The sequence below is a fragment of the Mirounga angustirostris genome, unplaced genomic scaffold (assembly GCF_029215605.1).
Source record: "Mirounga angustirostris isolate CCGP_5_RB_7025 unplaced genomic scaffold, mMirAng1.0.hap1 SCAF_7, whole genome shotgun sequence".
Lineage (NCBI taxonomy): Eukaryota > Metazoa > Chordata > Mammalia > Carnivora > Phocidae > Mirounga > Mirounga angustirostris.
The window spans coordinates 9,013,394-9,121,355 of NW_026991715.1; the positions used below are offsets into that span (position 1 = coordinate 9,013,394).

The 107,962-nt window shown below is 41.2% G+C and overlaps 1 protein-coding gene and 1 pseudogene across 5 annotated transcripts; one reads left to right on the forward strand and one right to left on the reverse strand.

Moving 5' to 3' along the window:
• Nucleotides 1–19,070: 19,070 nt before the first annotated feature.
• On the forward strand, nucleotides 19,071–91,439 carry CNOT6 (CCR4-NOT transcription complex subunit 6). Of its 5 annotated transcripts, none has more exons than XM_064595781.1 (12): nucleotides 19,075–19,473; nucleotides 41,878–41,991; nucleotides 66,154–66,340; nucleotides 68,723–68,808; nucleotides 78,120–78,209; nucleotides 78,306–78,374; nucleotides 79,646–79,803; nucleotides 80,505–80,659; nucleotides 81,237–81,391; nucleotides 82,319–82,549; nucleotides 84,258–84,460; nucleotides 87,334–91,439. In XM_064595781.1, the coding sequence occupies exons 2-12, from the start codon at nucleotides 41,880–41,882 to the stop codon at nucleotides 87,544–87,546; spliced, it is 1,659 nt and encodes a 552-aa protein (XP_064451851.1). In that variant the 5' UTR covers nucleotides 19,075–19,473; nucleotides 41,878–41,879; the 3' UTR covers nucleotides 87,547–91,439. The 5 variants fall into 5 exon arrangements, with proteins under 5 accessions (XP_064451854.1, XP_064451852.1, XP_064451851.1 ...); XM_045890679.3 differs by having other exon boundaries at nucleotides 19,076–19,473; nucleotides 78,120–78,224; XM_064595783.1 differs by lacking the exon at nucleotides 41,878–41,991 and having other exon boundaries at nucleotides 19,076–19,473; nucleotides 78,120–78,224.
• LOC123853716 (factor in the germline alpha-like) lies at nucleotides 52,705–55,684 on the reverse strand (annotated as a pseudogene).
• Nucleotides 91,440–107,962: the final 16,523 nt, after the last annotated feature.

The window sequence follows — 107,962 nt, forward strand, 5'->3', positions numbered from 1 at the left end:
TGACTTTATAAGCATATGGGGCAGAGGGAGCTTAGACACAGAAGAGGAAGAGGTGACGGGACCACTGAGGCAGAGATTGCAGCAACGTGGCCACAAGCCAAGGGATGGATGCCTGTGGCCACCAGAAGTTGGGGGGGGGTGGGGGCAAGGAACAGATTCGCTCTTGGAGCATCCAGAGGGACCCAGCCTTGCCAACGCTGTGACTTCAGCCCAGTGAGACTGATTTCAGGCTTCTGGCTTTCAGAACTGTAAGAGAAGAAATGTGTTTTTTTAAGTCCCCGGTTTGTGATCTTTTGTTATAGCAGCCACGGGGCATCTCTTCCGGGAAGTTGTGGCCTGGTGTCCAGGCTGCTCTGTTGGCTGGCTGGTGGAGGGGACCAGCAGGGGCCTAGGGAGGAGTCATCTGGGGGTTGAACCCAAAGCCAGCAGCCCCGAAGACCTCCATGTCCCCTCAGCGTGTTGTTTTTGGTTATCTGACAAGCTGGGGGCCACCCAGACCGGCCCCAGAGCAGACATCAGCCTGTTGGCACAGCTGGATACCAAGGTCATTTGCAGCCCAGTTCCCCAGAACCCTGGGCCAGGTGGGTGAGGCCCCTGGGGCAGCCTAGGCCGGCCTGAGGGATTGCTGAGCAGCCTCAGGCAAACTGGACGGGGGTTGGGGGGGTAGTCACAGCTTGCACTCAGCATCCTCCCCAGATCCTGAGTGGGCCACGACCCCCAGCCCTGGAGCCCGGGGTCCCTCTGTGGCTCCTTCCACTCCAGTCCCATCTGGACATTTCACATTTCCGGGCCTCCACATCTGCCTTTAGCCTGGGCCTCCTTGAGGCTGAGACTGTCCCCTCTGCAGCAGAAGGGTAGAAATTGGTGCTCATCACGGGATTGTTGGCCCCTGCGCATGTCTGGGCTAAGCAGGCCTTGCTGCCTGGGGACACAGGAGAGCTAGGCACCTGGCATGAGGACCAGGCCTGCCTGCCTCCTCCCATTCTGGACCTGAAAGGCAGGGTCAGGTCTAATCGGGCTTCTGCATCCACTACCTCCCAGGGATGGGGTGAGCCTGAGTCTTTGTTGAAAGAGTAGTCCTATAGACCCTGAGAAAGCTGATTTATTCAGGAAAGTACCAGAGGCAGATCTGGGCATCAGCAGGAGGGGGAGATCCTAGAACCCAACTCTGTGAAGACTCCCTGGACATCTCCTGGACGCTGCTCAGGGCTCCTGGTACCATCTGCAAACTCCTTCATTTCTTGGCTCAGGCCCCTGATGCCCCTTCTATCCCCTCCCCCTTGCACACAAACACTTCCGAGGCTGCCTTTCTGTGCACTCAGCCTCCACCTCAAACTTCTCCTGTGGATTCGCATAGCCATGCTCCTTTCCTGCAGGACATCCAAGCTCTGGCCTCAGCCCACTGGGCCCTGAGCCTTGCTGGGCTCTTCTGGGCAGGGGCACAGACTGGACCCAAGGCAAAGGGCATTCATTGCTTGGGGTAGCTGAAACCCAGCGGGTAGACAGCAGGCCTCCCTGGTCGGTGGCTGATAGGCTATCCCCAGGCCTGTGCCTCTCCTCGCCATCCTGCCCTCTCCCCGCTCGGCCCTGGCTTCACACGCAAGCAGGCCCGAGCATTGAGACTTCCCGTGCCCAGCTTAGCAAGCGCACGGGAAACAGTCCCTACAAAAGTCCCTGAACGGTGGGACTTTTCCTCCTGGGTTGAACCTCTGCCCGCCTCAGAAGCCATAGCTTTGGCAGGGAATAGAATTCTCTGAGTCAGCCTTTGGACCTGGGCCCTGAGCCCATGGGTGCTGGAAAAGTTGATCTCGCTGGGACCCCGTCTACCGAGAGTGGGGCCGGGGAGATGCCCTAAGAGGGAGTGCATGCTGGGTGGGCAGAAAGAGCTAATGCCTCACCAAAAGATGCCTGCATCTGCCGCAAACTCTTCTGTCACCCGTTGGCACCCCCCACCTTCCCGCTGCCAACAGACCGCCCAGATCTGGTTACAGGGCTGCACCTGGCCTCCAGGTGCGCCATTTGGGCTACAGAACCTCACCAGCACCTGCCTCGGCCCTAGCGCACCAGCTTTGTTCCTTTGTAGGGACCAGACGGAGCCAATCAAGTCTTGCCAGGGGACCGTCCTCACCTTCCCCAGCTGGAAGAGGCAATAGGGGGCAGCAGGACAGGGAGAGACATGCCTGCCACGTGATACTGGAGAATTCAGCCTCAACCTCGCTGATCTCAACGTGAGGGGCCGTAATCCTGCTTACCTACCTGCACTAGGGTGAGGACAGCTACGGAAGGATGCTTTGCAGGCTGAGCGCATTGCTGTAATGTGAGGGGGCCAACGGGCCTCCCGGGCAGTTCCCCTAAAGTGACACTGAGCTTGGATAATTTCCCCGGGGCCAGGGTGTGGTCCCCAGATAGGCAGCTGCAGGCAGGATTGGTCTGTGCAAACCAAATGCCCACCTACCTGTTCATTTTCAGTGCGATATACACTGGTCCATGAAAGGCCACCGGCAGAGGGCGTTCGGGAGCCTTCTCTGCCCTGCCTCTTGCCTCTTGGCGGAGCTGGGAGAGGCAGCATTCCTCTTGGCTTCCCCGGCTGATCAGCATCCTGCTCAAGCTTAAAAATTCTATATTTCAGGCCTAATGCACTCCCAGGGGAGTAAGACTGGAGGGTTGAGAGTTCTGAAATGCTTCCCTCAGCCCCACATAGGCCAACGAGGTTGCTCACGAGTGTCCCTGACCTGTTCCTGAGAACGGGAGGCTCTGAGAGCGGGAGGCCCTGGAGGGTCCCTCAGAGCACACCAGGCCTACCAGCCTGTGTGTAGGGAGGTGGGGAAGGGGCTCATGGCAGCCACCTAGCCCTGACCACTGGGCCAGGCATACGGGGGGACCCCACACCCCACAAAGCACAGAATCAATGAATGGAGTTTTGCATAATCGATGTTATCCTTTGCAGGTGCTATACTTAAATGGCACAGATAATTGGAACATGGTCCTCAGAGGAGGAGAGAGCCCTGGGGTTTGGGGTCATCAGGGAGGCTTTCCAGGGGACAAATACGGGCCTGGGGCTGAGAGAATGGGGCACAGCTGAGGGTGCTTGTGGGCAAGGCCAGTGTGGTGTTGGGAAGACAGGGTGTGGCTGCTCTGCCTGGAGCCCACGATGATCTTGGAATTCCCCAGGGCTTTCCAGATGCCAGAGAGCAAGGGTGGAGTGGGCTGTTCCTCCTGTCTCGCTCCTTCTGCACCAGCCACAGCTGGGAAGCCCTGGGTGGTGCCCACAGCCAACTGACACATTCTGCCTTTCCCGGAGATCCGGAGGTGGGCTGAGAGGAGTGACGGAGAGATGTCCTGGGGCTGTGCATTCAAGACGGGAATGGAGGCAACAAAAACGGCCGCACCCTCCACCCCGCAGCTGTTGTGCAAGGAGAAAGGCATGTCTCCTGTCAAATTCAGGGCCAGTGGGGACCATTTTCTGGTCACAGGTCAGCCCCAGCAGCTGTCCTCCCCTCTGACCCAGAAGATCTAAAGTGGGGAAGGTGGGAGAAGCGTTTCGCACTCATGGTCAGAGAGGAGATGCCCTCACCCCAGTTTACAGACAAGAAAACCAGAGCTCAGAGGATGGATAAGGCACGTGAAGGGCCAGGCAGGTGGGAGCTAACTGGGAGCAGCCTAGGGTGGGAGGAGGGGCTGGATGGGCCCTGGATGGGAAAGGGCCGACCTCGGGGGCAGGTGTCATTACTGACCTGGAAAATGGCATCTGAGAGTCCCAGAGTCTGCCGGCCGTCAGGGCAGAGAAGCCGACGTGGGCTCAGATGGGGGTGCAGCAGGCCGGGGGGGCGGAGCCTGGCTGTGGACTGGGCCAAAGGGCAGGGTTGGTCAGGGGGCAAGGCAGCAGGGCCAGAGTGGATGGCCCAAGGAGCACTGCCTGGATCCAGCTCAGAGACCTCTGAGGCTATCTGGGCCCAGCCTCATCACCCTTGGCGTTGACATCCCAGAACCCCTTCCAGGCATGTTCCATGACCCCCGTTGGGACACCTCAGTCTCTCCCCTCTCCATAAGCGCGGTCCAGTCTCAACTCACGGTTGACCCTGCCGACGAGTCTCTCCTGGGTTGAACCTCTGCCCGCCTCAGAAGCCATAGCTTTGGCAGGGAATAGAATTCTCTGAGTCAGCCTTTGGACCTGGGCCCTGAGCCCATGGGTGCTGGAAAAGGTGATCTTGTTGGCACCCCGTCTACCGAGAGTGGGGCCGGGGAGATGCCACAAAGTATGTCCTGAATTCCTCAGGATCCTGGAGCAGGTTGGCCAGTCACCAGACACCAGCCGAGACACAAGTACATGGTAGGCCACCCTCACTGACAGATGTGGGGGCAGACAGCCGACAACCAGGGGCAGGGCCAGAAACACGACGGTAACTCTCACATCTGTGATGAAGGAGAGGCTCAGTGTGTCGACAGCAGAGCTAAGAGGCGAGGCGTCTCTGAGCTGGGGATGCAGGGAAGGAGGCTACTATGATCTGCAGGCATCCCCGAGCAGAAGGATGGCCTGGGACTGTCTCAGGACACAGTGGGGAGTGGCCCAGGCCGAGTGGGACAGGTTGCTGGGCCCGGCATCCCACACACCAAGGACCTGGTGGCAGGTGTGACTTTGTTCTTAGAGCCATGGGAAGCCACCAGGAGACTCCTAGCAGACGTGTGTGGTAACCGGTTTGCCTTTGGGAAACCTGCTCTGGCTGCTGTGGGCGGAGGGGATTGGAGAGGTCCACACAACACTCCAGGATACCTGGGCGAGGTCACGGCAGTCCTCTGGTTCAAGATGATGTTCTTGAGAGGGAACAGGAAGTGGATGGATTTGGAGTGTGGAATCAAGTAGGCTTGGGGGATGAGGAAGCAGAAATGCCCAAGTACAGCCTGCATCCACTAAGGGGGCGCTCAGCCAGCAGCGGCCTCGGGACGCAGTGGGGAGAAAGCCGTGAGCTCCGTGGGGTAGATGTTGCAAAACAGGTGTGAGGGGCCAGTCAAGGTGTGGGGGGAGAGGGCAGGTGGGCAAGATGTCTCAAGGGTTTGGCTACTCAGAAGAGGAGCCCTGGGCAGACGACACAAGCCTGAGAGTCCTCGTGGCACCAAGGACACTTGTCTGAACATCCTGGCTCTCATCCCAGAGTCGGAAGAGCTGAGTTAAAGTCCACTCCATCACATAATTGGCTGGGCCACCCAGACACCCTCCCCAAGGGAGCTGCATCTGCACTTGGGACTTGAGCCATCACAGGGGTGCTCCTGGCTCCCACACCTGCGCCTCCCGCCCCCAGCCTCAGGCACATGCCCGGCTGCTCCCAGACAGTGCGCCTAGGTGTCCTCAGGCACCCCCACATCCCATGGCCCCAAATGAAACTTACGTGGTCTCTCCCACGGTCTGCTCCCGTTCCTCCTGCATCCTCTCTCAGGGGTGATGTCCTAACAGCCAGAAACCTAGTTAGACCAGGGCTGTACCAGGCTGCAAGGTACATATAAATCACCTGGAGGTCTTGTTAAACAGCAGGTCTGACTCAGCAGGACGGGGAGGCCAGATATTCTGCGTTTCTGATAAGCCCCCAGGTGCTGGGGCTGCTGCCGGTCTGGGGAGCACAGTTGGAAGCTGTGGTGTTTCTAGGCCCTTCTTCCCTCCCTCCCCTCCCACTCTGCATCCTGCATACTTCCCGAATCTGTCCCCAGAGTTCCCCTCCTACCAAGTCCCACTGTCTCTAACCTAGATGGTTGCAGCCACCTCCTCAACCAGTATTCCTTTGGTTCCTGTTGCTGATGGGTGTTCCCAGGAGAAATCGAATGTTCCACGATCAGGATGACTTATCCAGTCACCTCCGCCGAAGTCGACAACAGGGGGAGGGTGGGTCCAGGCCTCCACCCTACAGCCAAGGCAGGCTGCAGGGTCCAAGGTACTTCTCACCGCTGACGCTGTGCATGGGGCTGGGGGATGCCACGGAGCAGACTCTGGATGGACTGCCAAGATCCAAGCCGGGAAATGGACTCTAACAGTAGGCTTGGGGGATGAGGAAGCAGAAATTATCCCATCAATCCCAGGGGGGCATGTCTGATGGTGGGCCAAAGCAAGGAAGAGCCAAGGATGAGGCCTCACTCCAGAGGAAGGGAGGGAGGGAGGCCCTGACTCCCAGTGCTCTAAAGCAGTGGTCTCAGATTTTCAGCGTGTGGGCTAAAATCCTAGCCACAGCTCCCGAGATTCTGATTCTGTCTCCCTGGGGGAGCCATTATTTTAAAAGACAAAACAACAAACAAAACTGACTTGGGTGATGGGGATGCCCAGGCTGAGCGCGGCCGCTGCTCTGGGTCACTGCTGTCAATGGCCCCACCTGGAGGCCTTCAGGGGAGTTACATGGTGCTCCTAAAGGAAGGCTCCCAGCGAATCCCCTTAGCCTCAGGATCGGCTTGCTACAGAACCTCTTTCAATATCTCCAACAACTCTCTCCACGAGGGATCCTCCTCTCCACGTCACTGATGGTGAAAGAGAAACTCAGAGAGTGGAGGCGACGGATCCAACATCACACACCTGGAGGGTGGAGGAGTCAGGGTTAGATCCCAGGTCTGTCTGAACCCCAGCCCTGTCATGCAGGCCAATGGCTTGTAAATCTGGTTGGTAGGCAAAATCACCCAGGGAACTAGAGGGGAGGACTTCAGGATCAGCCAATGCATGTGGCTACTTGCCCTCCCAGGCAAAGGTGCCGCACAGAATAGTCAAAGGAAAGAAGACCATGACCCCCCCCCCCGCCCCCCAAGGCAGAGTCTGGCTCCGGAGCTGGGGTGGGCTCTGGAGAGCCCTCCCTGCTAAGCCAGATCTTACCCCATCAGTTTCTGGATCATTAGGGGTGCCTGGGGGCCTCAGGGAAGGGGCAAGAGCTGTGGGGGACACTTGGAGGTGCAGGGCAGCATCTATTTACCAACCAGGGGTGGGGGGGACGCATTTCAGCATTTTAACAACTGGCATATGTGTATATATATATATATATATATATATATATATATATATATATATATATATAGAAATCTACATGCATGAGGAGAACAGACGAGGGGACAAGAGTAATAGTATTTCAGAAGCCAGAAAGCAGATACTTGAGTGGCAACTGACTTAGCAGTGTGCATTCACTGGGTGTCTGCTCTTTTCCCAAGACCCTATTAACATGAAAGTAGAGGAGTAACGGCCCTATGATCCCCTAATACAAAGAAAACGGGGGTGTCCACAACTAAAGGTTTCCACAGAGGAATAGGGAGTGGGTAAATTGAGCTGCAGCAGTATCTCCTGGGGTCCCCAAGGCCACCCAGCCCAGAGGGAGTTCGGGTGCCTAGGCCAGAAGCTGCTTTCTGCAACCCTGGTCTCCAGGGACAAAGTCAGCCCCGTGATGATGGCTGCCAGCCAGCAAGCCCTACCCCCCAATATCCTGGTTGCTTCTTCCCCTATATGTGAATGGAAGAATGAGAGCCACCCAACACTTGAGGAAAGCCAATTTCCTGACAGGGAGAGATGGAGAGGCAGAAGCCCGCATGGATTCCTGGAGACACAGGGACAATTCTGGGAATGGATAAGGGAACAGAAAGGAAAAATCTAGAATCCTGAGCAGTAACATTCAATAATGCATACTCTATCTTCACCTAAAAGATTGCTGCAACTTGCTTTTTCCTCTCAGCATAGTTTTTGAGATTTGTTCATCGTAAATAAATCAAGGAGTTACATTTTTCGAAGTTCCATTGTATGCCTATCCCCCAACTTATTGAACGACACTTGGGTTGATTCTGTTTTGCTTTGTTTTGGTTTTTCAGTTACCAATAATGGGTAACTGCCCTGTGCCTTTGGAAAGTTACCCTGAACCTCACTGGGCTTCAGTTTACAGACACTTTCTCGGTTTACAGATAGTTATCTGGAAAGCAGGGAACAGTAGAACCTACCACATAGACTTGTGATGACGATTCAATGCATTCATAAAGGTGAACCAGCAGGGGATCTCAATCAAGGGCAATTTTGTTCCCCGGGGACATTTGGCCATGTCTGGAGACATTTTTGGTCATTGTAACTTGGGTAAGGAGGCCACGGCTATTACTGGCATCTAGTGGGTAGAGCCCAGAGATGTTGCTAAACTTATCCTACACTGCCTCCCACACAAAGAATTACCCCAGCCCAAAATATTAGTCATGCCAAACTTGAAAAACCCTGGAATAGTGCACGGCACAAAATAAGCACTAAGTAAATATTAGTTTTTTTTTTAAAGAGTTGCAATGAAAATTCTTTTTCTTATCTTCTATAGACAAGTGTAAGAATCTCTCATAGAATGATCACTGCCTTCAAATACTCGTGGAACATTTACCACACTTGTTTTATTCAGCCATAAAGAACACCTCAGTAAAATTCTAAAATGTAGAAATTATACAGAGAATTTTCTTACCGTGAAGCAATAGCTGAGAAATTAACTACAAAAGGAGAGCTTCTTCCTGCCTCACCCCTACCCCCCACATCTACCAGAATTCCAGAGCCATCCAGAATTTTTAAAATTTCATAAGTAACTATTTTTTAAAGAAGAAACATAAAGTAAAACATTAATTTATAAAGTATTATCAATAATAATATCGTATATTAAGAGCCATTGCCTATAGCCCAAAGGAGAACTTATAGAAAAAAAGCATAGTCTTGGGTAACTTTATAAAATAAAGAAAAAAAAGAAAAAGAAATGAACTAAGCATTCACTTCTAGAAAGAACATAAATAATAAAACAATACAACAGAGTAGTAGGAGGAAATTAGTAAACTTAAAAAAGAAATTAATGAAATAAGAAAACAAGAGTGGCCTCAATATTTTCCGAATACCAATAAAATGGGCAAAACTCTGACAACTATGTCTTCAAGAGGGAAAAACAAAAGCTAGAAACAGAAATAGGCGATATTAGGAATGAGCAAGAAGATGTGACCATAGATATGTAGGAGATTAAACACTGTAAGAAAGGCTTCCATTTAGGATAGGGTACACCCATCCGAGCTGCTCATTCCCACGAAACCCCACGAATGTCACGGTGACAGGCTGAGGACAGGTAAATAAGCCCACAGCACAAAAACGGGAAGGACAAGGGTGCCTGGTGGCTCGGTCAGTTAAGCGTCTGCCTTCGGCTCAGGTCATGATTCCAGGGTCCTGGGATCGAGCCCCACATCGGGCTCCTTGCTCAGAAGGGAGTCTGCTTCTCCCTCGCCCTCTGCCCCTGCTCGCGTGTGCTCTCTTGCTCACTCTATTTCTCAAATAAATTAACAAAATCTTTAAAACAACACCACCACCACCAAAAAAAAAAAAAAAAAAAGATGGGGAGGACAGTGGAAAGCAGATATTGGAGTAGTAACTGACCTTGACTCCAGACAACAAAAACGAATCTAGCAGTGGGGAAAGCAGAAAAACTGGCTTAAAACCTCAAAATCTAGCCTCTGCACCAACCACTCTGGCTCTCACTCCAAACCGGGGCACTGGCGATGGTGCCATCCACCTGAGGCTGTGGGGGCAGCAGCAAAACCTCAGGGAGTTCTGGACCCCACCCTACAACCAGGGACTGGGGGGTCCCATGCAATGGCACAGCAGAGAAGTTTTGTCTCCCCACCCAGTGGCATTAGGAGACATCAGGTCCAGTGGCTTCTGTTCACCCCTATGCCCTGCAAACAAGTCACCCAGAAACACCAGTCAAACCCAAGAAGTGCCTCCTGCCCTCGGAAAGCCTAGCTGGCACTGACTGAGCAGGGGCCCAGGAGCACCAGAAGAACAAAGCCAACCAGAATGGCACAGAAAGGGCTCAGAAAATGAAACTGTCGTCAGAGCTAAAGCCTGCAAAAGTAGATACAACCTGCATACTAAGTTGGGTGACTGCCTGCTGACACAGAAGATTTAAGTGTGATTAACAGTCCCTCACATGGGGCTCCCGGGTGGCTCAGTCGGTTAAGCGTCTGCCTTTGGCTCAGGTCATGATCCCAGGGTCCTGGGTCGAGCCCTGCGTCGGGCTCCCTGCTCAGGAGGGAGTCTGCTTCTCCCTCTCCTCCCTGCTTGTGCTCTCTCTCACTATCTCTGTCACGATCTGTCTCTCTCTCTCAAATAAATAAATAAAATCTTTAAAAAAAAAAAAGAGTCCCCTCACACAATAACCAAAATAAGAAGGGTACTATAGAAAATCACCTGTCATTCCCAGAACAAGGAAAATCACAACCCAAATGAGAGAAGACAATTGATGCAAGCCAATACTAAGATAAATCAGATTTATATACAATATCCAAAATAAAAATTCACTGGATGCACTTAGTAGAAGAGTGGGAATGAAAGCAGATAGAATCAGGGGCGCCTAGGTGGCTCAGTCGTTAAGCGGCTGCCTTCGGCTCAGGTCGTGATCCCAGGGTCCTACGATCGAACCCCGCATCAGGCTCCCTGCTCCGCGGGAAGCCTGCTTCTCCCTCTCCCACTCCCCCTGCTTGTGCTCTCTCACACACTGTGTCTCTCTCTATCAGGTAAATAAATAAAATCTTAAAAAAAAAAAAAAAAGCAGATAGACTCAAGGAGCTTGAATGCCAAAAGAGCTTACTCAGTCTGAGCAACAGCGAAAAAAAATAGATTGAAAAAAATAATGAACAGACCCTCAGGGACCTGTGGGTATAATAAAGGATTCATGTCACAAAACCCCCAGAGGAGAGGGAGAAAGTGTGTGCAACTGAAAAGGTGTTCATAGAAATAATGGCTGTGGTGTTTTTCCAAACTTGGAGAAAGACGTAAACCTACAGATTCAAGAACTGAAAAGAACCCCAAATATGAAAACCCAAAGAACTCCACATCAAGACACATCATAATTAAAATTTTGAAAACCAAAAACAGAGGAAAAAAAATATTTTTTTAAAAGATTTTACTTATTTATTTGAGAGAGAGAGAGAGCACGAGTGGGGTGAGGGGCAGAGGGAGAAGCAGTCTCCCCACCAAGCAGGGAACCCGAGGCAGGGCTCAGTCCCAAGACTCTGGGATCATGACCTGAGCTGAAGGCAGATGCTTAACGTACTGAGCCACCCAGGTGCCCCCAGAGAAAAAAATCTTAAAAACAGCTGAAGAGAAATGATGCACTGCCCCATGAAGGAAAAGTGATTCAATGAACAGTGGATTTCTCATATGAAAGAAAAACTGTCAACTCAGAAGGCTACATCTGGTATAATTGTCCCTCCGAAATGAAGGGGAAATAGAGACATTCTCAGATGAAGAAGAGCTAAGAGAATTTGTTGCTAGCAGACCTACACTTAAAGAATGGCTAGGGGTACCTGGCTGGCTCAGTCCAGATGAGTTCGAGCCCCACATTGGGTGTAGAGATTACTTTAAATAAATAAATAAATAAATAAATAAATAAATAAATAAATAAATAAATAAATAAAATCAATCTTAGAAAAAAAGAAAAGAAAAAGAATGGCTAGAGGAAGCTCCCCAGAAATAAAAAAATATGATGTCAGGGGTACCTGGGTGGCTCAGTCAATTAAGCATCTGCCTTTGGCTCAGGGTCCTGGAATCGAGCCCCACATCGGGCTCCCTGCTCAGCGGGAAGTCTGCTTCTCCCTCTCCCTCTGCCTCCCCCTGCCTGTGCTCTCTCTCTCTGTCAAATAAATAAATAAAATCTTTTTAAAAAAATGATGAAAGAGGAAACCAGGGCCCTCAGAAAGGGGTGGAAAACAATGGAATGAGTAAACAGAATAGAATGTTCCTCACCTCGTCAGTTTTCTTCATCATATCTTATGGTTGAGACAAAAATTATAGCATAATCTGATGTGGTGCTCAATGAATGTAGAGAAAATACTTCAGAATATTATATTTTCTAAATTGGAAAGATCAAGGAAACTGAGTAGAGGTAAGTTTTCTACATTTCGCTCAAAATGATAAAATGTTGACACTAGCAAGCTATGATCAACTTATGTGTGTAAACACATATGATAAGCCCTAGAGCAAATGACTGAGAAAATTATTCAGTGATACACTCAAAAACTTTATCAATAAATCAAAATGAAACTCTAAAAAAATGTTCAGGGCACTGAAAGGAAGGGAAGAAAAAAGAAAACAGAGGACTGAGAAAGAGAGGGTGAATGTGCAGAAAACAACAAAGTGGCAGGTTTAAGCCCTAATGTATCAACAATTGCTTTAAATGTAAGTAGTTTAAACACACCAATGAAAAGCTTTGGAAGAGTAGCCTTAAGACTTGAGTCATTTCCTTGTTTGCTTTTGTGGTCTGCTCATCACCAAATTTCACAACCTAATGAAATTGGGGCTATCTTTTAAATAATCAACTTAGTTTGGAAGGAAACACTCTCAATCTGCTTTTCTGCCAGCAGGCTTTTGGTTTCTGCATGGCAGGGAATCAATCTTATCTCCTGCCAAATACATACCTCGATTCTGGAGGAATTCAGCCTAGAGCTGATATGGTGTCTCTCCTCCACGAAACACTCAGAAACCAATCTTCTTCCAGCTTCCATTTTTATTCTGACATCGTCGGCTCATTCCCATGGTCTAAGACGGCAGCTTCAAGTTCCAGGTAGCAGAACAGCAGAAGGGCTAAGGGAAGGAGGGAGCAATAGATGGGGCCTTCCTTGGGGACAGGAAGAGGAGGTACTCTTTTTTGGACGAGGTGTGCATGTGGATATCTGGTACACAGAGGGGTGACCATGGCTGAGATGGTCGTTCAAGAAGATTCATGCTGTTCCTTCCTTTGTTAGATTCGTTGCTGAGAAGCAGTTGCTCAGACAGAATCAAGTAAGTTCTTTCCAAGCTTGTGAAATCCTTCCCAAGTCTTCTTTGCATTTGATGGGATACGTGACGAGTTCTCACCAGTGCAGTGTGGGAAGGAGTGCTATGGGTGGCTCCAAGCTGAGCTAGTTCTCTCCATCTCTGCCATTTGCCAGGTGGAGACAGAGGGCTCCAAAGCCTAGGGCAGGGATTCTTGACATATTTTGTGCCACGAGCCCTCTTGGTAGTCTCGTAAAGCCTACAGACCCCTGCACAGGACGATGTTTTTTAAAAAGCATAAAATAAAATACAGAGGATTACAAAGGAAATCCGTTATACTGAAATACAATTACCAAAATATGCTAAGTATTATGACATAATATTTATGCATTTGAATAGCATATCAAATACCAAGATCTACTGGAGGCTCTAATAGCTACCACATTTTCAGAGTAGTAGATGAATGAAAATGAACGACCATCTCAGCCACGGTCACCCCTCTGTGTACCAGATATCCACATGGACACCTCTTCCACCATTTTCTGTTAGGATGATGACAGTGTTTTCCAACCAGAGAGGGTTGCTCAACATTGTGAATGTACTAAATACCATTGAATTGTACACTTTAAAATGATTAATTTGAGGTGCCTGAGTGCTTCAGTGGGTTAAACATCTGCCTTCAGCTCAGGTCATGATCCCAGGGTCCTGGGATCGAACCCAGCATCAGGCTCCCTGCTCTGCGGGGAGTCTGCTTCTCTCTCTCCCTCTGCCTGATGCTCCCCCTGCTTGTGCTCTCTCACTCTTTCTCAAATAAAATTTTAAAAGAAAAAGGTTAATTTAAGTTGTGTGAATTTCACCCCAGTCAAAAAAGAAAAAGTTAATTGGGGGAAAAAACATCTCCCCAACGACTATGATAGGATATTAAACTGTCAGGCTGGGGTTTCCACTGGTGATAGTTACAGGTACCATTCTCCTAGGATTGTTACCTAGATTCAAAATGGCAGGAAATGTGAAAATTGTCTCATCTGGGTTCACAGTATCCCACCTTGAGGTCTATGCACAGATCCCATAGGAGTACATGGACACCCCCCCCCCATAAGAACTTTTGTCCTAGGGGATGACAAAGCCACAAGAAGAAGGAGCCCAGGTCCCCAGGTCTTTCTACATGGAAGAAAGTCATCTGCTGAAAGGGTTGTTACACGATTAAGATATTTTGTATCTGTTTATTAAAGCAGCCAGCATTACCCCGAGGCAGTAAGTTCCTATTTCTGCTTGAATTATGAGTCAGGTTTCTATTCTAGAAACTGAATATATCCTAAATCCCAATAAATTCAGAAAGTGACCCACAAATCAAATTATACATAAAGAAACTTGAGACTCTGTCACCTCAGCCCCTCCTGAAGGAGCCCCATGGCTCCAGCCATCTCTGGAGGGACCTGCATTCAGTCTCCTGCCATCACTCCAACACTCCACATATCCCATACTAAGTAGCAAAGGAACAAAATATTTTTCGTCTGTAGTATCAGTGATTAACCTGCCCACAGGCTTTAAATCAAATAACCCTAGGGGCGCCTGGGTGGCTCAGTCGTTAAGCGTCTGCCTTCAGCTCAGGTCATGATCCCAGGGTCCTGGGATCCAGCCCCGCATCGGGCTCCCTGCTCGGCGGGAAGCCTGCTTCTCCCTCTCTCACTCCCCCTGCTTGTGTTCCTTCTCTCACTGTGTCTCTCTCTATCAAATAAATAAAATCTTAAAAAAAAAAAATCAAATAACCCTAATGGCTGCCCTCCATTTGGACTTTCAGTCTCAGAGTCACTAAGTACCTCAATCAGTAAGCATATTTGAAGGTGTTTGGGTGTGTTTGTTTGTTTTGTTTTGTTATTTAAGGCCAAAGCATTGTAATCAATTCAAATCTCTAGGGAGTGTGACTGGAGTAGGGCCAGAGATGAGACATCTGCTTTCTTCTTCATCCCTTTCTGCTGTTTGGTTTTAATCATTTTTTAAACCATGACCGCTAATTACTTTTACAACAAGGAAAAAGGGGGGTTGATCTTAGAAAAAAAAAAAGTCATACACTTAAAAACAGAAATGGATTTGCAGCTTTTCCCTGTTCCCATTAATTCTCTATTGTGAGTCTTCAGGGAGAGCATCCAAGCTCTGAAACGGGATAGCTGCACCCTGCCTCCCACATTCTGAGGCATGGAAGTACCTTCTCCTCAGTCTGTACTGAGAGTGAGACCAGGACTAGAGGGGTTCCTGGAGAAGCAGCAGGCAGCGGGTCTGAGCAGGTGCGGCTGGAGCCCTGATACAGAGACCTTAGACCTCTGCTTCTTTCTGCCTTTCTGCATCATTCCTCTTTCTTCTGGCAACAGCATCCTCAGTTTTTTGGGGGGACCCCCCCAATTCTTTCCATATGTGCTTTGAGTGAGCTTGGAGACAATCCAGATCCAGAGTGGGTGTGTGACTTCTTCCTGGCCAGGGTAGGACATTGCCCTGAACATAGCATTTGGTTCAGGGATGAAAATGAGAGTCAGACCCAGGATGTCTGTTCATCTATTGAGGGAAGCTCTCTCTCCCACTGGGCTTGAACCTGGCAGGAGCTGGCCTCCATTCCACCTCAGTGTGGCCCCTGATGATAAAATCAACGTGGAGGTGAGCAGGACTGAGAGTGGCATTAGCCCCCAGATCAAGCCACACCTAAAGCTGGTGTATATTTCCTGGCCTTTTAAAGCTATTTGGGCCAGTGGACTCCTTTCCTATCTTAAGCTGTTTGAGTTGGGTTTTCAATCAATTGCAGGTTAACACAATGGACAAAGGACCTAGCTGAAGAAAAGCATGGCCTGGAAGCCTTAAGGCCAGAGAATAAGAGACTGATGGCCAGGGTGGATTCATGTCTTTGGCACTGGTGGGGATAAGGGATCTTGGTCATCAGTTCTGGTCCCTAGCCAACAAGTCTCCACCCCGAGAGAAGGCATCAGACTGTCAAAGCTGAGTGGCCAGGGTCCATATTTCAGGCTCACCAAGCAAACTCTAATATGATTTTGTGCTTCCTTATGGGCTGAAGATGTGTGGATCTTCTAATGCAAACATTCTGGTCACAGAGTGGTTGGCCTTGTCTTGCTAATAAACCCTGGAACCTACTTCATTTGACAGCCTCCTGTGAATTTTAGGGTAGTCAGTCTGACCAACCCTGCCCATCTCTTGACAACTCTAGTTGCTGGACCCATAAACTTATTGTCCACATCCTACATTGACCCTGAGTTTGAATTCCAGTGCTCCAGCCATGTGTGAGAAATAGACACCAGAGCAACATCCGTGATCATGGAGAGCATTCAGTTGTCTCTCTTTATTATTTATCCACCCACCCATTATCCAATATATTTAGTGAGCATCAAATTAGAAGTATTTTGATCACAAGTGGCAGAAGTCCAACTCTTAAGCAAAAATCTGTCAGTCATGTACTTGGGATAGGTCACAGGCTAAAAGGAAAAACTACCGAAACCCAGTACCAAGGCTTTTTGGCACCAAGACATTCTCTCTTCATCATCTCTCCATGTGGTGGGGAAGATGCACTGGTTGCCACCAATTCATACTGTCCTCGCTTATCATCCCAGTGGAGCCAGGATTCTCTTCCTATGTCCATTAATCAATCCCAGATGGGTCCTGCTTGGGTCCCATGCCTACCTCTGCACCTGAGTGGCAAGGTTCTCATAACAGAGGAAGAAACTGGGAAAGCCTGCAGGTCGGAAAGCCTGAAAGCAACCCCAGTTGGTGGCATGGAGGCAACAACATGAGTCAGACTTACATGTGTAGCTCACAGCCAGGCAGGGGAGGTAAGAACATCATCTGCTAAGTGCCCCCATGGAGGGAAAGACGGTGGGGAACCTGAGGAGACAGTGACCAACTCTTCCAGAGAAACCTTCCCAGAGGGGTGAGGTGGAATTTGCTCCCGTTCTCTGGCTGTCCTCAACTCTTCCTGAGGAACCTCTTCCCCACTCTCAATACATCTGGTTCACGTGGGGCTGACCTCACGCCTCCCTGCAGGGGTAGAGATGGGGCTTAGGCCAGGCCAATGAGAGACTGTCCTGGGCTTTTTGCTGGAACAATGAGGAAAGAGGTACACCCTCTATCCACGTGGAGAAACTGGTAGAATCTGGTAGAAGCAGATGCTAGTGGCCATCTTCCCTGCCTGGTCACAAAGCATGTGTGAGGACACTAGTGTGGACGAGCAGAGCGAAGGGTGGGGGAATGAGATCGATTCTTGATGACATCTTACGATGCCTGAACTTTTCAGTTACAGGACACCTGAATACATAAATGACCTCCTTCTGCATAAAGCCTATTTGAGTTGGGGTTTTATAACTTGCAGTGGGAGGTCCTGCCTAACACGAGGGGCTCTTTGATGTGGATCTGGAAAGGTGAGGCATTTGGTGGTTTCTGTTCAGAAAGAACAGGATGTGCTCAGGCAGGGCCACCACTGTGGTACCTAGCCTACCGAGATTGCCCCAAATAAGTCCATCCTCCCTGCATGTGCATGCAGCTCCTGCCTTGCTTATGTCTTCTCTTCCTGAATCCGGACTGGGCTTGTGCCTGCTTTGACCAATAGAATACAGAGAACGTGGTATTCCTCAGAAGGTCTGTCAGCTCCCTCGTGGAACCCTGGGTTGCCAGGTAGGACATCCAGGATAACCCGCTGGGGGGAGAGGCCACAGAAAAGCAGGACGACGAGACATTACACAGAGATAGATGTCTCCTTGGGGGCCTCGAAGGTGGCAGACACTCAATCCCTAGCCACCATCTCCAGTATAGGCATGAGACCCCCCAGTGAGACCAGTAGAACTGTCTAGCTGGGCACCAGAATCATGAGATACAAAAAGTTGTCTTATGCACTAAGTTTTTTGTTACGAACTCCCCTCCTCCGTACACACTATGCCAAATATAAAAAGTAGCTTCTTCTGGGCAGATGAGTTACAAAAAGGCACCCCTCTGTCCAGGCTAGGGCACAGGTTGCCAGGGCACAGTACTCAAGTGGGGGTAGAGACCCAGATGGATGTCAGCCCCTCAGCCAGGTGATACTGAATAGCAGGGGCTGCACAATACCAGTACTAGGTGGTCTGGGGTTGGAGGATGTGGAGGGATGCCGAGAGGTCAGCCTGCACTTGTTTCATCAATCCCTCACCCCTGCTGGGCTTTGGTGCCCTGCCCTGTCCAGTGTCCTCTGGCACTTGAACACTGGGTTGTCACTTGATTTCTTGGAAGAATGCAAGTAAGGCCCCCCCCCCCAGGCCACGCTGGAGAGATGCAAGCACAGAACTCCAACAGCTTTGGTCCTTCAATCTTTTCCTTGCTCTTCCAGCTCTCCGCTGCCCCAGCAGCAAGCAGCCACCCATCTCCCACATCCTTGTAGCCCAAGTCGGCCTTCAGGGAGGGGGTGTCTCACTTTGTTGCTGTTGTTCATTTCTGGAACCAATTTCACACCCACTTCTTCAGGGTGGATCTTTCAGGAAGGACCCCCGTGGCCCTTCCTGGTTTGCCCTGTAGGTGGGCAGGTGGCTATCCCTTTCCTTGGCATGCGTCTCTCTCTTCCCGACACCATGAGCTTACTCAGGGCAGGGCGGGGCCTGATTCATCTCCATTCTGGCTCCAGCACAGGGCCTCAACCACCAGTCAGCTAACATGCACCGAGACACGCACCATCACCATCGATCTCCGCTCACCTCCAATCACCACCTGAACAGAACAGCTTGATTCCTGAAGGCAGTCGCGGACAATTACCCCGGCTAGGATCCCACCAGCATTACTGTCCCTTAACTTACTAGACTGAATGACCATTAATGGACCGAAACGGGCCTCTAATTAACATTTTTTCCCCCTGCATATTCGAGGCAGGAAGCATCATGCGACTGTTCACGACTGAGAGTCTCATCTTCAGGCAGATGAAGACACTGGCTCAAGTCAAGTCTGAGAGCCGGTCCGCGTTTCCACGTGATTGACAGGGGAACGAAGGCGAAGGAGATCGAGGAAAAGGAGCGAAGACAGGAGACTAAAGTGAACAGCCTGAGACCAAAAAAAAGGGGGGGGGGTCGGAATAGATGGGAAAAGGGAGGAGGGAGAAGCTAAGGCACGGAGCTGGCAAAGAGCGGCGGAGAGCGGGAAGGCTGGCCCAGCAGCGCGCGGGGCCGGCCCACCGCCGCCCAGCGCGGGGGGTGTGCGGGGGGGCGGGGCTTGGGGAGCGGCCCACCCCGCCGGACACCGAATGGTCGCGCCCGGCGGCGGCGGCCAATGGGCGGCGGGGATGTTGGAGCGGCGGCGGCGGTCGGGGTGCTCGCTGGCTGGGGGACGGCGGCCGCCGCCATGATGCTTGTTTGCTTTCAATGAAAACGAGGGGGGCGCGAAGGAGGAGGCGGCGGCGTCGGTGGCGGCGGCGTCGGCGGCGCGGAGGCGAAGGCGGCAGTGGGCGCAGCGAGGAGGGCGAGGCCGGGGGCCGAGAGGGCGGGAGGGCGTAGCGGCGGCCCGTCGGGGCGGCTGAGGCGGGCGGCTGACGCGGTGGCGCTCGGAGGGGGAACAAAGAGCGGCGGCTGAGGCGGCGGAGGAGCGGCGGCGGCGGCGCTGCAGCAGCGGGCGGGACTGGTATGGTGGTTCCACAGGTCAGACCCCGCTGCACTCACAGGGAGGAGGCGGCGGCAGCGGCGGAGGAAGGCGGCGCACCCCGAGAGGTGAGCGAGACGGGCCCGAGGCCCGGCCGGGCGCTGCTCCCGCACTGGCCACGCACGGGCCCCCGCTCCGTCGTGCCCCCCGGGACCGAGGCACGCGCTGGGCCGTGGCGCGGGCAACTTTGTGGGTGGCGGAGCTGGCGGCTGTTGGGGGCCCTCTGGACGCGCCGCCGTGGCGATCCGGCCGGGCCCCAGGCCGCGCCCCCCGCGCCCAGCCCGGGGGCGGGGGGCGTTGATTGACGGCGGGGGCGGGGGCGCGCAGGGGGCGGGGCGCCCTGGCCCCGGGACCCCGGCTGCGGCCGCCCGGAGGCGGCGAGTAGGTGTCCGGGACTCTTGGCCGGGATGGGTGGCAACTTTGGCGGAGTGGCTGTGTGGGATTGTGCGTCGTGGAGTGTGGAACTTCGCAGTTACCGCAACGCGGGAAACCAACTGTTGACCCCCCCACCCCGAAAGTATTTAAAATTCAGTTTAACGCAGATTTCGGGGGAGGGGATGGGAGTGACAATGACCTGGTTAAAGAGGCACTTGGCACCAGATGAAGAGATTTCTAGTATTGCTCAGAACTCGGAGGTAGCCCTAATTGCTTGAAGCAGTTTTTTCCCGTAACCCCAACCACATCTCTCCTTTCTTACTTCTAAACGCCAGTCGTTATTTTCTTTGGAAACTTTTTTTTCCTTGGACTCTTTTTCCTCCCTCCCCCTCCCCAGAGAGCCTGCTAACGAACACCTGTAACCTCTTCTTTAACTGTTACTGCAGATGACAACATTGTGAGTCGTCCTCTTGCTTGACCTTGGATTTAACTGTGTGAAGCTGACGTGGTTTCAATAATGTGCTTGAATTTGAGTTCCCATACTTAGCTTTTTCTAGGTGGGTCGTCCCATTAGTGCTAGTGCGGGATTTCTTGCATTCTTGTGTCTCGACATTTAATTTTGGAGAGGAAGAGAGGGAATGTGAACAAGTGAAAAATAAAACGGCCGTAATAGCACTTGGTGTTTTTCACAGCCCGCTAGTGTTTACCATTCCAAAACAGTTTTGTAGGCTTTTGGGGCTGATATGGTCATGGGTCAAAAGGTTTTGAAGACTTTCTTTGTAATTGCTGTCAGAGCAGTTATCACAGTCTTCAGAATGTGATGACTTTTAGAATGAAAATTGCTTAATAATCTTAGACCAGTGATCTCGTCCAGTCATCGTGCTTTAAGCAAAATATTTGAAAAGCTACCAATGTGCAAACAGACCCAGAAAGGTTAAAATGACTTGGCCCAAGGTACTTGCAGAAAGCACATGAGACTATGAGATCCTTGCTGGAGATTAGTTCTTTTGGGAGGGCAGGGGTGTTTTAATGGGTAGAAGTTATTTGTGGCCGTTGTGTCTCTTCAGTTTGCAGGTGAACAAGATACTAAATGAAGTAGTCAAAAATAAGGATGGGATAGAAGACATTTTCTTGTGAGACTGAGAAGATTCATTCTGAAAGTTGATTCTTGCATAGTTTGAAAAATGTCTTGATCAGTGGTAATGTTGAAGAAGAAGCCCTTTTGAATGCCTGTTTGGTTTGTAGGTGTTTTCAGGTTTCTTAAATCTTGGTGGCACATTAAAACTACAATTATTGGGAAATTTCAGACTATTTTCTCTTGACTAAAAATGAAGTTGGTTATAGAACTTGGTCCTGACTGCAAATAAAAAAAAAGGCATTGAAGGCATTTGCCTACTGTGCTTGTAGTTTATAAATATGCATTTTGGTCATTGCTTAGGCATCCCACCATACGGATATTAACCTTCTTATATTCTTTGAAGTATAAGCTTTTTTCATATTGTAGTGCAGTGGAAAGGGATAATGTATGTAAGGCATAGTGGAATAGATGGTCAGTGCTGCTCCCAGCTGTAGCCCTTGGGCCATGAGGGGTGAGGGACCAATATCTTCACACTTGTAACTTTCCCAGATGCAGGGTACACTGGTTGGGAAGCTCTACTTTTAAAATGTTTATCACTTTGGAAAAGTCCAGATAGGTTCAGCTAAGGACATGTATTTTAATGCAGAAAAGACTTGGATTTGTGGTTATGCAGTACTTATTTACACTTTTTTTGTTGTGAATGGGACTTTATGTTATTGTCTAGAAAAAAGTTCAATTTCAGTTTTGAAATCCTTAGCTTCCACTTTTGACATACTTTTTTGTTTAACCTTGCTTGCTACTCACATTACGAAGGTAGCCATTTTACAACAAAGTGTGGTTAAGAAAACACTGTGAAATTAGGAAATACCGAATAAATTAAACTATAGGGGCACCTGGTTGGCTCAGTCGTTAAGCGTCTGCCTTCGGCTCAGGTCATGATCCCAGAGTCCTGGGATCGAGTCCCACATCGGGCTCCCTGCTCGGCGGGAGGCCTGCTTCTCCCTCTCCCGCTCCCCCTGCTTGTGTTCCTGCTCTCGCTGTCTCTCTCTCTGTCAAATAAATAAATAAAATCTTTAAAAACAACAACAACAACAAAAAAGACTGTAAACTTACTGTACACAGAACCTGGTGCATTAGAGTACAATGGAATGCACCATGTTTTCATATTTGAATAATTAAAGAGGAGAAAGTTAATTGCGTCCCGAATGGGGACTCATATATACACTGCCTTAACCTTACCCTCTTCTGGCCTTTACCTCTCCCTCATCCATTTGTATTTTCTTCATAACTTCATTTATGTGTCAAGGAATAGTATATGCTGGACACAGCGTTGGACCCTGAGAATTCAAAAATGAATTCTACTCCATTTTTGGCCATGCAGTCGATAGGTGTTGTAGGCGTACAAGTGCTATGAGACAACAGAAGGAAGGATGAATAAATTTGTGGAAGGTGTGGGACCAGTTTACAGAAAATAACACGGAATAGGTGTTTGTCAAACTGGGGTGAGGGGGTCATTTCAAACAGAAGGGAGTGGTGGGTGCATGAGGTGCCAGAAGTTGGGGTATGGCCAGTGGTAAGGTGACACTGGGACAGGGAGAGTGACTGGAGATGAGCCTGCAAAGCTGTGTCCTAGATTTTGAAGGACCACGCTTGCTCATCTAAAACTGAAGTTTGTATCTTTATTCCAAAAGGAGGGAGCCAAAATATTTTTATTAGGGGAGCAAGGTGATTTATAGACTACTTTGGCATCAGTGTGGAAGATTGAGTGGAGGCCCTACATATAAAAAAGTCACTTCTGAGATAGTATGGAGTTAGTGACTCTCAATCTTTTTAACTTGGATATGGTGTCTGTTGTGTTCTGTAGTTCCTTTTATAATGGACTTGAGGGTTTGGCCAGTTGCTCTATAAAACAGGGTGATTTAAAATCACAATATCAGGGTGTTTTAGATGAAGTTAAAAGCAGTCAAAAAACAGTAAAACCCATAACATGGTACACTTGAAAATTCAGGCACTGAGAACTTGTTTTTTGAGTTAGGCTTAGGCGGACTGTAGACTTTAAGCTGGAGAAAACCACCCTCTGCTTACCAGAAGTGAGGGGCACCAAGTTTAAAGGTTGTGACTATCCTAATAGTCCGTTGGGACCTGGGCTGTATGTATATGAAACTTGTGGGAGGGCAGTTTTCTCTCCAGTAACTTACTGCAGTTGGAATATTGAAATTTTCTTAAAATCTAAGAGCTCGGGGCGCCTGGGTGGCTCAGTCGTTAAGCGTCTGCCTTCGGCTCAGGTCATGATCTCAGGGTCCTGGGATCGAGCCCCACATCGGGCTCCCTGCTCCGTGGGAAGCCTGCTTCTCCCTCTCCCACTCCCCTCGCTTGTGTTCCCTCTCTTGCTGTGTCTCTCTCTGTCTAATAAATAAATAAAATCTTTAAAAAAAAAAAAATCTAAGAGCTCATCATACAGCTGATAGTTTATGTAGTCCATTCTGCTGTGAAGCAGCATATAGGTTCCTGAAAGTTACCATGGTATGCTAAATTGTGCAGTAAAAACTACAGGCTTGCAGGGGAAAATGAGATCGAAACACAACTGAGTGACTTACTGTTAAAAACGAATTTGATGAAAATGGTAACACAGTTTTACACATCTGAAATGGCTAAGGAATATATAAATACTATAATAAATGTGGCACTTCATATTGAGAAAGACCTGGTTTGCTTGTGTAAATGCGTATGGAAAGGTTTGCTGCTTGTGAGTTCCTGTGAAATGGTAGAAGGCGGGTTACCTGAAATCAAATGGAATATTATAGTAACACCAGATGTGGGTGGGTGGGTGTGGCTCATATCACAGGGAGAACTGAAGGGGTGGGTAGTGTTTAAGGTGTGTGTGTTTTGTGTATTTCTGCACAGCTTAGTTCAGCTGGGTGCAGTTTTCTACCTTCATCTAGTGCGGTAGATGCAAATGAGAAATGGTATGCAAATGAGAATTTTGCATTGTGCTCACATTCCCTGATAGATCAGTCACGTTGGAACAAATTCACATTTCAGAACAAGCAATAGAGCAGAACTAATTATACTTGAATACAGCATTTTAAAATAGTGCTAAAACTCAGTTCCAAAAATACTCAGACACCCATATGTCAGGCACCATGTATAGACTTGCTATCCTTGTGGGGCTTATGGTCTTTTGTCCCAAGTGGATTTATAGTGGGGTATAAAGACGAATGAACCAATAAAGCAGTCATCAGGTTATACAGTAATGAGGAATATACAAAGCATTTGGGGCTTGCTAAGGAAAGAACAGCCAATTCTGCTTGGGAAACTTGAGAGAGTCATTTCAGAGGTCTTTGAGCTGAGTTTTGAAGGGTGAATAGGCACTTGTCAGGCCGAGTAGGACTTTTCATGGAGGAGAAGCATGTGCAAAGTCAGGTCACATACAACTTAGGCTGTGAAACATAGGAGGCCAGGATGTGAGGGATAGGAGGAGGCCAGAAACAGTTTGTGAATAGTCTTAGGCTTTTTCTTGAAGGGTTGGGACTTTAATGGGGATCCATTGAGAGGTTAAGTGCATAGGGGTGGGGAAATTGTGACACACTTTTTCAGGAGACACATAGTAAAAATGTGGAGGTTGGATGAAAGGGGTCCAGAAACTGGGGCCAGAGAGTTCATTTAAGTCCTTGTGAGAGGTCAAGGACATAATAGGAGCTGGAAAAGAATAGGATAAATTTTGAAAGATACCGGAATTAGGGACAGATAAACGATGAGTTATTGGAATTAGGGACAGGTAAGTGATGAGTTATAAAAAAATAAAAATTCAGAAGTTTTTTATCTTGGGTAACTTGGTATAATTTAACTTGGAAAGTAGAGGAAGAAGAGCAGATTTGGGCAAGGAAAGTGGAATAGCTTGCTTTTGATTCTAAGTTTCACATGGCCTGTCAGATATTTAGGTGGATATGTCTAATAGATATCTGGACCAGAGAGTGGTTGGGGATTTTATAGATTTGGTAAGTATATAGTTAGTATTGGAAGTTAGAAGATCACTTGGGAAGAGTGTATGAACAAATGCTTTTCACCTTTTGGGGGGAGGTAGGGTTCCCATTTGAGAATCAGTTGAGAATTACGGCCCCTGCTGAGGAGAATGAAAGTATGCATATGCTTAAGTGTGAAACTTACTCATGGAGCTCAGTTTAATATAGAACGGGAAGAGGAGAGGACCAAGGGAATCCTTAGGAGCAGCCAACATTACATTTTGGACAGGACTGCAATAAAATGGTTAACGAGGTAGGCGAATAGGAGTGAGCAAAATTATAGATGCCAAGATAGGTAGGAGTGCTGAGCAAGAGGGAGTTTTCAGTGGCGACAAGTGATGGCCAGGTTTAGGGTAGGATGAGCTCGGAGAATGGTTTAATAGGATTTGGTAGTTACGTGAATATAAGCAGAGCAAATTTTTCTGGGACCGGGGAGGTAGAAGTCGGACTGTAGGTTAGGGTTAAGCAAATGGGAGGTTAAGAAAAAGGTTACAGACTGCTGTTTGAAAAGTTTAAAGTGGAAAAAAGGGTAATAGTTTAAAGAAGAGACAGGTTGAGAGAAAGTAGACACCTATAGTGGTTGCCAGCCTTCTGTTTTCTTCAAGTCCAAAACAGGAAATAAATTTCTAATATATATATTTATATTTTAGACTTTCTCCTGATATATTGGCTTAAATTTGGTCACATAAAGTTATTTTCTTTGGAATTTTATGGGATTTCAAAAACAGGAAAATTTTCCTCATGGGAGGTGGATCTGATGTAAAATCATAACGTTAGAACTTCCAGTCTTAAGTTACTGGAAGACTAAAATTTACTTTTCATACATCTTGCTGGGTTTGTATTTGTCCTGTGCTCAACAGTCCAACGTTGCGTTAAGTGTTTGATGCACTTTTATTTTTATTATTATTATTATTTTTTAGAGAGAGAGAGAGGGTGTGCAAGTGAGAGAGCAGGGAGAGGCAGAGGGAGAGGAAGAGAGAATCCCAAGCAGACTTCCTGCTGAGCACGGGACCGGGGCCCTGCAGGGCTTGATTCCATAATCCCGAGATCATGACCTGAGCCGAAATCAGGAGTTGGTCCCTTACCCAACTGAGCCACCCAGGTGCCTCTAAGTGTAGAATAGTAGCAAAGAAAGAATCATCAGGCATAGTAATTGTCTTTCAGATAAGCGTGTGGCGATCTAACAAAACAGAAAAAAGGCTGTGATCTTTGTATCCAAAAAGAGTATTAGAGGTGATTCTTTGGGTACATCTAGCTGTTGTATATAGATTTTTTAACTAGGCCGATTTTGAGTGGGGGAGGTGTGGTGGGATAGACGAAAAAGGATATTAGAGGAGTCCCTGCTAATTGAAGACCAAACAGAAAGGAAGATTTAGTCACATTAAGTCAAAAATATTATTTGCACTCAGCTTTTTGGGGGGCAGTTTTTTCTTTCATAAGATTGTATGTAGTTGTATGCAAACACCACAGCATCATAAAGCAGGATCTGATGAAGCCAACTGCCATGTTTTGTGGAACAATAGCTCTTCATATATTTTCATCTAAAATTGTTGAAAGTGAAAACTGTACTTTATTTGGGACATCTAAAGAATTATCACTTGGTTTCTAATTTTAGGGAAACTAGAGAAACTCAGACTTAGGGATTTGTAGTCACAGAAAAAAAACAGCTTTGTTGAATGCTAATATGATAGGCATTGTGCTTTAATGTGTTAATTCTTATAACAAAATTGTGAGGTAGATCTCGTTTTATAAATGAGGAAGCTTTAGCCTTAAAGATGAACGTAAACAAGGGGCGCCTGGGTGGCTCAGTCGTTAAGCGTCTGCCTTTGGCTCAGGTCATGATCCCAGGGTCCTGGGATCGAGCCCCACATTGGGCTCCCTGCTCAGCAGGAAGCCTCCTTCTCCCTCTCCCACTCCCCCTGCTTGTGTTCCCTCTCTCGCTGTCTCTCTGTCAAATAAATAAATAAAATCTTTAAAAAAAAAAAAAAAGATGAACGTAAACACATCTTTCTTGACGTAGGTCTGTTTGACTCTAGTTTGTACTCCCCCCACTTCCATCTTAGCATACACTTGTGATGACGTGGCTTGGAATGGACCTTTGATACAGATTTGATAATACGGAGAGACCCAGTTGCTGCCCCAAACTTATAACCATTTACATTGGTGGCTAATCATGTTGATAGAGCTACCTGGCAGATTCTTAATATTTGTGATTCTGTTTTAGGTTATGGATCAAGAACCGTGAAAGTCCACATAAGAATACTATTCATGCTGGTCGAAAATCCAGTTTTAAAGCATTTCACTGTTTTAGGAAAAGGCGGTCACATATGCGGTCAAAAAGCAGTGTATAGCAGAACTCCCATTTGCACAGAGTTCCTTTAGATTTCTTTCCAAATCTTCTGAAACATCACTCAGTAGCCTTAGAGCAATATTCTAGTGTTATTAAAGGCTTCTTGATGATTTGTAAGGTCAGCGTTTCATGAATAATTTTCTTCTAGGGGAAAAAAAGGACTAATGGGTTGAAACTGATTGCTAGTACATTAAAACCTCCCAAATGATTGTATATATGAATTAGCAGCTGGAATAAATGTTGAATGCCTCAAGAGACCAAATCTTCACTAAATAGTGGTAGTTAGACTATTATGAGTCATTGTAAGAGAGGGACAAGCAAATAGATTATGGAAAATCTGACAAAAGATAAGAAAGAAATGAAAAGACTTCTGTTGGCATCCATCATTTGGTGCTGAAGCTATAAACCAGATGGTTGTTGCTTATCTCATGTTAAGGAGCACATTTAAGATTGATGGCCTCGCTTGCCTTACCTTTTTAATCTTGGTGAGGTTTTACCCCACAAATCATGGTTTTGACTTACTACCCTGCTTATTAGTGGGCACTCAGCTTTTGCTGATTAGATGGCAGATTGTATTTGTCTTAGTATGTTTTCTGTACTTTTATGTTTGACTTCAAATACAGAAAATAAAAATCTAACCTGACAAATATTTGTATTTGAGTTGAAATTTGTGGATGACCTCTACTTGGGATATCTTTATAGTTGTATTTTGAGTTAATTTTTTGGGTTGAATGTAATTGCTAGTATTTGAACCATTTTTGGCCTTTAAAATTAGTGGTTTCTTATGGTTGTTGCATAGGAAACTTCTCTCTGTGTTTCTCTGACTATATTTTATATTCACTCGTGTTATTGGGCACGTGCACATGGTTAGAATTGCGTTTTAACAGCAGTGTAGTTACAGGCTGTCTGTCACAGGCTGGGCACTGTGGATGCAGATGGGCATGCCAATCTTTTCCTTTTAGAGCTTGGTATTGACTACTATATCCTGCTGTTCAGCTGTATGTTTTGGAGGAATATTTTACCATAATTTCAAGATCTCTGTTTTCAAAGAGGTCTTATTGATTGGAAATTTTAGTTAAACCAGTTTGTACTGCAACTTATTTTTGTACTACTTGAGAAGGTATTTAAGGAAATTGTGTACAAGATTTTGGGGGCAGGAGAAGTTGGCTATAGAAACCTTAAGTTCTTACAGATATTACTAAGATGTTTGTCTTTTTCATTCTTACTCTCTTTATGAGTGTACAGTGGAGTTTTCCAGAAGCTAAACAAATGTATGATATCTGATCAGATTGACTTCAGAGCAGATATGTGAATCCAGCTGTCTTTTAGTATGTCATACACTAATGAGATTTGCAAGAATGTTAGACAGTGTCCTTGCAATATTTTACTTTGTTTTTGAAAATAGTTACTTTTCATGAAAATGTTTATTAACATGTGGTAGGTTTGGGATGCCTGGGTGGCTTAGTTGGTTAAGCGTCTGCCTTTGGCTCAGGTCATGACCCTAGGGTCCTGGGATCGAGTTCCACATGGGGCTCTTTGCTCAGCAGGGAGCCTGCTTCTCCCTCTGCCTGCCACTCCCCCTGAGCGCACTTGTGCTCTCTCTCTCTCTCTCTGTCTCTGTGACAAATAAATAAATGAAATCTTAAATAAAAAACGTGGTAGGTTTTACATTTAACGAGTTAATACATATTTTAAATTTTCCTGTAATTTCTAGAATGGCAAATGTTGACAGGTATAATCCACATAAATGAAAGCTCTGAGGTTGCTTGTGAATTTTTAAGAGCGTGTAAGGATCTTGAGGTGATAGGATTTGAGATCTACTGTCTTAGAGTATTAGGCAGAGTTTGGGAGTAGAGAAGGCAGGTGTGGAGTAGCTCAGAAATATGAGACGTCTGAGAAGAAAACTGGAGGGCTCATGGTCTCAGCAATACAATATTTGGAGAAGGAACATGAGATCTTGGCTTTATTAGTGACAGAATTATAGACTTGTGCGAGGAGCTTTGTGGCTGGATTGTCTGAGGTTCAAACCCCAGCTCTACTACTTACCAAGTGTGTGTGACCTTGGGCAAATTATTTAAACCCTGTGTCTTCATCTAAAATAAAATGAGGATAGCATCTACCTCATGGATTGCTTTGAGAATTAAATTGAGGATAATACAGGTCAATGACTGCATAGTGGTTGAGAGCACAGACTTGTGGATCAAACTTGGGTTAAAATCTTAGTTGTGCCACTGGTATCTCTGTGACCTCATGCAAGTTACTCATTCTCTGGACCTTCCCTGTGTTTGTAAGGAGAGTAATAGTATTTACTTACAGGAGTCCTAAGGGTTAAATGAAATAATGTATGTGAAAGGGCTGGGTAGGCCTGTCACGCAGTGCATGCTCAAATAATGTTGGTTGTTACTGCCTAGTGCCTTGTGGCAGACAGGCATGCAGAAGTTTTGCCATCACCCCCATCTGCTCAAGGTTTGCCCTTATTTTGCTAGAGCGTTTCACTGAGGTTACGCTTATACAGTTTAACCTTTAAGTCTGTCCCCTTGATTCTTATCCTAGGCTATCCTAGAACCAGTATTCTCAGTTTTTGGTCCTTTCTGTCAGGTTTTTCTAGATTTTGCCTTCAAGATTAGAAGCCTAGATATTAGTTTTTCTTGTTGCTGGTAAAATGGGCACTGCTTCTGTTAGTTCACTTGTCTCTTACAAAATGTTTGCTTTTTTTTTTTTTTTTTAACTATCACAGCTTCTCTCCTTGAATTCTTACAATTATTCACCGCTTAAGTATTTGCCAGGCTCTGAAGAGATTAAAAGATATTTAAAATATAAAGCCAAGGAGCTATATTAGAGTAGGTGAGTGAGACATTAAAAAAAAAAAAATAAGGTGGAGTTAAAGATACTATTTTAGAAATATCTTCAAGGTTCGGAATAGCTCAAAGCAGGGAATGATAAGCTCTTTTGTTTGGGAGGGATAGGGAAGAAGGACCTTTTTGAAGTTAGATATCTGATTTGTCATTTGAAGATGACTAGAGTCCCTAAGGTATCTGGAGGGGAGGGAGAATGGCATTTCAGGCAGAAGCAGTAGCATATGCTAAGGCGTGGACGGTTGTGAGAGGTAAGTGGAAATTGATTGGCTAAGACTGGAGGACGGTCAAAAAACTTTGTTTTGTAAATGAGCCTGGGTCACCTCTGTTTAGAAAACTCATCTTTGAGCCTCCTTTGTGTCAGGTGCAGTGTTAGTCCATGGGTGGATGAAGGAGATGTGGTTTTAGGACCTTGAGGTAAGCACTTGTATTTTTAGGAAGTCAGTCTGGATAGTGTCTAGGCTGCATTTGAGTTGGGGGACAGCGGAATTCCGAACATGGATCTGAGACTGTTGGATTAGTTCATATCTCAGGGAAGAGCCCAGGAAATGGAGGCAGAGTGGGTGAGAGGACTATTTAGGAAGTTAAAATGGGCTGGAACTGGGTACTGGATGTGAAGGCTGGGGTTGGGTGGGAAAGAGTTAAGGATAGTACTCCTATTTCTGGCTTGGAAAATGGGTTGGGATCTCTATGAAGGGCAGGTTAGAAGACCAAGATGACAGTTTCACTTTTTATTAAGGTCTTTTTTTTTTTTTTTTTAACCAGCTTTTTATTCTGTCTCTCCTGTGCAATTCACATACCTTTTTTGAGAGATTATCATGAGTTGTAAGATACCTGCAGTGGTATCATTGGCTATTTATGAGAGTAGCCCTTGAAGTCTACAGATCCACAGTTAGGATTTAAGTTTGCTTTTTAGATAAGGATAGTCATCCTTTGCAGAGGTTTTTTTTATGCTTTGTTTGCCTGCCACAGGGAACTAATTAGTAATAGACCTGGTGATAGTTTTGCCACTAAGGACAGCTCCTGTATGAGGTTTATCATCTGTGTAAACTTTTAATTGGCCCATCAATCATGGTGGAAACTTGGATAGAAAAAGAAAACAAATTGTGATCACATTGAGAGTCGGGATGATTGGGGTTTAAAGTGAGATGTAGCAGTGCCTTAACTGACTTCAGGCTCTAAGGAAGACTTAAGAATGTAGCCCAAGGGGGCTAGCTGGTTTTATTTACAGAGAGTCACATGTTTTTCATGTGTAGAATTCAACTAATACACCTGGAAAAAACAACGTAAGTAATTTACAGTAATTTAGGCCTGCCATCTCAGCCATAATTACCATCAACTTAAAATCTCAGAGTATTTTCATTTTTTAAAGTATCAAATTATTATGTTTGTATGACATTTTAAATGTCTTACATGTCTTGGTAGGAACAAAATCCAGGTTAAATTAGTATTTATTGTTATGCACAATTTTTTAATGTACCTGTGAATAAATTATTGTTTGGATTGTATTCAAAGAGGGAGGGGGTTTTTTGTTTGGTTTTTTTTGTTCGTTTGTTTTTTAAGTGGCATTCATGTAGTGGCTTGGTAATAATGGGGAATAGAAAGAAGATAGTGGAGCATATTTGAAGGATGGCAGTTGTCTGCCAGTTGTATCAAAAGAAACAAAAGTATTGGAATAAGGTCTGGGAATGTAGACTATTTTGAATTCTAAATTGAGAAGTTTGAATGTTTTCTAAGCAGCAGAGTTGAGGCAGTGGTGGGAGAGAGGATGCCATAGAATCATAGTTTTAAAGCTGGTATAGGACCAGAAATCATTCTAGATGATTTTCCAGTTCTTTACAAAGAGTGGTTCTTTTTCCTGAATTTTGCAGTATAATGAGAACTCGACTTTAGGAAGAATAATTTGAGAGTGATACGTAGGTTAGTTGTAATCTTAAAAGCATAAATACCAATAATAAGAGTCCGTTATATTAGTTGAAAAAATGCAAATAAAGTCCTAACTTAGAGTGATGTTTGTAAAAATAAGAAAGGGTTGTAGTGTGATTACATGGTTGTGAAACTTCTGTTTGCTCCCCCAGTAGATAAAGCTCCATGATCATGTATTTCTTATTTTTATTCCTAGCACCTGGCAGAGTACTTGGCGCATAGGTGATGAGTAAGTATTTGTTGAATGAATGATTCCATAAAGAAAACTCCGCAAGGAAGCATGGTTCGGATGTACTGAGTTGCTTTTGGATTTCTCTTTTAGGAATACCTGATGCTGGGTCATGAAAGAAAGAATGTTTAGTCCAGTTCATTAGTCTCGTGTGCTAGAGCTTACACAAGACGCTGGGAGATGCATACTGTGTGGGGTGATAGATGCTGGAGTAAATGTTTGGTATGCAGAGGAGAGAGTAGACACCATGTGTTTTGTTGGGAAGGGCTTACAAAGGCTCCACCATGTGGCTTGAGCTCGCTTGTCAGGTTTGCTTGAAGTTCGAGTAGGAGTTGAGGGTGAAGCTTGTCTGGTGAAGGAATTAGCACATATTGAAAGACTACGCCTTAGAAGTAGGTTTGCTTCAATCAATTTAGGACTTTATAGGGTGGTATGTGTGTAAGTGGGTGAAGAGGAGTGAGAAAATAGTTGGCTAGGTCTAGATTGTAAGGGACTTTGAAGTTTGGACTTTAGGAAGACAGGTAGATGGGCCATCTTGGGTTTTTAAGCAGGAGAGTGATATGAGCAGGCATTTATCTGGAAGGTGGATGTAGAGAAGATTGTTTAATACTAGAAGCTGAGAAATGAGGGTCTAAATTAACTTCAGTAGCAGTGAAAATGGAGAACAGATTTAGAAATCCCGAAGAGGTAAAAATGAGTTGGATTTAGTGAAAAATTAGTTTGGAAGAAATAAATTGGTGCCGAGTTTAGTGTCACTACCTTTTTGAATATAGTGGACTCTTGAACAGGGTTTGACCTGCATGGGTCCATTTATGTGTGGATTTTTTACAGTACACTTCTGTAACTGCGTTTTCTCTTCCTAATGATATTCTTTTTTTTTTTTTTTTTTAAGATTTTATTTATTTATTTGACAGAGAGAGAGAGTACAAGCAGGCAGAGAGGCAGGCAGAGGGAAAGGGAGAAGCAGGCTTCCCGCTGAGCAGGGAGCCCGATGCGGGGCTCGATCCCAGGACCCTGGGATCATGACCTGAGCCGAAGGCAGACGCTTAACGACTGAGCCACCCAGGCGCCCCCCTAATGATATTCTTAACATTTTCTTTTCTCTAGCTTACTTCATTTTAAGAATGCAGTATATACTACATACAGCATACAGAATATGTTATTGGTAAAGCTTGAGGTTGACAGTAGGCTACTGGTCGTTTTTGGGGAGTTCGAAGTTACATGTGGATTTTCAGCTGTGTTGTTCAGGGGTCAACTGTGTATTTTAACTCATAGCTCTAAGAGGAGCCTGACCTTGAAAGGGTCTTTCTGCACATGAGTTGATCTCTTCCTGGTTCCCTCCTTTCCTTTCCTCTGTCCCTCTTCTTTTTTTCTCCTTCATGTTTGGGAAAGAAGTAAAACACAAAGAATGGAAGAGAAAATGTAAAAAGGAAAAGAAGAGATGTAAAATTTAGCATTTTATTTTGTCAGTTGAGAATGGCTGTACTCCCATTTCCTTGAGAAAGATCTGGCCAATATAATTAAAATAAATTATTTAACTTCAGAGTGCCTTTTAACAAACATTTTTGTATATGGCCAAAATAACATGATCTCATAATTATTCATTAATATTTTAAATATGAACTAGGTATTAAATGTTTCTCCGCTGTCCACAAAATGTCTTTCATTGCTGATTTGTGGATCCTATATAGGGACCATTGATTGCATCTGATTATATCCCTTAATTCTTTTCAAATCTAAAATAGTCTTGACACCAGGTTGTTGAAGGCAGCAGACCAGTTATCCTGCAAGAAAGTCTTCCATTCTCATTTTGTCTGATTGCTGCTTTGTTTTCATCTGGCCAGTTCCTCTAATTCTTAACCAAGGTAAACATTGTTGATGTGTACTTCATGTTCCGTCGTATCATCATATTAAGAGACAGAGTCAGTATCTGGTTCTCCACCCGTTGATGAAGAAGGTAACCTTTTATTCCTCCCTTATGATCAGAAAACAATTTGGGTGATGGTGTTACCTTAGCATTACACCAGTGCCAATGATTCATCTAATGGTTTAAACACAATTTATAATCCTTGCCTAAAAAAGGAATTATAAAATGAGGTTGCTTTTTGTTTATTTGTTTCATTCTTCATTTATTAGCTGTCATTCTTTTGTAAAGTAGGACTATTCAGCTGGGGCTGTTTGGTCAGCTCTGAAGTGCGGTACCTGCTGAAAATATAAACACTTAAATCTTTCTCTTTAGTTACGAGTTTTCTTAGTTTAAAAGCTGTGTCACATTAACATAACAATAAAAAATTAAAAAAAAAAAAAGCTGTGTCAGATGGTGGCTGACGTGCACCTAATGCCTTCCCTTTTCTCACCTCTCCCCTCTTGCTTTCTTCATGCCCCCGTGACTGCAGTAGTTCCTTCCTGCTGCTAATCCCCCTCTACAGCACTGCCCGCTCTGTTTTCTGCAGCACCGATGATGATCCTGTTATCCACAAATTTTTGATTCCATTTCATTCCATTATAATCATGATTCTTTTTGCTCCAATTGCCACAGCTTTGGCCAGCGAGGACCCCTTTTAGCTGGCTCCTGTGTCATGTTGACTTAGGTTTTTGGCCCTAAAGGATGTCTCAGGCTTTATACATTTTATACATTTCTTGCCCCAACCTTGTAGTTGGCCATTTTACAAAGAACTTTGCTTTCTCAAAACTGAGGATTAGGGGTGTTGTTAGTCCAGAGATAACATTGTTTCCAGAACATTTCACTGTGTAATTAAAAACAAATTTGAAATCATGAGTGTAGGGGCGCCTGGGTGGCTCAGTTAATTAAGCGTCCGACTCTTGATTTCAGCTCTGGTCATGATCTCAGGGTCCTGAGATCAAGCCCCCTTCTGAGCTCAGAGTGTGCTTGTTCCTCTCCCTTGTGCGGGCTTTCTCAAATAAATAAATAAATAAGTAAAATCTTAAAAAATAAGATAGTGTATTTATATTGATATTCTCAAGTCAACTTTGGTGTTGTTTTCACTTAATTTCTTTGATTTATAAACCTTTTCTTACCCTGAAAAGCTTGGTTCCTAACATCTTTAACCTAAGTACTTATTTGCTTAATCCTAAACTGGGAAGTGAATAATCCAGTATAATACCAATAGTTCACATCATTCTTTTCACAGATGCATGGTTTTCCATAGTATGGCTGCACAGTAACTCATTTAACCATACATTCTTATTAGTGGTCACTTAAGTTGTTTGTACTTTCATACACAGTGCTGTAATGAGTAATTCAGAAAAGTACATGGTTGTATGTTTTGTTAGTATTGCTTGTCTGAAAATGTCCTTTTCTTTGTCTTCACACTTGAACAAGTGTTTGAGTACAGAATGTTTTTTAGTTAAGGTAAAATTTATATAAACTGAAATATATAGACCTTCAGTGTACAGTTTGGGTTTTGATAAATATATATGCCAATATAAATCACCCTCATTTAAGATACTGAATAATTCCATCAATTTCCATAAGGGCAGCCACTGTAACCACTGCAAATTCATGTAAATGAAATCTTTGGGTCTTTTCATTCAGTGTAATGTTTGAGATTCATCTATATATGTGTATGTATCAATACTTCATTCTTTTTTTTATTGCTGAGTAGTATTTGTATGGATATATCACAATTTGATTATCCTTTCATTGTTGATGGACATTTCGGTTGTTTTCAATTTTTGACAACTATGAATAAAACTATTTTGCACATTTATATAAATGTATTTTTGTGGAAATACATTTACTGAGTTACAGCCTATGTAATTACTCTCTTAGATATTACGTTATCATCTCTTTTGTTTTTCCACAAAAAAGTATGTTTAATTTTTGCCAATGTTTGCCTTTTGTTTTAGTAAGAATTATGTTTATAGTATACTGTGACTTTCCTTTTTTGCCCCAATCTTGTTTTAGAGATTCTAATACTCAAATACTTCTTCCCCTGCTAGCTGCACTCTTACCTTTTTATCTGTTTGTGTTGTTCCACAGTTGACTTCTTTACTTATAGTTTTTGTTTATCAGTGTTGTTCTCTTTAACTTCTTTAAGCACAAGAAACAATTTTTTGTGGAATATTTTTCTATTTCTATAGTCTGTCTCCCTTCCTCCCTCCCTCCCTCCCTCCCTCCCTCCCTCCCTCCCTCCCTCCCTCCCTCCCTCCCTCCCTCCCTTCCTTCCTTCCTTCCTTCCTTCCTTCCTTCCTTCCCCAGTGATTTTGTATAATCATTGTGCTGTGTGTGTTACACTTAACTTGTGTTTGACCACTCTATGTTGACTTGCTTTTTATTCAGGTATGGTTGGGTGGGTTCTTAGGCACTTCTGTTGGTTTCCCCTCAAAGAGGCAGGCTGTTGGCACACCTTTTGTCTGTGCGTTGTTAGGATTAGTGGATTTCAGCCCCCAATTGGTGGTTTTTGTAATTACATATTTTTTCCCTTGGGGAACATTCAGATATTTGATTGTCCCTGATTTTGACTGAGTATAAGTTTGATTCCTGGCAGAAAAATAGACCAGAGAGGCTCCTATCCCTTGCTTTATGTTCCTGCCTCCAGCACCTGTTTTCTTTCCACTCTTAGTCAGAGGATGGTTAAAATAGATTTAATATAAAGGCTGTAATTAGGGAACTGTGAATCTGTTTGGGGCTGTGGGGTGGGGTATAACTTTTTGCAAGGACCTTTGTGAATATATTTATTCTAGTCTGCTTCTGTAGTTCTGTTTTCTTTTTTCTCTACCTTAGATTCTAATAAATCCCTCCCTATGGGTTTTTATAAAAACTCTCCCAGTGATTCCTGTCCCATCCCCTTCACTGCACCTACACATGCGCACGTGCGCACACACACTCGCGTGTAGCATTTCTGGAATTGTAGAGAATATGTGGATTTCTAAATTTTTTTCCCTATCTAGATGGCAGTTTTTCTAAGTTTATGGTATGCAGTTAGGTTACTCTTAGTTTAAGTGCTCCAGGATAGTCTTATTAGTTGTGTTATGGTTTGTAACTCTGCTTTGCAACACTAACTTTCCCACGATGGCTATAGTTATGTAGTTTTAAACCATTCCTTACAATATTTAATTATGAAAGCATATCTTTCTGTGTTGGTAAATAATGTCCTGTGTTTAAGGTAAATACTTCTTCTAAGATACTGAAAACTGTTTCTCTGAGATCTAGAGTGGGGATGGGCTTTTTTATGCTGCCAGGATCAGTAGTGACGCCGGGCCCTGGGTTGGAGGAATAGGGGATTGACTAGTCAGGTGCTACATACCTGCTGACTCTGGCGTAGCTGTTTTTAAAAGTCTTTTGTAATCCTTGGCAGTCTTCAAGTCTGTTTTGGAAACCTTTTAGTCTTCTTAGATAAAAACACGGTATGTCACTGCACGTTATTTAGAGGAGAGATCTGCTTGTTGATTTCAAAGTCTTGGGAAACGTCCTAAATTGTATGCATTCTTACATCCTTTTCTCCACCAACACTGTGTTTTGCCAGACTCCCAAAAAAATAGGGGAAGGGCGTTGCTCAGTGGGCAGATGTGCTCCTCTTGCTGCTCCTGGAAAGAGTTTGTCCAGTTTGCTACCTTTTTTTTTTAATTTGACTTTAGTTGACAAACAGTGTTACATTAGTTTCAGGTGTACACTGTAGTGATTGGACAATTTACGGGCTACCATTTCTTTTATTCTGTTGTACTCTTTTTTCCCCCTACTTCCAAATCCTTACTGTCAGGGATTTGGAAATAAAGATGGTCTCCTTGCTGCTTTCGAGTTTAATGAACTGTCTCTTAAAATTTTTTTAAAGATTTTATTACTTATTTGACAGAGAGCAAGAGCACAAGCAGGGGGAGCAGCAGAGGGAGAGGGAGAAGCAGGCTCCCTGCTTCAAAAATACATGACCTGAGCTGAAGGCAGATGCTTAACCGACTGAGCCACCCAGGCGCCCCTGGTTTTCAGATTTCTTAGCTCAGTAACACTTTTATCCATTCTCTGACATGTGATCAAACTCTGGACCTTGATTCAAACTAACTAAGCTCACATGAGGTTGATAAATCAGACTTCTCAACTTCCACTAAGAAGTCAAATGATTAATAATAGGACCAAAATACTAACCTCAGCTGGACAGAGCCAGTTTCTTACCATTGTTAAATTTTCTTGGGAAAAGTCAATAAAGATCAGATGGTTGGTTTTTGTTTTTTTTTTTAAGTAGAATCTCGTTAGAATAATGGCATTTGGGTGATGGTCTGTACTCATCAAGCTCTGGTAGCCTGACAACATTTTATATTTTCTAGGTTGTTTCTGGAATATTCATATCATTCAAAAAGGGCACTTGCTTTGCCAGGTAGTCCTCTAGAATAGGAACAGTTTCTGACTCTGTAGTTCTCTGTTAGGTATTTTGTATCATCAGTCTAAAAACTTTAGTCATTGTATTCTAGTCTCAAGAAGTTAACATGTAAGAGAACAGTTTGTTTTATCAATAATATTTAACAAAACAAAAAATAGATGTGCTGTTTTTTGTGCAGATGATTAATCTCACCATTTATATTTTTCCAAGCAGCTTTTTAAGGATTATTTACCTCCTTCTGTGTTTTGACTACCCAGTCAGAGCCCATTTGTTTCAAAAATAGCTCTACTCCCCATCACTAGGGGGGCAACATAGCATAATGAAAGTTGCTTTGACTTTTTTCCAGTCTTTTTTTTATTGTGGCAAATACACATAAAATTTACCGTCTTAACCATTTTTAAGTGTAGCAGTCAGTAGTACTATATAAATTCATAATGTTGTGCAACCATTACCATCATCCATCTCCATAATTCTTCTTTTTAAACTGAAACTCTACACATGTTCAGTAACTTCCCTTCCCCAGCCCTGGCAACTACCATTCTACTTTCTGTCTCTCTGAGTTTGACTACATTAGTACCTCATGTAAATGAAATCATACAATATTTGTCTTGTGATTGGCTTATTTCACTTAGAAAGTAGCTTTAACTTTTAATTAGACACAAAGCCTGACTCTGCTACTTCTCAGCCTTATAATACTGGTTAAATTGCTTAAGCCTTTTTGGGCTTCAGGTTTCTGTTGGTAAAATGGAGTTAATTCTGACTGCAGGAAGAACTAGCAAAAGACTAAATCTATTGAGATAAGAAGAAAACCAAGATAAAAGATACCCTGGAAGCCAAATGAATAAGTGTGTCTACAAGGGAGTGATCCTTTACATCAAATACTGATCATAGGACAAGCAAAAGGAGGTCTAAGAAACGACCATTGAATATAACAATGTGAGGTCACTGGTTTTCTTCTTGGCAGTTTTTGGTGGAATGTTAAAAGCACATACTGATTTGAATGACTCTAACTGGGAAAAGAGGACTAGGAGACAGCATATACAACTCCTGGGGATAATTTTTTTGTGTGAAGAGAATGAGAAAAAAGTAACTGGAGGGAGAAATGGGGTCAGGACTTCATTATATTTAAATAGAGGAGATAATACCATGTATGTGTATATTGAAAGTAAAGATCTGGTATAGAGGGAAAAAGTGATGTAGGAGAGAATTGCCAAGTAATGTCCTTGAATAGGCAAGATGATGGGGTGGGATTGAGTGTTCAGAGGGCAAGCAGTTTGTCCTACTAAAAGAGTGTAGATGGGTGGAGGTGGGAGTTCATAGAAAGGTCTCTTGTGTTTTCTGTTTCAGCGAGAAAATAGAAATAAGAAAGGGAAGATGGAGGAGTAAAATGTTAGAGGTTCGAAGGGAGAAGTCATGTAGAAGGGACTAGGAGAATTAACAGTATAATTTCCTGGCAGCACAAATAGTCCATTAGAGGTAAATGATTGCTGCTGACTGGCTCACTTTAAGTTCTTCTCCAGCTATATTTAGCTGAGTAGGTATCCAGAGAAGGTGGAGAGTTGGCTGAAGTGGGTTTGAGCTCATCTAAGTGAGTAAGGTCAAGTGAGACTCAGTCAAGGAGTTTGGAGGAATATGCAAAGGGCGTGAAACTTCATTTCACCTAAATATTCTCTGAATGTATTGATAACAAAGGATTAAGGAAATAACCACAAGTGAAATGAACAATAGTCCTTCAGTATCAATTTATATTTAGTACTTCAGATTGTCTGATTCTCAGAAATGGTTTTTACACTTGGTTTTTCCAAATATTGGTGTATATAGTGTATATAGTACATTTGATTGCTGTGCCTTGTAAATTGTTTAATCCATGTCAATTTCCTCTCGTCTTATTTTCATGTCATTTATTTGTTGAAGAAATTAGGTCTTTCTCATGTAGAACTTTGCATATTCTGCATCTGGCCAGCTGTATTTTTGTGGAGTTATTTACGATTTTTAAAAATTTTTTAATTGTGGTTAAAATATAACAAAATTTATGCCTTAGCCATTTTTAAGTATATGGTTCAGTAGTGTTCAGTGTGTTCATGTTGTTGTGTCTTGTGTTATTTTTAACATAGTCCTCTATCTCCTTTATTTTGTTCAACTGGTGCCAGACGTAGAAGGGCTTGATATGATTCACATTCAAATTTTTTTTTTTTTAAGATTTTATTTATTTATTTGACAGAGAGAGAGACAGCGAGAGAGGGAACACAAGCAGGGGGAGTGGGAGAGGGAGAAGCAGGCCCCCGGCTGAGCAGGGAGCCCGATGCGGGGCTCGATCCCAGGACCCTGGGATCATGACCTGAGCCGAAGGCAGACACTTAACGACTGAGCTACCCAGGCGCCACCTCACATTCAATTTACTTTTAATATGTTTTGATGAGGGGGCAAGGGCATAGTAGTGTTGGCACATAGATCTGGTCCTAATGATGAGATTAGCCATTGGGTTGAGGTCTTATAGCCTAGATATGCATTTATAATTTATCCATTGGATTTTTTTTTCACCTAATGCTTTTTTTTTTTTTTTTTTTGAAGATTTTATTTATTTATTTGACAGAGAGAGACACAGCGAGAGAGGGAACACAAGCAGGGGGAGTGGGAGAGGGAGAAGCAGGCTTCCCGCTGAGCAAGGAGCCCGATGCAGGGCTCGATCCCAGGACCCTGGGATCATGACCTGAGCCGAAGGCAGATGCTTAACCGCTGAGCCACCCAGGCGCCCCTCACCTAATGCTTTTATTAATCATTGGTGATCATTGCCTAGACCATTTTTTTTCATTAGGGGTTGTGAAATGGTGATTTTGTAATTATGTAACTCTTTTGCATTTATTAGCTGAAATTCTGTCAAGAACATTCCCTTATCTAGTTTCGGCCAGAAATGCAGGCTAAATGCTTGATTCTTTCCCTTTTCCCACTTTTTAGGTGACTGAGATATATATTTTTTTTAATTAAAGTTTTGAATTCATGCAATATATAATGACTCAGAGCCATTCTTTTGATGTCCATGTCTTATCTGTGGCCACTGGTTGCTTCTCCAGGCTGTCTGCTGTGTCTTCCACAGCCACAGCGTCTTTGTTAGCATCCAGCCCTGTTTTTTATTTTTCTGATCCTGGACCTGAAATCCTCCATTTCTCCAAGAAGCGCCTAGTTCTTTTTCGTGGGAAATGGTATTTAGAGATCATAATATGGGTGTTTATTTTTAAAAAGACATCGTTGTTTTCAGTTATTTGGTTCTTCAGAATACTGATTGGATTTTTTTAATTCAACAGGCATGCCCAAAGAAAAATACGAGCCCCCTGACCCTAGGAGGATGTACACAATTATGTCCTCCGAGGAAGCAGCAAATGGAAAGAAATCACATTGGGCAGAGCTTGAAATAAGTGGTAAGACCTGCATACATAAATTTATGGTATGGAATCAAGATATGGTAGAAAATTAAGTTTTCTAATGCCAGTACACAAAAGAGGCAATGCTGTATTTTGCCAGTGCTAATTTATCTTAGAGGTGGGAAGGTTCAGTGGAAGGAACATGGTTTCAAAGTTCAAAACCCATTCATTGCTTATTCTCTAAGTATCCGTGTCCTTTTATAAAATGGGGGTGATAACAAGGATGAAATGAGAATAACACATGTGAAATGCCTAGTGTGCAGAGGTTTGTTCTGATAAGGTAATTCTCTGATAAAGTAGCTCGAGCTTTTATATTATCAAATAACAGATTTCCAGTGGGGTGGGAAATACCTATTCTAGTATAGGTTATGTGATAGATTTCCTTCTCCTTATTTTTTTCATTTGTTTTTCAGTCTGAGTCTCCAGGGATGGCCTTATTCAGGAACACAAAATCTTAAAAGAATTTAAAGCAGATCTCAAAGTTCCCTTCTACCTTAATGCAGTCTAGACATAGAGAAATAGATGAGCCTCAGAGACACCCCATAATCCCTGCCAGTGGGCATGCAGCCTCTTTTTTTTTTTTTAAGATTTTCTTTTTTTCTTTTTTTATTTATTTATTTGACAGAGAGAGACACAGCGAGAGGGAACACAAGTGAGGGGAGTGGGAGAGGGAGAAGCAGGCTTCCCGCTGAGCGAGGAGCCCGATGTGGGGCCTGATCCCAGGACTCTGGGATCATGACCTGAGCCGAAGGCAGATGCTTAACGACTGAGCCACCCAGGCGCATTGGCCCCAATGCAGCCTCTTTTTTAATACTTCAGAGGTGGTAAGGGGACGTTGTTACCTCTCAAGGCAACTAGTGCTAAAGAAGTTTTGTGTTAATGTTGGCCTGATAGGCCTCCCCATACTTTTCTTCCAATCTGTCTTGATTTTTGCCTTCTGAAATAATGAAGAACAAGTTTTCTCTTCTTTTTCCTGACTGCCTTGGATTTTGTTTTTTTAAATTTAATGCAGCAAACATGCTGAGCATATGCTATGTGTAAAACATTTTGCTAGGTGCTGTAGTAGGTGTCAGGAAGATAGACAGATGGAAAAAAAAACATGGTCTCTGTCATCCTGGAGCTTATGCATATTAGGAAGTGAGAAGAACAGAGTATACCAGTATAAATAACTAATAGACAAAATCTAACTGCCAGTCTAGATAGAAAAGTATTTACAGGAAGCAAAAAATTAAGTAATAATAGTAATATTCTTCCCTTGTCAGCTCAAAATTTCTGGTTAACCTATTCAGTACCTAAACACTCTCCCTGGGTACCCACATTAGTATCTCCTGGTTTCCCTCTCTCAAGGTTTTTAGAGTGCTGGTGGTGGTAATTAAGTTGAGTTCAGTTTCATAGAGTAGGTGTGGTAGAGTAAAAATTTTCTTTTTTCCCCTCTTGTCAGATTTAACTTTCTGGGTCAGGGTAGCCCAAAGGGAAATACGCTCTCTGATTTACCAGTTACTTTCAAAGCTTAGGCAGTTACCCATTCCTGCTTTCCCCTTTGAATTTCTTCAGGATTGGTATTTGATTGTATTTTTCTCTTTTTTCAGCCTGTATTAGCAGTTTTTGAATTGTATGTCCTTGGCTTATAGGAAGTTTCCTTTTTCTTACAATGTCAGGATAAGCTTAGAAAGTACTCAGTGAGATTATATCTCTGAGGTTAAGGGGATTTTTCTTTACTCTTTCCTCCCTCTACCTCATGTTGGGAACTCCTTGCAAATGAGCTTTGGGAAGAAATCTGTATACAAGATAGGAAGGAAGTATTTAGTATCATTTCGAATAAACCATTGGTTGAAATAGGTCTATGGAACAGGGTCTAGTAATAAAGCCACAATCAGGAAGGTCACTTTATTGTCTTAGCCAGTTTTTAATACATAAGCTCCTGTGTGTAGAAATTGTCAAGACTGACTTCAGTTCATGCAAAGACAGTTCATATATATGCTTTAGCACCAAGTTCCCTAAGATTCTGTGATGCAAAGTTCTAGGGATCTGAGGTCATTGAACCCTAGACCCACAGTTATCTCATGCACTCCTCTGGTTCCAGGGGGAATGGGTGGGTGGTGAGTTCCTTTTGCCATTTGGAGGTAACCAGATAGTCAAATGACTATTGATCATTTACTTTTTTTTTTTTTTTTAAAGATTTTATTTATTTATTTGACAGAGAGAGACACAGCGAGAGAGGGAACACAAGCAGGGGGAGTGGGAGAGGGAGAAGCAGGCTTCCCGCTGAGCAGGGAGCCCGATGTGGGACTCGATCCCAGGACCCTGGGATCATGACCTGAGCCGAAGGCAGTTGCTCAACCAACTGAGCCACCCAGGTGCCCTGATCATTTACTTTTTAAAGAAAGCTTTTTTTTTTTTCCCCACTGTAAAATGAAACACGTAAAGAAAACCACACAGACAAATCTATTAATGAATTATTATAAGGCCAAAAGCCTTGTAAAACCACTATCCAGGTCAAGAATTAGAACTTTTTCATCTACCCCGGAGCCTCTTCCATTGAGCTTTAATACCAAATTATGTATATCTAAGCATTATAGTTTAGTCCCCTACCCCGTTTTTATTTAGTATGTCTTAATTTACAGGTTCCCCCCTCTATGTTGAACTTGAGTGGTTTGACTTGTTTCCCCACAGTCTCTGTTTTTCTTACTGAGACTCATACAGTTCAACATGTTTTTCATCCTCTGCAAATGGGCATCTGGATGCAGAGGCTTGATCAGGCTCCTATTTATCCCCTGGGCAGGGCTCAAAGTAGTGCTGTGCTTTTTCTTCAGACAGCACATAAAGTCCGAAGGTCTTCTTTTCTACTGATGTTCAATGCCTAGAGCCATTAATTCCTTCAGGGTGCAAAATAGTGATATTCTAATTCTGTCATTTTTTTTTTCTCCCATTAAGTGAGCTACATCTATAAAGAGATGCTAAAAAAAAACCAAAACAAAACAAAAACAAACAAACAAACAAAAAGAGATGCTTTTCCTTACTTACAGATTGATTACCCAGTGTACAGTTTATATAGGGAAGGCAGAAAAGAAAGTTTGTTTCTTTCCTTTTATTTACTAGTTTTCAATATAAACTATCATCCTTTGAGGGTGACTAATTAGGTTTTTTAAAGTGTCATTATTACTGTATCTAAACATTTGGGTTTCAGATATATGTCATGAATTGTAGTTATTACTTTTATTGTGATGCTTAAATTGTCCTGTTGTTGACTAATGGGAGAGCTTCTTAAATGATTTCTGGGTTTTTGATACAACCCTAATTGTCTTTGGTAGTTTCCTTGCTGTCTGGTATAGCAAGATTTTCTCGACTCGTCTTGTGTATTTATGTACCAACCTGGAATATATAATTTTTTCCAAGAAATCTGGTGTTTTTTTTTTTTTTTAGTTGGAAATGATATTTCAAGACCAAAATATCTGTTGCTAGGGATGCTTGTTGCTATTGGGTTGGTCATTGTTTCTAGGTCTTTCCACTGGACAGAGCTAGGAAATAGGACTATACATATCATATCTTTTCATCATATATATGTAGAGAGAGAGAGAGAAAGAAAGTCAAACATATTTATGATGGGAAGATACATATTTATATGATATTTACATGCTTAATATAAAATATTTTTAAATATATAAAATATATTTGTATATTTACAGTTAAGATATCTTGTTAAAATATACTGATACTTTTGATTCAGATTTAGAATAACAGGGATTTTTAGTTAACTTTTTCTATAATTACATGTGTGTCTCCTTTAACACTGAGTGTCCTAGTTCTTAGGGACGTGGGATGATGGAATTTGAATATCCTGTAACTACTTACTGGGTTTATCCCATATTACATTGCAGTCTCAGAATAACGGTACGAGAAATACTACCACTAATATGAGACCTGAAAGCAGGTATAACTGACTGGAATATTATTCCCATTCCCCACCCCACTCCCATTACATAGTTGTACTCTATATTGTGAGAGTATGTTTTCATTACATACTGTCAGGCTTCCCATTTAACCTGCATACAATCTCCATTTGGACTTTGTTTTCTAAGTAAGTATATATTCAGTGCTTCCCACTAGTTCATTTATCTCTAATCATTTTGGTTTTCTGGAATCTTATTCTCTAGATGTTTCCTTAGGAAGGGCTCATGGGAGCAATATTCCCTGAGTTTCTTGCATGTTGGTAACAGTTTTTGTCCTTTATATTTGAATGTCAGTTTGGCTGAATGTAAAATCAGTAGCTCACGTTCTTTCCTGAAATATCTTGAATATGTTGCTTCAGTTTTGCAGTAGACTTTGATGACAGTCTAATTTTCTTTCACCTACTAATTAGTTGCTCTTTTTGCCTAGATGCCCAAAGGATTTTTTTTTGTAAATCAGTAATTTTACTGGAATATATCTTGGTGTTGGTTTTGTTCTAACTTGATATTCATAGGTACATTATATTAAGAAAAACGTGTACATGTGTAGTATGAGTTTTTTTTCTTTTAGTTTCAGGACAGTTTGGATAATAACTTTCAGTATTCTGATTCCTTTGTGTTTTTTCAGAGATTTATTCTCTGAATTTGCATATTTGTCTCTTGAATCATTTTTAAAACTTAAAAAAATTAAGGTATAATTTACAGGAAAATAAAAATAAAATGCAGTAAAACTCACCCTTTATTGTTGTATAGTTCTTTTATAAGTACAAACACTTGTGTAACCACCACCACGGATACAGTATGAGTTTCATCACCCCCCAAAAACTTCCCCCTGCACCTTTTTTTAAGATTTTATTTATTAGAGAAAGAGCACGAGCGGGGGTGGGGAAAAGCAGAGGGAGAGGGAAAAGAACATTCCCTTCTGAGCATGGAGCCTGAGGTGGGGCTCCATCCCAGGACCCTGAGATTATGACCTCTTGAGCCGAGGTCAGGAATGGGACGCTTAACTGACTGAGCCACCCAGGCGTCCCTAAAGTAGACTTTATTTTTTAGAGCCATTTTAGGTTCACAGCAAATGTGACACAGTATTGTGCATGATTCCCCCACTATCAACGTCCTCTACCAAATGGTGCATTTGTTACAGGTGATGAACCTACACTGGCTGACACATTATCATCCAAAGTCCATACTTTACATTATAGGGTTCACTCTTCGGTGTTGTACATTTTATGGGTCTGGACAAATACATAATGACATATATCCACCATTATAAATCATAGTATTTTCACTGCCCTAAAAGTCTCTGTGCTCTGCCATTTCATCCTCCTTCCCTCTCCCTGAACCCCTGGCAACCTGTGATCCATAGTTTTTCCTTTTCCAAAATGTCACATAGTTGGAATCATATGTATGTAGCCTTATAGATTGACTTCTTTCACTTAGTAATGTGCATTTAAGTTCCTCCATGTCTTTTCATAGCTTGATAGTTACTTTCTTTTTAGTGCTAAATAATATTCCATTGTCTGGATGTACGACAGTTTATTTATCCATTCATCTACTGAAGGATATCTTTGTTGCTTCCAAGTTTTGGAAGTTATGAATAAAACTGCTATAAACATCCATGTGCAGGTTTTTGTGTGGATGTAAGTTTTCACTTCCTTTGGGTAAATGCTAGGGAGTGTGATTGCTAGATCATATGGTAAGAATATGTTTAGTTTTGTAAGAAACTGCTAAACTCTTCCAAAATGTCTATATCATTTTGCATTTCCACTAGCAGTGAATGAGACTTCTTGTTACTCCACATGCTTTCCAGCATTTGATGTTGGTGTTCAGGATTTTGACAATTCTAAATGGTATATGTAGTGGTATCTCATTGTTTTAATTTTCATTTCCCTGATGACATATGATTAAGAGCACCTTTTCATATGCTTATTATATACTTATCTGCATATTTACTTTGGTGTGGTGTCCACATCTTTTGCCCATTTTTAAATTGGATTATTTTCTTATTGTTGAGTTTTAAGAGTTCTTTGTATATTTTGGATGACAGTCCTTCACCAGATAGGTCTTTGCAAATGTTTTCTGTTGTCTGATTCTCGTCATTGACAGTGTCTTTCACAGAGCAGAAGTTATTAATTCTGATGAAGTCCAGCTTATTATTTCTTTCATGGGTTGTGCTTTTGTTGTTATATCTAAAAAGTCATTGCAAACCTAAATCATAGTAGATTTTCTTCTGTGTTATCTTCTAGGATTTTTATGGTTTTGTGTTTTACATAAAGTTCTGTGATCCATTTTGAGTTAGTTTTTATGAAGAGTGTAAGGTATCTTTTTTTTTGCTTGTGGATGTCCAGTTATTCTAGCACCATCTGTTGGAAAAGTGTTTCTCCGTTGTATTGCCTTTGCTCTTTTGTCAAAGATCAGTTGACTGCCCAAAGATCTGGGCCCTGTTCTGTTGATCTGTTTGTCTATTCTTTTGCCAGTACTACACTGTCTCGATTACTGTATCTTTATAGTAAGTCTTGAAGGCAGCTAACATCAGTTCTCCAGCTTTCTTCTTCTCCTTCAGTTTTGTGTTGGCTATTCTGTGGTCTTTTGCCTCTGCCTATAAACTTTAAAATTAGTTTGTCAATATTCATAAAATAACTTGCTGGACGTTTAGTTGAGATTGCATTGAATCTATAGGTCAAGTTGGGAAGAGCTGACATCTTGATAATATTGAGTCTTCCTATCCATGAACATGGAATATATGTCCATTTATTTAGTTCTTTGATTTCTTTCATCAGAGTTTTAGTTTTCCTCATACAGATCATGTGTATATTTTGTTCGATAGTTATTTCATTTTTGGGGTACTAGTGGTTTTGTTTTTAATGTCAAATTCCAATTGTTCATTGCTGGTATATAAGAAAAGAATTGATTTTGAATCTGTAGTTCTTCATTTATTTGTGATTTTTAAAAATATCTTCCTTCTCTAAAAGCATTCTCTTTTTTGTGGTTATTCATTATTAAGTTCTTGGTAGTTTAGTTTTCCTTTACTGAGCTTTTCTAATTCTTATTTATGTTCTTTTATTGCTTTTATCATTTTCTTAATGCCAGACTTTTAGCTCAGTTTGAAATTTTAAGTAATAGTTTTTGGGGCATTTATGGTATGCTTTCCTTGTCTATGGGGAGTTATTTTGGTAACTTTTTTTTTTAAGATTGATTTTTAGAGAGAGAGAAAGAAAGAGCACATGCACGTGGGCAAGAGCACACAAGCGTGGGGGGTGCGGGGGCAGAGAGAGAATCTCAAGCAGACTCCCCACTGAGCACGGAGCCCAGCTTGGGGCTCCATCTCATGACCCTGAGCCTGAGCCGAAACCAAGAGTCGAACACTTAACTGACTGAGCCACCCAGGTGCCCTATTTTGGTAACTTTTAAAAATACTTAATAACTTATGAGATTTGAGCATATAAACTTTTCATTTTTATTTAAACTTAGTTTTTATGAAGTTCCCGGAGGTGTGATTCAGGATTGTTTTTCTAACTTCAGAGCTCCCTCTTCTGGTTTTTGCAGTGAAACTTTCTGATTCTGTTCCCTTCTCTCATTTTTATCTGGACCTTTTTCACCCCTTTATCTCTTTTATGCCTTTCTCACTAAATTTTAATTTATTTCTGGAGGTTTTTTTCCTCAGGGGCCTTGGCTGGTCAGTTTGTGGAGTTCCTGGGGTCCAGACTGCTTTCAGACTTACTGTGGACGGTTTGCACTCATAACTGAATTACACTAAACTCCTCCCAGTTGCAATGATGTTCTCAGATAGGTGCATCTAGTGGATACTAGTTGGTTTCTCTCTTTTTAGTTCTGGTAGTTGGGTTTAAATATGTTGTCATGTGATTTATCTTCTCTTTTCCTATCTGTTTTTTGTTGCCTTTTCTTTCCTTTTGAATTAACTAGGTACTTTTGGTAAAATTGCATTTTATCTCCTTTGTTGACTAATAAGCTATTATTCTTTAATAATGGTTGCTTTAGGGTTTATAATATAAAGTGTATCAAGAATATTTATATATTACTTCGTATTTGGTATAAGAGTCTTAACAATCTACTTCTGTTTATTTTCTCCTGATGTTTGTGCCATTGCTGTCATATATTTTCCTTATCCATGTTATAATATCTCACATTGTATTGTTATTTTTCCTTTAAAGGGTGAAGGATTAGGAAAAGTTTTTTTGTTTTTTTGGCTTTTTTGGGAAAAGTTGTTTTTATTTACCCATGTACCCATGTTTCCAGTGTTCTTCATTCCTTTGTGTATAGGCAAGTTTCTGTTACCCTTTTCCTTCCAATTGAAGGACTTCCCTTAATATTTCCTGTAATGGAAGTCTGTTGGTGATTTTTTAATTCAGGTTTCATGTTTGAAAACGTCTTTTACTTTGCCTTATTTTTTAGCAAGATATTTTTTTGGGGTATAGAGTTCTAGCTTGACAGTTTTCATCTTTCAGTACTTTAAAGATCCTGTTCCACCATCTTCTTGCTTGCATTGTTTTTGATGAGAAGTTTGCTGTCGTTCTTATCCTATTTTCTTTTATGTTTGTCCTTTTTCTGTAGCTGCTTTAAGACTTTATTACTAATTTTAAGCAATGTGATTATGATGTACCTTGGTGTCTTTTTTTTTTTTTTACCTTGTACTTAGGTTTTGTTGAACCTCTTGGATCTGTAGGTTTATAGTGTTCATGAAATTTGAAAAAGTTTGGGTCACTCTTCAAATAATTTTTTATGTTTTCCCCTCCCCCACCCACCTTTTTTGGGAATACAGTTACTTTTTCTTCAAGTTGTCCCACAGCTCACTAATTCTCTGTTTAATTTGTTCCATTCCCCCCCCCGACAGTTTTTATTGCTGTATCTTCAGTTTCATCAATCCTTTCTTCACAGTATCTAATTTGCTGTTAATTTCATCCAGTAATAGTATATTTTTCATAACTGGAATTTAAAAGTTTTTTTTTTTTTAATCTTCCATGCCTTTACTTAACATTTTGCCTCCACCTTTTTGAGGGTATGTAATACAGTTATAATAACTTTCAGTGTCCTTATTTGCTAATTCTATCTTTTTCATTTCTGGGTTGCTTTGATTCCTTTCCACTCCCCCCTACCCATTTCTCTTTTTCTCTCTTTTTGCATGCCTGGTATTTTTTTATTAGACACATTGCTTTGTGAATTTTACTGTTTTGGGTGCTGGATGTTTTTATACTCCTGTAAATACTCCTGAGCTTTGTTCTGGGATGCAGTTAAATCATTTGGAAACCGTTGGATTCTCTCGAGGTTTGCTTTTAAGTACCACCTCTCTAAATTCCCTGAGTTATGAAATTTTCCATCTGGTGGAATGTCTGATCCTAAGGATTGTTCCCCTTGCCCTTTTCAGTTTGTCCTCACTCCCCCATTTCTGGCCTCAGGTTTTCTTCACATGCATTTGCTTATTACTACTCAGCTGAAGACTCAGGAGGGTCCTCAGATCTTTAGTGTTCTCTCTGTGCGGGTCTGTCTCCTCAGTTCGCATAGACTGCCAGACTCCACCTGAGTTCCATCCCCCTGCACTACTCTGAGGAAACTGTCCAGGCTGAACAATCTCAAAGGCTCACATTGTTTGTTTCCCATCTGTCAATGATTATTGTCTTGTGCTACCTGGTGTGTGGTGTCTGAAACTCAGTTTTTCATATATTTGTTTGGTTTTTAGTTGTTTTATGTGGGAGGGTAAATTCAGTCTGTGTCACTCTACTTTAAAGTGTAAGTCCAATATAGTTTTTTTTTTTAAAGATTGTGTTTGGTAAGTCTAGTATCTGAATCTCCTGGGAGTTCTCTTTTGTTGTTTCTCTTTTTCTTTTGGTTTTCAGTCCTTTGGTAAGTTTCACTGAATGCTGGGAATTATAGGAAATCGTAGAATAATTTGATGGTCTGTCTGGATGGTGTTTTCTTCCTTTGGAGTGGATTTGCTTTTGTCCTTGGCAGGCAGTCATGGTAGGAGCAGCTCCCCATCATCTAATCAGGAATCCATCTCATTTGAGGGAGGTGTTCAGTGGGTTGGCTTACTTCAGGTCACACTTACTCCATTAGTAGGTCCTAACTGGAATCTTGGTGGTTTAGCAGGGTCTTTTTCCTTGGTATTTCCTGAATTCCTGTGTTGTTTCCCCAGTGGTGGAAAAGGGATTAAAGCTTTGCTTTTAGCTCCTCAGCGTCTCTGTTTTCACCTCACGTACTTGCCTTTGCTGCTTGTGATTCTCCATATTTGCCAAAGGTAATGTGGGATCTGTCCTGACTACTACTTCTCTTTGCTCCTCTTCTCACTTCTTTGTCTCTCATTTCTTCGCTGTCTTTGTAGTTCTCCAGTGCTTTCAAATTTATTTTTGTGTTTTGTACCCTATTTTCATCTAGTTTTTCTTTCTCTCAGGAGGATGATTGGTCAACAACAAATTATTCTCTTGTTACAGCAAGCTGAAATTCAGATGCATACAAATTTTTAAATTCTGCCTAAAGAATCTGCAGATACCAAACAATTTTCATGTTTCTCTTGTTTCATTGCATGGTGGCAGCCTTGTAATTGCCTGCTTTTGAGGTACGCCTAGCCCAGAACAGCTACTTGTTCCAGGCCCTTGAGCTGGCAGTGGAGGGTAGGGAAAAACATACTAACCAGAGCCACACTCAGGAACCTTCCAAGGGAAAGGGGCTAGTCTTTTTTTTCCCCCCCATTTTCAAGACTGTATATATTTGTCTCTAGAAGGTAGCCCTGAACTGGCCTTTTCACTTTTCATACTTGGGGGAGCCTGTGACTCAGGGCTTCCACTTTTAGGAATCTCTCCATACTCCTGGTTGGGGAGATACCTGCAGTAGTAGACCTCACGCTCTGGTGACACGCATACGCTGACTCGCCGCTGCCGCCGTCTGCCCCGGGCCTTTCCTCCCCGCTCTTCACGCCCACAGTACAGCTGGCCTGCTGGGTGATGTTTCTCGATGGATTTCTAGCCAAGGATATGTGGTTCAGAAGATGGTTGCTGTAGTCCTGGTGATCTGGATTTTGTGTCTCAGAGTCTTTGGCTCCTCTGAAAACATCACTGAGAACTTGTATGTACTCAGTGGCACCTTGAAGGATATCAGCTTTGCTAGGTTTCCTGCTTTGGGGAAGAAATGGCACAAGCGTCTTCAGCTTGGCAAAACCAAGGTTGAGATTTTTTTATCTGCTCATGCTCCTTGGTGTTGGCCACGCACCGCTGGTCCAGCACCAGTTGGAGGTGCGTCCTCGGTGGAAGAGTAGCCGCCCCAGGGCAGCCACTTGAGCTAGCAGATGGCGACCCGCTGTTCTCAGCCTGTCCTCTGGCACCTTGGCCTGCAGGGCACCCAGAAGAGCAGGTGCAGGTGCTGCGTCCCTGGCAGATGGTGGCAGGCCTCCGCGGTAGTCTTTAAATGACACCACAATCAGGTGCCGTAGGTATAGAGCCACACGTTAGCCTTTTCTAGTTTGTGACATTTTCTGACATTTTGAAGGCTTCAGTTGAGTTTGAGTTTAGTTTGAGTTCTATTCATGTTTTCCCATGGAAGAGTGGTAGACCCTGTCTCTCAAATGCTGGATCACATTCTTCTGATTTTTTTAAAGAGAATATTACATTTAGCTCTTTTTGGTAAGTGTAACTTTTGGTAAATGCCACTCCAGAGTCAAGCAGCTTTCCATATGTCATCAGCTTATGCAGCTGTTTGCCCTCTGGGTGACCCTGGTGTCTGCTTTGTGGAAGTTTAGAGTGGGGACAGGTAAACAGGAGAGGAGGGAAACTCAAGTGGAGGCAGGACATCTGGAATAGGAGTTTTGAGGCCATCATGTACTTACTAGAAATCACTTACATGTTATTCACTCATTGATTCTGAAACTTCTGATGAGGTAGGTGATGGAACGTTAAGATTTCAGGAGTCTTACAGGCTGTAGGAGAAGACTCCCACAAGAAGATGATTGTAAAACCATGATAAATACAGGACAAAAAGCCTGACCTATTATCTTTTCTTTTAAGACGGTCTTAGCCAGCCTGGCAGGATCAGGGAAAGCATCCTAGAATAGCTGACTACTAAGTTAATGATACTAGCCAGGGGAAAGTGGAGTTAAGGACATCTCAGGAAGAGGGGACGTGGAGAACCTAAAAAAGCATACAGTGGAGGTCTCCCTTTCACCCCTCCTCCCCCATTACACTTCCCAGCATGCACATGCTTAATGCATTCACACACAGGGTTAGTAGGTTCTTCTGCTCCTTCTGTGCATATACAAATACAGATTCTTATTCCACACCTAATTTTTAATTCAAAAGAGAATATATACATATTTCTGCACTGTGCTTTTTTTTTTCATGTAATATTGTATTGTGGAGAGATTTCTATTTTAAATAAGGATATAGACAGCTCTCCTGTAACCATAATATTTCTGTCACTGTAATTTAAGTGGTACTATAGTGATGGTCAGTCCGTGACAAACAGAGCTACAGTGAATAACCTTGTAGATTGGTTTGCATCTAATACATCTGTAGGTCAAAAGGGTATATGCCTTTATAATTTTGACAGATGATACTTGACTATTTTTTTTTAAATAATGAAATTCAGAATCAACTTACCTAGTCCTGGCATTTTTATCATGATCCTGTTGTTTTATAAATTAGGATGATTTATAGGAATCTTTCTGTTTGTCCTTTTTGTATCCTTAAGGATAATATACTTCTTATTAAATTTATTCCTAGGTATTTTATTTTCTGATTCTTATTATAAATAGGGTCTTCTGTTATTTTTTCATCTGACTATTGTACACATACAAATTATTGTTGTCTCTCTGTAATTTTGTTTGTTCTTTGTTAATGCTGTAAAAATTTTTTTTTATGTAACAGTCTTATTGAGATAGAATTCACATATCCTTCAGTTCACTCAGTAAAGTGCACAGTTCAGGGGGTTTTAGTGTATTCACAGAGTTGTGCAACCATTACCACAGTCACTTTGAAAACATTTTTAGCACCCCAGCAGAAACCCTGAACTCATTAGCAGTCACTTCCCATTTCCCACCAATCCCCTAGCCCTAGGTAACCAGTAATTTATTTTCTACATTTGTAGATTTGCCTGTTGTGAATATTTCATATACATGGAATCATACATGTGGTCTTTGTGCCTGCCTTCTTTCACTAGCATAATGTTCTCAAGATTCATCCGTGTTGTAGCAGGGGTCAGTACTCCATTCCTTTGAGTGGCTGAATAATATTCCATGTGCGGCTATCATGCCATTATTTATCTGTGGAAGGACACACTCTTGTGTGTCTCCTCTACTCTCAGTACTCTGTTACAACCCTCCTTCACTTCGACACTGGATGTGTGGGTTTTCCACACATCCAGCAATTCTCTGACACCATCTCAATTCTGACAGTAGTGTCAGGTGCCATAGGTTACAGGTTCGGTCCCATGGGATTCTCGCCCCCAACTTCAGATAGTAGTCACAGGTCCAGGTTGTTACTTGTGCTTCTGACTGAGGAGCTCTAAACCCAGACCTTCCCAGGAACCCCTCCTTGGGTTTCATTTGCTGTATCGGCTCAACAGAACCAGGAAAAGAGTTTACTTACTAGATTACTAGTTTATTATAAAAACTCAAGAACAGCCAAATGGAAGAGATGCATAGGGCAGGGTGTAGGGAACAGACGAGAAACTTCCATGCTCTTTCTAGACCCCTCACCATACCTCCCTGTATTCTTCATCTTGGAAGCGCAGAACTCCATAGTTGAGGGGTTCTTTCAGAGGCTTCATTAGGCACGGTTGATTAAATCTGGTGATTGATCTAACCTCCTGCCTCCTCTCCTCCCTGGTTGTTGTTGGGGGAGGGGGAGAAGGGGCTTGGTGAGGGACTGAAAGTTTCAACCCTCTTATCCTGATTGGCTTCCCTGGCAACCAGCCCCCATTCGTGGGGGCTTTAAAAAAGTCACCTCATTTAACGTTAAACTCTGGTGTCCTTGGAAGGGCACCTATGATAACAAAAGACACTTTACTGCTCAATCACTTAGGAAATTCTGGGGGTTTTAGGAGCTCCGTGCTGGAAACAGAGGTGAAGACCAAATGTATATTTCTTTCTTTCTTTCTTTTTTAAAAGATTTTATGTATTTATTTGAGAGAAGGAGAGAAGAGAGAGAGTGCGGGCAAGTGGGGGGAGGGAGAGGGACAAGCAGACTCCGTGCTGAGCAGGGAGCCCAACATGGGGCTCAGTCGCAGGACCCTGAGATCATGACTTGAGCTGAAACCAAGAGTCAGATGCTTAACTGACTGAGCCACCTAGGTGGCTCAAATATGTATTTCTTGTTATAAATCAAAATAGCACAGATTGTTTGTACTTTTTGGCTCTAAAGAATAATGCTGCTCTGAACAGTTGTGTACAGGTTTTTATGTGGGCGTTTTCATTTCTTTCAGGTAGATACTTAGGAGTAGAATTACTGTATCATATGGTAAATGCTTAACTTTTTGAATAACTGCCAGACTGTTTTCTAAAGTTTCTGCATCATTCTACATTCTAAACCAGACTTGTTAGGAGGGTTCTAATTTCTCCACTCCTTGGCAACAGTTGTTACATCTCTCTTTTTGATTTAGCCATCTTAGTGGGGGTAAAAGAAGTATTTCATTGTGGTTTTCATTAGCATTTCCCTGATGGCTCATGAAATGGAGCATCCTTGCATGTGCTTATTGGCCGTTTGTTTATCTTCCTTGGAGATGATATGAACTTTTGATAATGAAAAAGTAGGTAATGAGTGGATGGGGGAAGTGTAAAATGATCTATTTCCCTTTCATTGTAGGGAATCAAGTTTAAAAGCGAAACATGCAGTTAAAACTGTAAGGATTCTAACCTTTAATGTTTTTAGAATCTCTCTTAACCTTAGATCGGTGTTAGAGAATCTTTTATAGCAAAAAAAAGTTTGACAGTCTTATCATTCCATCATTTTTTCACTTTTTTCTTTTTAAAATCACATTAAAGAATCATGTATAGTTCGACTCACTTTGATTCCTGTTTATTTTTTTATATTAACACGAATGTGATGTAATGGTAGTTACACTGGGTGATGGAATTTTAGTATTTTTAAACAGTGCTGAACTATTTAAAGCACGTTAGTTTAAAAAGTAAATTTATTAACTGGGCACCAGGCTGGCTCAGTCGATGGATCACGTGACTCTCTATCTTGGGGTTGTGAGTTCAAGCCCCTAAGCTGGGTGTGGAGATTACTTAAAAATAAAATCTTAAAAAAAATTAAGTTTTTTAGAAAAGCATGAGGGGCATAACTGGTTAGGTGTTAGTCACGGAGCTTTGCAACAAACATTTCCTTTTGCTCGGGTTAAACAGTTACTAAATGGTAGAGCTCCTTGGCGGTAGAGCACAGACTGCAGCAGGAGTCCGCTGATGCGAGTGCGTCCCTGTGGTCATCTGCATCACACCGCAGCAGTTGTTCTCTGTCGAACCTGAGAGCCTCACCTTTCTCTTGCTTTCTGTTTCCTAATACTTGCCTCAGTCTTTCCATTTTCAGGTTCTAGGCTTTTTACCTTCCTGTCTAACCTTATTTTACTTAAGCTAGTGTTAAATTTGAGCAAGCTGCATTCTTTCATTGCATTTAAGACTGAAATTCCTTTCCACCAAAGCTTAATGAGTGTACCTTTGCAGTTGTGTTTTCCTTCATGGATCGGAACTTCCATTTGTTAACTCACATGCTTTGGTGTGTTAAGTACATTTCCTTCCCCATCAACTTTACAGTGTTTAAATTAAGCACTATCAGGGTATTTGATCTGCCAACTGTTCTCCTTAGTGCCCTTCCTGTAATTCATGTAACTTAATTGGGGCCCTTTTCTCCCTTGTAATCCAGTTTGCCATTCTTACAACACAGTCTTCCTTTTCTAAAGTTGCAGTTTACCTAGCTACGAGCCTGAAATCCTGGTCTCTGACTTCATCAGGAGTTGTGAGTGGGGAAAATTTCAACTGGCCACCTTTTCCAATTACAGTGGAGTCTTGTTACTCACAGTGGTTAAGTTCTGTATAGTCACCTGGAGGATGGTGTTACCAGATACTTGCTCCCATAGGAGATACATGGTTAGGTTCCTATGAACTTATGGCCACAACATTTTCATCAGCTGATCAATACGTAAGCTTGTATTAGGTTTATTTATTTATTTTTAAAGATTTTATTTATTTGTCAGAGTGAGCACAGGCAGGAGAAGGGGCAGGCAGAGGGATAAGCAGGCTCCCCACTGAGCAAGGAGCCCGATGCAGGACTCGATCCCAGCACCCTTGGATCACGACCTGAGCCAAAGGCAGATGCTTAACCAACTGAGCCACCCAGGCATCCCTTGTGTTAGGTTTGAAGACACCTTATTTAATGTATATCGTCATCTCCTTAACCTTAAACACATGGACACTGTAACTGATGCCTGAAGGCAGCTTACCTAAAACACTGGGCACATCACAGCCTTGCACTTAGCATTTCAGCATCATGCTTGGGGGCCATGTAAACCCCAAATCACCCACAGAAAGCACAATTATGCAAAAACTGTGGCACTCAATAGTGTATAAGACACTTTTTCACTTTGTGAAAGGTGGAGCAAGAGGCCAGAGTGTTGCCTTGTTGGACCTCATCTCAGAACTGTTCTGGGTGACTACTGTTTTTGCTATTCTGCCTGTTTGTGAATGAGTGACAGAGCTACAGGAGTTGCTTTTGGGTTTACAAGTAAACTTGAGGGAGTAGAATTCACAAATACAGAGTCTAGGAAAAATGGAGATCAACTGTAATTGCTCTTCTAAAATGCCAGTTTTAGAGATTCACTCAAGATTTTTTCTTGTTTTTTCTAAATCTACGTATGTGGAGGTAATAATTTTGATTTCTTCGTAGGTATGTTAATTACACCTGGTCCCTTTAGTGTTTGCTGATCACCCCTCTGATTTCAGGGAACACTATTTAGATTCCCCCTGTCTCCTGGTATTTAACAATAAAGGATTCTGGACACTTTAGAATGGAATTACTTCTCAAAACACACCTCTTAATTTAGGTCAGGATAATCTCTGCATTTCTCAAGTCACAAAGCTGCTTAAAATTGAATGTAAATTTTTGGGTGCATATGAAAATGTACAATTTTATGGAGAAGTAAGTAGATAACCTCAGAATTTCAAAAGGTAACTGTCTTTTGTTCATTGACCTCTCTCAAAAATTAGAGACCTTAATTTCTTGGATTACATAGTTCACCAGTAGAGATTTATCTAATTGAGGAATTGTGGTGGGGCAAAGGATATTCATATTTAAACTTTTAGTAGGAAACCAGTAGGATTGGTTTCAAAATATAGTGGTAGTTTCCTCATAATGAATGAGTGTATCTGTAAACCCTCTTAGCCTTGTGGATACTGGATACTAATCTTATTTTGCTATTTGCCTAAGTAGAAATGAATATTTTATTGTTTAAATTTGCATATGTTTTATTACTGAAATCAACATTTTTTTATAACTGACCCTTTTGTTTGTTCTTGAATAATTTACTTGTTCTTATCTGTTGTTCATTTTCCTAATTTTGTTTTACTTTTTATTTTTCATCATGGACCTCACATAAAAAATCCTGAGCATAGGGACTTTGTATTTACCATTCTGTCCCCACACTAGCACACCAGTCACTGAAAGTTGACTGAATAAATGAATGTTATCTCTTTGACTGCCATACGTGGTGGCATCTCCACATTATAGAGGTTTTGAATTTAAATGAATTGTGTTTTCATTTTTGGATTCTAGGATTTGAGTTATGTTTAGAAATACTGTCTTCCATTACTTTTCTGGTTTTTTGGCATTTAGAGATTTATTTCAGTTTTACTTCTCTGTATATGGTAGAGATCTGAGTCTTCCCTCTCCCTTCCGCCCTGTATGATTGATACATTTATACATGATTCCTTATACTTGATTCCCACCCCCCCCCCTTCCCTTCTTCACAGACTTCTTGGTTTCCTTTCTGGTTACCTTCTTGATTGAGAATTTTGTATCCTTCCTATTAAGTTCAGGTATAAAAATGCATTTCTCAAGTCCTTCTACCTTTTTTTGTTAAGTGGTGTCTTGAGGATGAAACACATGCAAAACATGCACTCAATAGTTTGTGATGTTTTAAGTGTTTATATTGAATATTAGCTGTGTGCTTAGTTTTATGAACTAAAAAGTAAATTTGTTTTACAAATAGGCTATGCTGTAAATTCTAATTTTTATACAGTAAGGAAAGACACTTTCTCAGATCAAGATAGATTTTGTTACACAGCTGTATTGAGGTATAGTTGACATGTAATAATCTGCATGTATGCCAAGTGAATGATGTGATGCTATATTTGGATCTATGTATACATCTTTGAAACCATCACCACATTCAAGGAACATATCCATCATTCCCCCAGATTTGTAATTCCTTTCCCCTACCTCCTTCATTTCTCCATCCCCTTCCCCGATCCCAGGCAACCACTCTTCTGGATTGGTTCACATTTTGTAGAATTTTTATATAAAGGAAGTGATACAGTATGTCCTTTTTTTTTCTTTTTGGTCTAGCTTCTCTACTTATTTTGATAATTCATCCACTCAGTTGAGTTTTTAATAGTTCATTCTTTTTATTACTATTCCATTATTTGGACATGCAGCGTTAGTTTATCCATTTACTTATTGTTGAACATATTTGGATGGTTTCTAGTATTTGGCTATTACAAATAAAGCTACATTTATGTACAATTCTTTGTAGAGGGTGTAACTTATTTCTCTTAGGCAAATACATAAGAATGAAACTGATCGTCAGGAAGTTAAGGTTTTTTAAAAAACTCAAACTGTTTTTGCAGAGTTTTTCTTATTTTACATTCCTACTAGATATCTTTGATCCATATCCTCACCAACACTTGACAAGGTGAGTCTTTTTAGTTTTAGCCATTCTTCTGGGTGCGTACTTTATTTTACAACCTTGCTAGTGGTATCTAATTGTGGTTTTAATTTGCATTTCCCTAACGATGCTGATGTTGAGCATTTTTTTCATGTGATTATATGCCATGTTTATGTCATCTTTGGTGAAGTGTCTGTTCAAATGTTTTACCTGTTTTGAAAATTGGGTTGTGGGAGCCTGGGTGGCTCAGGTCCTGATCCTGAGGGTCCTGGGATTGGGCTCCCTGCTCAGCAGGAAGTCTGCTTCTCCCTCTCTCGCTCTTTCTCTCACATGCTCTTTCTAATAAATAAATAAAATCTTGAATCTTTGAAAATTGGGTTGTTAATTATTGAGTTTTGAGAGTTCTTTATATAATAAGTTCTAAAATCAGGGGGCACCCGGGTAGGGCTCAGTTGGTTAAGCGACTGCCCTCAGCTCAGGTCATGATCCCAGGGTTCTGGGATCGAGCCCCACCATTGGGCTCCCTGCCCAGTGGGGAGCCTGCTTCTCTCTCTCCCTCTGCTTCTCCCCCTGCTTGTGCTATCTCTCTGACAAATAAATAAAATATTAAAAAAAAATAATAAGTTCTAAACTCAGGTAGTGTTAGTCTTCCAGCTTTCTTATTTTTCAAAGTTGTTTTGAATTTTGTAAGGCCTTTGAATTTCCGTGTGAATTTTAGAATCAGCTTGCCAGTTTCAGACATGCTGGCATTTTGATTGTGACTGTGTTGACTCTCTGTAAATCAGTTTGGGGAGATACAATTATCTTAATGATACTGAATCTTCTGATCTGTGAACACTGTGTATCTCTTTACTTACTTAGGACTTCTTGGATTTCTTTCAGGGTGTTTTGTAGTTCTTAGTACACAGGTCCTGCACATTTTTGGGGGGTCAGATTTGCCTCTGTTTCATAATTTTCGTTCTGTTGTAAATGTTATTTTAAATACCAGTTTCTGATTGTGTGTTGCTATATATAAAAATACAGTAGATATTTTGTATATTGATACTTTATTCTGCAACCTTGCTAGACTCGCTTATTAGTAGTATTTTTGTAGATTCTTAGGATTTTACATAGATGATTGTGCCATTTGTAGATAAACATGACTTCTGTCTTTCCACCTTTAAATTTTTCTTGTCTTATTGCATTGGCTGAAACTTCCAGTGTAATTTGAATGGGAGTGGTGATAGTGGAACATATCTTGCTTTGTTTCTGATCTTAGGAAGAAAACATTTATTCTCTTCCCACTAACCTTCTTATTGATGCCCTTTGTCAAGATTGAAGAAGCTCTGTTCTATTCTTAGCTTACTGAGAGAGCTTTTTTTTTTAAATCTAATTCATGATTTGATTTGATTAAGTGCTGATTTTAAATGTTGATTTTGTCAGGTGTTTTCTATTTACGTAGATGATTCTCTTTTCTAAGAAAAGTTTTTTGAATCATTTTTTTTTCCCCAAACGTTTAACAAACCTTGGATTTCCTGGCACAAATCTTACTTGGTCATTATCCTATTAATATGTTGTTGGATTTGATTTGTATTTTTTTTTTTTTTTTGGTACTAGTTTTATTTGGTTTTGGTAAACTAGTGATGTTTGCCTCATAGAATGAATTGGAAGGTATCTTTTTGTTTTCAGTTTTCTGGATCAATCTGTAGAATTGTTACTAGTTCTTCCTTAAATGTTTGGTTGTATTCACCAGTGAGCATCTCTGGTTCTCGAATCTTGTTTGTGGGAAGGTTTTTATCAAATACATTTACAGTGTTGTGCTACCATCACTACCATCCATCTCCGTAGCTCTTTTTATCTTGTAACTTGCCTTCATTTTTGAAAGATATTTTTGCTGGGTTGCTAGGTTCGTAGGATTTTTTTTCTTTCAGTACATTAAAGATTTTGCTCTGCTGTCTTCTCTCTTGCATTGTTTACAAGTAGAAGTCTGTAGACCTTTTTATCTTTGTTTCTCTGTGTAATTATTTTTCCTCTGACAGCTCTTAAGATTTTCTGTTTATCATTTGTTTTAAGCTGACGATGAAGATGTGCCTTCCTGTAGTTTTCTTTCTTGCTCTTCATGGAGTTTTCATGTACTTGGGGTTCATTGAGCTTTTTGTGTCTGGGTTTATACTTTTCATCAGAAGTGGAGAATTTTCTGCCTCTCTTCATCAACTTCTTTTTTTTTCTTTTTGGTAATAGCTTGAGATATAATTTACATAATTCACCCACTTAAAATGCACATTTAGTGGTTTTGTATATTCACAGAATTGTGCACCCATTACCACAATTTGGCATTTTCATTGTCCCCAAAAGAAACCCTGTACACATTAGCAGCCATTCCCCATTTCATCTCAACTAGCCCGCCCTTGGTAAGCATTTATCTTTCTTTCTGTCTCAGTGGATTTGTTACTCTCCTGGACATTTCAGGTAAATCGAATCCCATAATATGTGGTCACCAGCTTTTCCATTTAGCAAAATGTTTTTAAGATTTATGCATGTTTTAGCATGTATTAATATTTCATATATTGTTGAATGAATATACCACATTTTATTTATCCATTGAACTGTTGATGGACATTTGAATTGTTTCTGCTTCATGACTCTTAAGAATAATTCTGCTATGAATACTCGTGTGTAAGTTTTTGTGTGGACTCATTTTTTCCTTTCTTTTGGGTATATATGTAGGAATGAATTGCTGGCTCATGTGGTAACTTGTGTTTAACCTTTTTGAGGAGCTGCCATACAGTTTTCCGAAGTGGCTTCATTACTTTATGTTTCTACCAGCAGTGTATGAAGGTTCCAGTTTCTCTACTCCTTGCCAATACTTGTTATCATCTATGTCTTTTTTATTATAGTCCTCTTAGCGCATATGAAGTAGTGTATCATTGTTCTTTTTGATTTGCCTTTCCCTGATGGCTGGCGATACTGAGCATCTTTTCATGTGCCTGTTGGCCACTTGTGTATCTTCTTTGGAGAAGTACCTGTTTGTTCTTTGCCCACTTTTAAATTGAATTATTTGTCTTTTTTTTTTTACTGAATTGTATCAGTTCTTTATATATTCTGGATACAAATGTCTTAATAAATCTATGATTTTCAAATATTTTCTCCTGTGGATTGTCTTTTCACTTTGTTGATGGTGTTCTTTGAGGCACAAAAGGTTTTAATTTTGGTAAATTACAATTTAACATATTTTTTTGTTGCTTGTGCTATTTAGTGTCATATCTAATAAACCATTGCATATTATCAGGTCATGAAGATTAATGCCTCTGTTTTCTTCCAAGAGTTTTTGAGTTACTTTTTGTATATGGTGTGAGGTAAGGGTTTAACTTTATTCTTTTGCATGTGGATATGTAGTTGTCTTTTGGGTTTATTTCTTAAGTTTTTTTTTTTTTTCTGTCCCCAACTCATACCTGTTTTGGGGACTTCAATTACAAATATATTAGGCTGTTTAAAGTTTCGAGGAGTCCATGGATGTGAATTTTTTCAGTATTTTTCTCTCTCTCTGTTTCATTTTGGGTAATTTTATTGCTGTATCTTCATTTTAGACATGGTGTTCAACTTTTTAGAAGTTCAGTTTGGGTGTCTATGCTATCTTGTATCTCTGGTTAACAAGTTTAGTCTTCTAGTTTCTGACTGTATAGAATACAGTTACAGTAGCTTCCAATAACTGTCTACTAATTTTATCATCATTCTCTCTTAACTGGTTTTGATTGTTTTCTCTCTTCATTATTGCTGTTATTTTCCTCTTTTGCATGCCTGGTAATTTTTTTATTGGGTGCCAGATATTGTGAATTTTGCCTTGTTGGGTGATGCATATTTTTGTATTCCTATAACCTATATTGAGCTTTGTTTTGGGATACAGTTAGAATCAGTGTAATTCTTTTGAGGCTTGCTCTTTTAACTTTCTTAGGTGAGAGCAGAGTGGTCTCTAGTCTAGGGCTGATTTTCTAAGTCCAGCACCTTATGAATTATGAGGTCTTTTCCTTTTGTAGTTGAGAACACCAGCTAGCCTCAGTTCTGTGTAAACCTGGGGATTGTTGTTTCTTCTCCTTTTGGGTGTTCCTCTGGCTTAGGCAATTTCTCCCATTTTTATATTGATCAATACTCAGCTGAAAACTTGAGGGGAGACCTTTTTCCCATCTCCAGACTTCTTTATCTGTTCATCTCTCTTCTTTCTGGTACTCTGCCTTTGTAAATTCTAGTCATCTTGGCTTCTCTGTCTCCAGAACTTGGGGGAGATCACTGTGCTGCCCCCGGGATCCCCTCCCTGTGCTGTTGTCCACAGGCTGAGACAGTTGTAGGGCCTGCCTTGTTAGTGATCCTTCAGGGGTCACTGTTATGCACTGGTTGATGTCTGATCTCTGAAATTTGTTGATTCATGTATATTGTCTGGTATGGTAGTTGTTCAGGTAGGATAGTAAATTTGGTCCCTGTTACTCCATCTTGATTAGAAGTCTCAAGATTGGTTTTTCAGCCAAGAGAAAATCAGTTTGTAAAGACTAGTGTGTTTCCATTACATCTGTTTGTTTCATTCTATCTCAGACTAGATCCTGGACCATTAAAGAGATTGGGGGAAAGTTCTTAGTTCTTAGATGGATTGTAGAAATGGTTGTCATCTTATCAAAATGTACCAAAGTACTGATTTAATGTTGCATTGAAAGAAATTATTCTTTTCTTAGTTACTGAATCGTGTGTCTACTACTGTTTGATCATATATTTATGATTTCATATCTGTAATATTTCTGGGCAAGTATTTTTACTTGTAATTATTCAGTACAGCTTTTTTTTTGTTACATGATTCTTGATGGAATTACCACTTGGGTACCCTGGTCTTAAAACTTCGCTAAGCTGAGAATATATTATTTATCGTTTGTTTTCAGTCAGAATTCTTGTTTTCTAGAGTATAGCTAGGAAAAGCATCTGAGATACTGGATTTGATTTTTTGGGGGCATAATTTTAAATTAATCATGTTAAAATACTGGATTTATCATTAGTATAAGTTATTTGTACCGTTTCTTTCATGTCATAGTTAAGGCAACCTTAAAGGATAAAGTCTTAACTATTGTGCTCTTAAAAATGATGATGCAATCTAAACGTTGAGGTTTTTTTTTTAGTTTGCTAGGGAAAATTTATAACCTAGTCGTAACAGTGTATTGTCCTTAGAATAGTTAAGCTTTCTCCTGTTAAACCCTTCCTCACAATTTTTTAAGTGATAAATTATTTCTCATTGAAACATCTAAATGTTCCTTAATTCAGGGACCAGATTGTAGAGACCACTATATAATCCTTTCCCCATTTTTTTCTTCTCTTACAGGAAAAGTAAGAAGCTTAAGCTCATCTTTGTGGTCCCTCACTCACTTGACAGCTTTGCATCTGAGTGACAATTCTCTGTCCCGCATTCCTTCAGACATTGCCAAGCTCCACAATCTGGTATATCTGGACCTGTCCTCTAATAAAATCCGGAGTTTACCGGCAGAACTCGGAAACATGGTATCACTCAGGTGTGCAGATTCGATTTCCTATGTGACTTTATACCCCCTAAAAACAAAATAGAGCATTTATTTGCCAGGAAACAGCACTACTAATTAAATGGTATTTGAACGAAAACAAACATAACTATAAAGTTTTCTGGGAAAATTGAATGTCAACCAACAAATAATAAATCCAGTAGATTCATTGCCTAAAATTTGTTTTATTGCTATATTTTGTGTAATATACTTTATTCTTAAACAAGATTTTTGGACAAAGTGGGGGTCAACAAATAGAAGGCAGTTATGTTATCCCACATAATGACAGATGGTCGTGGTGCTTTTTCTTCAGAAATTCTGGGGCACCACACCATGGCTAACACAGGGTCCCAGAAACCATTGCTAATGAGCAAAAACTTCTTGGCCATCCCTGGGCTTGTATGCATGATAGTAATAAAGTCTGGACTTGAAAGAAGCTAAAATTAGTCATTAGATTTGGTGGACTGTAATGTGGAGTATAGGAGGTAGATAGGCTGTGAAGTCACACAGTTCAATTTGGAATCCTGACACTGCCATTTGCAAGGTGTGTGAATTTGGGCAAGCTCCTTAACCTTGCTGAGCGTTTTGTCCTGTATGCAGTTACTGTATAGTAGTTACCTAGCCAGGGCTGAGATTAGATATATCTGAAAGAATGAGTAAGAAGCTACTCGCGCCCTGCCTGACCCATACTGTATTTAATAAATGGTAATTGCTATTTATTTTATTATGTCTGTTTTGTAACGTAGATGGAACCTACTCAAGTTGAATATAAAGCTAATTTCTAGTTATTATATTAATCCTAATGAAAATCTTGCCCCCATTTCATGTTACCTGCCTTTTTTCTGATTCCACTGGCTTTTATGTTGCCTTCTGCCATTTGCTGCATAGTAAAAAGGAATAAGGACCTTGTGACAGTTTCTTTATTGCTCCTAGTCCAGCTTTTTGACATTGTTTTAGGCTTAATTACTGAGTATATACTGTGATCAGTTTTAATCTCCTTAAAAGACCTCCTTTCCCATGTGATATATGTGGAAATAAATGGGAACAAATTATTTAGAACTAGTTGTTCTTGTTCAGTTTATGGCCTCACCAACCTCTGGTTCACTAAGTAATAACCAAGGTTCATTTATTTATTTTTTAAAAGATTTTATTTATTTATTTGACAGAGACATAGCAAGAGAGAGGGAACACAAGCAGGGGGAGTGGGAGAGGGAGAAGCAGGCTTCCCGAGGAGCAGGGAGCCTGATGTAGGGCTCGATCCCAGGACCCGGGGATCATGACCTGAGCCGAAGGCAGATGCTTAACGACTCAGCCACCCAGGCGCCCCACCAAGGTTCATTTAAATTCCAAGAACCAGGGATTATGGAAGTAGTACTTACATTTAAAAATTGATAAATAAAACTTAATTGGAGGAAATTTAAGTGTCTCAATGTTGGGTCTTTTTTTTTCCTACTGGAGATTCCTTTTTTTTTTTTTTTTTAAGATTTTATTTATTTATTTGACAGAGGCAGAGGGAGAGAGGGAACACAAGCAGGGGGAGTGGGAGAGGGAGAAGCAGGCTTCCCGCAGAGCAGGGAGCCCAATGTGGGGTTCGACCCCAGGACCCGGGGATCATGACCTGAGCCGAAGGCAGACGCTTAACGACTGAGCCACCCAGGCGCCCCTGGAGATTCCTTTGATAGTTGTAGTTATCTGTACCAAAAAAATCATTAAAATAATCATTGGTAGTTAGTATAGCTGCCATTATTTCTAAAGTGAAACTTTAGTCAATTTGGAGAAATGTTAACGATGGACTTAATTTTGCAGCTACATAAGCTATTTTCAGTTGGTGCTACACGATCATTTTAATTCTCCTTTAACAATTCACATGTTAGTTTGTTTTCTCATTTCCACTTTCTTAAAGCTGTGTGGTAGACTCCACATGTGCTGGGTCAGTGCTGCTCCAGGGGTGGTGCATGGACCATGCCCGTTTGCTGTGTCGTCAGCCTGCAGTCACATATACAGTGTGTGAGAGTAGTTTTGTATCTGTTAAATTTAATGCTCTTTAAAAATTAGGGCTTGTGTTTTGTTGGTCTTGTCTTTTTTCTCATCTCATTTTTCTAATTAATTTTTTCCTTGTGTTTTAAAAACGTATTGGTCTGTGGCAGTTTGGGGTTATTTTGTTATGTTTTGTTTTTTTACCATCGATCGTTTGAGAAGCACTGTACTTCACTGTGTAATACACACACTATAGTATATTCTAATGCACTGACATTAGAATATACTATACAATTTTGTCATTCTTACAAGATTATATTCTTTAGAAACTATATTGCTGATTTTAGCTATGAGTTAAAAGGTTATATATCTTCTGACATGGAACTTTTACATCCACAGGGAACTCCATTTAAATAACAACCTGTTACGAGTTCTGCCTTTTGAGCTGGGAAAACTGTTTCAGTTGCAGACTTTAGGCCTGAAAGGTATGACTTCCCCTATTTGTGTTTCTTGTGGTTTGTATGTATGTCTTTAAGTCTAGAGAAGCTGTAAAAGGGAATCCTTTTGCCAGGGATTTGCAGGCTCACTCTTCCCCAAACTTCATCAGTTCCTTAGATATATTCCAGTGATTTTCTCTCTTGTCCACCTGTAGACTGTCTCTTAATCTTCGTATTCTTTTTCACTCCTAGCCCAGCTTTGCTCTCTATCCTTTGTTTCGATCAGTTCTGTGTTCTGATGATGCATCCTGAGGTCATACTTTATTTCATCATACTATAAACAGCTTTTCCCCCCCTTGTATTCAAACCTGAAAAAATGGGGAGACTCACAAAGTGCAGAAATCATTGAGTAAAAAATTAGTGAGCCATTTGGACCTGCTAATAACAGTTTTTGATCATTTTTTAAAACTTGGTTTATGAGGACTTCATTACTCTATTAGAATTTGGGGGCATAATTTATCCAGTGAGAACTATTGGGAAATATGTTTTTTAAAGCAGCAAGATTGAAAGTCCTATTTTAATAATATGTCAATACCTAGAATTTTTTTATCACATTAAGTGATTATTTGCCAATCTTGTATCCACCTTACTCTAGAATCAATTCCTAAAAAAACAGTCACATAATGAAGTCTTCAAGAATTGTACTTTTATTTCTTAAGAGTATGCAGATTGTAAAATGAGGTTTTATTCCTGTAAATCCATTTCATATCATAAAGGTTAACAGTAATTTCACAAAAACAAATGAAATCGAAAAATATAAATAATACATTTACAGATGTATATAAAACCATACTCAATAAATATCAGCTTTCTAAATGGTTCTTTGGAAAAGTGTTTTTCTGTGTGGGATGGACTTGGCTGAGGCTTCTTAAAATAGAGGTCAGAGAAATGTGAGCTGTAGATCTTTCTGTCTCCCTATTTTTTTAAATTTTCTTGTTTTAACTTTGAAAAACAAAAATGTAAAACATAGCAAAATGTATCTGTATACTGACCATAAGAATTAACAATATTTTGTCACGTTTGTGTCCGTTTTCTAAAACAAAAATGTAAAACATAGCAACGTGTATCTGTATACTGACCATAAGCATTAACAATATTTTGTCACGTTTGTGTCCGTTTTCTAATGCAAAAGAAACAGGGCATTACAGAGTCTGAAAACCCTCTTTGTTCTTCTTCAGGGCCCTTTCTCATCCCAGAGGCAGCTACTGTTTTTATGTTCTTTCAGGTTTTATAATCTTGCAGTATTTATTTTACAAACCTTTGACTGTACTCATTTCTCTAAGGATTCACAAACTTTATTTGAAATGACGGTCATTGGTCACGGATTTTCACATGAGTTGATGTGTATGAAAGCCTTTGAAGTGTTTGGGGGAGGGGAAGGGCAGTCTTTGTGGCACCTTAGTTTTTGAGGATCTGTTGCTCTTCCATTTCAGAAAGATCCTCTAATGTTTGACGTCTAGGTTTTATGTTTCTTTCTCGGAAGGATAGTTTCACTGATTATACCTTTTTTTTGGACAAATCCTCTTATTTTTCTGAGCTTGCCCCAGCTCACTTACTAACTTCAGACAACCACTGATATGTTTTCCATTTCTATAGTTTTGTTATTTCAAGAATATTGTATAAGTAGAATCATGCTGTATGTTACCTTCTGAGATCGGTTTTATTCCACTCAGGTTAATTCTTTGGTGAATCACGCAGGTTGTTGCGTGTTTGCTCCTTTATGTTGATGAGCAGTGTTCCATGGTGTGGATGTATCATGGTTTGTTTAGCCAGTCACCTGTTGAAGAACATCTGGCTGGTTTCCAATATTTGGCTATTACGGATGAGGCAGCTATGAGCTGCGTACAGGGTATTATGTGAACATAAGTCTTCATTTCTTTAGGATAAATGCCCAGCAATACAGTTGGCTCAGTCACACGTTAGTGTCATGTTTAGTTTTGTAGGAATCGGCCAGACTGTTTTCCAGAGTGGCTGTACTATCTAACATTTTCACCAGTAATAAATGAGTGATCCAGTTACTCTGAATCCTCACCAGCTTGGTGTTGTCACTGTTGTTACTTTAGCCTTTCTGATAGATGTGTAGTGATATCTGATTGTGGTTTTAATGTTCATTTCCCTGTTAGCTGAAGATATTGCACATCTTTGCATGTCCTTATTTGTTATCTGTATGTCATCATCTGTGGTATAGTCTTCATGTCTTTGCCACGTTCTATCCAATTGGACTGTTTTATGCTGTTGCGTTTTGGGAGTCTGTTATATATTCTAGATACTAGGCCTTTGACCAAGATGTGATTTGCAAACATTATTTTCCCAATATGTAGTCTCCTCATCCCCTTAACACGCCCAGTTCCAGCGCTGGGGGGCTTTCCCCCACACCAACAAGCGGTTCTAGGACACCAGCTAGATGTCCTGTAATTCAACTAAATTCTGACACTACGTACCCGAAGATAGCATCAGATTCCATGGATAAGGGTTCAGTCCTACCCGATGGCTCCTTGCCTGTGCTTCTGACCAAGGTTTCCACAACCCCTTCTTGGGTTCCATTAATTTGTTAGAGTGGCTCACAGTAATCAGGAAACCCTTTTACTCACTAGATTCCCAGTTTTTTATAAAAGGATATAACTCAGGAATAGCCAGATGGAAGAAATGCATGCATAAGGCAAGGTATGGGGAAGAGGCATGGAGCTTCCATGCTCTCTCCAGGCACGCCATTCTCCCTGAATCTCCATGTGTTCACCAACCTGGAGGCTCTTTGAACCCATGCTTTTGAGTTTTTAACAGAGGCTTCATAACATATAGGTATGATTAAATCATTAGCCTTGATTGAGCCAACTTCCAGTCCCCTTTTCCTCTAGGGTGGGACTGTGAAAATTCCAGCTCTCTGGTCACATGGTTGGTTTCTCTGTCAAGCAGTCTCCAGTCCTTAGGTGGGGTCTGAAAGTTACTTTGTTAACAAGAGACACCTCTACAACTTCTTCACATAGGAAATTTTAAGGGGTTTAGGAGCTTTAAGAAAGTGGATGAAGACCAGATACATATATATATATTTCTTATTATAAATCACAATATCATACAGGGTCTTGTATGTAGCAGAAGTTTTTAGTTTTGATAAAGTTGTTATCATTTTTCCTTTTATGGATCTTGCTTTTTGGTGTCAAGTCTGAGAATGCTTTGAATAGCTCTAGATCCCAGAGATTTTCTCCTGTGTTTTGTACTAGAGGTTTCATGGTTTGTGGTGCCTGGGTGGTGCAGCAGTCAGTTGAGCGTCCGACTCTTGATTTCAGCTCAGGTCATGATCTCAGGGTCGTGAGATGGAGCCCCACATCAGGCCCTGTGCTTAGTGGGGAGTCTGCTTGAGATTCTCTCTCCCTCTCCCCCTCCCCCCCACTCTCTCTCTAAAATAAACAAATCTTTTTTAAAAAAAAGTTTCATGGTTTTATGTTTTACATTTAAGTCTGTGATCTATTTGGAGTTAAAATTGAGCTAAAAGAAGCGAGGATTAGTTGAAGGTTCATGCTTAGTGTATGAATGTCCAGTTGGTCTAGCACCATTTGTTGAAAAGTCTATCCTCCATTGAATTGCCTTTACACCTTTTCCCAAGATCAGTTGGACATATCTGTGTGGATCTATTTCTGGATTCTCTCTTTTCCATTGGTGTATGTGTCTATTCCTTTGCCAGTAGTTACTTGAAAGTTGAAATAGGGTAATTAAGTCTTGAAATAGGATAGACTGATTCCTCTACTATGGTTGTCTTTTTCAAAACATTTTAAACTGTTTTAGTTCCTTTGCCTTTCCATATGCATTTAGAATAACCTTGTCTCTAGTTACAAGAAATATTGCTGGGATTTTGATCAGAATTGTGTGAAACCTGGAGATCAAACTGGGGAGAACTGAATCTTCTGATCCATGAACATGCCATATCTTTCCCTATATTTAGAGCTTTGATTTTTGTCATCAATATTCTGTAGTTTTTGGTATATAAGTTATGTAAATGTTTTGTTAGATTTATTTCTTTTTGTTTGTGGTGGGTTTTTTTGAGTGATTGTAACTGATAGTGTTTTAAATTTTGCTGTCCATGTGTACATTCCTGGGCATATAGAAATACAATGGGGATTTTTTTGTTTTCTTTACCTCTTTCATCCATCCTCCCATTCCCCCCTTCCCTTTGGCAGCCACCTGTTTGTTTTCTGTATTTAACAGTCTGGTGTTTGTTTGTTTGCTTGTTCATTTGTTTTGTTTTTTTAGATTCTACTTATAAGTGATATCATATTTTTCTTTCTCTGTATGACTTATTTCACTTAGTATAATATCCTGTAGGTCCATTCATGTTGTAGCAAATGGCAAGATCTCTCTTTTTTTTAATGGCTGAGTAATACTCCATTGTACATATATACCACATTTTTATCCATTCATCTGTGGATGGATACTTGGGTTGCTTCCATATCTTGGCTATTGTAAATAATGCTGCAGTAAACATAGGGGTGCATATATCTTTTTGAATTGGATTTTTGTATTTTTATCTTGTGTCCTCCACCCTGTTGAATTCACTTCTAGTTCTAGGAGTTGCTTTTTTTTTTTTTTTTTTTTGGTAAATTTTTTAATTTGGGGGGAATTTTCCATGCAGTAGAAAATTATGTCATCTCCAAATATGGATGATTTTATTTCTTGCTTACCAATATGTCTGCTTTTTCTTTTTCTTGCCTTATTGTGCTGACTAGAACTTCTAGCACTATGTTGAATAAGAGTTGTGAGAACAGACATCCCTTTTTCCTGATCTTTGAAAGTATTCTGTCTTCACTGTTAAGTATAAAGTTAACAGTAGGTATTTTGTGGATTGTCTTTTATCAATTTGAGGAAGTTTCCCTCTATTTCTTTTTTTCTGGAGTTTTTAATCATGAATGGGTTTTTAATTTTGTGAAATGCCTATTTTGCATCAGTTGATAGGATTATATAATTTTGTTCCTTTAGCCTTATAATTGATTTTTGCATATTGAACCAGCCTTGTATTCCTAGAATAAACCCCACTTGGTTATGGTTCTCATTCTTTTTATTTATTGCTTACTTCTTTTTTTAAAAGATTTTATTTATTTATTTGACAGAGAGATAGACAGAAGAGCACAAGCAGAGGGAGTGGCAGAGGGAGAGGGAGAAGCAGGCTCTGCACTGAACAGGGAACCCGATGCGGGACTCGATCCCAGGACCCTGAGATCATGACCTGAGCCGAAGGCAGACGCTTAACCATCTGAGCCACCCAGGCGTCCTATTGCTTACTTCTGTATGCTAATATTTTCTTAAGGATTTTTGACTCAATATTCATGAGGGGTATTTGTCTTTTATTTGTATGCTCACTGTCTGGTTTTGGTATTTAGGTAATACTAGCTTTATGAAATGAATTTGAAAGTGTTCCTTCATCTTCTGTTTTTTTTTCTTTTTTTTTTAAGATTTTATTTATTTATTTGACAGAGACACAGCGAGAGAGGGAACACAAGCAGGGGGAGTGGGAGAGGGAGAAGCAGGCTTCCCGCTGAGCAGGGAGCCCGATGCGGGGCTCGATCCCAGGACCCTGAGATCATGACCTGAGCTGAAGGCAGACGCTTAATGACTGAGCCACCCAAGCGCCCCCTCATCTTCTGTTTTCTGACATTCTGTAGAATTAGAGTTAATTCTTTTAAGTGTTTAGTAGAATTTTCCTGCAAAACAGTTTGGTCTTTTCTGGCAGTTTTTAAGATTTTATTTATTTATTTAGAGAGCACGCCGTGAGCAGGGGTAGGGGCACAGGAAGAGGGAGAGAGAATCTCAAGTGGACTCCACGCTGAATATGAAGCCTGACGTGGGGCTTGATCCCACAACCCTGAGATCATGACCTGAGATGATCATGATCTGATGCTTCACTGACTGAGCCACCCAGGCGCCCCTCTTTTCTGGTAGTTTTTAAATTATGAATTCATTTCCTTTAATAGGTATAGGGCTATTTAAATTATGTACTGAGTGAGTTCAGACAGTTTGTGTTTTTCAGGGAAATGGCCCATTCATATAAGTTGTTAAATTTATGTATGTAGAGTTATTCATAGTATTCTCTTATCCTTTTGATTTCTGTAAGGTTTGTAGTGATATCCCCTTTCACTTTTTATATGGGTAATTTTTGTCTTCATTTTCTTTGTCAGTCTTGGTAGAGGTTTACTAATTTTATTGATCTTTTCAAAGAAACAGCTTTTTAAAAAATTCCTTTTTTCTGTTTTTAATTTCATTGATTCCTATTCTTTAGTATTTTTAATCTGTCTTTTTGCTTTTCTTCTTTCTAGGTTCTTAGGATCAGAGTTTAGATTATTGAATTGAGATTTTTCCTTTTCTAACGTATGCATTAGGTCCTATAAATTTCCCTCTTGGCTCTATGTTAGCTGTGTCCAGCCATAAATTTTGATATGGTGTGTTTTCGTTTTCACTAATTCAGTGCATTTTAAAATTTTCCTTAAAACTTCCTCTTTGATCCATGGATTGTTTAGAATTTTCCAAGTGTTTCCAGATTTCCCTTTTGTCTTTTCAGTACTAATTTTTAGTGTGATTCCCTTGTGGTTGAAGAATTCTGTATGATTTGAGTTCTTTTAAATTTGTTGATGTTTGGTGGTTTATGGCCCAGGGTATGGTCTTTACATAGTTTATGTCCCTTGGGCATGCACAAGAATATGTATTGTGGTATTATTAGGTAGAATGGTCTATAAATCTCAACTGGATCCTATATATTAACCTAGTTAGTGTCTGTTAGATTGATGGTGTTGGAAGTTTTTTTGTCTGGTTCTGTCAGTTGTTGAGAGAGGAGTGTTAAAGTTTCCCAGCATAATTGGAGATTTCTCTGTTGTCCTTTCAGTTCTGTTTTTGCCTAAAATATTTTTCAGTTCTGTCATTTTGTGGATGCGTGTTTAGAATTGCTATGTGTTCTGCTTTACATTATGTAATGTCACTTTGTGTCTCTAGTAAATTTATCTTCTCTGATACCAACTTTATCTGATACTAATTAGTCACTACTGCTTTCCTTTGTTTTCATGACATCTTTTTCCATCTTTTTCCTTTCAACCTGCTTTTATAGTGTTACATTTCAAGTGAGTTTCTTGTGGACAACATACAGAACTTATCAAGTCTATTAGTGCTATCATTTTACCATTTTGAGTGAAATATATAATCCCTAACTCTCTTGATGACTTTTTATTTGCTCCCTGTTTATAGTATCATTGTCTTAAATATTTTCTCTACATTTATTTAGAACCAAACCAGTATTGCAAAAATATTTTAATGGCTGAACATGAGTGAGAAAGCTTAAGCAAAGGAAAGCCTATTATATTTGCCCCCTTTTGAAGATCATATTCTTTTTTCTTTATAATGTTCAAGGTTCCTTCTTTCATCATTTCCTTTGTATTTAGAGAACTTCTGTTCTGATTCTTTTTTGATAGATCTGCTGGCAATAGATTCTCTTAGTTTTCTGTCCTCTTGAGAATGTCTTTATTTCTCCTTCCTTCCTCAAGGCTGTTTTCACTGGATATTGGTTCTGGGTTGCCAGTTCTTTTTTTTCAGCACTTAAAAATCTTGTGCCACTTCCCTGTGACTACCGTGGCTTGTGATGAGAAGTCTGCTGTTATTCAGAGCATGTTCTCCCTAGAGGTAAGGTGTTTTTCTCTGGCTGCCTTCAAGACTTTTTCTTTGTCTTTAGTTTTCAGAAGTTTAATTATGGTGTGGCTTGCTGTGGATTCTTTTAAGTGTGTCCTGTTTGGGTTTTATCAGACTTTTGAATCCACAGGTTTGTTTTTCTCTCCAAATTTGGGGAGTTTTTCAGCCATTATTTCTTTGAGTACTGTTTCAGCTCAGTGCTTCTTGTTCTCTGCTTCCACAACTCTGAGGACACGAACCTTAGAATTTTGTTGTGGTCCCACAGGTCCCTGAGGCTCTGTTCATTTTTTTCAGTTCCCTTTCTATTGTTCAGATTGGGTAATTCTTACCGTTCTGTCTTCAGTTCACTGATTCTTTCCTCTGACCCTCTGTGTTGCTGTTGAACCCATCCACTGAACTTTTTATTTCATTTATTCTGTTATTCAGTTTTAATATTTCCATTTTCAAAAACATGTTTTGTTCATTTGCCAAAACTTTGTTTTTCTTTGCTGAGTCTTCCTGTTTTTTCATTTATTTCAAACATGTTTTTGTTAATTCTCATTTAAGCATTTTTTGTCATGCCTGCTGTATTTAGATCAGATCACTCTAATGTTTTTGTCATCTTGGTGTTGGAATCTTGTTTATCTTTCTTCATTTAGTTTGAAATCTTCGGTATGATGAGTGATTTTCACTTGAAACTGGACATAGTCATACTACATTATGAAACTCTGAATCTTACTCAGCCTTCTGTTTTTGCTGGCTTTCTCTTTAACACTTCTCTGGCAGAGAAAGTGAGGGGGGCAATATCTTTTGAAAATCTTTTTTCATTTGGCATGGTTAAGATCTTATAATCACTTTATAATGATTTAGAAATCGTTTGTCTTCTTCAGTCTATAAAATGTATTAGTCTTTCTTAAAGTGGGGCTGTGGCATCCAGAACAATATATATACCCCTTGTGTGGTGTGGGTAGGAACTGCACTGTTCAAGCAGTTCATTGTACTGTTAATTTTCATAAGCACTTAAGAAATCCTTCTGAGAGGATTTGAGACTCTTGTAGATATATGTAAATCATTGCACTTGCTTTCATTTTTGGCACTTAGGAAAGAGTTACTGAATTTACGGATGGCTCACAGCTTTGGGGTTTTCCCCTTTCCTTAGTGACTTAATCTTAAACCAAATCTGTCTCATCTTGTTATTACTTTATTTAGTAGAATTTTTAAAAATCTAAGTGCAGACTACATTTGTCATTAGGATATCTTGTTAGCTTTGTTGCATTCTTAAGTTTTGATTCTCTTATTCATCATAGTGGCTGTCCTCTTTCCCTTGTCTGACCCTCCTTCCCACTCTTCCCCTTCTAGTTTCACTTGGGTTTGATTGTCATAAAAGTGTTGTTGAGGCAGGGCCAGATACAGAGCACTATTAGATCTCTTCTAGATTGACATCAGTCCACAATAATCATTTTCTGACTACTTCTGTAGAACATGGTATGAATCATTTTTATTCTTATCAAAAACTGGAAAAATATTTTCTCGGGTTTGGTATATTACAAGTAATTGTATACATTGTTATAGATGATCTGATAATTTCGGTATTTTTTTACTTTCGAAATATTTTGTTACCTTTCTTGGTTTCATTTTACCTATTTAAAAAATATTTCCAGGAAATCCACTTACCCAGGATATATTGAACCTCTATCTGGAACCAGATGGAACAAGAAGGCTACTGAACTATTTGCTTGATAATTTGGCAGGTACTGCAAAAAGAAGTAAGTGGTCATTTGTTCAAACAATTTTTTTAGGAAGATGTGTAAGAATATTGCTTAATTTTGTGTTTTATATTCAACTAGTTTCAACAGAACAGCCACCTCCAAGATCTTGGATTATGTTGCAAGAACCAGACAGAACAAGGCCAACTGGTTGGTAGCCTTATATTTTTTTAACTTGTTTTTACTTGGTATTATAAATCTAACAGTGTGTTGGCATGGGTTAGATTATGGGCTGTGTTACAGTTGAATGCTTAAGACCTGATTTGGTTTGAGAGAGAATAATAAAGACTTAATTGTTGCTTAGCTGGTCTTCCTACTATGCAAAAGTGTGCTGTCGAGCAGTGCTTCTCAACCAGAGGCATTTTCATCCCCCAAGGGACATTTAGCAATGTCTGGAGACATTTTTTGATTGTCACAGCTGGGGGAAGTGCTCTTGACAGCCCCTGGTTAGAGATCAGACATGCTGCTAAGCATGCTACATTGCACAGCACAGCGCCCCCCCCGCCCCCCGCCCCCAGCAGAGAATTTACCCACCCATGATGTCAGTCGTGCCACTGTTGAGAAGAAGCTCCGCTGTCAAGTACTGACCAAACTCATTTATTATAATAAAGACACCAAAATCTTTATATTGCAAGTTCCAAATGTATTTGATACTACAGAATTGTAAGACAGCCAGAACACTTACTTGAGAGAGAAAATGAACTAATGGCCTCTGATTTCTTTTTTTTTTTTTTTAAGATTTTATTTATTTATTCGACAGAGACAGCGAGAGCAGGAACACAAGCAGGGGGAGTGGGAGAGGGAGAAGCAGGCTTCCCGCGGAGCAGAGAGCCCGATGCGGGGCTTGATCCCAGGACCCTGGGATCGTGACCTGAGCCGAAGGCAGTCGCTTAACGACTGAGCCACCCAGGCACCCCCTCTGATTTCTTTTTAACTTAACTTGTATGAAAATAGTTTGGGAATTACATGATACGTGTAACAGGATTTGGTCTATGATACCTCTTTCCTTTCACTTGGATTAATAATAGTTGCTCTATAGAAGAAAATTAGCCATGCCTATTAGGAAAACTGTCAGTTTTCCACATTCTGCATTAGCAGTTAGCAGAGTGGTGGAGGGAGTACAGATGTGATGAGCCCTGGTCTTAGGGACAGAGAGGCTCGAGATCTTAGTCTTTTAGCTTCGAACCTTCTGTGGGTATCTCTATAGCAGATAACACATCGTATCATTATTTATTCAGCTATCTGTCTTTCCTTCCTTATTCAACTTTACTTTTATCCATTATGTCTGGCATATAGTAGCTTTTCAGTGAATATATATTGAGTGAAATAAAGTCAAACTTAGCATTTAAGTAAAAACTATTGAAATTAATTATTTTTTTTTCTGCCACGTGTGTGAATAAGTAAAGTTATCTTTCCTACAGCCTTGTTTTCTGTCATGTGCTATAATGTTCTTTGTGATAAATATGCGACCCGGCAGTTATACGGCTACTGTCCATCTTGGGCACTAAATTGGGACTACAGGAAAAAGGCCATTATTCAAGAAATTTTGAGCTGCAATGCTGATATCATAAGTCTTCAGGTAAGTCATGAGAAGAAGTGTTTGTGTAAAGTGCACATGCCTCAATGTTGATAAGCAAGGGACAGACTGGGAACACATTACCCTAACACATTTGAAGTTCCAGCTCAGCAATTCTTAAAATATTGGCTCTGTTTTTAGCAAATCCTGGGAGCATTCCCTGCCTGCTTTGTTTTGCAGCCACTGTGCTGCCAAATGAAGCAAATGGGTTAATTTGGGTTTTAGGCATTTGCTATGACAGTTAAATATTCATCTTTCTCTCCCAGATGGCTTGGCACTGTTTTTTAATGGGGTGGCGGTGTTAGTGAAATTATGGCATTGTCAAGGTATAGTTTTGCTTTACCATCAGCAGTAATAGAATAATTAGGGCATAGTGGAAAGCGCATTGAACCTGACGCACAGTAACTTGGGGTCTCAGTCCTACTCTCATAATAATTTACACGACCTTGGGCAAGTCACTTCCTACCTGTGGTCTGCATTTAGAATCTGCGAAGTTCCTCCTCTCTGATTCTTACTCCCCATCAGTTCTAAAATAGAAGAAAATACACACACACCGAGGTGTATGTACGTTGAAAGACGTTATGTTCCTTATTCTGCAGATTAGTCCTTTGAAATTATTTCAGCCCCTCAAACTGTACATGTAAAGTTAATGCATGGGACTGATTTTTGTCTTATGAATAACTTTGCCATTTGCAATTTTTCAGGAGGTTGAAACAGAACAGTATTACAGTTTTTTTCTGGTAGAACTGAAAGAACGTGGCTATAATGGATTCTTTAGTCCTAAGTCTAGAGCTCGGACAATGTCAGAACAAGAGAGAAAACATGTCGATGGCTGTGCAATATTCTTCAAGACAGAAAAGTAAGTCATCTTATGTTTAAAAAAGAAAATTTTCTCAGTATTTGCAGGGAGTCAGGGGTGTGGAAATTAGTTGGCAAATCGGACACTGAAGTGTTGTATTCTTAGTGTTGAAGGGTTTGGTTTTGAAGCATCAGAAGTGATCTTGTTTGGGAGACTTGTTGAAAGTGCTGCTGTTTCTTCAGGTGTTCACTAGGGTTTAACTCCAATTGGTAATTGAAACACCTCGTAATTATCATTCCCTCTAGGATGGTAGAGGGATTCTTAAACCTATAGTTTGGAAAAGAATTATTTAAAAATTATAAGATGGAATATTCCAACTTGAAACTTAAAACAGAAGATGACTACATTGTCTTAAGTTGTAAAAGTATTTCAAGATGTTGTTTTTATCAGTAACAGACTGAGAACAACTTGAAACGGATGTGGGAAGCTTGGTGTGAAGTGTGGAGGATTTTCCATAATGTGATTTACATGCCATCATATTTGTTAAGAAAGTTTGGGAAAACTGCATTTCCCACAAAGCTAATACCTTGGTATTCCCAATTCTATGTTTGTGTGTGTGTTTTTGTTTGTGTTTTAGATTTACTTTGGTTCAGAAACACACTGTTGAATTTAATCAGCTAGCAATGGCAAATTCAGAAGGGTCTGAAGCTATGCTGAACAGAGTCATGACAAAAGATAACATTGGAGTTGCAGTACTGCTAGAACTTCGAAAGGAATTGATTGAAATGTCATGTGAGTGACCTTTTCACTTCCTGTAAAATTGACCTCCAAAATTTAATAGAAAGCAGAAAATTTGTTATGTATTAATAGTCTTATTTAACACCTGAAGAAACTCAGTGAGAATTTAAGTCATTTCTAGAATACCATATCCCTTTTTCTCTACCACAAAGCTTAAGATGAGAACACAGTGCCCAGAAAAGTATTTCAAACTTTGAAAGGCATAAAGCCAAAGAAAAAAATGGGGTTTTTTTGCTCCCAATAATTTTTTACATAAAAGAAATGTTGAAATAAATATTAACTAAAATAACTGCTCAGAGAGAAGAACTCCATACCCTTCTATAATTTCGTGGCAGCAAGGATACTCTGTAAGCTAACTTCTCCTCCTGCCCTACTTGTAATCATTATTTTAAATGTTCTGAGTTTTGGATAAATGGACCACTTATTTCAAATTGAAAGTACATTTAGAGTGACCATCATGCCGAGAACTGAAACTTGTGTCACTTGAGGAACAATTGGGACTGGAGATGTTTAACCTGAAGGAGAGAAAATAAAGATGGAACTTAGTGCCTGTATTAAATATATCTAAGAAAAAGGATGTAGATTTAATTTTGTGAGACCCAATTTAGGACATCTGAATGAAGCCAGAAGTTTTAAGGAGACAACTGTTTAAAAATAAAGCTGTCCCAAATAGAATGGGCTGTGTGTGTTCAAGTACTGAATGCCCTACCTCAGACTATTCAACCAGAGCATAGAGGACTGTTTTTCAGGTTTGTGCTACCGTAGATTTAGTCATCAGGTGGGTGATTGTTAGGTAAATTTTAGGGTCCTTTTTTGTTCCTGAGACTCTGAGATATACTACTTGCTTTCAGATCCTGTAAGACTATATGGGCTGATGGGCGGGTTTTGTCTGTCTCTTTGTTTTCTTTTTATCTAATATAGCTGGAAAGCCACATCTTGGAACAGAAAAACAACTTATTCTTGTGGCTAATGCTCATATGCATTGGGACCCTGAATACTCTGATGTGAAGTTGGTTCAAACTATGATGTTCCTCTCAGAAGTGAAGAACATTATTGATAAAGCCTCACGAAACCTCCAGTCCAGTGTAGTGGGAGAATTTGGAACTATTCCACTGGTGTTATGTGCAGATCTTAATTCTTTGCCGGATTCTGGTAAGAAAAGATATTTTATGTAGAATGCTTTTTTTTTTTTTTTTTGACTAAATTGTTTTTGTAATATATTGTTTTTGGTAATTCCAAATTTAGTCAAAATGAAAATTCAGCTTATAGCAGCAGCTATGAATCAGATTTAGCATTTTTGTGTGTGTAGTTAGGGAGACTATTTTGGAAAATGAGATGATGTTATGAACACCTAAGGAGGAAGGACATTAATCATCTTCGATAAACATGTAGTTGATAACTTGAAATAACTTGTTAAAGAACATATGATTATATTTCATTATCCCCAAGTCACATATAATGCAAACTCTGAGAAGGTTATTAAGATAGCTTCTCTGGGATTCCAGCATGTAGTAATAGGATGCAGTGTAAATGGCTGTTTACAGGATCTTAATATTGGTGGGCTTGATACCAATACACCTTAGGTGGAAATTGAGATCCTTTATTTACACAGATCAGGCTAGTGATTTGAACAAAAAAGAACAGGGATCTTGATTTTTATTACAATGTAGAAGAATACAGAAAGGCTTATCCTTGAATACTTTTCCATTGGATAGCACAGTGAACAAAACCATAGTTCTTATAATGTCAGACTAAGTATTCCTTTTTGTATTTCACCTCTTCGTTTGTACTCTGTCACTGGCACAAAGTACTTTTCCTTGCCCTTGCACATGTGCCTGAGCACGTAAGTATAAATACATTTGGAGTGGTTCAGTTCACTTGCAGTTCATTGCCGTCATGATGGATGAGAGCCAGGAAGAAGATAAAAACTGTCAAAATTTGTTTTCAGGGCAGGTAAAGGTATCTGAGATCCATAATTCTTCGGCCCATCTCTTAGAGCTCTCCAGGATCACTGCTGCTGAAGCAGTGGGGGATTGTTCTCTGACAGTTTCTCTTCATGTGTTCTGCCTTCTGTTTAACTACAGAGTATCTAAGGGGCAAAGTCAAATAATACATACTAAGCCTCATTTCAGTGTTAAAAAAAAGATACAGTATTTTAATAGCAAACACATGGGAAAATGTCCAACTTTACTAACTAATTAAATGAAAAGTAAAATAACTATTTGCAGAGCCCGTCTAGCTGATGGCATTCTCTTCCATGGTTGACAGTATGTATAAGGGCACATTTAATCCTAATCTTGGCATTTTATACCAAGTAAATAATTCAACATAGGCAGAAACCTAGATACTAAGATGTTGATTATGGAGTTAACTCTTTTTAAAAAGTAAAAACAAGGGATGCCTGGGTGGCTCAGTTGGTTAAGCATCTGCCTTCTGCTCAAGTCATGAACTCAGGGTTCTGGGATCCAGCCTCGCTTTGGGCTCCCTGCTCAGTGGAGAGTCTGCTTCTCCCTCTAACCTTCTCCCTCCCCCTGCTCGTGCTCTCTCTCTAATAAATTAAATAAATAAACTCTTTTAAAAAAAGGTAAAAACAAGCTGAATTTTTTTAAGAAATAAGGAACTAGTTTAACAAATATGAAACGCCAGCACAGCAAAATATAAAGTATTCAATATATTAGGATCAAAACCATGTAAAAATGGACTTAGATAAGTTCTGGGAAATGTAAAACAAACAAAACAATAACAAACATTTTAGAAAGGGGGACTGTGTGTTTTAAAGTAGTTACTATTACATTTTTTCAGTTTTGTACACTGCATATTATACTGGACAATGAACAAAGTACCTGTATTTTCATTATAGGTGTTGTAGAGTATTTAAGCACCGGTGGAGTGGAAACAAATCATAAAGACTTTAAGGAACTGAGATATAATGAAAGTCTTACAAACTTCAGCTGTAATGGGAAAAACGGGACAACCAATGGAAGGATCACGCATGGTTTCAAGTTAAAGAGTGCCTATGAGAGTGGCCTGATGCCTTACACAAATTACACGTTCGATTTCAAGGTGACTTTTTTTTTTAATTTTATTTTATTATGTTATGTTAGTCACCATACAATACATCATTAGTTTTTGATGTAGTGTTCCATGATACATTGTTTGCGTATAACACCCAGTGCTCCATGCAGTACGTGCCCTCCTCAATACCCACCACCAGGCTAACCCATCCCCCCACCCCCCTCCCCTCTAGAACCCTCAGCTTGTTTCTCAGAGTCCATAGTCTCTCATGGTTCGTCTCCTCCTCCGATTCCACCCCCTTCATTCTTCCCCTCCTGCTATTTTTTTTTTTTTTTAACATATAATGTATTATTTGTTTCAGAGGTACAGGTCTGTGATTCATCAGTCTTGCACAATTCACAGCACTCACCATTGCACATACCCTCCCCAATGTCCAACACCCAGCCACCCCATCCCTCCCACCCCCCACCACTCCAGCAACCCTCAGTTTGTTTCCTGAGATTAAGAATTCCTCATATCAGTGAGATCATATGATACTTTTCTTTCTCTGATCAACTTATTTCGCTTAGCATAATACCCTCTAGTTCCATGCAGGTCGTTGCAAATGGCAAGATATCGTGGGTTGTTTTTTTTTTTATGGCTGCATAATATTCCATTGTGTGTGTATGTATATATGGTGTGTGTGTATATATATACACACACACCATATCTTCTTTATCCATTCTTCTGTTGATGGACATTCGATTTCAAGGTGACTTTTGAGATTGAGAAACTTTGTAAACCTCCATTTTTTGGGAGAGTCTTGTAACTTTATTATATCTTTGAAATGTGGATGTGTGTTGAGACCGGAAGTAAGCCATCTTGAATTAGTTGACAGCAGTATTCTCTTATTACGCTTCTGTGATTGGTGTCCCGTTCCTACTTGATAGTTACCTCTTAGAGTCGTTTCCAGTGTAAGAAATCAGATGAAATAATGATAGTAAATCCTGAGTTCTACTGTCACTGTTTTGGGGCAATTATGTTTCTCATATGCTCATTGCTAACAGCTGTTCAGAAGGTACCATACTATCTAATTTGGTGTCCGTTGGAGTGACATATTTCATCTCTCATATTTTAACTGAAATTGTACTCCTCGAGTGCCAAAATGTGGTTTATATTAGCCGTTTAAAAATATATCTTCTATTTATATGCATTCAGACACAGTTAACGGCTTATAATATGGAGCCTTGCCATAGTGCTTCTCCTCATTTTTAATATCAGTGGTTGTTTAGGACTTGCATTCATCTGTTCTTTTTATCTTTTGCATTTCTGCTCTTGAATCTTAGTTTCTAACCTCCTGGAAAAAGAATCATTCAGGTTAGATTGTGTGTTAGAGTGTTAAATACTAGTGATAACTGGGTCTTAATTTCGGAGGGGAGGGCTGTTTGTTAGTCTTCTTTGAGAAACTTGAGAAGCTTGAAATTTTTTAAATTTGACTTTGGAGGGGCCGCAGTGCTGTAGATAATGATTTAACCCTGGGAACAGATGAGTGTGTGGAGATGAAGAGAGGCTGAAGCAGACTCTGGGGAAAAGGAACATGTAAGTGACGGAAGAGTGGCCAGAGAGAGGAGGTAAACCAGGACAGTGTAGGAGCCCAACTGCCAAGGCAGAAGGCCTTTCTGGGGAAAAGAAGCATGCTTTCAGCTTCCAGAAACTGTTGGTGAGAGATGCTTCACTGGTGAGCTAGGCACAGAGACTAGAATGTGGAGAGTTAAAGAATAATCCTGGGCAAGGAGGTAGTAAAAACCAACGTTGAGATTCTTACTTGAAGCAGATTGATTGAAGAGGAGGTGAGGGTGATAACGAAAAGGTAGGAGAGATTAGGGATTCTTTTTTCTCTCTGTTCCTGTTGCTGATATAGAGATAAGAGGAAGACACTTGAATGTGCTTAAATATTTTTGGCTGAAAGCATGTGGAGGAGAGGCTGAAGTTACAGGGAGGAGAGGGGCAAACTGAGAGGTGTTTACCTGGGTGCCCAGTGCTGGGCCTGGGTGCTGCTGGCAGTGTGCAGGGCAGAGACGTCCCGGCCCTCGTGGACCTCGCAGTCCTGTGGGAGAGACGCAAATGAGTGTGCAGTTACACCTCAGGGTGCGCATAAGCAAGAGAAGAGACTTGGAAGTGGTAGCGGGTAGTAAGTGGGTGGGGGCAAGATTCAGGAAGGACTTGGGAAGGTGAATGAACTTGACATAAAGATTGAGAAGAAATTAGCCAAATGACACAGAAGAAAGTGCTCCAGGCAGAAGGGAGAGCATGTGTGGAGGCCCTGGGGCAGGAAGGAGCTTGGCACCTACAAGGAATGTCTTTCTCCCCTCCCAACACCCCCCCCCCCCCAAAAAAAGGGCTAGTGTGGTAATGGAGTAGTCAGCATGGGAAAATAGTACAAATCAAGTTAGGAAAGAGAAGCTGAGGCCACACCATGAAGGATCTTGTAGGTCTCATTAAAGATTGTGAAAAAGGGGGCGCCTGGGTGGCTCAGTTGTTAAGCCTCTGCCTTCGGCTCAGGTCATGATCCCAGGGTCCTGGGATCGAGCCCCACATCGGGCTCCCTGCTCTGCGGGAAGCCTGCTTCTCCCTCTCCCACTCCCCCTGCTTGTGTTCCCTCTCTCTCTGTGTCTCAGTCTGTCAAATAAATAAATAAAATCTTTAAAAAAAGAAAAAAAAAAAGATTGTGAAAAAGTCCAGAAATGAGGAAGAATGAATGATTATCATCCCTAAACTGTTTTCATTCTGCTAGATTTGACATGTGGGGGACCATTTGGTTTATGTAGTACTGCCTCTTCCCACATGTTTATCAAGCATGACTGTGAGGGTACGTCTTGAAAGTTCTCAGTGTTTCAGTGTTAGCTTATGTGAGGCCTCATCTTTTTTTCCTTGTTTTTCAGGGTATCATTGACTACATCTTCTATTCGAAACCTCAGCTGAACACTTTAGGCATCCTGGGACCTCTGGACCACCATTGGCTAGTTGAGAATAATATCAGTGGCTGCCCACACCCACTCATCCCCTCCGACCACTTCTCACTTTTTGCACAACTGGAGCTCTTACTGCCTTTCCTGCCCCACGTTAACGGCATTCACCTTCCTGGCAGGAGGTAGTTAAGTACCTTCAGAGGACGACCTCAGTTTCACTTGTAAACTCATAAAATCTGATTATAGGGGAGTGAGGTATGGCCACCAGGGTTTTTTGTTTTGTTTTGTTTTTTCTTTTTTTTCCTCTTTCTTGATGATTTGAATTTTCAATCTTGATTATTTGATAAGGATATAGTATGAAAGCCAGGTGCTAGCAACAAATTCTGAGCCCAATATGCTTTATATACTGTTAGACAGGGATTGGTGTGTTTACACCTCTCTTTAATTTGTTACAAGTGATTTTCCTGTTTCTTCTATCCAATATAATATTTTCATGCCTTGAAATAGGAAAATGTTTGAACAGCATATTCTCTTTGCACAGAAATCTGTAGCACTACTTTTTTGAGGCCAGTAATAACATCCAGAGACCATTCTTCCATACTTTACTCCCTCCCTTTTCAGACTTGTTTGTAAAATAGAGACTTTGAATTTAGCCTTTATGATTGTATATGATCCACAGAAGACCTGATTTATGAAATTTTGTACTAAAAAAAATCAGATTTGGAAATGATTGTATTGTAAACTAAGGCTAAGTTTTTTTACTGTTTCATGTGTTATAAAGGCCAGCTTGTAAAAGAAGTTGCAACAGACTTTCTCTGCTGATGATTTGCACTGTTAGGGTTTTGTTGGCCCTTTTGTACTACTTTATTTTTAAACTGAGAACATTGCTCTTTAAATCTAAATCTGCTTAAAGCTTTGGACATTTTCTCAGACCAGAGGCAACTTATCCATGAATTCCTGGGTTTTTATAAAAGCTATCTACCAGGACAGATAAGCTGAGCAGTGAATGATCTGTAGGCATTTATGGACTGAATGTAATGGTTGATATATGTACATTCTGATATTTTTAAATCTTTAACTTTTTTAAGTTAAAAAATTACAGCTGCTTGGATGCAGCTTCTTAACTCCTTTTTGAGACACTTCCTGTCCTATCTCCACTGTGCCTGCCTAAATTTGTTCTCACCAAGCACTGCCTGTGCATGCAGAGAAGATCTGTGCAGCCTCTTTTATATTTTTTAAATACTGTTTAACATTTGTGAGAATTTTATGAAAACGCTTTTGTATAAGCTGTGGCTTTTTTTTTCCATTGTGAAGCATTGAATATCACATTTTGGAACATGTTCATAGGTGGGTCCCTGGGTCTTTGCTCACCAGACCCAAGCACTGCTTCTTGGTGTCATTGCACAATGCCGTCCGTCACCCGGAATACTACTATCATGTGAATTCTTTGTTTTCCACGTATTCCTTCATCTCCGTGTTTTTTTAAAAATCATTCCTTTCTTTTTTTTTTTAAATAATTTTCCATTTATGAAGCAGTGTAAATGAGATGTATTTTCAAAACAGGTCCCTGAGACAATTCTTCAGATCATTTATAAAGTGACTAAGTCATTTTAATAGGTCAGCCAAGGTAAAAGTTCTGTTGCACCCTGTATTTTGCCCATAACATCAGTAGTAGATGCGAGATTAAAGCTAGCTTTTAACTTTGCAGAGTTAACTTGTATGTATTCTGTTCTCATTCATTCTTCTCTCAAAAATCAAATGAATTCAGAGGGAACTTGGTCTAACTGCTTTTGTTTCAACTGCAGGCAGGGGAGCAAAAGGACAACATGTGAGCAGTAAGAAAAACATGTTGAAATGTTATTAACAATTTTTATACAGAAAATGAGTCATTTTGAATAATGACTTAAAATTTTATGAAAAATATTCAGCACTTAAATGTGCTTACTCTGTTTTTAAGAGAAAATAAAATTACATACTGTTTAAATAAATGATTTTTTTTTTTCTTTTTTAAAGAATTTTCCAAAAGGTTTTGATCTTGAATCTTTGTCTGGGACCTGATTTTTCCTTTGAGGTTTTTTTAAGATTTTGTTGTGATGGCTTTTTATTTTTTGCTTTTTTGTTTAGGTTGTGCTGACACCAAACACGTCCAGTTTATAATCAGTACATTGGAAAGCTGGTTTTATTGATGTAGAACCAATGCATAACTCTTTATGGGGTTTTTGTTTTTATTTTATTTTATTTTATTTTATTTTATTCTATTTTATTTTATTTTATTTTATTGTAAGGTGTGAATAAAAGGTGTGTTTACTCATTTTTCCTAAACACTGTGTTGGTAATGTGCATCATGACAATTTCCAGCAAAGGTGAGCTGGAGCTGGTTGGACTGATGAGGCAATGAGACCGCTTTTCCTATGATCTGCATTATGTGATAACAGGTCCAGAGAGCTTTATGGAGAGGGAGGGGAGAAGCACTTACCCGTTTGTATTTGTTAATGGAGGATGTATTCTTTTCATAGACGCTGGAACTAGAGTGCACTTGTTAGATGCTAAAGGTTTGAGCTTTACACAAAAATGTTTTCATCTGTATTTGTTATTGTCTGCAATATATTTGAATTTGGGGGCAGCATAGTAAGATATAAGGGCCTGTTATGTCTTGAGACTATTTGTTCTTGCCTCTTCTGGGCACACTGCATTCTGTGGGTCAGTTTGAACAACCTCTCCATCTTATTTAGACAGTGATAAATTGAACCAAGAGTGTAGACTTACAACTGTAACCTTCAAAAGAGGAAGAAATATTTTGGGTCTGTAGGGAATAAACAGTCACACCAAAATAGATTGGTACTTTTGTTAAGCAAGGTTTTGTGTTCTAAATATCTTCTGTGTCCTGGATAATTTCCAGTAATCCAAACTCTTTAAAATGCAATAAAAACTAGTATGTTTTCTCAGTATAGATTTTTTTTCAAAATTCTGTAACAGATCTATTTAATGTGGTGTTGCCATAATGTAATTTCAGTGTTCTTGCTGGATAAATCCATTTTATGAATGTTTTACAGAAAATTTGGGGTATGTTTTCTGTTTTTACTGATCAGAAATTTGGAGGCACACAATTCCTTGTTGTAAATCTCTTGAAGTACATTTTACCGTGTTATTGGTAATTATTTATGCGTTGAGAATTTAAATAATGTTCATCAAAATTAATTTATGGCATAATTTAAACTAAAGTAGAAATAAATTGTTGATTGCAACTTTACTAGTCCTAGAAGACAGTCAAGGAACATCTCCAAGAAATGTGTTTTTATTCTTGATTTGGTGACAGCCAGGAAAACTTATATTGAGTTAGCACTTTGAAACCTAAGGACATTATTAAATTGGGTGGGATGCACTTCTAAATGTTGAAATTAACATTTCAAAGCTCTTCTAAGATTCAGGTTTTCAGTAATAAATTCCAGTTGTATTATTCCGTTTTTTTTTACTGTTTAAATTCATGGAATTAGTTTCCATAGTGACTTAAGGTTTGGGGGTCATGTCATATTAAGACAAAAGCCAACCTAGGCAGAATAGTTACAGCAGTTTGTTCTTTTGATGAACCAGTCAGAATTTTCAGTACAAATGCTGCAGATAATTCAAAGAACACCTTTAGCAAGTGTTTCTCCCCTACTCGTAAACAGTATTTTAAGATGTTCACTTTGCTCTTCTTTTTGGTTACATAAAATTTAATAACCGGTATGTTGAAGTAGTGTCTAAAATAGAGTATCTAGTCTTTATTCACAGTACATTATATTGTGTAATGCACTGGACTAATTTTTGTTTACCATTCATGTAACAAAACCCAGCACATTATCTGCACTAAGCTCAAAGAATGTCGCATTTGCCTAGGCAGCTCTTTGATAAGGGTGATGGGAAACCGAATATGTACCTATGGACTGGTGGTAACAAGGGCTTTTACTGTTCTTTTCAGTGGAACCTTCTTGGTCAAATTGTAACTAGCTAGTATTATATTTATATACAGGGTCTCTTTTCTTTACTGATGTATTTTCCTACTCATAGCCAACCAATAAATTCAATATCTGTTTCAAATATTTTAAAAGTGTAATTTGTATAGCTGTAGTACTGAGGTTCGAGAAAAATAAATGTTAGCAGACCACATAATTAAAATTTTGAGTCACCTGGGGCAGGGTTGTAACTCACCCTTTGAAAGGGGGAAGGGTGAATGGGGGACGAGGGCCATGATATGGGGAGATGCTGCATTGGCTGTGTTGTTCTGTAGAACACTTACATCTTTGCCAAAGTTCATTTTTTTATTTAGGCAACTGATGGTCCATATGCATTTAGGAATTTTGTCATTGTTACCATATACCTCGTTAATACAAGAAATGGGCTCATGTCTTCGTCTTTTAGAAGGAGTTTTGACATATTTTAAATAAATGCTTTTAAATATGGTGACAAACATTGTGTTGGTGGGGTTCTACTAATTGATTAGATGTTTTACTTTTCACATGTATATTTTATTGTATATATAAACTTTAAAAATGTGACTTCCCAACTCTTCAGAAAAAGTCCATTTGTATTTTAGAAACTGCTTTCTATGACAAATGTGAATTTTTAATGTAGATGCTAGAAAAAAATCACTTAAAATCAGATGACAGTGTTTGCCAAGATGTCCACTTTTTTTAAAAATTTTTTAATTTTTAAAGATTTTATTTATTTGTCAGCACACAAGCAGGGGGAGCAGCAGGCAGAGGGAGAAGCAGGCTCCTCACCAAGCAGGGAGCCCGATATGGGACTCGACCCCAGAACTCTGGGATCATGACCTGAGCTGAAGGCAGATGCTTAACTGACTGAGCCACCCAGGCGTCCCAAGATGTCCACTTTTTAAAGTAGGCATTTTCTACCTAATCCTTAATATATAATTTTACCTCTGTAACAGAAGTCTTGTTCCTCTTTATAATTGTCAAAAAGTAAGTGTATGAAAAAGTAAATGAAATGCCCATGTTACTTTATAAGTTCTAGTTTATGTTCTTGAGAGGAACCAGGTACCTAAGGGAACACAAAAGTGAAATATATTTAGAATAATGCTTTTGTGTTCTATTAATGTTGCATATACTGAGAATTCCCATTTTGGAGTATTATTTAGGTGTTCAAGTTTAAATTGATTTTTAAGTTTCATAAGTACTATAAAGACAATTTTAATAAACAGATTATGTGTTAGAAGACTCTTAAGATAGTGTTTAGTAGAATTTTACAAGAGTTTGAGAAATATCTAAGTTAATTTCCTCCAAATAGTGAAACATAAAATGTTCTGAGTGCTTCCCAGATGACTCTAACCCACCAGTCTATAGGAATTGGGAAAACTGCTGGATGACAAGGTGGCCTGTGAACCAGTTTCTGTGGTTTCTTTAGCTACATTAACATTTTTAATCAAATAAATAAGGAGATGGCAGTTTTTAAAGTCGGCAAACTTCAGATCACTCTAATGCATTAAAAAGCTGTTAAATTATTTTGGGCCTGTCCTAAGAAATTTTGCTCACTACACCAATGTGCCCAGAGGCGGGCGGGCTCGAGAGTTTTTACTGCCAGATATTGTCAACCTTCCTAGCACAGTGAGTAAGCTGCAGGCCCCAAGGAGCCCGTCAGCACAACGGTGTCTTAGTTAATGCCTCATCCACCAGCCCTACAGCCCGGTGAGTTCAGTATCTTCCCTGTGCGGCACACCTACTAACTTATACTGTTCCCCAACTTCATGTAATTCTTGAAAACCTGGTCTGTTAAGGACACTGAGGAGGAATGATGGTGTGACCAAAACCAGGTAGAAGTCTGCAGGATGCAGGGCTTGCTTCCCGTTTAATATTCACGCTGGTGCGGGTGGCTGGTTCTCAGGGCAGTGACGTACGTGTGAGGGGCATGTGCTCAACATTGGGAGCTTTGTGAGTTACCAGAACCTTTTTCCTCTACTCCCTGACATGATGCTTGCTAGTGATAACTTTGAACAGCCCCGATGGTGTGGGCGCTGTGTGTAGTTGGTCCATTTTGGTGATCAGAGTTCTTAATGTACTTTTCTTGGTCACCATACTGATCCATACTTATTTGCAATTTCTTCTCGTCAGACACTGCGCTAAGATTGGAAATGTATACCAGGTACGGAGGGAGCAAATCTCTGTCTGCATGAGCCTTTACAGTTTTACAGAGGCGACCTTAGAGTTAGTTTTGTAGGACTAAGAACTTGTTTCCCAGATGAATAATAGCAAATTATTCATCCCAGATTTGTGAAATCCTGCGTAGTTACGAATTTCGAAACAGGAGGGGGTCTTCAGTGGGAAGCACACTGGTGGAGTGTCTGGAACACTGGATGCCTTTGGAACCTTGAGCCACGTGCTAAAGTTTGAACTTAATCCTGCAGGTGGTGATAAAGAGCCAGGTAAGGGTTTTAAATAGGAGCAACATTACCAGGTTTATGTTTCAGAAAGGTTGCTGTAGCAGTGCTCTGGAGGGTGGATTAGAACAGGAAAACTAGTTAACTGGCTTCTGGCATGGTCCAGTTGACAGGATAAGCTGAGGATGGCATGCCAGGAAGTAAGAGAAAAAAGGAAGGAGAACTTGAAATGTTCAGGAAATAGAATCAATAAGAATCTTGATTTGTCCCTCATCACTTGTGGGTGAAAAGACAGGTAAGTGAGTTTTGTTCAGTCACTCATTACTTTCATTAGGCAAACCCTGACTTACCGTCCCTTATGGTGTTTGCTGCCAAGGCCCTCCTTTCTCCTTTACTGACCTCACAAAAACATTTAGGCAAAGAATTTTGTTTCTCAAGCTATACTTCACTTCATTTTGCTTTATTTTTCATTCAGAGTTTAGTCTGCAAAAGAGATCCAGTATGTCCCTAACTGAATAGTTAAGTAATTAATAGGCATTAGAAGATACTTTAATAGAGCAACCCATTACAAATGGAAGGAATCCGAGAATTCTAAGTTTCCCGTCATGCAGAGGATTAGCCTCTGCCTCTAGCCTAGCCTCTAGCCACATGTGCCTTTGGAGCTCTTGAAATATGCCTAGTGGGACTGGGATTGTAAGACGTTTTTCGGTTTCAGTGAAACTGTACTGTTGTGCTAGGACCAAATTTCCCTTTATCTGACACATTGTGTAAGATGTGAAACCAATGTATTGCTTGTGTTACACATCTCCAGTTGATGTCAAAGAACTGATTCCATCCTAACAATATTTTACTAACCAAAGTAACCATAATATGTTTGAGTACTTTCTGCCAGCAGCATGACTTGCTGTGCCTGTGTAAATCATTAGTGATTGGGATGCCTTTGTTCATTTTAATATAAATTCTTTTTCTGTTTAAAAAAATAAGTATGGGCAAATTATTAAATTTAAAATCAGTGCTGATTCAGAACTGAGCTAGTCCCACAACTGGAACAATAAAGACTAGAATTCGGGGCGCCTGGGTGGCTCAGATGGTTAAGCGTCTGCCTTCGGCTCGGGTCATGATCCCAGGGTCCTGGGATCGAGCCCCGCATCGGGCTTCCTGCTCAGCGGGGAGCCTGCTTCTCCCTCTCCCTCTCTCCCTTCTCATGCTCTCTCCCTCTCTCTCTCTCTCTCTGTATCTCTGTGTCTCAAATGAATAAATAAAAAAAAAAAAATCTTTAAAAAAAAATTATTAAAAAAAAAAAAAAAAGACTAGAATTCGTCACGAATTTCATGATGAATGATGATTGCAATTTGTTGCACCAGAGGAAAAGGAAAAACCAGTGTAAAAAAATTAAAGGTAGTGAAGTGAGCAACAGTAGGATACATTTTCTTCAAATATTTACTGAATTTTATGTTTCCTGTCAACAGTCAAAAAAGAATAATAGATGAAATTAATCACCTGAAATAAGGATTAGAGGTCCAACAGATTTTTTTTTTTAACTATAACAGGATATGAGCTTGTGGATTTGGCCAGCTATAAAAGGGCTTGTATTCTTTTTTTTTTTTTTAAAGATTTTATTTATTTATTTGACAGAGAGAGACACAGCGAGAGAGGGAACACAAGCAGGGGGAGCGGGAGAGGGAGAAGCAGGCTCCCCGCGGAGCAGGGAGCCCGATGTGGGGCTCAATCCCAGGACCCTGGGATCACGACCTGAGCCAAAGGCAGACGCTCAACGACTGAGCCACCCAGGCGCCCCAAAAGGGCTTGTATTCTTCCACAGGAAAAAAAAATTAATGGAGATACGGTATTAGGGAAATTTTGTTAGAAAATGAAGACACAAAAATGAAATATTTTCAGTTATAACAGTTACCTAATAAGACCTCCCTAATACTCCTAAAGACGGTTCAGAATGTAAAAGTTTAAAGTACTTACTAGCCTTAGATGAGTTGTGTGATATAAAAGGCAGCAGTTGATGCTTTTTCTTAAAGGACTTCCAAATTTACAAAGAAATGTGAACTCTCAGCCTAAAATCAGACTGACGACATAGATATTTTTGCATCTTTTACATCTGCCAAAGAATTTCTTCTAGATACGAAGAAAGATCGTTTCTGTCACTACAGATAGTGCTCAGCTATGTTAGGTCAAAAATCTGGGTTTATTAGAATTTTAATGAACCTGGATTTCCTTTATTGTTTCGTTTCACCTTATGATGCTTATTGAAAATAGTTGCGCTTACTATTCTGAAACAGACTGAAAAGTGTCATGGTTGTTAAAATTAAGTTTATATAATTTCAAATCAAGAAACCATCACCAGTTTGTGAAGACTATTCAGAGGGATAGAAGGCAATTTAATGATCTTGTCTTCTTTACTGATGCCCATTGGTTGAATTATGAAGGAACTTTAGCAATGGTTCACTATTCGTTTAATACCAGTTTATCTTGCAACAAAAGAAATGCTTGCTAAATATTCAGTAATCAAAAGCAAACCATGTCTCTATGATACACATTTTCTTACCAGTATCAGTCTGCATATGGGTGAACCAAAACTGAAGCTCCAAGGAGAGGAAAGAGTATTCGTGACCTTCACAGGCAGGTCCAAGAATTTATGTTGAACTTCATGATACAAACCAAGAACACGGATTTTTGTATATTTTCTAACAAATTTTAACTGTCATCACATTTTGTAAATTGGCTGCTAAAACTACAAGAAAAATTGGAAGAACGCTCTGTTGATACCTTGGTAAGTTAGAGTTGCTTTTCAAATTACGCAAATTTGAATTTGATGTTACTCTAGAGCAGACATAAGAATTAATGAGTACTGGAATGAAAATGTTCTTAACTTGGAGAGAAGTTGATAAGCTTTTGCTACAAAGTTAAATAGATTATAAAAGAATAAACCAGTTTTGTTGATGTGGTTTCAGAAAAATTTTTAATGACTTTTGATGATTCACTTGTGGGAAAACAAGTGTATTTGGGATAATTTGGATATATGAATCTACTTTTTCAGTTATGTTTTATGTAATTGTTAAAATCATTAAAATATTACACTAGAAAATATTAATGCAAAAAGTAGTAAAGGAGGAATAGACAAAAGCATGAGACTGAAAAAAATGGCAGGCATAAATCCAATAATATTAAATGTGAGTAGATGAAGCAAGGTCAGACTGGATAAAAATAATCGAACCATATGTTAACTAGAGGAGATACACTTTAGATTCAAAGACACAAACAGGTTGAAATAAAAGGATGGAAGAAGGTATGCAAACAAACTAAGAAAGTTGTGTGGCTATACTAGTAAGACAAAATATACTTGAAAACAAAAAACATTACTAAAGATAAAGAACTTTTTATAATCATGAGCAATGCTAAACGATAACCACAAACTGCGTGAAGCAAAACTAACAGAATAAAAGGGATAGACAATCAACATGAATAGTTGTCCAATACCCCATTCCCAATGGATAGAACAACTAGGCAGAAGATCAACAAGGAAATAGGATACTTGAACTGGGCTTATGCCCAGTAGACGTAACAGACATGTATAGAACATTCTACCTAATCATACCAGAATGCATATTCTCAAGGGCACATGGACCATTCCCCAGTAGACCATAGGCTATGCCATAAAGCAAACCAAGAAGTTTAAAGAATTGAAATTGTACCAAGTATATTCTCTGATCATAATGAAGGGAAGCTAGGAAGGAAGTTGGGAAATTTGGAAATATGTAGAAGTTAAACTACACTCCTAAATAACAATGGGCCAAAGGAAAAAAATCTGAAGAGAAATCAGAAAATACTTCAAAATAAATGAAAAGATATAACACACCAAAACTTACGTGATGCAGTGAAAACAGTACTTAAAGGGAAATTTGTAGCTGTAAATACCTACATTTTAAAAGATCTCAATAACCTAATCTTCCACTTCAAAACACTGGAAAACAAAGAGCAAGGTAAACCCAAAACAAGGAGAAGAAGGGACATAATAAGGACTGGAGCGGAAAATAATGAAATAGAGAATAGAAAAACAGAGAAATCAACAGATGTAAAAGTTGATTCTTTGGAAAGATCAGCAAAATTGATGAGCCTTATACTGAGCAGAAAAAAAAATTACTAAAATCAAGAATAAATGGGGGGACATTACTACCAACCTTACAGAATAAGGAGGATTATTATGGAGTACTATGGACAGTTTTTGTCTAATGACAGATTGTGTAGATCAAATAGACAAATTCTTAGATAAATTACCAAAACTGACAAGAAGAAATAGAAAATCTAAATAAATGTATAACAAGTAATTGAATTAAAAATGAAAACTATATAGAAAGAAAAGCCCAGGTCCAGATGGTTTCACTGGTGACTTCTTCCAGGTACTTAAGAATAATTCTTCACAATCCCTTCCAAAAATTAGAAGGCCAATGTTACCTCTGATAACAAAGCCAAAGATGTCACAGGGAAAGAAAACTACATGCTAATCCTGCTTATGAATAAAGCTAGGAAAATCTTCAGCAAAATACCAGAAAACCGAATCCAGCAATATGTAAAATGATTATACACCATGGCCAAATGGGATTTATCTAAAAAATGTGAGGTTGGTTTAATATCCCCACTTAATATAATACACTCTATCAGTAGTATGAAGGGCGATACCACAGGATCATTTCATTAGGCACAGAAAATGTATTGACAAAATTCTATAACCTTTCATTTAAAAACAACAATGAAACACCAAACTAGGAATGGAGGAGAACTTCCTCAGCCTGATAAAAGGCTTTTACAAAGAACCTACAACTGACATCCTACTGTGAAGGCTTTCCCTCTAAGATCAGAAAAAAGACAAGATGTTCACTCATCACTTCTCTTCAACATTGTACCAGAAGTTCTAGCCAGGGAAATAAGGCTTGAAAATGAAATAAAAAGTAGTAAGATCAGAGAGGAATAAGTAAATCTATATTTGCAGATGACATGATCTTGTACATAGAAAACCCCAAGTAATCCACACACCAAAAACCTATTACAACTAATTAATGAATTCAGTAAAGTTATTAGAAACAAGATCAATATACAAAAATCATTGTATTTCTATTCACTAGCAAAGAACAAATAAAAAATAAAAGCAATTGCATTACAATAATAATAAACAGAGTAAATACTTAAGAAATTTAATGAAAGAAGTGGAAGACGGGATGCCTGGGTGGCTCTGTTGGTTAAGCAACTGCCTTCGGCTCGGGTCATGATCCTGGAATCCCGGGATCGAGTCCCACATCGGGCTCCCTGCTCTGCAGGGAGTCTGCTTCTCCCTCTGACCCTCCCCCCTCTCATGCTCTCTCTCATTCTCTCTCTCAAATAAATAAATAAAAGTATTTTTTAAAAAAGTGGAAGACTTGTACACTGAAAATTATAAAACATTGAAAGAAGACCTAAGTAAGTGTTAAAACTTTTCATGTTCATGGACTGAAACACCTAATACTATTAAGATGGTGATACTCCCCAAATTGATCTATAGATTCAATTGTAGTCCTATCATAGTTCCAGCTGGCTTTTTGTTTGTTGGAGAAATTGACAAGCTGACCTTAAAATTCATGCAAATCCAAGGAACTCCAAAGAGCCAAACGATATTGAAAAAGAACAAAGTTGGAAGACTTAAACTTCCTGAGTTCAAAATGTACTACAAAGCTTCAGTAATCAAGAAGTCTGGTATTGGCCTAAGGATAGCATAGATGGATCAATGGAATTTAATCGAGAGACCAGAAATAAACCCTTACATTTATGGTCAATTGATTTGAGACACAGGTAACCAAGACACCTTATTAGGGGAAGGAATAGTGTCTTCAACAAGTGGGGCTGGACAGCTGAATATCCACAAGCAAAAGAATGAAGTTGGACCTCAGTCTCACACCATGTACAATAAGTAAAAGGAATTTAAAAAAAAATTTTTTTTTTAATGTAAGAGCTAAAACTAAAATCCCTTAGGAAAAAACGTTGGTATAAATCTTCATGACCTTGGGTTGAGTAATAGTTTCTTAGATAAGACATCTTAAAGTGCAAGCAACCAAAGGGAGGAAAAGAGATAAATTAGATTTCATCAGAATTAAAAACTTTCGTGCTTCAAAGGAAAAGAAAGTGGAACCACAGTCCATAGAATGGGAGAAAATATTTGTAAACCATGTATCTGATGAGTCTAGTCTCCAGAATATATAAAGAACTATTACAACTCAACAATGAAAAAAGAGCCCAATTTAAAAATGGGTAAAGAATTTGAATAGACATTCTCCAAAGAAGACCTGAGTTTCTCTTTGGCGTGATAAAAATGTTATGAAATTGGATAGAAGTGATGGTTGCGCAGCATTGTGAATATTCTAAAAACCTCTAAATTATATACTTTAAAAAGGTAAATTTTATAGTATATGAATTATCTCAAAAAAACAAACGATATCATTTTGTATGATTTCTTCTGGGACTTGAATTATTTGAGATTCACTCATGTTAACGCATGTAGTTGTAAGCTGCATTGTGATATTGCATTGTATGAACATTCCAAACTCTACCCTTCCCTGCAAGTATCTTTGAATCGTTTCTAGTTTTCTTCCTCCTTCCCCCAACCCTTACAAACCACTCTGCTCTGAACATTCTGGTAGGTGCCACTGCCTGTGAGCATCTCTGGAGTATAATCTTGAGGGTTGGAATTGCTAGGTGTTGGGGCACGCGTGTGTTTGACTTTACTAGATATGCTTACTCCTGTCCAAAGTATTTCTGCTTACTGTCCCACCAGAAGTTTATAAGATTTTGCCATTGTTCCCCAACTTTGCCAATGCTCGTTTTTGTCTGACTTAGTTTTTGGCAATCTGATGGGTATAATGGTAACCCATCATGATTTCTGTTTGTATTTCCCTTATTAATGGCATATTTTTTTGCTATTTCGAGTTCCTTTTATGATTTTATGTCTGTTGAGGATTTTGTCCTTTTCTGGTTAATTCATGATTCTTTATGTACTCAGGGTACTTACCCTTTATTGGTTAATGTGTATTGCATATCTTTCCTCAGTTGTCTTTTAATATTTTAATGTTTTTAACTTTGTACTTTGAAATATTTTTCAGTTTTCAAAATAATGATTTTTAAAAGATTTTATTTATTTATTTGACAGAGAGAGAGCACAAGCAGGGGGAGTGGCAGGCAGAGGGAGAGGGAGAAGCAGGCTCCCCTCTGAACAGGGAGCCGGATGTGGGACTTGATACCAGGACCCTGGGATCATGACCTGAGCCAAAGGCAGACGCTTAACCAACTGAGCCACCCAGGTGCCCCAGTTTTCAGAATAATGAACTGATTTTCTTGTGTCCTCCAAAGGTTACCAAACAGTCTATTTTTTCCCTCTGTATCAAAAACTTACAGAATAAGCATATTTGATGAGTGTCATCCATTCCACTTACTACCATTACTGATGATCAAATTACCTCATCCTTGGCCAGTGACTTACTCAGACTGATCCCTGTGTCTTTTTGGCACAATCCTGGTAGTCTTCAGCAGCTTCTATTCTGGTATAAAAAGATGTTCAAGGTTCATCTTTTATATTTCCTGCTCTGTATCTGGAACCAGCCATTTCTCTGAAGACTCCTGGTTCCTTCAGTAAGAAATGGTACCTGGAGGCCACAGTCTGGATACAAGGATTCTCCTTGCTCCTGGATTGGTCAGTTTCTAGAAACTTTCAGGGGATGAAGATAAGAGAGTTTTTTCCCTTTACAGATAAAATACACCAAACAATTATAATTGTACTTTTTGTTAGAATTTTGAGTTCTAAAGTTTTTATGAAACCTTAATCTTATGTCAGCACCTCCTTTCTACTTTGCCAGGCATCTCAGGTTTCAATGACACTGATGTAATTACTCATTTGAGTTTGGCCATCTGACGGGTATAATGGATTTACATGGAAATATTCTGCAGAATATACAGAGAACGGCCTCAGTGTGGCACCACCACCACCAAGAAAAGTTTGATGGTTTTTACAGTTCTTCTAATCCTTGGGATGTTACCCACCCCCTCCCAGAATATAGAGTTAAATTACTGTATTTTCATGTTATTTGGAATAGTTACTCTTTTTTTTTTTAAGTCTATTTTTTTTTTTTTACTAATCTCCACCTTCACTGTGGGACTTGAACTCGCGACCCTGAGATCAAGAGTCGCACGCTTTTCCAACTGAGCCAGCCAGGTGCCCTGGAAGAGTTACTCTTTGGTGATTCTACCACCACTGGAAACAAAATTAGGTTCGTTTCTCATTTTTTATTATCTCAATTTTTAGAAGTTTTTTAAAAAAAAATTTTGGTCTTTTAGAATCATGTAAAATATTTACATAGTTACCAAGTCAAATGGGCAAAATAAGATATTTAAGGAAATCTAGCTTTCCACCATATTCCCTCTTTACGTGGGGAATGATGGTTGGTCTTTTCGCAGGAATCTATAGGGGGGAGGAAACCGATGGAGTTAACCTCGGGGCTTCAAATGTCACTCAGGGTCTCCCTCTTCTACTAAGTGCTGGGACTCCCCCTCCAGTGTTTGCTTCGGAGGCTCCAGAGGCAGGAGGCAGCAGGGCTAGGAGGGGATTGGAATCAAGGCAAGAAGAAATCAGCCCCAAAGCTGCTGTTATCCATGTTTATTGGGAGAGCAGGGGAAGGGCTTGGGTGGTCAGGGCTGGGTGGCAGGTCCCCAGCCTGCAGATGGCAGCATCTTGTCCCCGGGCAGGGATACTCCAGGCTCCGCTCAGCCAAGGTACATCAGGGCCCCCTGCAAAGGAGAAGCCAGGTTTGTGCTCTCCTCCAGCCCACTGCCACCGAGCACCTGAGGGGACTCAGGGCAGAGTTCCTGGAGGGGTCACACCTTACCCCCAGGGGCCCTCTGCAGCCTCCCTGCCTTTCACATGGGGTCAACCCGGTTCCCACCCAAGGCCATCCTGCTTCTCTTGGGGATGGGCCATGAGCTTTCCCTGACATGGGGCCAGGACACCTTCGTAGCATTTTGAGGAGTGAGGTGTTTCCATTGTGTGGGGGGCTCGGGAGGGCCGCCCTCACAGGGAGTGCCCAGGGTGCCCACATTACCAGCAGTGCCTTCACGGCCCCCATGGCCTCCACGGCCTCAGGGCCCAGCTCGGCCACACACTTCCTGGAACCCTCCACCAGATGCTCCACCGGGATCCCCAGCATGCTCAGCATAAACTTCAGGAGGTTGAAGCCTCCGAGGAAGGGGTGGACCCTGGCCCCTGCCCTGGCCTCTGCAGCAGGGTTGAGGGCATTCAAAGCAGAGGCCACAGGCTTGGCCGTGGAGTTCACGAAGAAAGCGGCGGCCGCAAACACAAGAACCGCACCATCGGGACTGGTGCTCCGTGGAGACCAGCTAAGGGCCTGGCTCCTCCAGGAGGTGCCATGCACCCCTCACCCCCACTCCCTCCTTTGCCCACAGCTGCCCAGTCTGAGCTGGGGCGTCCCAGCTGGTTGGGAGAGGCAACCACGTCAACAGATCGCCGTGGCCCAGCAAGCAGGTGGCTGGACAGAGGCACACACGAGGCGGCCCCAGCATGGAGGGAGGAGAGGAAAGCTCTGAGCGGCGGCCCAGGCAGGCTCCTCGGAGGAGGGGACACCTGGGCTGTGCCTTGAAGGATGAAGCAGAAAGCAGACAGGTCGTTCCAGACCAGGGTCAGCCCTGGCACTAGCCCACCCTGGAGTTGGGTAAAAAGGAGAAACCAGGGCCGGTAGGGACATGAGAGGAAGCCTGAGGGCCCTGGGCAGGGCAGCCCCCAGAGGGCCTTGAAGGCCCCAGGAAGGAGCCGGACTTCCTGCCCAGAGGGATGGGGAGCCCTAGGGGGTAGTAAGCAGAGGAGTGGCCTGGTGCCCAAGGCAGAGGCGACAGGGTCAGGACCTTTGGGGCCAGGGGACGAGCAGAGCCACCGCCAGGCCCCCGTGGCAAGGAGCTGGGAACTGAGGCCTGCAGGCACTCGCTGGGGTGGCTGAGCAGAGCCACACAGAGCGCCAGGAAGGCAGCGGTGAGCTTCAGGGTGGACTGGCTCCGTGGCGGCTCCTGGGAACAGAGACAGGCTCTGCTGTGGGCATCATGTACCCTGGGCTCTCCCCTCGCCCGGGCTGGGGCCTCACCCACCACATCCTCCTGAGAAATGTGCTGTTTGCTCTGCCAGTGGAGCCCTGGCCAACTTCCTGCTCGGGCTGGTGAGCGCTGGGAAACCTGTGTCCCCCTACCCCACCTGGGTCTCAGGGACTTCCTGTTGGCAGGGCCCCCGGGCACGAGGGCTGGGCACTTCCGTGAGAGCCGGAATGCATTCTGCGCTCTGTGGGCACAAGGCTCACCCAGGCTTTGGCCTTTACAGAGAGCTCTCTGTTCTGACCCCATCTGGCCCTCCAGCCGTGCTTGTGGGCCAGGGTGAGGAAGGGGCAGATGTGTGACCATGGAAATGGCATGCAGTGGGGGTCCTCCTGGCTTCCCGGGCCCTGGAGAGGCAGAGAAGAAACTCCAAGCAGCAATCCCCTCCCCCCAGGTTAGGCCTTGCTCCTGGTCACCTCCCTGGTGGGGCCACAGGCAGCTACCAGTGAGAACAGAAGGACCCGGCACATGCTTCCATCTTTGCAATCAGTCTCCATGCCAAAAGTTTCTTTAAAAGTCCTCACACATCGGTCACTACAGAGTATGACAGTGGAGGATAAGAAAACATATTTAGCCCCGTGACATTTAGGCTCATCAGTGGGAAGATCTGAGTTTTCAGGGAGTGTCCCGGAATACCCCCACTTTGGTTATGAGGGGGTCTTGACCTTTGCAGCCCAGTGGGTGTCCAGCCACTCCTGAGCCCCCAGGCCCCCATGCACCCTGTGCAGGTGCTTTGCACCCTCCTGCCTGCAGACAGCATGGGGCTCAGTAGTAGCCGTGATCAGCGCGTGCACATTCGTGTGGTCTTCACGCAGTTCTTACACTTTCCCCTGGCTGTTTGCGGGGGGGGGGGGTTTGCATTATAAATGTATGTTCTGTTGATCATTGTGGAAGTAATTTCAATAGGAAATGCATTTCAACATGTAAAACTTGACCCTCGAGGGATTTTTTCTGAAGGGATGCTGGGACAAGACCTGACGAAAGCAGGGCGGGGTTAAAGGGGCAGCAGGGTGGGAAGGGCAGCTCGCCCCGGGCTGTGCCCATGGTGCCCTGAGCCTCGTCCTCTCCAGGGGACACTTTCTCTGGCCAGCGCCCTCCCTGCAAAGCCTGGGCGGGCAGGTGGGATTACCTTCTTCCCACCACAGGCTGAGGGAGCTGGGGCCGGGGGAGGGGGGGAGATCGGAAGGGTTTGTTTCTCTGTGAAGTCATGCACTTGAGTGAGGTCACATACTTTGAGGAGAAGCTGAGGCAGCTGAGGATTGTGTGTGTGTCGGGGTGGGGTGGGTGGTGCTGCTGGAATGTTCTCAGAGGCCTCTTGTTCCTTTGAGACCTGGACGCGTGGATCTCGAAAGAGCAGGTGTGGCTCCTCCCAGCTTGGGGTTGGAAGGAAGCCTGCAGGATCCCAGGGTCGCCCAACCGCTCAGGTGCAGCCGCAGCCAAAGGACCCCAGACCCACCGGAGCCTTGGGGGTGGGCGTGGGGAATCTCAGGGGGAGAACCACGAGGAGAGATGGAGGAGGGCTGGGGTCAGGCTCCATTCTCCGTGGGGACTTGAGCCGTGACTTTCAACTAACATTTGGTTGTGGGAAAGACGGATGGGGCCGCTCTCTTCTTGGTCAAACTCAGCACGTGCCCGCATTGCTGGCTTCACCCAGACCCCGTGGCTGCCGGCGGCCAGAGCGCACCCCTGTCTGCACAGCCTGAACAGCACAGTGGAACATAGTTCCGGATCACAACTGGGAGAGGGCAGGATGCTGGGGGAGTGGTGCTCAGAGTCGACCTCATTACTCACCCATTGCACGGTTCCGGGGGCTGTTTGTTGGTAGCAGGGCTCAGGATGCCAGGGAGCACTGCGCCTGTCATTGACAGCAGGGCTCAGGAGGTCCAGAGGCTCGCCACGCCTGGTCACCCACACCTTTACCTGTTAGTGTGTGTTTACAGAAGAAAGAACAGGATGGACCACATTTCCTCGAGGCCTCTGCTTGCCCGCAGCCCACCGCTGCCCCCAGCAACAAAGGCTCCAGCCAGTTGGTTCACGCCCTGCATGGTTGAGGGGTCCTGCTCGTTGGTGAGCCCACTGCTCTTCCTCTTTTGTCCAAGTGGCTGTGGGTCAGCCGGTGCTGGTCCTCTCTGCCCCTCGGCTCTCCTCTATCACAGGTACGGGCCAGGGAAGCATCTGGCCCAGCCTTCAGGCCTCTGTGGTTCAGGGCCCAAAGTACTCTGGTGTCTTGTTCTTGTCTGCCATTACTCCTTTGGGGGTCCCAAAGGGATGGTGGAAGCAAGGCAGAATTCCTTGGGCTCTTGGCCAAGACCCCTCTAATGGCACTGCAATCGTAACACTGGGGGACAGGGACAGATGGCTTTTCCTTGAGCTTGACCTCAAATGCACTCAAGGAGGACCAGGGCCCAACCAGAGAAGACGGTTTAAAGAGTTCACCCTGAATCACGATGGAGCCTGGGTACATGAGATCTGAACCTTCTTGACCTTCTTGGCCAGAGCCAAGCCACTGGTCACTGTCCCCAGATGGGCTCTCATCTTTGCTTCTGGTGCCCATGGCAAGTGCCCCCACAAATATTCATTACATCCGAGAAAAGAGAGAGCAATAAAAGTAGTTCATGAGGTCACGTTTAACGTTTATTTTTGTAATTTTTTTTTCCTGATATCAAACACAAGTGCCTCATACTTTTATTTGCTAAGTTTTGTCTACTGCTTTTGCTGATTCTTCCCAAATTCTGCCCCATCCTGAGAATTTTGTCCTGGAAATCACCTCCTCCTGGGTTGTGTGTTTCCCTGGAGGATCAAAGTCAACGTCAGCCTCCAGCCAGGATGGGGCTGGGGTGGTCACTGGCTGTGTGGGGTTGAGGGGGGGCCCAGGGTTTCAGCTGCTCTGCTCATAAGACTGTCAACCAGACAGCCCATTTCCATCCCTTGCCCGGCCTCCCCGTTCTGAGCCCTACGTGGGGCAGTGCCCACACAGACTGTGGGGTTCCCCTTCCTTGGCACTGCCAATCCCACCACCCACCACCCCACCCCCGGAAATGATTATTCTATTGTTCATCTGATAAAGTCAAAAAAATATTATTGAGATTCACATAACATAAAATTAACCATTTCAAGGTGAACAATGTTGAGCAACCATAACCATCTAGTTCTAAGACATTTTCATCACCCCAAAAGGAAACCCCATACCCATTAAGCAGTCCCTCCCCATTCCTGCCTCCTCCCCGCCTCCTGCCAAAGTTTCAGTCTGTGGTCTGTCTCTATGAATTTGATTTTTCTCGTTGTCTCATATAAATGTAATCATACCACACATGACTTTTTGTGTCTGGCTTCTTTCACTGAGCATGTTTTGAGGTTCATCCCTGTTGTGGCAGGTGTCGATTCCTTCTCATGGCCAACTATTCTATTGTATGTACAGACCACCACCTGCTTACCCACTTATCCACTGATGGGAGCTGTTTCCACCTTTTGGTTATTGTGAATAGTGCTGTCATGAACATGTGTATACAAGTAATTATTTGAATACCTGTTTTCAATTCTTCCGGTAGATACCCGGGGAATGGAATTGTTGGATCATATGGTTATTCTATGTTTAACCTATTGAGGGAACCCTAAACTGTTTCTACTATTTTATATGAGGTTTCCATTTTTTCCACATCCTTACCAACACATTTTTCCCCCTATTCTAGCCATCCTAGTGCATGTGAAATTGTACCTTAATTATGTTTTTGATATGCATTTCCCTAATGACTGATGGTATTTCTACTCAAGTCCTTTGCCCATTTTTAAGTTGGGTTCTTTTTCTTTGTTGTGAGTTGTAAGAGTTCTTTATATATTCTGCATACTAGACCCTTATCAGACAAATGGTTTGCAAACATTTTCTCCCATTCTGTAGGTTCTTTTTCCCACTTTCTTGATAGTGTTCTTTGATGCACAAATGTTTTTAATTTGGTGAAGTCCAATTTACGTATGATTTCTTTTCTTGCTTGTGCTTTTGTTGTCATATCTAAAAATCCATTGCCAAAGCCAAGATTTGGTCGTGAAGATTTACCC

Excerpts from the sequence above, each read along its gene's own strand:
- CNOT6 (XM_045890679.3), top strand. The coding sequence starts at position 41,880 with ATGCCCAAAGAAAAATACGAGCCCCCTGACCCTAGGAGGATGTACACA. Across the intron at positions 80,660-81,236 it reads ATATTCTTCAAGACAGAAAA|ATTTACTTTGGTTCAGAAAC; the intron begins GTAAGTCATCTT and ends TTTGTGTTTTAG. Across the intron at positions 82,550-84,257 it reads TAATTCTTTGCCGGATTCTG|GTGTTGTAGAGTATTTAAGC; the intron begins GTAAGAAAAGAT and ends TTTTCATTATAG.